This window comes from Anopheles coluzzii, chromosome X (assembly GCF_943734685.1).
Source record: "Anopheles coluzzii chromosome X, AcolN3, whole genome shotgun sequence".
NCBI classification, from domain to species: domain Eukaryota; kingdom Metazoa; phylum Arthropoda; class Insecta; order Diptera; family Culicidae; genus Anopheles; species Anopheles coluzzii.
The window spans coordinates 25,290,516-25,434,694 of record NC_064669.1 but is presented as its reverse complement, the minus strand read 5'-3'; the positions used below and the strand labels follow the sequence as shown (position 1 = coordinate 25,434,694).

Below are 144,179 nucleotides of genomic sequence, written 5' to 3'. Positions count from 1 at the left end.
TCCTCGGTTTTACTTTTATCCTCGTCGCCAGAAGTGGTACCCTCAATGTTCGTCTGTCTCGGGCCGCGTCCTGCATCAAACTTGCTGTTGTGGTCACGAAGTGGAAGGCTCCCTCCATTCGGCGTTAAGGACGTATGCAGCCACTGAGTGACTGATGAGCGGTCAGCAGACGAGAGAGCGCCAGACGCTCGTGGGACACCGTCGGGAACACAAGGGCTGATCGTGTAATAAAGTATTGTGTATTGTTTATTACGTGTTCGGTGTAAATATAAATTGTATACTCTCGGCCATCACAAAACGGCCACAACACTTGCTTTATCATCTCGTCCCTTTATAGTGATGGTCATTCATCCAGTTCCCTGTTCCATGTTGTAATCCCATCCGGATTGATCTAATCCGATCTTCTTTGCACCGCTAATCTTTGTCATCATGTTTTGGTGATGGGTAGCACCAGTTGCCGTACCATACCTGCAAAAAAGGATAAAAAATATTACGATTAGCATTAAATTGCTTCATAATTATGCTCATGTTTGGCTAACAACTTACCCGCTGCCTTATGTTGTGTTGTTTATCACACCACTTTCCTATGCCGGTACATGCACGTACCGCTTCCGACCGAGCCAGCACACATTGGGCAGGACTTCTACCACTTTCTTTTGCTAAAATGGCACTTACTTACGTAAAATAAAGAACATAATTATTAAAAAACTTACCGCACTTGATCAGCCAACACACACGTTTTTTTACACACACAACCTAACTTCTACAAGCGAAAGGCCATGGGAGTGACAAAATGCTGACAAAATTTTCAAATGTGAGCTTTTGTCACTTTTTTGAGCTTTTTTCAAAATTTTGTAACCTGGAGCAGTCAGGAAAAAAAGTTGACAAAATTTGACGTTCGTGAAAAAGCGTAAACAAACAGCTATTTGGCGCAGTTGTGACCAACGATAATGTATTTAGAAGGTTGATTTTTATCGCTTTTGCTGGGCGACATTGTGGGGGACATCTGTCACTCTCTGCATACAAATTTCATTACCCCGCACCAGCCCTCCCCGATTTTTATATAATCTACCTCCATCGACCAAACCGATAATTTGGTGGTGACGGAGCATTACCGATCGATTAAATCAGGTCTCATGAAAAGGATCAAGTCGGTTGGGATTAAAGCAAGGCTGCATGACGCTCTGTATCTAGTTTTTAATAGAATTTTTATATCTGAGTGCTCTTGGAGCGGAATCGGTCGCAGCGGACCTAAAATTGAATTTGGGAAATATGTACACATTCTACAACTATTTAAGGAAATTTCAGGCAGCAGAGATTATTCGGAAGTAGAGAAATTTTTCAGTACAAAGTTACGAAATGCAGGAAGAGCAGCAAAAAGGAGCGGAGTGGTCAAAAGCGTTAGTCGAGGACAATACTCGAAAAAAAAAAAAGAAATGTAATATAAAGAATTAATACTGTAAATAGTACTTAACGTAGATATAGGTAAGAAAGTATGTTGAACTTAATTTTAATGGTGTAGATAAAGAATTTGTGAAATATTAACCATTTTAAGTAATACTTATACTTATTATATACCTAAGTTGTGCACTGGCTGTGCATTCTTTAATTCACAGTTGCGAGCAGTTAAGTTTGTTGTTTTAAGTGAATAGCGAAGATTTATATGAATGTGAAGACAAGTAGAAGAATAAATTGATTATGAAACGTTCGATGGTTATGTTCTTATTTTTTCTTAATAATATTTAGTTACAGGCGTCCCCTGAGTTACGACCCCCTCGAGTTACGACGATTCGCAGATACGACGATTTTGATTTTGACAGTTAAAAGTTGTCATTGACAAGAAATTGATGTATTTTTTTGAATATCTGGGCTGATAACCGCTATACACACATTTCCAAAGATTCCACAACTACCCTATCTTGATTATCTATATTGTGCACAGTTTTTTAAATATAATTATTACATTATCAAACATTATTTTAAATAAAATACACGATATCACAAACTCCAACTCTTCAACTTCGGTTATAAACTTAATATTCATAGATATTCGACATACGACTTTTTCGACATACGCCTTGCTTTGGGACATTTTTTCGGTCCCAAATACAGTCGTATCTCGGGGGACACCTGTATTTGAAATTTTGTGATATTTGTGGGGCTTGGCTAAAACGATGTTGTACTTATTTAAAACAATACAATAATATAATTTATTAATCCTAAGCCCTTTTTGTGTGTGACCGTCCGCTCGGCCGCCTTATTCCAAGAGAGCACGATCGTCCTTTCGATCGTGCTGAGTGGCCTCTCGGCTCGCTGAGTGACCACCCACCGGTCACCAGCACTCAGAGATCCGCTGAGATTGAAGCTGACTTTGAAGCTGAGTTGGCGAAATTATTCAACCGATCCATCGGGTCCCGAAGCCGAAGCAAACCCGAAGCCGAAGCAAAACCCGAACGGGGTTCGGCACGACCCTTCGTTAAAATAGCCCCCTCCCCCTTTTTTGCCAGGATTTCTTTCCGAAATGATACAGTGCACACCATTATACTATCGTAATTCGATTTATTGAATATCGAACCAACATAGAATACAAAAAAACACAACACTTGCACAATAATCACTGCACTTAATTATAAATCACCGCACATAATTAAAAAAAAACACTTTTTACACTCGCACAGTGAAAAACAACAAATTCAGCACAGCACTTTCTGCTCCTCATCGCTGTTGCTCCTGGTTTTTCTCGCTGCACTGTACGGGCCACTGCTCCAACACTACGACACAGCCACAGGTTTTTGTTGTCTCCGTTCGCCGTGAAACACACATGAAATGGAAAAAATGATATTAATTAGAAGGGGGGATGTTGGTTGATAATTTTAATCACTTTTACTTACCTCAAATTAAACAAAACTCCATTTTTTACGGGGTTTATCCGCTGAACACCAAGAGCTGAAACACCACACAAGCACCAACCTCACTGGACTGAAAGTAAAGCCTACTGCGTGAATGTGTGTATGCGCTTCTGCCAAGCCAACCGCGCCGTACTGCGTTTGTAGCCAAGTGCGTGTGTGTGTATATTTGCACCACTGGACACAGAACACAAATCTCACCGCAAAGCAAAGCGTGTGTCGCCAAGTGTATGCATGTGTGTATTTGCACCACTGAATTCTGAACGTCCACCGCACCGCACCACAAAGCGTGTATCGCCAAGTGCGTGGCTGTGTGTTGTATCACCGTGGTGTGGCCAAATGTGTGCATGTGTGTACTTGCTCCACTGAAAGCCGGTATCGCACCAGATTTCGGGTGTCGCCTTGTGCGTGTGTGTGTTATTGTCACAGCACACTCGTTCGTCATTTTTTTTTCGTTTTTTCGCTTGAGCCACTCGATTTCGTTCTTCGCTGATTTTGGCAGCGCACGAAGGGGTTTCGGTTTCAACTTCCAACAACAACAACCACACGAGGGAGCTCGTGGATACTCACGAATGGAAAATCACTCAAATTAGAGCGAGAGACAGATATAAAAAGTGAAAGGTCAATATAAAATCTTCGGCTTTTGACTGTTGGGCAGCCAGTCGGAGCCGAACTGTTTGCGCAGGTTGGCTCACTTATCGCATTCGCCCTAAAACGCCTCCATAACATCTCCCTCTCTTAAAATGTACGGTACACCTCGAACCGACTGGGCAATCTTCTATTGCGAGAAGAGCGTCGTGGTTCCTGTACCCGATTTTCAGCTTTCTAGGACGTGCGGTTGCCGTTCTTCTAAATATTTGCGTAGACGATGCGCTGAAGCAACCACTGATGCCATTTTGTTGTTGCTACAAGACCACTTGTTTACACAACTTGTTTTTTTTTCAAACAGCTGTAATATCGTGGAGATTTGACCCCTGATTAGACCATAGTGCTCAATATGCCGGATCAGAATATGACCGTCACCGTGACAACTGTGCGATAACCTGAATGTCAAAATAAAGATCATTCGTTTACGGATCGTTGTACTGACAACACCTTCAGCCTTCTGTTTATTCTTCTACTTTGCGATTTTGTGCCTTTGTTATAACTTGAACGTTTAATTCAAATTGGTAAAATTCGAGGTTTTACACAGCCTTTTTTTAAAATGTTTTCTGTGTTAGAGTGCTCTTTTACTTCTGCCAATACCTTTTCCTTTTTGGCTGTAATCTGTTTGCGCTTTGTAAATGCTCGAGATGCGTGCTGTATGGTTATTATTTAATTGATTATGACTTGGTATTCTTGCTTGATTATGTTGCTCATGTACTACATTCCTTTTCTTTTAGTTGAGGATTCTGACCATAACTGTCGCTATTATTTTGTTTTCCTTTTAAATTCTTGAATGATAATTTTTCGTTTAGGCATTTCTTTTGCACATGGGGGTTGCTACCCACTCTCTCTTTAAACAAAATAGATCGCCTTTTTTCATGAAATGTGCAAGCTGTGGTCTATACGACACTATTGTTGATCAACTTTCCTTTAAGCATGCGTTACTTTCTATTATATTGGTTTCGTTTCTTTTTTTATCATATTCCTTTTTATGCATCTCATTTTATATATTCCATTTTCTCTTTTTTTTTGTTATGTAGCAGTCGTTATTCCGTTTGTAAAATAAAAATCGTTGCCTGATCCTTTAAAAACGTTGGGATATTCTAAACTTTTAGCAATTGGTGTCGTTGTTGAAACTGATTCACAGTATGTATTCATTGGTAACGATCCCAGGTTAAAAGATTCTATTACGTCTGCACCCAATAATAAAAGATTTACGCGAGCTACCCGTATTGTGGCTGTTTTCGTAATTCCTTCAACCGTAATAATTCCTTCGAATTCGCCGTCTATGTGAAGGTTAGCTCCTGACACTGGCTTTGTTCTTATCTCGCATGCATTTAATAAAGGTTCTCCTAAGCTTTTCCACATGGGTCGATTTATGATCGTGATATCGGACCCCGTATCGAGTTGCAACCTGGCATTCTTCCCATTTATTTGCACGTTTACGTACTTACGGTTTACTGCGACTGCACAAGCATTCACCGTGACGATTTTAGCCTCCGCTGATGGGCTGTGCCGAAACTTTCCGAATCGACTTGCGGTATTGCAGTGTCCTTCTCGGTGCCCTTCTATTCCGCAATCTTGGCATGTGTGCGCTTTGTATTCGCAGTCTTGCACCCAATGTCTTTCGCCACAAAGCCAGCATGGTTGGCTGGGCTGGGTGTTCCGTGCGGGAGGATGCTGCTTACTATATCTTTGGAAATTATTTCTTCTGGGGAATTGCCGGTGCTGAAAACTCGAATTGTTAGCTTTAGTATGGTTTTTAAATATTTTTGTATTATTGTTGTTATGCAATGCGAGTACTTGCCGTTCATTTTCCTGTATCATTGCGCTGTCTCTTTTTAGTGCGGCAATGCGACTACAATCCTCTGACAGTTGCTGCAACGTAATCTGCTCTCGATCCTCGATTTTCGCCAACAATCTGGTTCGCACTTCGACGTCTCGTTCTTCTCTTAATCCACAAACGAATAAGAGGCACTTTAGCTGCTCCTCGTCGAGCTTGCTAAGCTCGAACTCTACGCATGATTTATTCACACGGCATGCGTAGGTAAGCAGATCCTCTTCAGGTTTCCTTGTAAGCTGCAAACACCTGTACCTTTTGCTTATCAAGGATTCCTGTACGTCGAACAACACAGCGAGCTTTGCGATCGTCTCCTTGAATGAAAATTCATTTGAACGCCGGGGCAGGATAAACGGCAGGATAAGAAGTCGCACTTTTGCTGCATCACTCAGCCGACAAGCATCCTCGTTGAACAGCTCCTCGTACCGGGAAAACCATGTTCTGAAGGTGATGCCAGCTTCAGGATCGAACCGAAATTCCATAATCGAATTGGCTAATGCTTCCGTTGCTTGCTCTGGATTAAAATTTGGCGTAACTACGGGCTGGCTTGTTTGCTGGGCCATTATTTTACTAATAAGCTGCTGTTGCTGGGTCATTTGTTGCTGCATCATTTTCAGCGTTTGCAGGAGTACGGCGTTATCCACTACAGCTGAGCCCGTTTGCGATGGCGGTTGCACAAATTGCGATGGCGCTGATACCGACTGCGCTGATGCGGGTCCCAATTGCGATGGCGGATAGAGGTGTCCGTTTGGGGACACCTGATGATGGGACGCTACTTCGTGCACGGAGGGAACGTGTGGCTGCGATGCTCCGGGTTGCTGCATCACCGCCGGGTTGAAAAATCCAGGTCGGCCTAAGGATGCACGTCGCTGCTCCTCCTCCGTCGGTAAATCCATCGTTGCATCAGCGGGGTTCATCTTGCGCTTCTTGGGACGTGGTGGCGCAATTGTGTGGGTTTATGTGTGTGAGCGGGACACGGAAGAAAACGAACAAAAAACGAATTAAAATTTGGTCAGCACTTTACAACACGAAACGATCACATTAACTTTTCTCGTCGCCACTTTTGTGATATTTGTGGGGCTTGGCTAAAACGATGTTGTACTTATTTAAAACAATACAATAATATAATTTATTAATCGTAAGCCCTTTTTGTGTGTGACCGTCCGCTCGGCCGCCTTATTCCAAGAGAACACGATCGTCCTTTCGATCGTGCTGAGTGGCCTCTCGGCTCGCTGAGTGACCACCCAACAGTCAAAAGCCGAAGATTTTATATTGACCTTTCACTTTTTGTATCTGTCTCTCGCTCTAATTTGAGCGATTTTCCCCTGATGAGTGTCCCCGAGCCTCCTCGTGTGGTTGTTGTTGTTGGAAGTTGAAACCGAAACCCCTTCGTGCGCTGCCAAAATCAACGAAGAACGAAATCGAGTGGCTCAAGCGAAAAAACGAAAAAAAATGACGAACGAGTGTGCTGTGACAATAACACACACACGCACAAGGCGACACCCGAAATCTGGTGCGATACCGGCTTTCAGTGGAGCAAGTACACACTCACATGCACACATGTGGCCACACCAGCGCTCTGTTCTAGTGCAGGCAGTTTTCTGCAGTCCACGGTGATACTACACACAGCCACGCACTTGGCGATTCACGCTGTGTGGTGCGGTGCGGTGGACGTTCAGAATTCAGTGGTGCAAATACACACATGCATACACACACACGCTCTGCTGCGCGGTGAGATTTGTGTTCTGTGTCCAGTGGTGCAAATATACACACACACGCACTTGGCTACACACGCAGTACGGCGGGGTTGGCTTGGCAGAAGCGCATACACACATTCACGCAGTAGGCTTCACTTTCAGTCCAGTGAGGTTGGTGCTTGTGTGGTGTTTCAGCGCTTGGCGGATAAACCTCGTAAAAAATGGAGTTTTGTTTAATTTAAGGTAAGTAAAAGTGATTAAAATTATCAACCAACATCCCCCCTTCTAATTAATATAATTTTTCTTCCATTTCATGTGTGTTTCACGGCGAACGGAGACAACAAAAACCTGTGGCTGTGTCGTAGTGTTGGAGCACTGGCCCGTACAGTGCAGCGAGAAAAACCAGGAGCAACAGCGATGAGGAGCAGAAAATGCTGTGCTGAATTTGTTTTTTTTTTCACTGTGCGAGTGTAAAAAGTGTTTTTTTTTTAAATTATGTGCGTTGATTTATAATTAAGTGCATTGATTATTGTGCAAGTGTTGTGTATTTTTTGTATTCTATGTTGGTTCGATATTCAATAAATCGAATTACGATAGTATAATGGTGTGCACTGTATCATTTCGGAAAAAAAATCCTGGAAAAAAAGGGGGAGGGGACTAATTAAACGAAGGTTCGTGCAGACCCCCGTTCGGGTTTTGCTTCGGCTTCGGGTTTGTTTCGGCTTCGGGACCCGACGGATCACTTGAATAATTTCGCCAACTCAAGTTCTTTTTCAAGCGCGTATTCAAGCGATCTCTGAGTGCTGGTGCCCGGTGGGTCGATTTCGTTCTTCGCTGATTTTGGCAGCGCACGAAGGGGGTTCGGTTTCAACTTCCAACAACAACAACCACACGAGGAGGCTCGGGGACACTCATCAGGGGAAAATCGCTCAAATTAGAGCGAGAGACAGATACAAAAAGTGAAAGGTCAATATAAAATCTTCGGCTTTTGACTGTTGGGCAGCCAGTCGGAGCCGAACTGTTTGCGCAGGTTGGCTCACTTATCACATTCGCCCTAAAACGCCTCCATAACATGAAATATTTAAACATACTTTGAGTTGATTATAGCGATTAATAAGTGTAATAAACGATTTTATGTGGACATGTTAGTTAAGTGACATTTTACAAACATTTTTAATGAAATTGCTAGTTATGCGACAAAAGAAACTGGCCAATTTTGATTATCATGATTTGTGAAAAGATCCCAAGCGCCACAGATTAAGCTTAAACGACTGGAAAATTGAATATCCATAGAAGAAAAATAAAAGCTCCACAGCTTCATTGGTTTGATCAATAGATGGCGTATTAAAACTGATTATTATATTGCTATCCTTTTCTTGCAATGTGTTTCGACAAGTTTCATCTTATCATGACCTATATAGCCTTCTAACTTTCCGAGCAAAAATCTATATGAATGGTCGTGTGGTCAGATACGTGGGTATCAACAACAACGACCATTACTCAAATCTCACTTGCTTCAGGGCTGGTGATATACGTTGGAGTTTAGTATTTAATCAATAATATTGCCGTTCTAGTTCTAGCGATGCATAACTTCAATGCAAAATCATACAACAGTACAGAGGAAATGAGAAAGCTCTCCTGCAAGCGATGAAGCTCAACTAGTTGGGGTATCCCACCAACAGAGAGCGCCACCAGCTTTTTCGCTATTTTTAGAATGCATGAGTCGTTTGCCGTCTGCTAAACGAAGTCTTTCTATATTCCGTTTAGGTAGAGAACTTGCGTCGTTTAGAAGCCGTTTAGTGGTCGTTTAGTGGGTTTGTGGCACTTGGGACCTCAGCGTCGGCATCGTGCGTGAAGGCTAGAAATTTCATCCGGTTTTATTCCTTGCTCCAAGCATTTTTTTTTCGCTTCCACCACAACTAAATCATACTTCCGTGGTTGATTTTATGTTTATTCTACAAAACAAAACGTTTTTAATGGTAAATATCATATAATTTGCATAAAATACTTACAAAATCACCGCACACGCAAACACTTGCTGTTTACATTTTGGCTTCACTTTCATTTGACAAAAATTTGCAAGCCCCAAAGTGTGGATCAATAAGGGGGTGGGAGGGGAGAGAAGGTGATGAGATCGAAGCGGCACGAAATGGCCGTTGCAAAAACCGCATGCTCAGAACGCTAATTCCCAGAAGAGGGAGATCGAGCTACGAATGTGCCAGAGAGGGCATGAGAAAATGAGAGAATTTGAGTGCCATTGTCGGGAGGGCAACCCTCGCATTTGCCGGGATGCGAAAAATTGCGCATGATTTGACAAATAACGTCGGATGACGAAATCGCACGTCCGACGTTATCTGCCCAAGCTCCCGACCACGCTGGTTTTCGCTGGTCTTTTCGGGGATAATTCGTTAACGAATTATCCCCGAAAAGACCAGCGAAATACAGATCATTTTCGGGGATAGTGAACACACGTGAAGGATAAACCCATGTGTTATGCATGTGAACGCAGGATAAGTGACAGACGTCAACAGCTGTCATCCAAGCAGACCACGCCGCTTGCGTCCGCGCTTTTTGGACTCTTTTTTTTATCTCCGGTTGCCATTGTTATCGCGTATAAAACGAATTGTGTAAACCCGAAGTTTTTTTTCTAATGAACCAGTGAACTCACAACAGTAAATACAGAACATTTGGAGTCATAAGTTCCGGATTTACGGTCCACAGTCTGTAACGTACATTACCCTTGTGAGAGATTCACTGTGAGAAGAAAAACTTACTTTAAAATGACGACACTAGATCCATCGTCTATGGCTGCGCTATCCCACATGATCGCGGAAGCCCTAAAAACAGCCATCGGATCAGCGGCAGGGGAAGCACGCCAAGATGCAACACCCTCGACGTCACGGGCACCGTCATTTTCTCATCCAGCTTATCGCACCACCGAAGGGACCGTCTACGACTATTTCGACCGAATGGAATGGGCCCTGCAGCTGAACGGTATCCCTACCGAAAAGTATGCCGATTACGCGAGAGTCCACATGGGAGCCGAGTTAAACAACGCGCTAAAGTTCCAATTCACACTACGCCTGAAGCAGGGAGCTGCTCATTGTGATTACGGAGAATTCTTGGACCGCATGCTCATCGAACAATTGCTACACGGACTAATGGAACGTGGTATTTGCGACGAGATTATCGCAAAGAATCCAGTAACCTTTAAAGATGCATGTGAGATCGCCAGCACGCTGGAAGCAACACACAACACCGCGCAGGAGGTTAACGCAGGGATGCCGTCCGTCGAATCAACGAATAAGTTGGGTTACGAGCAGCCGAAGACAAAGAAGACACCTGCATCTCGTGCCACGTCGAAGCCCAGCAAGTCAACGAGGCGAGAAACGTCCCAAGGTAAACCAAAACAAGGTACAACAAATCCAGGTATGTGCAATGGTTGTGGTGGAAACCACCTCCGAAATCAATGTCGTTTTCGTGATGCTCGTTGCAACACGTGCAACAAAAAGGGACACATTTCTAAAGTGTGTAGATCTCGGAAAACTAACCACGATGAAGATTCTATTAATCCCGTAAACACCCGCCCAGAAGCCTCCATCGATTACGTACAAACGCTAAATGCCCTACAAACAACTTCGCTATCCGGGAAGAAAATGGTAGAAGTTACGATCGATGGACATCCTTTACACATGGAGCTTGAGTCAACGTAGCCATGGGGTCTGCAAATAGAAAACTAAACGTTTATGTTGTTTCGGGAACATCCGAGCCGTTATTCGGTAGAGAATGGATCGCGCAGTTTTCAGATCAGATCGATATAAATTCCATGTTTGCTCCTAATGTTTCTGTCCAATCAGTCACTAACACAGAACCATCAGCCATTCAAAAATCGAAACTCAATGATCTTTTGGAAAATTTTCGAGAAGTTTTTCGCGATACCCCTGGAAAACTAATTGGTACACCCCATCCCGAAGGTCGAGGACATTTTTAACAAACTCAAGGGAGCTGTCTTCTTTTGTCATCTCGATTTAACCGATGCATACACGCACCTTCCTATAGACGATGATTTCAAGCACGTCCTTACGCTAAACACTGTTACAAATGGTCTCATCCGACCGACCAGAGCAGTGTATGGAGCCGCCAATATCCCAGCAATATGGCAAAGGCGTATGGAAAGCGTTCTGCAAGACCTAAACAACGTGGTCAATTTTTACGACGACATAATCGTAGCCGCAGCCAATTTCGACAACCTGCTCGAAACCCTCAAACGTACACTACAGAAACTGAAAGATAACGGACTCCGGCTTAACCGAGCGAAATGTGTATTTGCTGTTCCTTCGTTAGAGTGTCTTGGTCACAAGATCGATCGCCATGGGTTGCACAAATCCGACAAACACATTGCCGCAATCCGTGATGTTCCACGTCCAAACACCCCGGAAGAGCTGCAGCTATTTTTAGGCAAAGCTACCTATTACAGTTCGTTCATTCCGAACTTTTCAACACGAGCTCGTAGCTTACGTGATTTGCTCACAGCGCAGACTTTCGAATGGAATGACGACGCAGATGAAGCCCACCAAGATATTAAGGAAGCGCTAATCTCACCGCAAGTCTTGGTACAATACGATCCTACACTTCCCGTCATCTTAGCCATGGATGCCAGCAAAACCGGTTTGGGAGCCGTACTATCACACCGATTGTCTGACGGAACGGAACGCCCCATAGCTTATGCTAGCTGCACGATGTCCAAAACAGAGCAAAAGTATCCGCAGATAGACAAAGAGGCGTTAGCAATCGTGTGGGCAGTGAAAAAGTTCTTTCACTATTTTTTTTTTTTATTCAGAAAGAACGGCTTCGGCCGTATTGCTTAATGTTAGGGTATAATCATACAATTCAAATGATTGCGAGACATTTCCTTCTCGCAATTATGGAAGGACACCTTATTCCTGGTGTGCTCGGACAGTGCAGATATTATCCAATCCAAGTCCTTCTCGAATGGCCTATTTTTTCGTAGCAGGGGTCGAGATCGTGCAATCCGTCGTCGTCCATTCCAGTTTGTTTTGTGAAGTCCATTCGTGGCAGGGGTCGAGATCGTGTTGTACGTTGTCATCCGGCGTACTTGTCCGGGTCATCATATGGATAGTCTTGGAGTTTTCGAAATATCCATTGCAGGTTCGATCCAGTCCGTTTTGAACAGTCCAGTAAGCGTAGCAGGGGTCTTTATGAAGTTTAGCTTCCAACGCTTTCGAGTGACGGTATGCATCTAGCATGTTTTTAGGATCCTTTTTTTACGAAGGACCTTTTCCTAGCCCTTGGCGAGGATCTATATGCCGGGATCGAGGGTTAAAATCTTTGCAAGGACCTCATCCATGCAAAGATCTTCTGTCTCAAGCCGTGCCTGAACCTCCAGTCATACACATCACGCACATTCATTTATAAATTCACACATACAGTCATTCATCACAAGCAAACTAGCGATTTACAACATGTAGCACAAGGACAAACAAATGGAGTATGGATGGGAAACATTACTCTTCCGGCCAACCAACCGATAGCAAGCCGTCCGACGATGACAAACGTTCGCACCCCGACGGCACAAGCGCATGCCAACACAGACGACCGACCACCGCACAGCCAGCCACAAGAGTCTTGCCATAGGGATGTCACACAGTTAAACCGTTAGCTCTGCAGAACCCAAAGATAATCCCTAAGAGGCTCCAGTCCGACCCAGCTAGTATATCCCGGATGGGGATACCAGGAGATCTTCCCAGTTTCTCGACTGCATCCAACAAAGTGGGTCGTGCAGCCTCGTATTCCTCGCAAGACCATAGAAGATGGTCTATGTCGTGAAATCCAAGGCCGCAGCCACATGCTTTCGTGTCGACCTGTCCTATACGCTGGAGATGTGCGCCCAATGCGAAATGATTAGACATAAGTCTAGACATCATTCGAATGAATGCACGCTCTCCAGAGATGTCGCGGAACCAAGGTTTCAAAGAAACTCTAGGAGATATCGAGTACAGGAAACTCCCAAGTTCATCCGTGTCCCACAAGCTCTGCCAGCGTGCAATGCAGAAAGCTTGTGGGGCCCGTAAAAACTCGTGAGGGAGGATGGGTCTATCGTAAAAGGACCCTTCCGAAGCACCCTTCTTGGCCAAATGGTCTGCTTTCTCGTTTCCTAAGATGCCGCAATGAGCAGGCAACCATATCAGGGATATTCGAAACGATTTTCCAAACAGGGAGCATAGGACTTTTAGAATTTTTTTTACAAAATAGTCTGGGCTCTTAATAGCCTTCACGGATTTTAATGCTTCAAGAGCACTTAGGCTGTCTGAAAAAATTACATACTGATCCGGAGGGCATGCACTTATCAATAATAAGGCATAAAAGATTGCGGCGAGCTCCGCTACATATACTGAGCATGGTTGGCGTAATTTAAAGAATGCTTTGGAGCACGTGTTGTATACACCAAATCCAATGCCTTGCTCTGATGAGGATCCGTCAGTATAAAAATGGTTACTGTTAGCATGGCCATGTTTCTCCACAAATTTGCTGGGAATTGTCATCCGGCGAAGGTTATCGGGGATACCTTTAAGTTCCTCCTTCAATGAGGTATCTACACTTAAAATGGAACTGCAGGACTCTGGTAAGCTGGCACTAGTTATACTTTGAGAAGTACTAGGGTGCACCTGTAAGGAAACAAAATCACGATAGACCTCCATGATTTTGCATTTAGACCCTATCTCTTGCAGTGTTTCAAAGTTCTCGATTATCAATGGATTTGATACTGTAGAGCGGACGAAGAGGCGAAGCGATAGTAGCTCAAAACGAAGCTTTAGCGGCATCACTCCGGACATCACTTCGAGTGACATGTTGTGAGTCGACTTCATGCTACCTAGTGCGATTCTAAGACAGCGATACTGAATCCTCTCAAGTCGGATCAAATGCGACTTGGCTGTCCAGTGGAAGCATATGCAACCATACTCCAAGACGGACAGTATTGTTGTCTTATATAGGTTAAGGACGTCTTTGGGATGGGCACCCCACCAGAGTCCGGTAATCGTTCTGAGAAAGTTGATTCTTCTTGTACATTTCTGTACTAGATAGTCAATATGTTTCCTCCATACATTTTTGCTATCAAACCAAACCCCTAGGTATCGAAAAGATCTGGCAATGGATATCTTTTTACCATATAAAAAGATATCGACCTTTGGGTCAACCAAATTCAAGCGTCTATTACTCTCAGTGTTGTAAAAGAAAGAGAATATCAGCATTTCCGTTTTCTCTGGAGAAAGCTTGATACCTAGGTTTGTGGCCCACATTTCTAAATTGTTGAGTGTGGTTTGCAAAGGACTTTGAAGGTCAGCGATGTTGTTACTGGTGACTGATACAACACCGTCGTCCGTCAATTGCCAAAGGCTACTGCCAGGTGCAAGGCAAATATCTATATCGTTGACATAAAAATTGTACAACAAGGGGCTCAAACAGGACCCTTGTGGTAGTCCATAAAAGCTGACTCTCCGAATTTTCATGTAGCCATTGTCGAAATTCATTGCCTTTTCCGAAAGGAGGTTGAATAAGACGTTATTCAGTCTTGGGGTTAAGCCCGCAGATTCTAACTTTTGACACAGAACATTGACCGATACTAAGTCAAAAGCCCCCTTGATGTCAAGAAATACAGATGCCATCATTTCTTTACGAGAATGAGCCATCTCGATTTCGGACACAAGCAGTGCCAAGCAACCGTTGGTACAGTATCGGACATTAAGGTAGGACCCTTTTTTTTCAATGCACCGTGCACTTGTTTTGCCACGTTACTCGTGTTTGTGTGTGTGTATGTGTGTATGTGTGTGTGTATGTGTGTGAGTGTGTGTGTATGTGTGTGTTTGTGTGTGTATGTGTGTGTGTGTGTGTGCATGTGTGTGTGTGTGTAGTAGTAGAAAGAGAGTGTGCTTTTTAATGTGTATTTGCAAGTGCGCGTGTTTGTGTCTGAAAAACATAGCTTGCCATGATGTCATATTGCGTTGAAATTATTCTTATTATGTGTGTTATCATGTGAAACATTGTGCGTTTACACTTGGATAAAAACTAAAGTTTGCATCGACAGTAGCCCTTGTTCCTCGGACGAAAACGCAGGTGTGCTGTTTCATGAATGTGAATGCGACACCGGTGCGAAATGGACACACGCACAATAGCAATGAACTCGGCATTCTCTCACAGGTGTTTCTCCAGTGCACGCCATTGAAAGGCCTTCGTGCATCTCTGCGTTGCACGTTGTGTGCGAATGGTAAACTTTGTGCGTGCATTGAGCTGGCGCGCAGTTGTTCATTTCAATGGGCGTTTTGTTTCATGAGCGCGGCAGTATTCTGTTCTCGATTTTGAAGGGAAGACGCTTACTCGCGTAGTCGTTGATAGTTTTTATCCATGCGATGTTTTCGCTGCTCGACAACGATGTAATTCATCGCGTATAGAAGTAGAACGCAGGCAGAGCACGGGATCAGCCGTGTCCAAGTTTTTAACCAGCGCGTTCTTGACGGTCCAAGCAAGCAATGTTAGTAACAATGGGTCGAGGTAAACGTTGTACCGATTATCAGCGCCATATGTAAAAGCGAATGGCTGCTGCTGGCATTAAGCGCAAAAGGATCGAGTTCGTAATGGAACGATCGCGCACTTTTGTGGCAAACGCGCTTCGGACAACCGAAACGTGCTTAGACAACTGAAACGCGCTTGGACAACCGAAACGCGCAAGTCAACCGGACGTCCTCAGAAGACCACGGCGAAAGAAGACCGTAACATTGTTAATATATCGAAAACACACTGATCGCGAGGGCGGTGGTCCTGCTTATCACACCAAAAACCTAACCCAAAACACAAAAAAGCTACTTACAAATCTATCCGAAACGACCTACTTGTGAAACAAACACACACATCAATACACATTCAAACATACATCCACACACACACACACATGCACACACACATACACACACACATACACACACATACACACACACAAAAACACAAACACATACAAACCACACATAAACTTGGCCCAACGGGTGCACGGTGCGTTAAAAACCCAATGCCCTATCTTTCTGTCCGATACTGTACCCTTGCCTTTGCGAAAGCCAAATTGGGTACTTGACAAGAGACCTTTGGATTCAAGCCAATTGTCCAGTCTAAAAAGAATCATTTTCTCAAATAATTTTCGCAGACAAGATAACATTGCTATCGGTCGGTAAGAATTATAGTCTGATGCCGGTTTGCCAGGTTTCAACAAGGTGACTACTTTCACCTCTCTCCACTCCAACGGGACGGTGTTAAGCTCCAACATAATGTTGAATAATCTCAACAGCCGTTTCCTCGCCAGATCTGGCAGATTATGGAGCAATTTGTTCCGAATCTGATCCAGTCCTGGAGACGAATTATTGCTGGAGTACAGAGCAAGCGATAGCTCTACCATTGTGAACGGTGAATCCATGTGTGGATCACTCCCACGTGCACATTGTTTAAAGGGGTGTGCTTGAGCGAAATCAGGGCAGACTTTTTGTGCAAATGGCTCTAGCCATGCCCCAGAAACCCTTTCGCTCTCGTTTGTTGCTTTGCTGTTGCGCATCCTCTTCGCCATACTCTGAAGCTCCGTTAGCGAAGTGGAAGGCTTGAGGTTTTTGACATACCTCGGCCAGTATGACCTTTTTTTTGCTTTAAGCAAGTTTTTGCACCTACGCTCCAGGCCTCTATAATGGATGTATAGATCCATGGAGCCGGTGTCTCTATACCTGGCAGAAGCCTTCCGCTTCGCTGAGGATGACGCTTTACAATCCGCGTCCCACCAAGGAGTGGGTGGTCTTTTGAAAATCCTTGCCTGGGGGGGCGGCCTCGTTTGGGCACCGAGGGCGCACTCGTTTATCGCCATAACGAGATTTGTGTACTCCTCATTTACGGAGAAACTGGGTTCTACGCGGCTTAGCAAAGCGGTCATTTGGTCGCCGTATTTCGTCCAGTCGATGTTCCTCGTTAGGTCACAAGTAACGGGGACTTGATCGACTGTGCGACTCCTCTTGATAATCGAGATCTTTATTGGCAGATGGTCGCTGCCAAGCGGGTCTTGGATTATCTTCCACATAGAATCCAGCCCTAAAGATGATGAACAAAGAGATAGGTCTATTGCGCTGGGTCGTGCCATAGGTGAGGGCACCCTAGTTGCTTCGCCAGAGTTTTAAATCGTCAAACTGTATGGGTCGCAGATATCCCTAATGATTGGTGCACGATTATCGTCATGCGTACAACCCCAATCTGATCCATGGGCGTTAAAGTCGCCCAGGATGAAAAACGGTTTTGGTAGTACCGTTACTAGGGTTTCAAGATCCTTGTTGATCTTCTTTGGGTCCAGATTGGCTCCCGGTGGGATATAAATTGAAGCAATAGAAACGTCAAGATCCCCTAGCTTTGCCTGGATTGCGACGTATTCGATTCCCTCGGGTGTGGGGAGGGGTATTCTGTTGAAGCTGTGACTACTTCGAATGCCAATTAACACTCCCCCACCTCGCCTATCACTAGATGGATCATGTCGGTCTTGACGAATAATATTATATCCCGGGAAGGTAATATTTTTATCGGGTGAGAGCCAAGTTTCGCTTAGGACAAATGCGTTACAATTGTGTTGCCCTATCAATGCTTTAAAAGAGTCAACTGCTTTCTGCAGTTCCATTGTAGTATAGTGGTCATTGGAGGCATTAATCATCCAAGCGGACCATCATACTTAGACATGGCCATTTTGATAACCATTGCCTGACCATTCCTCTTAGGAAAGGAAATGCCAAAGGGATTAGCCCGGATAGGGGTTCCGGGAGGGAAAGGGAGTCTAGGAGGGATTGCAAAATCTCTGTCAGGCTTGGGAGGGATTGCCTGGAGAAGGATCTGGGTTCACTGGGGAAAGCCAGATTGCTAGGATTGGGTAGGTTACGGGAAGGTGGACGAGATCGAGCATCACGTGGGGGCATGGGACCCTGGGATTGGCGTTGGGTCGCATCAACGTGACGTCGAGGTGACTTTTTAGGGGGAACAATTTTGTGTTTTCGGATACCTTTAATTGACACTCTCGGTGTAATCGATCTTTTTACTCCTGTTAGAGGGGTCAGATTGGGCAACGGTTCATTACCCTCAAGGAGTGAGAGTGTATCGAACGGATTCACTTCTGAGGTTTTCTTCAGAACATCGGCGAATGACCTCTTTGTGTTATAAAGGACGGCTTTTTTATGCTTGGCCTGCTTTTTGCGGTACACTGAGCAAGTAGACACTTCGTGCCATTCCTGTTTGCAATGGACGCACTTTTGGGTGTCAGCCTTGCATTCTGCCGTAGAATGCGGTCCTTTGCACTTACCGCACCTAACAGAGTTGGTACAGTAAGGCTCGGAATGCCCAATCTGGCTGCATTTAGAACAGGTAGCCACCTTTGTAACAAAGGGTCGACGGATGGGTACCCGCAGACCCTCAAAGTACAGCGTGTTCGGCAGTACTGTACCCTCGAAAGTGATCCGGAGTGAGGAAGTCTCACGGAACACCTTCTTTCCGTCAACCATTTTCGAAGCGTACAGTTTTTTCACTTCGAGGACCTTGACACGAGGCGAGGATTGATAAAGGAATGCCCCTTGTCCGTACTGAAGGATATCCTCTAAGGGGTATTCAAAGTCATCTACCACACCGATGACTTCCACCAATCCACCGGGAATATACACCCGGTAATCCTCCGTATAGTCCGGATCGGCCACAATTGCATTGGCCTGCACCCGGTCCTTTGCGGTGACACGCAACTTCTTTGGATGCAGTCGGATGACGTCCAAAACACCCGGGTATTTTTTGTAGATCGATGCTGTGATCGATCTAACGTCAAGCGGCTTGGTACGAGGCATAAAAAAAACATTATGTGCCCCGTTAAAAGAAGCATGGTACGTTTTGGCCCTTGAATTTACATTCGATTTAGCAGAATCATCTCGCGATGTTGAAGCCAAAGGTTCATGTGAAACCTTTTTCTTCGCCATCTGCCCTGGGTCAGAACTTTTGCGCTTCACTGTAATGAAGCCTTCATCAGACTCGTCCATAGGCTCCGCCTCCATGGGAGAGCCCGAGCCAACAATTCAACTGCGTGGAGGACAAGGATAGTAGGATAAGAGAGGATCACTTACCAAACACAGGACAAATGAGAGGAGAGCGCGCTCTTCAAGATGCGAGCGCGCGAGATGCGAACGCACAAAATGCGAGCACAAGAGATGCGTGCCGTACGCACCTGTATTGTCGCTCAACACTCTCAAACGGGTAACACACGGACAATCACATACACTACACACACTTAACACAGTACACTACGCACTGTACACTTACTACGCACAGCAAGCACAGATCGCTTCACGTTCAACTAAGCGTACGTAAATCTTCGTGTGTGTATGGTGGGGTCAGTGGCTTGACTTTGGCCGTAATCATCCACCTGGAGCGCGTATCGAGAACGTCCGATTCGCTTCGTGGTTAGCGACAGAATGATCTTTCACTATTTGTATGCACGTAAATTTACTTTAGTGACGGACCATAAACCGCTAACACAAATTCTACACCCCGAGAAATCCCTTCCAACGTTGTGTATTAGCAGAATGGCGAATTATGCTGACTACTTGGCGCACTTCAACTTCGATGTTGTATTCAAGCCTACGAATCTCAACACGAACGCTGACTACTGTTCGAGAATTCCGAACAATTCTAATGTCAACCAATTCAAAGACGAGGGAAGAAGCTCAGGCGACGATTTTGAACAATTTGCGCATGTCCAAATCGAACAACTGCCAGTAAGAGCAGAGCACATTGCTCGAGAAACACGCAAAGATCCTCACCTAGGAAAAATCCTTCAACACCTTGAGCAAGGTCAAAACCTCGGACAATATGGATACAAAGCACCCGAATCGAAGTACACAATCGCAGCCAACTGTTTACTCTTTGAGCACCGAGTAGTCATACCAAGCACACTACGTCAAGCCATTCTTAACGATTTGCATGTGGCACACTTCGGCATCGTTAGGATGAAAGCCTTAGCCCGATCATATGTCTACTGGCCCGGCATCGACGCCGATATAGAGAAAACAGCTAAGGAGTGTCACGCATGTGCTCGTTATGGACCAACACCTCCCAGGTTCGACAGCCATCACTGGGAGTATCCGAGTGCTCCTTGGGAGCGCATCCATATTGACTTCGCTGGTCCCGTATGCAACACTATGCTGTTAATTGTTGTCGACGCTTTTAGTAAATGGGTCGAAGTCAAGCCCACAAACACTATAACTTCAGCAGCAACAATTAAAATTCTAGACGAACTCTTTGCAACGTATGGAGTACCGATCACCGTAGTATCCGATAACGGTACTCAGTTCACCGCAAAGGAGTTTAAAGAGTTCCTGCAAAAGAGTGGAGTCAAATATCACAAACTCACCGCACCTTACCACCCAGCAACCTATGGACAAGCCGAACGTTATGTCCAAACGGTGAAAAATGGTCTCAAAGCTATGGGAACAACAAGTGCTAACCTCACACGCAACTTAAACACATTCCTACAGCATTTCCGTAAAACTCCACACGCCGAGACGAAAGACTCTCCAGCCAAACTGTTTCTTGGACGAACCATTCGTACTCGACTCGACCTCGTGAGACCACAAGCTGTTCACTCCAGTGTCTCCGAAAGACAAAAAGCCGAGTTCCGGCCTGCGTTTCGAACTTTGCCACCTGGACAGTCCGTCTACGTACTATCAGGCAACACGCGCATGGACAAATGGATTCCGGCTACCATCTTCGCCCGATTGGGAGACCTACATTACGATGTGTTGTACAACGGTCAACATTTGAAGCGGCACATTGATCAAATTCGACGGTTTGAAATGAACCAACGATGAAGAAGAAAGTTCTTCAGCTGTAATCTCACCACCGGTTGCAACGACTACCACATCGATACCACTAGCTGTATCTTCAAGTACCGCTACTAGAAGGCTTCGTTTCTATGGCCACGCAGCACCGTCAGCCCCAGCAGAACCAGAGCAGGTCGTAACAGCTGATGACGATTTGGAGGATGGGACCTTCTCAACACCACCTTCCAGCCCACAACCACCAGGAAACGTGTCAACAACTTTGCGTCGTTCGACCAGACTCCGGCAGCCTCCCAAGAAATTTTCTCCCTAGAAGCATCTTTATTAAAGCAGGGAGGAAATGTTATGTATGTGAACGCAGGATAAGTGACAGACGTCAACAGCTGTCATCCAAGCAGACCACGCAGCTTGCGTCCGCGCTTTTTGGACTCTCTTTTATCTCCGATTGCCATTGTTATCGCGTATAAAACGAATTGTGTAAACCCGAAGTTTTTTTTCTAATAAACCAGTGAACTCACAACAGTAAATACAGAACACCATGCAAAAAAGAGCTAAAAATAGTAATGAACATTCGGATTCACTCCCTTCCCCCATATTCCAATTCATGCTCATGCTTCATCCTTTATGCTACCAACCACATCGCTAATTCTACTTCGAATCACTTTGCCAGTTGCGCCACCATATTATCATTCATGATCGTGCTATTTGCTTGTTTTGTTGTATGAAGGGGTACTGATACTAAACGAATTAAAAGAAATAAATAAAACAATAAAAATAACAGATTGACTATTAAACACGCATTTCTAACAATGAGTAAAGGAGTCTGAAGTTACTGGAGCTGCATGTTTTAAAAAGAAATCAAAACTTTAAATCATGAATGAAAACAATAAAAATGGAACTGAACTCATGTCGACCATGGTGCAAACATTACACCATTATCATTTGACCATTACTAGTTCATGAACATGAATCGTTATCAATCAGTTTTAAACCCTTCAAATATAGCACAATGAACAAAGAGATGTGTAAAAGTTCATCGATGCGTGTGAGAGAGTAGAGCTGATGAATAGAAAGAGATGTCATGAGTTTATGTTCATTATCCCCGGAAAATTTCGCTTGGGTGTCAAATCCCACGTAATTCGCGTCCGATAAAATCGCATCCGATGAGCGTTGCCACGGGCCTAAGGGCCGTGTCTATGCTTCATCGCATGCGATTTTATCGCACGTGCTGTTAAACGCTTTTTCGTTTGATATTGCGATTATTTGGATGATTTTAATAGTATAACGATTATGAAAAATTAAGTTATGTTTCTTCCTACAAAACACCACACATTTAGTTGGACAGATAAAATCGGTTGCGGCGTCCGACGAAATCAAAATTTTTTGATTCCGTCGTACGACGAAATTGCACGTCCGACGTTATCTGTCAAATTCCATATAAAATTTTGACAGATAACGTCGGACGTGCGATTTCGTCGTAGGGTAACTGTACGGCTGGAAATAGACGATCCGAGATCGTCGCGGTACCGTGAAAATCGCTCGTGACTTGAGCTGTCAATTCTGTTATAAAGTCTGACAGATAGGCGAGTTAATCGCGGTTCGTATATGGACTCATCCGAGGTCTGGTGACGATTGAATGTGCCAAGAAGAAATATTGATTTATCAATTTGAGAATTAAATTATTTATTTCATATTGTTTAAGTAAAATAAAATACAAAACTCGTTTCTCTACTCGGTTTTCAAACAAATTCACCAGCAAAAGTAAAAACAATCGGTTCGCGTTACCGCGAAAATCTCAGCAATACCGAAGATGGGTATCTCTGCGAAACAGCAGGCGCGATCGGAGGCGCGGAAGATTTGACAGCCCACCCGCTGCGCAAAGCGATGGAAGAAATCAAGGTTAATAGACTGTATACAGGTTACGACAAAACCCCGTTTTGACACATCTTCAATAAAAAAATGAATTAAAATTTTGACAGACAAATTGGAAAGTTTGTTTACCTACAAATTGCAATCCTTCCGAACATACAGCTTTCGCAATTGATGAGTGCTTAAATACTACCGTTTTTCTGCGTTTCAATTTTCGTTTTTGTGCTTTTTTAGTTTACGGCTAGTTAAGTTTATTTAAGGAATTAGGTTTATCTAAGCTAAGTAATTCATTAAATAGCTATAAATTACGAAACAAAGCAGCGAAATATGTCGTCCAACTACAAGTGTTGTGTAGCATTTTGTAAAAATAATAGATATAATGTAAAGAAAGTTGGTGTCAATGTATGCTTCCATAAATTCCCAGAAGGGAAAGAAACCAAACAAAAATGGATAGCCTTTTGCCAAAGGGAAATATCGTGGATACCTTCCTCAAGTAATGTGGTGTGTTCGCAACATTTCTTGCCATCTGATTACCAATTGAGCAGCTCGCACAATACCAAGCGTGGGGCTAATTGGCTAAACCCTGAAGGTGAGACGTTATTAAACCAAACGATGTTGTTTCTTTATACCGATATAAACTCTATTTTAGCTGTCCCATCTATCCTGTTACCACAAGACACTGGTTTGAATTTGTCGCAGTTAAATGAACATCAGCAGAATAATAACAATGATGAATCTTCCCGGGCGGAACTGCAAGGTGGTATGTTAATTAATTGGCGATGTTTATTTGATCCATTCTAAAATTTATGAAAATGATTTCAGCCACTTCATCTCATCTCTTGCCGGACGAAAATGATTTAAGATTGATTGGAAAAGAGAACGTTTGCAAGAAATGTAAGGGATTACAACAAAAAATATTTAATTTAGAAGCAAAACTTAATGAATTAGAAGAGCGCAACAAGCAACTGGTCACTATAAATAACAAATTAAGTGATACACTGAAGGAAGTAAATGAAAAAGAAAAGGAACATCTGAAAAAGCTAGAAGAACTTGATAAAGCTACAAAAAAAATTAAAGAAGAATGGCCACGCGCTAATTTTGTGCAGAACATGAAAGATTCGCTTAAGGGTTCGCTATCATCAAATCAAATAGACCTTATTTTAGGAATTAAGAAGACTGTTCGATGGACTAAAGAAGAACTTTCCTTAGCATTTACTCTTAGATATTTTAGTCAAAGGGCATACCGTTACATAGGCGATGATATGAAGATACCAGTACCGGTACCAAGAACTTTACAACGATATTCTTCCAAGATTGATCTAAAACAAGGCATTCTGGAAGATATATTGAAATTCATTGGATCATATTCACAAACATTAAAGCCTATGGATCGAGAATGTGTTTTATCGTTCGACGAGATGAAGGTGTCTCGAGTATTAGAATACGATCCATCGGCAGATGAAATAGTGGGCCCATTTAATTATCTGCAAGTAGTCATGATGCGAGGATTGTTTAAACAATGGAAACAGCCGATATTTATCGGCTTTGATACCAAAATGACAAAGGATATCATTATTGAAATAATTTCACGATTGAGCGAAAAAGATATAAATGTAGTCGCTATCATCAGTGATAATTGCCAAACAAACATTGGATGCTGGAAGGAGCTAGGCGCGCGGGATGACGTAGAAAAGCCGTATTTTCCACATCCAAAAACTAATAAGAATGTGTATGTGATCCCTGATACACCTCATTTGCTGAAGTTGTTAAGGAATTGGCTTCTAGATCATGGTTTTGAGTACAACGGACAACTTATCGAAACCACCAATCTGTTGCGCATGGTAGCCAAAAGAATGGAGTCAGAAATGACTCCTTTATTTAAACTCACAACATCCCATATAGACATGACTCCCCAAGAACGACAAAATGTTCGAAGGGCAGCAGAGTTATTGTCTCGTACAACCGCTGTAGCTCTCCGTACATATTTTCCGGACGATGATAATGCTAAAATTTTGGCTAATTTTATAGAGAAGGTGGATGTGTGGTTTAGCATATCTAATTCTTACACACCTTTCGCAAAATTGGATTTTAAAAAAGCATATACTGCTAGCGATGACCAAGTTAGAGCTTTAACAGATATGTATGACATAATATCAAACATGACTATCCCAGGTAAAAATGGTTTACAAATTTTTCAACGTTCTATAATGATGCAGATTAAGTCACTGCAAATGGTGTTTGCAGATATGAAGTTAAAACACGATGCCAAATTCATCTGTACCCATAAGGTAAGCAACATGATAATTCAATTGCAATTAATTCATTGAACATTCAATACCATATGACTATACAGGAAAATCTCAGCTAGAGCTGGTGAATTCATTGTTACAAAATTAATCATTTTAACTAATACATTAATTGTTGTGTTTCTTTTTCTTCTTTTTCATTTTACAGTTAAACCAAGACGTATTAGAGAATTTTTTCTCTCAGCTTAGGCAAATTGGTGGTGTATATGACCATCCCTCACCTCTAAGTTGCATTTATCGAATTCGTCTTATGATTTTGGGGAAAACACCAACCATTTTGCACAATCAAACAACTACTGTTGAGGCTGCAAATTGTGAGCAAGATGAATTCATTACAACAACTGAGAGCAATGTTGCTGGTGCTAGGAGTAATGATATTTTCATCTCAGCTTCTATGTTTGAAAAGGCCGAAATCACTCCCGAATTACCGGATATCAAGGCAATGGAAGAAGCAAACAATTTCGTATCACAAGATGTAAGTTCACTTAGTTCCGTTAGTGATACAAGCATTGAACTACCTCACCAAGAAGCTGATGGATTGTCTTACATACTTGGATATCTTGCAAAGAAGCATCACTCTCAGTTTTCCCATCTTAATCTGGGAGAACACACATTTAAGACTAGGATTGACCATAATTATTGCCAACCTCCTACATTTGTACACCATTTGTCCTGTGGTGGACTGATTGAACCGTCGGATGAATTTTTGAATTTAGGGAAAAAAATGGAAAAAATATTCTTGAAAATGAATCCAGACGGAGGATTATTAAAAGGAGAACGAATCGTAGATCGAATCACAAACAAGACAAAGCGACATCTAACAGAACTTCCGGTTGAGATAATTCGTTCTTTTGCAAAACAGCGTGTAATTGTTCGTATGCGCTATTTGAACTTAAAAGCAACAGCTGAGCAGCTAAACAAAATGAAACATAAGAAAAGAAAATTCGTGACAGAAAATACAAAAGCTGCCAAAAAGATGAAAAAAATTATTAATTAAAGTTTATGGTAATGTAAGAGGTAGCATATAGCACTCATTAATAACGATTAAGCATATATATAATACATAGGACTTTATTATAGGAATAAAAATGACAATGTGATAAAAATTTCATACTCCTCTAAATTTAAGTTTTCATTGTATTGTAGTATTAAGAAGAGATTATTAAATGGATTGTTAAATAGAAAATAAAAAAGTACAATTTGTGCAAAATATAGAGTAATTTGACAGTAGAGATTCGTTGTACAATGTTATCACTCGGACCACATCATTTTTAGTTTTTATCTTCCGTCAATAACACCATCCTTGATATAGAATGTTAATACGATGAACCAACAAAAACACCCTACCTAGCCATTGCTGCGTGACAGTACTTTCCAAACTACAGGCCGCATGCAGTCCCGAGTGCCTATAATGTGCCCCACGATGATTTGGCAATTTTTCATCCAACAGATTGATCATTGTTCATATAGCAGAGCGGCCTACCAAACAGAAAGATCAAAAGAAAAATGTTGAAAGTTCTACTAAATATATGAACGGTTAAGAGCCGCAATCTCAAAAATAAAGAGCTGCATGCCAGCCGCACTTTGCCGTTCGCTGGTCTACAAGTTACAAAGCATTTATAGTACATCGTTGCTTTCGAAAACATAATGGTGTAATTTATCATTATCTGTATCATGAAAATAGAATGCAACCATAATCAAATTAAAGGAAACGTTATTGATGTGTTCTATTCCTACACGACACCTTTTCAACGATAGTCGCTACCGAAATTTTGTATAAAGCGTAACCACATGTTTTTTTATATGAAGTTTCCCTGAAGAAACGTCGTTCGACCGGTGCATCCTAGAGATTAATCATGGGTTAGGTGTTGTTGAATTCAAGCTTGGGGTGTTGAAGCAAAGAATTAATCTGTATGAAGGAAGGTGAAGGATGTAGCTTGTGGAGCAGTACGGTCAATGGGATATTCTCGAGGTACACCTACAGGCTTGCAGTATAAATTGGCTGGGGATTGTTTTTAAAAAGAACTGCTGTCCCACCGAGCAGGTGCTTGTAAGATGACTCTGATTTATCGTTGTCTGGCTGATGTAGGTTTTCCGGCATTGGTCACATAACACAGTGAGCTCGATGGTTCATGGATCAACTAGTCAATCTGTCGGATGATGGATGCAGACGAGAGGTAGGAGGCAGTCATGAACCGACGTTAGGTGCTAATGGAGCAGGACGTGCTCAGCAGTGATTGGAGATAAAACAAAGAGAGGGTGAAATTATAAAACTTTGCCACAGTATGAGTAGTATTGATGGTTTGAAAGCAACATACAACTTGCATTATGCCTTAATTCTCCTATACACCTGATTGTGCTCTGCGATGTTCGATGTCGATGGACCTTGCAGAATAGGTCAACAATTTGGGGATGTTTTTCACCTGGAATCAGCTCACTCACTAGAATTACCTGGAGTCTTTCAGCTGCAGAAAAAAAATCGAGAAATTTATTATGCTTACTACATTTGTTTCGTATTTTAAATTCTCATCTTCGTCATTCGTGAACAGCATAAGCTGATCAAAACAAAGCCGGCGTGATTTGACAGACAAATTGTAAACAATATAACCAACATGGTTCCAGCAAAAACGAAGTGTCTTAACCTCAGTAGAATATATAATAACCTTGGAAGAAATCATGGAGTTCTGAGAATTTTATCATGCCTTCCTTTTCTCTCCAACGGCAAATTTGTCGAGCAGCTCGTCGAGCTACCCGTCCCTGGCTCCGCCTCATACCCCTCGCCTGAGCGCGCTGCCGAAGGTTTGGATGTGTTGGTGCGTCAGACGGCCAATCGCTGTCAGCCATCGTCCGTGCTTTTTCCCTCCATAGCGCTATCTCTTTCTCGCGTGTGGTCAATGCTCGCGAGCTGTTGTGGCGCCAAAAATGCCGTTAACAAACATTGCGGCGATGAAGTTGTATTTTCACAAATCAAACGAAAAAAGCGCAATAAGTTCAATTGCTGCAATGTAAAAATGACTAATGAATCGCTAGCTCACGCTGGAGGGTTTGCTGTGCAACGCGCAGAACCCTGATTCGCATTAATACATTCAGCCCGGCGCTGATTTTCATCAACTTTCCTTTCCACCAGCATCTAGAACGCAGGCCGGAAAGTTCACTGGCAGTTCCTGGGGCCTGCCATCGATCTGAACGTGTTAAGTACTAAGCATAACTTTGTTACACAAAGCTTTTGCTTTCGTATGTTCTAGATTACACAGATATGCTGTGCCGTCTGCGCAAAGGTATGAGCGTGCGTGTGTGTGCACAACTGTCGCCAAATGTGTTTTCTTCCGGAATGTTATGATCCATCGGTCAAAGAAACGAAGGTGTTCATGAAAAGCGGAAAGACGAATTGAGGCCCCTGTCAATGGTAACTGATGACCGGGAGCAGGGGGTACTGGCACACAGCTGTTGGAAGATTGAACGGTATACTTAAATTGCCGGCGGATGGGGGGGGGGGGGAGGGGGGTGGCCATGGGACCACCCGATCATCTTTCCGGGGGCCTTTGTCGCTAATACTTGTAGACATACGGCATATCACAGACTAGAGATCTTCGGTGACCGCCTAGTCCGCCTACCATTAGATCCACCGCTGGTTCATGACGGTGTTTTTTTATCGTGGAGGTGCATCCTTCCCCCTGCCTGCAGCGTATGCATCGAGCAGGAGACAGTGTGGCAGTATGCAAGTTGCACACTGGATAGGAGCGGGCCCGCGGCACCGCCATCATTCCGGACATCTGCATGCCCGTCGTGGGTTCTAATCGCGTATGAACCGTCCGCCGTAGCAAGAGGTGACTATCCGGCTACGTGGTACTCAAGTCCTGAAAAGGCCGGCATGACCGCGTTGGCTAGTACGCCAATAATAATAATAATAATAATAATAATAATAATAATAATAAAAAAGAACTTAGCGTAGCAGTCCACATCCGGGTAAGAGTTTGTCTTGACTTTGTTGCTGCCGGGTCTACCGCTGTGACGCGACAAATGCACGGAATGCACTCGACCAAAACATGAACCTACCGATCCGAACCCATTCCAAGGCATTGCCGGTCAATCGGCGTCATGATAACTACTCCAAACCAACAAGCCACCAGATTCTGGACGGACAGGTGCAGCACCATACGCGCACCGTAATAAACAAATCCAGAATCCTCTTTTGTATGGATTCATACGTCTGCTAGCTTAAGTGGAAAGAAATGTGCTACATATCACACGCACGTTTGCTTCGATCGTGTTTCTTTTTAACACAGAGCCGATCGAAAAGATGCCAATGGGTTTAGAAACGCACGTACACACACAAACACACAAACACGCGCGCGCAAACTCACACACAAACACGCACGCGCAAACTCACTCACACACACACACACACACACACACACACACACACACACACACACACACACACACACACACACACACACACACACACACACACACACACACACACACACACACACACACACACACACACACACACACACACACACACACACACACACACACACACACACACACACACACACACACACACACACACACACACACACACACACACACACACACACACACACACACACACACACACATACACATACACACACACACACACACACACACACACACACATACAGTATCGGACAGAAAGATAGGGCATTGGTTTTTTAACGCACCATGCACCCGTTGGGTGAAGTTTATGTGTGGTTTGTATGTGTTTGTGTTTGTGTGTGTGTGTGTGTGTGTGTGTGTGTGTGTGTGTGTGTGTGCATGTGTGTGTGTGTGTGTGTATGTATGTTTGAATGTGTATTGATGTGTGTGTTTGTTTCACAAGTAGGTCGTTTCGGATAGATTTGTCAGTAGTTTTTTTGTGTTTTGGGTTAGGTTTTTGTTGTAATTTGCAGGACCACCGCCCTCGCGAGCAGTGATCCCTATTCAAAAATGCAATAAGCTCAGTTTTTGATCTTATTGCCGTCGCCCACGATGACATTAATCATGCGTTGACGCATCGACATCACCAGATTCTGGATCGTTTCAGGTGGAATTTTGCTCAACACCTCTTGCATGTGATCGAAGAGATGATCCAGATCTTCCGGTATGTTTTTACCCAGCCTCTTCTTGAAAATTGCCCAGAGGTTCTCAATGGGATTGAGATCCGGGCTAAGGGCTGGCCACTTCATTGTTTTGACATTGTTGTCAGCAAGCCAAGTTTGGACAGTCCCGGAAGTATGCTTAGAATCGTTGTCTTGCATAAACATCCAAGACCGAGGAAGGTTTTTCCTAGCGTGTGATAGCAAATGAGTATCAAGAATATCTCGATACCCAAACCGATTTAAATTACCGTGGATTCGAACCAACGGACCCATCCCATAGTAGGAGAAGCATCCCCACACCATGAGACTACCACCGCCATGCTTAAAAGTTTTGAAGCAGTACTTCGGATCAAGAGCACAATTAACAAGGCGCCGAACCAACCTGCGTCCGTCCGACCCCTGTCGATTGAATTTTGACTCGTCTGACCACAAAACCCTGCGCCAATCCTCTTCATCGAAGAACATGTGCTCAATTGCAAATAACACCCGTGCGTTTTTATGCGCAGGTGTTAAATTGGGCACTTTGACTGGCACTCGCGCGAGTAGCCCGGCACTGACCAATCTTCGCTGAACTGTTCTCGGCGTCACCGCCAATTTCAGTCTGCCTCGGATCTCTGGTGCCGAGCTAAACGGATGTTTCTTCGATATGTTAACAATCTTACGGTCTTCCTCCGCCGTGGTCTTCCGAGGACGTCCGGGTGACTTGCGCGTTTCGGTTGTCCGAAGCGCGTTCGCCACAAAAGTGCGCGATCGTTCCATCACGAACTCGATCGTTCTGCGCTTAATGCCAGCAGCCGCCATTCGCTTAATGATATGGCGCTGATAATCGGTACAATGTTTACCTCGACCCATTGTAATAAAAATTGCTTGCTTAGACCGTCAAGAACACACTGGTTAAAAACTTGGACACGACTGATGCTGTGCACTGCCTGCGTTCTGCTTTTACACGCGATGAATCACATCGTTGTCGAGCAGCAAAAAAGCGTATGGATAAAAACAATCAATGAGTAAGCGAGTGAGCATGTACCCATTCAAAACCAGAACAGAATACTGCCGCGCTCATGAAACAAAACGCCCATTGAAAAGAACACCTGCGCGCTTGCTCAATGCACACACAAAGTTTCCCATGCGCACACAACGTGCAACGCAAAGATGCACGCATGCCTTTCAATGGCGTGCACTGGAGAAACACCTGTGAGGGAATGCCGAGTTCATTGCTATTGTGCGCGTTTTCATTTCGCACCGGTGTCGTATTCACATTCATGAAACAGCACACCTGCGTTCTCGTCCGGGGAACAAGCGCTGCTGTCGATGCAAACTTTAGCTTTTATCCAAGTGTGAACGCACGCTGTTTCACATGATAACACACATAAACAGAATGCTTTCAATGCAATATGAAACCATGTCAAGCTACGTTTCTTCAGACAAAAACCCGCGCACTCGCACACACACACACACACACACACACACACACACACACACACACACACACACACACACACACACACACACACACACACACACACACTCGCACACACAAACACACACACAAACACACACACACACACACACACAAACACAAGTAACGTGGCAAAACAAGTGTACGGTGCGTTGAAAAAACTAGGGTCCTATCATTCTGTCCGATACTGTACACATACACACACACACACACACACACGCGCACGCCAGCACGCACGCACGCACACACACACGCACGTACGCGCCCCCGCGAGCATGAAAGCGCGCACGCCAGCACGCACCCACGAAAGCGCGCTCGCGAGCACGCATGTTCAAATTAAAAAAAATATTAGATTAGTGTTAGACGTTCTCCTACGCTTGTTTTAAATAGACTTCTTCTCCCTCAATTGGCAGGGGCATCGAATGGTCTCATCAGCAGCGGCACGAAATAAAATAAACCATCAACCCGCTGTGCAAAGCGACGCAAGAAATCATGGAGTTATGAGAATTTTATCATGCCTTCCTTTTCTCTCCAACGGCAAATTTGTCGAGCAGCTCGTCGAGCTACCCGTCCCTGGCTCCGCCTCATTCCCCTCGCCTGAGCGCGCTGCCGAAGGTTTGAATGTGTTGGTGCGTCAGACGGCCAATCGCTGTCAGCCGTCGTCCGTGCTTTTTCCCTCCATAGCGCTATCTCTTTCTCGCGTGTGGTCAATGCTCATGAGTTGCTGTGGCGCCTAAAAATGCCGTTAACAAACATTGCGGCGATGAAGTTGCATTTTCACAAATCAAACCACAAAATCGCAATGAGTTCAAACACTGCAATATAAAAATGACTAAGGAATCGCTAGCGCACGATAGAGGGTTTGCTGTGCAACGCGCAGAACCCTAATTCGCATTGACACGTTCAGCCCGGCGCTGATTTTCATCAGCTTCAAGAACGCAAGCTGATTGTGAAACCGGCACACTGGAAAGTTCACTGGTAGTCCCTGGGACATGTCATCGTGCTGAACGTGTTAAGCATTAAGCATAACTTTGTTACCCTAAGCTTTTGCTTTCGTATGCTGTAGATTACATAAATATGCTAAGCAGTTTGCTTATGTGTGTATGCAAAACTGTCGCCGAATCTATGCTCTTCTGGAATGTTATGATCGATCGGTCAAAGAAAGGAAGGAGTTCATGACAGTGGCAGAGTAGGGAAATCGGGGGCCCTAGGCGGAAAGACGAGTTGAGGCCCCTGTAAATGGTAGCTGATGACCGGGAGGAGGGGGTACTGGCACACAGCCGTTGGGAGATTAAACAGTATACTTAAATTGCCGGCGGATTGGGGGGAAGGAGATGGGGTGCCCATGGGACCCCTACGATCATCGGTCACCTAAAATTGTAGTCGCCATGGGGGGAGGGGAGGTGCAACTGGTTCTCCAGCCACGGGGCCCCAACGACCATCTTTCCGGGGGGCCCTTATCGCTAATACTCTGTCCAATTGTAGACATACGGCATACTACAGACTAGAGATGTTCGGTGACCGCCTAGTCCGCCCACCGTTAGATCCACCGCTGGTTCATGACGGTGTTTTTTTTTTACTCTGGAGGTGCATCCTTCCCCCTGCCTGCTGCGTATGCACCGGGCAGGAGACAGTGTGGTAGAATGCAAGTTGCACACTGGATAGGAGCGGTCGCGCGGCAACACCATCATTCCGCACATCTGCATGCCCGTCGTGGGTTCTAACCGCGTATGAACCGTCCGTCGTAGCAAAGGGTTAGTCACCGGCTCCGGCTACGTGGTACTCAAGTCCTGAAAAGGCCGGCATGATCGCGTAGGCCATTACGCCAATAATAAGAATAATAATAAGAAGAAGAACTTAGCATAGCAGTCCACACTCGGGGAATGTTTTTGTTTTGACTTTGGTGCTGCCGGGTCTACCGCTGTGGGGCGACAAATGCACGGAATGCACTCGACCAAAACATGAACCTACCAATCCGAACCCATTCCAAGGCATTGCTGGTCAATCGGCGTCATGATAACTACTCCAAACCAACAAGCCACCAGGTTCTGGACGGACAGGTGCAGCACCATACGCGAACCGTAATAAACAAATCCAGAATCCTCTGTTGTATGGGTTCAATTCAAAATGTTGTTTCCACTTGCGTCCGCTAGCTGAATTAGAAATAAATGTGCTACATATCACATGTACGTTTGCTTCGATCGTGTGTCTTTTTGATACCCCCAACAGCAGAGCCGATCGCAAAGATGCCAATGCCAATGGTTGTGTTGTCTCTCAGGTAGCGAGATCGAAAATGCATGGACGTTGTAGCCGCAGCGGAAGAAAATGTACGCATCAGAATTAAATAGTTTTGGGGTTTCCAAACGCACGCACACACACAAACACATAAACACGCGCGCGCAAACTCACACACAAACACGCGCGCGCAAACTCGCACACACACACACACACACACACACACACACAAACACACGCGCGCGCGCGTGCACACACATGCATGAACGCGCGCACGCCAGCACGCACCCACACACACACGCACGTACGCGCGCCCGCGAGCATGAAAGCGCGCACGCGAGCACGCACCCACGAAAGCGCGCTCGCGAGCACGCACCTCCGAAGTCGCGCAAGCACGCACCCCCGAAGTCGCGCAAGCACACACTCCCCCTCCCCCCACTAGACCACCCCCCCCCCCCTCCACGCATGATCGATTACGGCTACCTTATCGGTAGAACGGTTGGTTCAGCTTTCTTGTAGCATCCTCATCTCTAGCGCCGGGCGGGGTGGGGGATCGCGACATGATAGAATGAATGGTCACTTTCCCCGCGCTGTGTGTGTGTGTGTGACGAGACCCAAAAACTCGAGACGGATTTCGGCACATTAAAAAAATATTTTATTGCCACTATACACTGTGCTACATGATGCTTAGAAGGTCGTTGAAGCATCAAACATGTTCAAATTAAAAAATATTAGATTAGTGTTAGACGTTCTCCTACGCTTGTTTTAAATAGGCTTCTTCACCCTCGATTGGCAGGGGCATGGAATGGTCTCATCAGCAGCGGCACGAAATAAAATAAACCATCAATACACCGATAACACTTTGAATCCCAATCCAGCTTCTCCCACAGCGTCTCAAGGTCACACACAAATTAATAAATGCTAACACCCACCAATAACAATACACAACCGCAATGCACATATGAGTATCAACGCATACACCGCAACAGCCAATCAGCTGGCGGCGGAAGGCACGGGCTGAAGCGCAAGTAAGGCAAGGCAGGGCGAGGGGGGAGAAGAAGCGGACCAAAAAATGGGCGCCAATTTTTTAAATTATTTTGACCATTTTTTTTGCTCCGCCGCCATAAATAGTTCGTCCATTTCGCCCACAGATGGCGCTAAACTTGCTCGACCCAGCGCGGGAATTGCTGAAGTCCAGCGCGGGAGACCAGGCCAAATCTGCGCTGGCCAGCGCAGATTTTGGTGCATTTTCTGCGCTGGAAACTGCTCGAATTTGCGCAGCGGGAGCGCAGGAATCGCTGAAGTCCAGCGCGGGGATCGGGCCAAAATCTGCGCTGGCCAGCGCAGAATTTGGTACATTTTCTGCGCTGGAAACTGCTCGAATTTGCACAGCGGGCAGTTGCCAGCGATTCCCGCGCTGGGTCGAGCAAGTTTAGCGCCATCTGCTGGCGAAATGGACGAACTATTTATGGCGGCGGAGCAAAAAAACCGGTCAAAAAAATTTAAAAAAAATGGCGCCCATTTTTTCGTCCGCTTCTTCTCCCTCCCTCGCCCTGCCCTGCCTTACTTGCGCTTCTGCCCGTGCCTTCCGCCGCCAGCTGATTGGCTGTTGCGGTGTATGCGTTGATACTCATATGTGCATTGCGGTTGTGTATTGTTATTGGTGGGTGTTAGCATTTATTAATTTGTGTGTGACCTTGAGACGCTGCGGGAGAAGCTGGATTGGGATTCAAAGTGTTATCGGTGTGTATTGATGGTTTATTTTATTTCGTGCCGCTGCTGATGAGACCATTCGATGCCCCTGCCAATTGAGGGTGAAGAAGCCTATTTAAAACAAGCGTAGGAGAACGTCTAACACTAATCTAATATTTTTTTTAATTTGAACATGTTTGATGCTTCAACGGCCTTCTAAGCATCATGTAGCACAGTGTATAGTGGCAATAATGTTTTTTTAATGTGCCGAAATCTGTCTCGAGTTTTCGGGTCTCGATACACACACGCACACACACAGCGCGGGGAAAGTGACCGTTCACTCTATCATGTCGCGATTCCCCATCCCGCCCGGCGCTAGGGATGAGGATGCTACAAGAAAGCTGAACCAACCGTTCTACAGATAAGGTAGCCGTAATCGATCATGCGTGGAGGGGGGGGGGGGGGTGGTCTAGTGGGGGGGGGGGAATGCGTGCTTGCGCGACTTCGGGGGTGCGTGCTCGCGAGCGCGCTTTCGTGGGTGCGTGCTGGCGTGCGCGCTTTCATGCTCGCGGGGGCGCGTACGTGCGTGTGTGTGTGCGTGCGTGCGTGCTGGCGTGCGCGCGTGTGTGTGTGTGTGTGTGTGTGTATGTGTATGTGTATGTGTGTGTGTGTGTGTGTGTGTGTGTGTGTGTGTGTGTGTGTGTGTGTGTGTGTGTGTGTGTGTGTGTGTGTGTGTGTGTGTGTGTGTGTGTGTGTGTGTGTGTGTGTGTGTGTTTGCGCGTGCGTTTTTGTGTTTGAGTTTGCGCGCGCGTGTTTGTGTGTTTGTGTGTGTGCGTGCGTTTCTAAACCCATTGGCATCTTTTCGATCGGCTCTGTGTTAAAAAGAAACACGATCGAAGCAAACGTGCGTGTGATATGTAGCACATTTCTTTCCACTTAAGCTAGCAGACGTATGAATCCATACAAAAGAGGATTCTGGATTTGTTTATTACGGTGCGCGTATGGTGCTGCACCTGTCCGTCCAGAATCTGGTGGCTTGTTGGTTTGGAGTAGTTATCATGACGCCGATTGACCGGCAATGCCTTGGAATGGGTTCGGATCGGTAGGTTCATGTTTTGGTCGAGTGCATTCCGTGCATTTGTCGCGTCACAGCGGTAGACCCGGCAGCAACAAAGTCAAGACAAACTCTTACCCGGATGTGGACTGCTACGCTAAGTTCTTTTTATTATTATTATTATTATTATTATTATTATTATTATTATTATTATTATTATTATTATTATTATTATTGGCGTACTAGCCAACGCGGTCATGCCGGCCTTTTCAGGACTTGAGTACCACGTAGCCGGATAGTCACCTCTTGCTACGGCGGACGGTTCATACGCGATTAGAACCCACGACGGGCATGCAGATGTCCGGAATGATGGCGGTGCCGCGGGCCCGCTCCTATCCAGTGTGCAACTTGCATACTGCCACACTGTCTCCAGCTCGATGCATACGCTGCAGGCAGGGGGAAGGATGCACCTCCACGATAAAAAATCACCGTCATGAACCAGCGGTGGATCTAATGGTAGGCGGACTAGGCGGTCACCGAAGATCTCTAGTCTGTGATATGCCGTATGTCTACAAGTATTAGCTACAAAGGCCCCCGGAAAGATGATCGGGTGGTCCCATGGCCACCCCCCTCCCCCTCCCCCATCCGCCGGCAATTTAAGTATACCGTTCAATCGCGCTTCCCGCGCTGGGTCGAGCAAGTTTAGCGCCATCTGCTGGCGAAATGGACGAACTATTTATGGCGGCGGAGCAAAAAAAACCGGTCAAAAAATTTAAAAAAAATGGCGCCCATTTTTTTGTTCCGCTTCTTCTCCCTCCCTCGCCCTGCCCTGCCTTACTTGCGCTTCTGCCCGTGCCTTCCGCCGCCAGCTGATTGGCTGTTGCGGTGTATGCGTTGATACTCATATGTGCATTGCGGTTGTGTATTGTTATTGGTGGGTGTTAGCATTTATTAATTTGTGTGTGACCTTGAGACGCTGTGGGAGAAGCTGGATTGGGAATCAAAGTGTTATCGGTGTATTAATGGTTTATTTTATTTCGTGCCGCTGCTGATGAGACCATTCGATGCCCCTGCCAATTGAGGGTGAAGAAGTCTATTTAAAACAAGCGTAGGAGAACGTCTAACACTAATCTAATATTTTTTTTAATTTGAACATGTTTGATGCTTCAACGGCCTTCAAAGCATCATGTAGCACAGTGTATAGTGGCAATAATGTTTTTTTAATGTGCCGAAATCTGTCTCGAGTTTTCGGGTCTCGATACACACACGCACACACACAGCGCGGGGAAAGTGACCGTTCACTCTATCATGTCGCGATTCCCCATCCCGCCCGGCGCTAGGGATGAGGATGCTACAAGAAAGCTGAACCAACCGTTCTACAGATAAGGTAGCCGTAATCGATCATGCGTGGAGGGGGGGGGGGGGGGGGTGGTCTAGTGGGGGGGGGGGGAATGCGTGCTTGCGCGACTTCGGGGGTGCGTGCTCGCGAGCGCGCTTTCGTGGGTGCGTGCTGGCGTGCGCGCTTTCATGCTCGCGGGGGCGCGTACGTGCGTGTGTGTGTGCGTGCGTGCGTGCTGGCGTGCGCGCGTGTGTGTGTGTGTGTGTGTGTGTGTGTGTATGTGTATGTGTGTGTGTGTGTGTGTGTGTATGTGTGTGTGTGTGTGTGTGTATGTGTATGTGTATGTATGTATGTGTGTGTGTGTGTGTGTGTGTGTGTGTGTGTGTGTGTGTGTGTGTGTGTGTGTGTGTGTGTGTGTGTGTGTGTGTGTGTGTGTGTGTGTGTGTGTGTGTGTGTGTGTGTGTGTGTGTGTGTGTGTGTGTGTGTGTGTGTGTGTGTGTGTGTGTGTGTGTGTGTGTGTGTGTGTGTGTGTGTGTGTGTGTGTGTGTGTGTGTGTGTGTGTGTGTGTGTGTGTGTGTGTGTGTGTGTTTGTGTGTGTGTGAGTTTGCGCGTGCGTGTTTGTGTGTGAGTTTGCGCGCGCGTGTTTGTGTGTTTGTGTGTGTGCGTGCGTTTCTAAACCCATTGGCATCTTTTCGATCGGCTCTGTGTTAAAAAGAAACACGATCGAAGCAAACGTGCGTGTGATATGTAGCACATTTCTTTCCACTTAAGCTAGCAGACGTATGAATCCACACAAAAGAGGATTCTGGATTTGTTTATTACGGTGCGCGTATGGTGCTGCACCTGTCCGTCCAGAATCTGGTGGCTTGTTGGTTTGGAGTAGTTATCATGACGCCGATTGACCGGCAATGCCTTGGAATGGGTTCGGATCGGTAGGTTCATGTTTTGGTCGAGTGCATTCCGTGCATTTGTCGCGTCACAGCGGTAGACCCGGCAGCAACAAAGTCAAGACAAACTCTTACCCGGATGTGGACTGCTACGCTAAGTTCTTTTTTTTTATTATTATTATTATTATTATTATTATTATTATTATTATTATTATTATTGGCGTACTAGCCAACGCGGTCATGCCGGCCTTTTCAGGACTTGAGTACCACGTAGCCGGATAGTCACCTCTTGCTACGGCGGACGGTTCATACGCGATTAGAACCCACGACGGGCATGCAGATGTCCGGAATGATGGCGGTGCCGCGGGCCCGCTCCTATCCAGTGTGCAACTTGCATACTGCCACACTGTCTCCTGCTCGATGCATACGCTGCAGGCAGGGGGAAGGATGCACCTCCACGATAAAAAAACACCGTCATGAACCAGCGGTGGATCTAATGGTAGGCGGACTAGGCGGTCACCGAAGATCTCTAGTCTGTGATATGCCGTATGTCTACAAGTATTAGCTACAAAGGCCCCCGGAAAGATGATCGGGTGGTCCCATGGCCACCCCCCTCCCCCCCCCCCCATCCGCCGGCAATTTAAGTATACCGTTCAATCTTCCAACAGCTGTGTGCCAGTACCCCCTGCTCCCGGTCATCAGTTACCATTGACAGGGGCCTCAATTCGTCTTTCCGCTTTTCATGAACACCTTCATTTCTTTGACCGATGGATCATAACATTCCGGAAGAAAACACATTTGGCGACAGTTGTGCACACACACGCACGCTCATACCTTTGCGCAGACGGCACAGCATATCTGTGTAATCTAGAACATACGAAAGCAAAAGCTTTGTGTAACAAAGTTATGCTTAGTACTTAACACGTTCAGATCGATGGCAGGCCCCAGGAACTGCCAGTGAACTTTCCGGCCTGCGTTCTAGATGCTGGTGGAAAGGAAAGTTGATGAAAATCAGCGCCGGGCTGAATGTATTAATGCGAATCAGGGTTCTGCGCGTTGCACAGCAAACCCTCCAGCGTGAGCTAGCGATTCATTAGTCATTTTTACATTGCAGCAATTGAACTTATTGCTCTTTTTTCGTTTGATTTGTGAAAATACAACTTCATCGCCGCAATGTTTGTTAACGGCATTTTTGGCGCCACAACAGCTCGCGAGCATTGACCACACGCGAGAAAGAGATAGCGCTATGGAGGGAAAAAGCACGGACGACGGCTGACAGCGATTGGCCGTCTGACGCACCAACACATCCAAACCTTCGACAGCGTGCTCAGGCGAGGGGAATGAGGCGGAGCCAGGGACGGGTAGCTCGACGAGCTGCTCGACAAATTTGCCGTTGGAGAGAAAAGGAAGGCATGATAAAATTCCCAGAACTCCATGATTTCTTCCGTCGCTTTGCGCAGCGGGTGTTTTACAACTGTTATAAACAAGGCGCGAATTTCGCGATACCGCGACGATCTCGGTTCGTCTTTTTCCAGCCTACCAGTTTTCGGCAGGCTAGTGCAGCAGTTTCACAAAAACTGCTCACACCCCAAGTAGCCTTAAGAAACTTTATTTGATTATTAACAGTATTTTAAAGCCTTTAAAAATCAAATAGAGTTTCTTAAGAGAATGTGACATTTGTTAGCGTTACAGCATAACGACGTATTCCGTTACCCTTTTTTTTTTTATTCGGGCCAATATAACACACAGTGTTTTTCAAATTTTATCTACACCAGTTTCATTGTTTCAATATTTGGATTTTTTTTCATTCTTATTTATGTAATAATGTGCATTTACTATCACAACAAAATATTTGTTTGTTTAACGGTACGAAAAAATATTTTTTTCATTTTTTCCTTCACTTTAATCTTCTTCTTCTTCTTTGGCTCAACAACCGATGTCGGTCAAGGCCTGCCTGTACCCACTTGTGGGCTTGGCTTTCAGTGACTAATTGATTCCCCCCATAGCAGGATAGTCAGTCCTACGTATGGCGGCACGGTCTATTTGGGGATTGAACCCATGACGGGCATGTTGTTAAGTCGTACGAGTTGACGACTGTACTACGAGACCGGCCAAAACTTTAATCTACGGTGCTAATAAAAAAATGATGATAAAAAAATAAAATTTCATATTTGTAAATAGTATATGCAATGAGTTTGATGAAGGATATGCTAATGAGATAAATCTTCATAAAAAAACATTTTTTGTATAAAACAATATACTCTTGATGATGATAATTTTTGAGACATACTGTACATGGTTACGTACATGGCGCCTCCATTTCTTAAGTCAAAAAGTTCGTCAAGCTTCGTGTGTATTGTGTGTAGATGGCAACAAAACCAAGCGTCTGCGACAAATTCTATCAGCTATCGTTTAATTTGTGTATCATCATGCTTTTACAACAGGTCAGTGTATCGATGTTACCAATCTCTTCACATGAGCTACATAAGTTTTATATTTCGCAGCATTTTCGATTCGGATAGCGTTCGGACATCATGTTTTCCGTCCACGGCTGCAGCTAACCTCCATGCTAAATTGATGGAAGAAACTCATGGAATGAATGAAACATCCCAGGTGACAACTGTTCTACATTTTTAGCTTAAACTCCTTGCGAACAGCTCGATTGAACCCATTGCCTCATATGAACGCTTGAAAACATGGGTGTGTGAGTGAACAACGATGTGTTGAAGCGTTGAAGTTTATGTCAGAACTTCGGTAGAAGCCGGACAAACAAGAAGCTTGCAGTTTCGTCCTCGGTGTTCAACAGCCAAAACACTGAGTAAAAAGAAATAAACGATCTATCCAGGAGCATCAGAATAGCTGAGAAACGCAGGGAAAATAACAAAACAACGTGAAAGAGTGTTTTATAATAAACTTGTTGTTTAATATGGATTGAACAGTACGCATGTTTTGTTTTGGGCCGGTAGCTTGTGCACAACGTGATGACATTTCTCAAAATGGCACCAGAAAAAACGCTTCACACTGACGTTTCAACTGTTATAATAAGCTTAAACTCTGCAATATCGCTTGCACTTTAAGCCAATTTTAAGCCTGCTCTTTAAGCTTCCAGCAACTCGAAAAACGCTAACAATCTGCTCGAAAATGTCACTTGGGATATGTGATACAGTGACAATATGCAGTGGCAAAATGATTAAATACCGAATAAAAGCATTTATGTTGCATTTACGCATTTATTCCATGAAATAATAACACCCATTGTTGTAACTTTACGAAGATCTAGAAAATTCGTATAGAAAGAGAAACAGCAATATAGCCATCTCTGTCGATATTTTCGTTAATTTTGATCTTTTTCGTTGAAAATACCGGCTAAATTTTAAATTTTAACGAAACATGGACGAAGCCAGGAAAGCGTTACGCAGTGTTTTAAGCCATGGAATTACTGCTGTATGGAAAGCTAATAGTAATACTTTTAGGCATACTTTTAACGTTTTCTTAACAGGATTGTGCTACTTGGGACATCAATATTTTTCATTATTTTTCTTGAAAGTGTTGTTATTCTGGTTGAAAAACTATCATAGTATGTTACAATATTTTTTATTTGCCGTATCAAAGCCCTTTTTCATAAATATTCGTGAAAATGCAAACATTGATTTTGCTCCTATTTTCGGCAGTTTGTTCCTATTTTCGGCAGGCTGTGTTCCTATTTTCGGCAGCGCGAATACGGGTCAGAAAATGTTTGTATCAATGTGAATAGGTACAAAAAAATGTTTAAAGCAATTTAACACTCTTACTTTCCTAAGATTGGTGTTAAAAAGCACTTTAATTATTAATTTTATGTTGCTTATCTTGGCCCGTTTGGACAGCCATTTTGATGCGACATTTAAACAGAACAGCCATTGACAGTTTGATGGTTATAGCGTACGGTGCGAATTGGCTTACAAATATTTATTTTTTTCTTAAGTTAGTGCATTTTTTGTCGTAAAATTGGTGATATTTGGTACAAGAAAGGTCATATTATGTGTCGACATACGCATTGTAGTGTTCTGATCAATTTTAAAACGAATATTCAGCCAAATTCAAAGTGTATTATTGTTCCGAGTTTCGGCAGGAGCCCACAACATTGAGCTGTCAAAAATGAACATTTACTGTGTACAGGCAGTCCCCGAGATACACGGTTAATGGGGACCGAAAACGGCCGCAAAATACAGCGTATCTCGAATTTCCGCGTAAGTCGAATCTCGTGATTTCCAGCTAAAATATCACAAATTTTCGTGTAATTTTGCAAGTAGGGGGCGGTTTTAGTTACTTTATGAATTATTTGATATGATTCTGACTGAATATAACTGTTTTAAACCTTTTGAAATAGTTTTTAACATTCGATCAAAACGGAAATTATTTGGCAATTTGAAATTGATGTGTCAAATCAGTACAATTTGCTCAAAGAATTGTCAAATTTAGAAAACCGCGTATCTCCGAATCCGCGTATAAGAGGTACCGTGTATCTCGGGGACCGCCTGTACCTATTTTCGGCAGCATTCAAAGTGAAAAATAACCCGTTTATCGTGATTTTAAAATTCCGAACAAGTTAGAATAAATTAAATAAGCATAAAATCTTTAATATACACCACTTTTTCATAGTTTTACTGTTCTTATTCTCTTAATCACAAAACCTGCCGAATGATTGGCTGACAGCAAAGCTGCCGAAAAAAAGCACAATTTATTTGATATTTTGGAAAATACGTTATGAAATGGTGTGAAACTTCGTATGTGAATATCAAATGATTACACTTTCACTACAAAATTGTATTTTGTGAAATTTTTTTACCGCATTTGTGCAGAATTTCGTTTATAGCTACCCTGCCGAAAATAGGTACACTGCCGAAAACTGGTACAGTTACCCTACGACGGAATCAAAAAATTTTGATTTCGTCGGACGCCGCATCCGATTTTATCTGTCAAACTAAATGTGTGGTGTTTTGTAGGAACAATCTCAACTTAATTTTTCATAATCATTATACAGTGGAACGTCGATTATCCGGGCAGCTCGGGACCGGGCGTTTGCCGGTTAATCGATTTGCACGGATAATGGTCCAAGAAATGTCAAATTCATATAAAAATTAAATAATCCCCTAGTTTTAAGATAAATTCATCATGAATCCATCGAAAAATCGTTAGTAGAATATTATTTCAATTAATAACTACAGGCGGTCCCCGAGATACACGGTACCTCTTATACGAGGATTCGGAGATACACGGTTTTCTAAATTTGAGAGAATTGAGAATTGAGAATCTTTGAGAAAATTGTACTGTTTTGACACATCAATTGTAAATTGCCAAATAATTTCCGTTTCGATCCAATGTTAAAAACTTTTTAAAAATGTTTAAAACTGTTATATTCAGTCAGGATCATATCAAATAATTCATAAAATGACTAAAACCGCCCCCTACTTGCAAAATTTCACGAAAATTTGTGATATTTTAGCTGGAAATCACGAGATTCGACTTATGCGGAAATTCGAGATACGCTGTATTTTGCGGCCGTTTTCGGTCCCCATTAACCGTGTATCTCGGGGACCGCCTGTACACATAACCTGCTTCAACGCTTGGCTTGGAGAGCGAAATGGTTCGAAAGGAAGAACTACACATACAGTCATATATTGCTTGTCAAATTATGAGAGTGTATGAGTTATCATCCGAAAATTTCCGCTTGGGGTCATGCGATTTCGTCGTACGACGGAATAAAAAAAATTGATTTCGTCGGACGCCGCATGCGATGTTATCTGTCAAACTAATTGGTTGGTGTTTGGAAGGAAAAACCACAAACTATTTTTTAATAATCGTTAAACTATTGAAATCATCAAATAATCGCAATATCAAACGAAAAAGCGTTTGACAGCACGTGCGACAAAATCGCATGCGATGAATTACAGACACGGCCCTCAGGCTCGCACTGCTCATATTTCCAAAAAAGCTTATTTTGTCAGACAGAGAAATTCAATGTATTTGAAGTATGTTTACTTATTTCAAGCAGAAAAAAATAAACCAGAACGATTTATTCATATAAAAAATTTTATCTTTAGAAATTTGTATACAATTCGCAAAATCCCTTATAGCGGCAGGCTGTTTACTATTAATTAGACATGTAAAATACAATCCCGGATGATGCATATTGTCCAATGCCTCGCTGCAATTTTAAAATTTTTACTTTTATCATAGGAGTCAAAATTATATAGCTGCTTATCTCCGGAACTGGGGAATTCGAGAACATTGTAGTTCTGGAGACAAAGTTAATACTTTTTTAAAACTTTCCTCCATAAATCACCAAAACGTATCTTGTTTCAAAGAATGTGTGTCGTATTACCGTGACATAGTCTTTCTAATTTCAATATTTATCTATATTTGTAGCGTATACGCTTGATTGACTAGTATTTTTGCATTAATAACTGTCATAGCCATGGCAATCCAATCAATGAAATATGAATAAGTTCAACAATAAATACTCAGCATGTCAGGTTGCCAGTAATGTGTCTTTCCGTTCCCAGTGAGGGGTTAATGTTTGTAAGCAAACAATGATTTCATTCATAAAGGTGCAAATGTTTTCAGTGTATTTGATGTCGGCAAAACAAAAAAAATAATGACTATAACGTGAAAAAATTAAAAAAAAATTAGATGAAGAGGGATTGGCAGAAATATTTTTATGCAAGTAGAAGTAAAATGCGCATGTCCAAAGAGGAAATAAATAAATAACAGAGAGAGAGAGATAGAGAGAGAGAAAAAAGAGAGAGAGAGAGAGAGAGAGAAAGAGAAAGAGAGAGACATAGGTATGAAAAAATGAATGTTTAGTTTATATGTAAGTGCGAAGAAAGAGATAGAAAGAAGGCGTGTGCGTACATATGACTAGGAGATATTTAAATCAAAGCATAAAATACTCTGCACAAACTGCAACTACACTGTGGCACACTACACTAACATGTATAGTAATTTTAGATTGTCGTGCTGTATATCTAGCGTACACAAATTGTTCACACCTTAGAAAATCATCACTTTTAATAGATAATATTATACAGATTACACTTTTTTAAAATTTTTCATTATATTACTTTATGATGACATATCGCTCTGGCACAAATAAAAAACTACGAAGATAAGCATTTGTCCTTTACTTTAATCAAAAAAATAGTAATTATTTTTATAAAAATATTGCAATAAAACGAGAAAAACTAAATTTCAAAATCTTATAAGAGTGAACTACAAAAATACCACATACAATGCTAACGATTATTATGTATCGTAGATAGAACAAGATAGAATTATACGTAGTAAACATGAGTGTATGAAAATAATATGGGAATATTGTTCGAATAACATTTGTAGAACATGTTTGCAATCTTCTTACCGAATTCAATACTAAGTGTTATTCGATTCTATCGATGCCGAAAAGTATAATATTTGATATTTATTTTAAGCAATCTAAAATATTCCTAGATTCCTTTAAAATCCTTTAAAAGAATTTAGCATAAAATCAATTCTTATAACGGTGCCAGTGACTTTATCTTTCCACAACATTTTCATAGCCTCGAACGTAAAAAAAATCCTGTTAGCACGTCGCATAAAACCCCTATGGTATACAAAAAAATGCACACATATAGGTTATTTCTCCATGGCTTCAATACATGTTCATGATTTTTTTTTTTTTGAATGACTGGTTTGGTATTTTGGGTATTAGTGCTTATTATTACTTCAGAAGCATTCGGATGGAGTTTTGAACGGTGTCCAATTGTTGATATAAATTTATATATACATATAGGTATATATATTTAAAAAAAAAAAAAATATATATATATATATATATATATATATATATATATATATATATATATATATATATATATATATATATATATATATATATATATATATATATATATATATATATACATACATATATCTACACATACATATCCGTTACACATTTGTGCGCCTTAGTCGCCCTTCATTGTTCCATAGACCTGGCCGCATCAGACACTCTTTATTTTGCTATGTTCATTACATAGTATATGGTACATTAGTAAATCAATTATGAAGAAAAAGTTTCTGAGGGTTACTTGTTCTGAGTTTTTTGACGTTTTTGTAATTTTTTTGAACTGAATGTGTTAGAATCCAATATTTGCCAGCCGTTCTGATGCCTTTGTAACAATTTCTTTGTTTACCCCATATGTATTACTGTTAATTTCTGGTATGTCTCCCGAATTCAGTCGCAATCAAAACCTTTTTGTCTTTATTAGATTTCTAAGCCGTTGCTTTTCTTTCACACTTGTAAGTAAATTCTAAATAACCAGCACATATATTAAGGATAGGAGGGAAACATGTTAAGGGGCTCTCGGTCTGAGTTTAGGACAGACGAAAAAACAGAAATTATTTTATTTTTAATAATCCGTCCCATCTCTCTACTACGGTATTTCAAGGGAAAATATAGCGATTCTTACCACATGTTTACATTTGCTCTTTCGAACGCTTAGTATTTTGAACTTCATGTCTGCAAGAGATAAACATTGACACATCAAACCCGTTGAACCCATCCAAATTTACACAATTTCGACATGAGTTCGATGGGTTTGCTGATGCCAATTGGCAAGTGTAGAAAGATGATTAGTTAATTTTTCTGTCATAACAACCATTAACTTGAGAGCAACGCGTTTTCCAAATTCGTATATGAAACTTCACGTACAAAAGTGCTAGAAATATAATCCTATTTTTGTATGTGAAGTTTCGCTAGCTATTTTCACATCGACTTGCCTGGAAACAGCGTAAGACTAGATTCGTACTTGATATCAAATTCGCTGCTTACTATTTTGCCCAAGATATCCTGACTTGAGAGAATAATTTGACCAACGTGTCTAAGCATTCAAAGTAATGCGTAAAACCCAATAATTAGGACAAATAATAAGACAAATTATTCGTAACTTTCAACAACTATGTTAAGTGAAACTTGTCAAAAACTTCTTAGTGCCTGTGTACAAGTGCTTATATAGCCTATACCATTACAACACCATTTCCTTGGTCTTTATTTATAGTCAAATGTGTGCTATCCATCGTAAACTTTTATGCTGTTCTTTCAGGCAGCGATTTCGATATCAAGTGCAAACTTTGTCGCAAAAGATATTTTATTCCGAAGACAACTGATGCAGTTGTTCTGTTAGTGAGGCTAAACGTAGTTACTCTTACGAAATCAACTGAGGGGAGCTAAACAAACTTGGACATGAGTCATATACCTCTGCATATGGTTGCATATCATATGGTTTTGCAAATTAGTTCAATTTCGTTTCTTTTTCTTCTCGTTACTTTTCCATTTGTATACATAACTCTTTCTCTTACTCCTCATACCTGTATTTATTGTTATGCAATTAACTGCTTATGTTCTTGCAACACCATTTCTCTTTTATTTTACGTTAATATCACCATTTAAATTTTACAAGGTCCGTTATTAGTGGGGGATGTATGTGCATTACAATAAACATCTGCACAGTTCGTTCCCCGAGATCAAATGTTTAGCAGATGTAAGTCGATATCTTCGGTACATCATTAGCGCTACAGCGCCTTCCCATTGGTTTCAGTAAGGTCGCCACACCGTCTTCTGCGTCTGCTTGATCAGATTAGGAGATCGCAACTTGGTGCGTTCCGGAGATTCTAACTGCGCAGTAGGAAGTGACTGTTTTATGCAAACAATCCCCGTTCCGGACTCGTGAAGTATTTGTTTTTTTGTGGATTGTGCCTTGAAATCACATCTAAGCCCATAACGAGCTGGAGAGTTTGCCTCAGTGGTAAAAGCTGTAGTCGAGTCCGGTGTCTCTGGCTTTTGCACTACGGTTGCGTCTAGGTAACTTATGTCGGGAGAATTTTCACGAGTATTAGAACTTCCGGAGACGGTTGTTTCAGATGACAGTGCCGCTGGTGGCCGTAGTATCGGTATGAACGCTGATTTTACCACATCGATCTGTTCGTCGTCCGATTCATCTTCATTCGCGGACGATAGATCACCGTTACTAGTATCGTTGCCAATGCTGCTGCTGCTGACTCCAAGTGCCGATCCATCTGGTAAATGGGGCGGTTGACCAAGGGTTGAACTAGGTCTTAGATCCACCGATTTGGACTCGTGATTGTGATGATGAACATGGTACTGGTTTTGTGCAGAATCAATGATTCCCTTTGGGGCCGTATGGAGCAGGGCCTGTGGGAGTGAGACAGCTGCTGCTGCAGCTACAGCAACTGCTGCAGCCGCTGTAGACAGCACAGGAGGTGGACTGTTGTTAGAATTGCGCGAAGAGGCTGGAGAAAGGCGCGACGAAGCTGAATCGATATTCGTCGACTGGTGGAGTGCGATAGTGGTGGATAGCTCTGCAGGGCGAAGTATTCCGTTTGTGGCCGCTGCAGCTGCCGCTGCTGCTGCAGCCGCTGCTGTGGATCGAAAAGCGGCTATGTCATAAGGCAAAAAGGGTGGCTTAACCAGCTGCGGATCCGAGTGGATTTCAAGAGAAGAAATGGCTCTTGGTGGGTACGTGGAGGTGGGACTCGCTAGTAATGCTGGACTAGGCAGACCTTTTGATGGTGGATTGATACCCGGCGCCATGGTCGGGGCAGGCACTGATTGGCTGGATGATGTGCGAACTGGCACAATATCTTTCGCTGGTTCGGCGATGCCGGCAGCAGTAGTGGTACTGCTTATTACATGTCCGTTACTTATAGTACCGTTGCTAACTGCAATAAGAACGAGATTGTGATTTAGTAAAATTGTGATAGAAAATCCAAATTATCATAGAAAAATGCAATTCACGCGACAAAACAATCCAATTCACTCGATACAGTTCATCATTACTTTTTTAAGAAATTGATGCAATGAGTAATTTTATAAGTACTCGATATTATGGTTGCTCATACAAAAATACATGAAAGCATTTTCATCGCATTTAACCTGTTGTTTATATAACCTATAAATCTATAATCTATCTTGTTTCTATGGTAACGTCGTACCAGCTTTGTAATATCAAGTGCTATAATTGTGCATTCATCTGGGACGGTTGTCATACATATGAAGATTTTGTTTTTTCATATGAAGAGGTTGTATTATCTTCTGCAACGCTTGTCATAATAGTTGATAATTTTGTTCTATCAAATGAAAAACCCTGTAAGTTGCGGCGCCCTTAAGACTGACACCTCATATTTTCACCCATTTTATCTGAAGATGTGTGAAGACGAAATACACGAATTTAAAAATTATTCATGAGGTATCAATGTTAGCACATAGGGTAAATGTACCTATAGTGGTGGTAGTACACCGGTGGGCAAAAAGATAGGAAAAAAAATTGTTGTGTGTTTTTTTGCGTGCAATAGGTGTGTCATCGCCAGCAGTTGTTGTTGTTGTTAGTATGGTTTAGAGAGGCTTTGGCTCCTGCGGAGTTCTTTCGCCTAACGTTCGAGGCGTACTGAATTTGCAATCGCTGTTTGTTTGCCTTTTATACTCGCATTTGTGGTGCGCTACTTATCTGAGCGTTTCTACATACACCGAGAATGCAGCTGAGAAAATAACTGACGGCATGCTTTGACAGCGACTGACAGCATTTTCGGTGAGAGAATTCTCCTCGGCATGCAAAGAACGAATTGGCAGTTTATAGCGATCGATCAATTATAGTTTGCATTTTTGCCATCTTATAATCGTAGAAATATTATTAAAAAGTAAAAAAAAATTTTTTGATTTCATTTTAGCGATTAAAATGGATTTTTTCAACATCATTTTAAAAGTCTCATCTCGGGGCTTTTCAGAGCTTCTACACACACCGGCATGAGAAACCGATAGTCAATTCTCTCACAGCCATCTCTTAGCTGCAGTCTCGGTGTATGTAGAAACGCTCTCTGAGTTTTGAGTAATGGCAGCGTTTTTCGGTAGTATAAAAAGAGATCCAAACCGTGTTGCGCTTCATTCTTCATTCAGTGGTAAAGGAGAAAGTATGCGATTTGAAAATTCTACAAGTTCATCATGGGTCGCGGAAAGCACTGCACTCTAGAGGAGCGGAAACATATTCAGGGTTTGTATCGTGAGAACGTGCCTATCAAAACCATCTGCAAGGCGTTCGGCCGTTTGCGGACGTTTGTGGACAACGCCATTCGTATCGAGGCTACGGGTAAATCCACAGGTCGTCCGCGAAAAACAACGGCTGACGTTGACGCGCAGATGGTTGAGATAATCAGGGATAACCCTTTCAAAACTTGTAATCGTATTAAGCAGGAGCTTAGATTGAAAGTTTCGGCGAAAACGGTGTCGCGCCTTTTACACGCCGGTGGGTTCTGTGCCCGGAAACCACGAAAGGTTCGTAAGCTAATGCCGCACCACGTAGAAGCGCGCATTCGGTTTGCCGAAGAGCATTTAGCTGCATCCATCTTTTGGTGGAGCAAAATAATTTTTTTGGATGAGTCCAGAATCCATCTGGATGGTTCGGACGGCACTAAATACGTCTGGCGCCTTCCTAAACAGGCGTATCATCCAAAAAATACTATAAAAACCCTAAAGCACGGAGGCGGCCACGTAATGGTGTGGGGTTGCTTCTCCTGGCACGGCCCGGGTCCTTTGTTCCGTATCAAAGGGACACTGAACTCGGAAGGGTATAGAAACATACTACGTCGTAAGATGTTGCCACACGCCCGACAAAAATTCGGAGACGAAGAGCATTACATCTTTCAGCACGATAACGACTCAAAGCATACATCGCGATTAGTTAAATGTTTTTTGGCAAACGAGGATGTGCAAGTTCTACCGTGGCCTGCGTTGAGTCCAGACCTCAACCCGATTGAGAATCTGTGGTCAACTCTCAAGCGGTAGCTTAAGAACAAGCATGCACGTTCTGCCGATTCGCTATGGAGACGCTGCAAGGCTATGTGGAAACGCATAGACAGAAGCGAATGCCGTAACCTCATCGGCGATATGGCCCTACGCTGTGAGGAAGTGATAGCGAATAACGGTCAACACATTGACCGTTAGAATATGTTTCCGCTCTGTGGAACACCGCAACACCACCTTCCAACAACCACTTAAACTGTCCTTTTCAGGGCTACCAAATATTTCCGACAAGAACTATGTTTGTCGGTCATAGAAAAAAGTTCCTATTTTTATGTCCACCAGTGTACCAATAGTGGTGCTATTGCTCTAAAATGCGGTTCATAGGGCAAATTAAAAGTAATTAAGTTATTTAAGTTAGTTTTAATGTTCTTTAGCCTTTTACAAAGGGTTTAAAATTGAAATGAGGCCATTCCGTTACTTAGTGATTGAAAAATCCATTATTTTGTGAAATGGGTCAACATTTTTCCAAAAGCCTTAGGATTTCATAACGAAACTCATTTTTCTGTTAACGTTCTAAACGACCACATAACCACGCAATTAATAGTTTTTCAACATAACTGTTATGTAATGTTATTGTTTTACTAAAATTATTTGCCTTTTTACCATATTTATGCATTTTTAAGTGTTTTTTACCATAGTGCCATTATAGGTACACAAAACAGGCATATTCCTATAGTGGTTATAGTTCTAAAATCAATAAAACAGGTCGTTTTAGATTTTTTCGATAATAAGCAACAGAAATGATTTTTATGTACGTAATTTACCAAAAACAGGCCAAAATTCGCTTATCTGGTCGAATGATAAATTGACTTCAAATCATGCACACTCTTCCGGGTGTAGGTTGACGACAGGTGTGATGCAGTACTTTAGTGAATAGTTTCATCAAGCAAATTTATACATTTTTTACGATCAAATTACGCAAGAAACCAACATTATGGCAGTAATCGTTACTATTCATACGAAAACAGCTTCGAACCTAAGTTTCTTTAATATTATACACCGTTTTTGATGCATCTTTGTTTACCACCACTATAGGAACACCATACGACGACTATAGGAACCATACCACCATTATAGGTACAACGAAGCAATCACAAAAATATTTGATTTTTCGTAAATTTGATGTGTTTCATGGTAAAAATGGTTGTGATTGCGAAGATAAAACATATTCCAATTGCTATGTGTTAAAATATTCAGAAATTGTCGTTCCTGACACTTTAAATCCATTAAAACACATCGGTACCACTACAAATTGCACCACTATTGGTACATTTACCCTACTAAGCAATATGGCAAAGCCGTCCCTCCTGAATAAAAAAAAAGTTAGCACATATCTGGAGCAATCTATAATAATTATAGAATTACCGATTTAGAACGATCACCACTGAAGTTGTGAGTAAATGTTATGAACTGCTTTAAATGGCATTGTTTTATTTTCATGTTCCCTTATTTCTACATAATAAACATTTTCTGTGTTAAAGTTGAAATGAGCATTATCTCGAATTTAATGAATTTAATGAAAAATGATAGGTACTTGAAAATTCTTGTAAAATAGTGGAAAAATTATCCCTATTCCCATTTCGTCAATAGTCACATAGAATCTTAAAAAAACCTTTAAAGCCACTACATCCTTTCTGTCTTTTTTGTTATGGTTTTAATGAGGAAAATTAGGGAGATTCTGAAACTGGAATATTTCATGAATGCAACTGCAATCCGGCCCGCGACCCATAGTGAGTTTGACATCTCTGTTTTAAAGAATCAAAATATGAATATTCAATAAAAATAGCTAAAAGTATATTTAACATTTTGTCAATGAATAATATTTACTCTTAAACAACATTGATGGCTGCTTGTCAACAATTTTGGGTAAATCACGTTCTTATTCTAAAAAAACTAATTTTTCATGAAATTATTTTTAATAATAATATATAACCATACAAATTCTTGTTGAGTCAAAAAAAAAACACACGTTTTGTTTATTCAAATTGGCCCAAAATTATCGTGAGGTGCTTTTGTTTTCTCAACAAATTAAAAATATTGCAATGAATTGCAATTGTAAATAACTCTTTACAATGAATAATGAAGGAAATAAATAACGAGAATGATGTATGGTACAACGATTACCGCAATAAAACAAAAGAATGTTAATAAACACATTCATCGCTCGCTTGCTACACCCTACATGATTACTGGAAACACTACTGTTGATAATAATTAACGTTAGATTCGATCTGTCGGTGTTATCTCCCGTGATTCCCGAAAGAACGCGGTACTAACGCGTAGTGAGGGAAGCATCCAATACCGATCGAGCCGAATATTCCCGATCGCTCAGAGGCTCCCGAACATCGTGGTTTAGGCAATGAACGAAGGCAACTCTTTTGCGGTAGCCCAAGCGATTGATTTTTTGCTTCACAATAAAAGAATAATAGGTTAAATGTACCTATAGTGGTGGTAGTACCAATAGTGGTGGTATTGTACTAAAATGCGGTCCATACGGCAAATTTAAAGTAATTAAGTTATTTACGTTCGTGTGAAATGTTCTTTAACCTTTTACAAAGGGTTTAAAAGATGAATGGGACCATTCCGTTACTTTGTGACCGAAAAATCCATTATTTTGCTAAATGTGTCCACATTTTTCCAAAATCCTTAGGATTTCATAAACTCATATTTCTGTTCACGTTCTAAATGACCACATACCTACGCAATTAATAGTTTTTCAACTAACTGTTATGAAATATTATTGTTTTACTGAAATGCATTGCCTTTGACCATATTTACGTATTTTGAAGTGTTTTTTACCATAGTGTCATTATAAGTACACACAACAGGCATGTTCATACAGTGGTTTAGTTATAAAATCAATAAAAACAGGTCGTTTTAGATTTTTTCGAGGATATTTTTGACATGTAGTATTGTTTTCACTAAAATAAGCAACATAAATGAGATTTCTGTATATAATTTACCAAACATAAGCCAAAATTCTCATATCTGGTCGAATGAAAAATGGACTTCAAATCAAGCGTACTCATCTGGGTGTGAGTTGATGACAGGTGTTACACAGTACTTAGGCAATATTTTCATCAACCTAATTCATGCATTTTTCCGATCAAATTAGGCAAGAAATCAATATAATGGCAGTAATTCTTGCTATTAACACGAAAACAGCTTCAAAACTAACTTATATTGATATCATACACTGTTATACAGCTATCTTTGTTTACCACCACTTTAGGAGCACAATACGACGACTATAGGAACCACACCATCATTATAGGTACAACAAAGCAGTCACAAAAAATTTGATTTTTCGTAAATTTTGAGTGACTCATAGTAAAAATGGTTGTGATTGTGAAGATAAAACATATTCCAATTGCTATGTGTTACAATATTAATAAATTTTCCTTGCTGACACTTAAAATCCATTAAAAAACATCTGTACCACTACAAACTGCACTATTGGTACATTTACCCTAATAGGTGAAACCTTCATGCAATGCGAATCAAAATTATCAATCGCTTTTCTTGTCTTATAATCATCTATAATCAATGTCTATCACAAGATCAGCCTCAGCGCAAACCTCAGAAAAGTGCAATCGTTTTGCAGACCGTTTTGCTGCTACGTTTTGTCCCCCAACTACTGATAACGATATGTTACGTAACGCTGTGATCGACACCCCTGCTGATATAATTGATTTTGCCCTGCCAACCTTTGGTGACACTCTGGTTATATCAATTCTTAATCAACTTTTTCTGGTCCTGATAATATTCCTAGTTATGTATTAAAACACTGTCGCAACGCTATTGCTCCTGTTTTAAGAAAAATATTTAACATGTCGCTTGAATGTGATATCCATCCCACTGCCTCGAAGCATGCAAAAATGGTGCCAATACTCAAAAAGGTGACCGTACAGAAGCATCAAATTATCGGGGAATAGTGTCACTTTGCGCTTGTACTAAAATATTTGAGCAAATTGTCTCGATTTGTCTCTGGATTGATATACCTAACTGAACGAAGGTCATTTGCATTACCTGACTCAAACGGAGACCGTTTTTTGTCCAACAGCTTTCCGTCAGATTAAAGCTACGAAAAGCGTTTTGTTTTACGGTTTAACTACTAAATGCAATTATTTGAATCAGACGAATTGCATGTAATTACATTCAGAAGGGATTTTTTGGTTTTATCTACTGTAAAAAATTTAGGAATAACAAAATCCACAAAAATTAGAAAAACATTACAAAAGCGCTACTTTGCATGACATTCGAGGCGACTATGGACTTCGACCGACGTTATCCGTTCGCCGCGGTTGTCAGAAGGCGCTCACTTGGCGCTCAGTTTTAAAATAACGTACCATTGAGAGACCGTAAGAAGCGCGTGAAAGAATGAGTTCTACTTGCCGGGGTCCCGTTTGTATGGGGAGAAATCCGCGAGGTTTTGCGCTGCGGATTTGGAACGAATGTTGTTTTCTATGTAACGTTTTGCTTTAAATTTAGCTTTAAATGATGGAAATGAATTGAACTTAGAGGTATGTAACATTTTGAAAATTTTTTGTTATCTATTTCCATTAAAAAAAATTATATATATATATATATATATATATATATATATATATATATATATATATATATATATATATATATATATATATATATATATATATATATATATATACGCAAGACAAGTGCGTCAAGACAAACGGAAAATAGGCATGTATTTTGAAATCGTTCTAGTGACAGACAAGTTTCGTTAATTTGTTTCTTTTCTTCAAAGCTGTGTCAACGGTAGATCTGGCAAAACAGCGCCGACTGCTTTTGTCTACGCCGATCATTTGTGCAAACCGTGTTATACATGTTTCATTTCGTGGTTGTTAATTTCCGATTTAAGAAAAAAATTCGTGTGTCAAAGGAAATTTTCCTTGACATTCTGGCGGAGATCGAGCCCTCCGAGTATTTGTTATTACTAAAAGTGTATGCAGTATTAGATGTGATAATTACATGTGCCTATGCTGTTGGTTGTTGAGAAGACTCACTAAATAAGTTGCTGGAATCCAATGCTTTTTAACGCAAACCGGGTGCGTGAGCCCTTCATCTTTCGACTACCATCGAACAACAACAGAGGATGGAAATAACAGCAGCTCCTTAACCCAAAACAGTAGCTCGTTACCAGTATCTGCAGCTTTTGTACACATATTTTTGTTTAAAATTATAAAATTTGATTATTGTCTGAAATAAAGTACTTATATTTTGTCGTGAAAGCAACAGTAACAACTCTGTCGTCATGGGTTCAAGCCCCGAATAGACTATCCTGCTATCCCGCTGCGCAAAGCGATCGAAAACTTCTCAGCCTCTCGCTCAATTTAGCTAGAGAGCAGGAACCAATAAAGATAAAGCGTGGTGAAAGGATGGGGAAGAGGGGAAGGAGGAGAGAAAGAGATCGTGTTTGTGAACAATTTTTGGCCATTATCATTTTTGCGCCAACACGGTCGCGTACCGGAGCTTTTCCGTCAGAAAGAAATAAACACATACAGCGCGCTCTCTCGAACGATCGTAAACGCTTCAATCGATCAGGAGCTTCGATCGGTTCTTCGGACGTTTCTGCTCGCATTCTCGATCGGTTTCGGCGGAAAGCGAGCTAGAAAGTGAGCTCAAAAACTGCTCGATTTTGTTGTGCGGGATGGTAACAATAAGTCACTGAAAGCCAAGCTCACTTCACCAGTGGGTACAGAGTAGTGATGGGTAAAGTTGGCAAAAATCCGGAGTCGACTCCGATCCGACTCCGATACATTCGGAATCGACTCCGGAAGGTAGGTCCGCGCTGCAATATCCGGAGTCGTTCGGAATCGTCCGGAGTCGTCCGGAGTCGTCCGGAGTTGCCCGGAGTCGGAGTCGTCCGGAGTCGTTCGGAGTCGTTCGGAGTCGTTCGGAATCGTTCGGAGTCGTCGGAGTCGTTCGGAGTCGTCCGGAGTCGCCCGGAGTCGGAGTCGTCCGGAGTCGTTCGGAGTCGTTCGGAGTCGTTCGACTCCGAACGACTCCGGCGACTCCGAACGACTCTGAACGACTCCGGATGACTCCAGAAGACTCCTGACGGGGTGATAATCGAAACAAGATATGGAAATATTAAAAAATCATCAAAAAAAAGTCAGGTGGCTATACATTCTCTAAAACACGACGGATAATTGTTACTCACAGCTTCACAAAAATGTGAGGCAAATAAATCTCACTTCGAAAAAGCTCACCAAACAACCCATGGTAACAAAATTAAAACAAAGTTAAAACAAAATCAATGTCACAGATTCCAATTTTATACTTGATCAATCAACAGATTCCAATTTTATACTTGATCAACAGCGCGGTGGCAGCCTTTCTAGCAAGAGTTGTGTGGTAGGTTCGTCGCGCACTTTGCTTACCAGAACCGTGTGTAGTAAGTCAATGCGCGGAATGCATTGGAAGAGTGCAGAACGAAGCGGGGATTGAAACGAGAACGTACCGTAGGTTAGTTCAATTGCGATTGTGTCGTATCGTGTGCTTGCCACGTTAGGATGGTCAGGTTACACTTATGCAACGGACGAGTAGAACAACGGAACTTTACTTTATGCAACGGGTCGGATTCCAGGCGGCGTTAAAACACTGCGGGAGTATTAACCGTTTAATGAGCAAACTTGTACTAATGTTGAAGAAGGGGTTTAGCTGATTGGTCAACCGACTGAGCAGCTGATAACCAAATGTGACTACCAAATTGTGCAGAGCCTTCGGCGGAATCTGCAAATAGGTGAGATACACCAGAACACGAGTGATCTACGTGTCTGTAAACTGTGAACTGAAGTCGTCATCAGTTTAAGCTTTATTTATAACCAATTATTTTCTATGATGACACACTTTGTCATCCATACATTGTTATATATTTATATTTTAAACTGACCTACTTTCGTCTGATTGTCTGTCGAGTTTCCTGTTATGTTTTTGTGGATAAAAACGATCGAACGTTATTGTTTATTGATGGGTGTTCTTTCTGGGTTAGCCTGCGCAATTGGTTAGCAATTGCGTTATGATTTGCGAAACGTTGTGATGCGCTTCCTGCTTGACGGTTATATATTTCGCAAGTGTTTATGTTCTTATTGAGGATGATGGTTTTCTGCTGGAGTTGACCTACTGGTTATAAGTTTCACAAGTTCTCGAATGATATCTATTTACGACATTGATTGGATTGTTATGACTGCTATCATTTCTATACGTGATGTTTAAGTTGGATATGACCTATTGTTAGCAGTAAATCTGCTACAGCTGTAATCAAAGCATCAGACATTTCCAAAATAGTTAAAAACATTGAAGCTTGAACAATTTATATGACGGATAACACGAATGACAGAGCTATCAAAACATACCCAAAACATTTATAGTTATATCAAATCTTGTGTGTAACAGCTGCTTAAAAAATGTTTCTTTCCACAAAACTGGAAACTATAAAAAAAAATCTCATTATTGTAAAAGCAGGAAAAGATAAAAGTCTCTCAAACAATGACAGACCCATTAGCATGTATAGTTGAATTAGACAACATTTTGAAACGCTTATCGCAAATAAACTGCACCATCATACTGAAATTGATAATATTTCACCTAAATCTCAATACAGATTCCAGCCAGACCTATCAACTGCACATCAATTACATAGACTAAAAGCTGATATTGGCATCCTTTCCGTTTTAAACTGGTAGGCTGAAATTTCAGCCTGTCAGCTGTTTGCTTGCTATAGCAGTTTTCGAGCAGCGTGTGGGTACAGTATACAGGTGGGCTTATCCCAAGGTGTATCAATCTAGAAGGCTGATTGTTATCGCTTCTGTTTCTGAATGAAGAAGAATTAAGAGTGTTTAGAGTATTCGTCAAGCCTCCAGAAAACTTGTTTGAACAAAAGTTCTCATCCATCCTGTCAAAAAGTGATATTAAAACTTGGTTATAAAAAACATGCTATGAGACCACCAGGACTACATACACTTTAATTCTAGATTCGATCGCTAGATCTTTTTAATGCATCTTGGGATAAACGTAAACACCACCTTGTTTTGCCATTTTCCGTGCAGGTCCTCGAATCTAATTCTAGCTTTGAGGGTAGAATAATCTAGACTAAAAATTACAGGCTAGTTTTGTGTGTGGTTTTGTATCGAATGTTTACATGATTTCCGCCTCCAACTGTAAAACTCCATACAAAAATAGAATCGTGAACGGCCCCATTATTCTCAACAGGAATTTGAACAAATCAACCGGGTGTATTTTATTAGATTCAGAAAAAGCTTTCGACACCATTTTACATGAAGCTATCATATACAAATTGATAAAATTAAAATTCCCCCATTACTTAATTCACATTATCTACAGTTTTATATCTAACAGAAAAAAAAACACAATCTACACAAAAAACAGCAAATTAGAAATATACACTTGAAAGACAGGCGTTCCTCAATGACGAATAATGTCTGTCTTAATCACATGCCCTCTGCTTATTCTTGTCTATGTAGATGATATCTTCGGGATATCTCGATTAGTTGCTGCTAGAGTAAGAGATAAATTATAATTAATGTAGTGATGAATTGTAATATAGTTCTTATGTTGCAAATTCTATGAACTGATGCTGTCCTGTACCAAGGAAGTGAGTTGAATATCATTTTTTTAAATATTTTGAATTATTTGTAATTTCTTCTTATGCGTATTGGCATAATAAATCCAATTTTTTGAATAAGTAATGATGGGTTGTATACAAGCGATATACAGCAAAAGTTTATTATTAAAGTTAACCTTAGATTTTCTGTCCGAAAAAACAATATAAACTTATAAAAACTTATAAATTATTAGTAGAAGCATTTCTGCTTCCAGAGTACGTGTCAGTTAATTTCGGACTCTTGAAATATGTAGATATTTTCAACTTCCCAGGTTTCTCTATGAATTGTTAGATCATGCATCTTCATAAAACCTTATCGGGGTTTTCCCAAATTCTCTCTATGCATGTATGCATAAAAATATAAGAATAGCAAAAACTGTTATGTTCCTAAAAAAAATAAACTGTGCGCCCACTACGTTTTGGCAACAGCAAATCAGGCTGGTTCGACGATGAATGCAGACAAGTGACCGGACGTAAGAATAATGCATACCGAGCAATGCAACAACATCATAGAACGCGAGCATGCGCAGAGGAATACTAACGGCACAGACGCGAGTTCAAGAGTAACGAGTTCACCGCTCCAAGAATCACGCATGGGAAGAGCAAAACATGCGGGAACTCGAGCAAACCAGAGAGGCGTACGGACCGACACGAAAGTTTTACCAAGTGATAGCAAGTTACCGAAACAACGTTGTACCTAATGTAAACTGCTATCGCAATAAGGATGGAGATCTGGTTAGTAACCAGCCAGAGGTCCTCTCGCGGTGGGCTCAGTACTTTGATGAATTACTCAACGATCAGTTTAACGAACAGCTAGAAGCGCCACTAGCAGATAGTGTCATGCTACTGCCACCTAGCATAGAAGAAACACGAAAGACTATCCGTCGGCTGAAAAATAACATGGCACCCGGAACCGACCGAATTGTAGCTGAACTGGTCAAGAATGGAAATGGAAAACTCTCAGGACCTTTTGCTACCACCAAGGGTCTGCGCCAGGGGTCTCCTATTCAACCTGACGCTAGAGAATGCCATCCGCGACTCGAGGGTGGAGACTACGGGAACCATCTTCTATAAGTCAACCCAGATCCTGGCATACGCTGATGTTATAGACATCATTGTTCTGCGGCTCTCCTATGTAGCCGAAGCCTACCAAGGGATCGATCAGGCGGCACAGAGCCTCGGATTGCAGATAAACGAGGCAAAGACCGAACTGATGGTGGCAACATCTGCGGCCCTACCGATAAATAATCAGAAACTACGAAGGCGTGACGTACAAATAGGTACAACACACTTTTGAAATTGTCCTAGAATTCACCTATCTTGGGTCAAAGGTCAGCAACGACAATAGAATGGAAGCTGAATTGCGCGAAAGGATGCTTGTAGCGCCGGATAAGTAAGTAAGTAACGTATATTCATAGAAATAAAATCAAACAAGGTTATTTAGACCAACCTCAGATTTCAATTTCGCTTTCCAATTTTAGGAAAATGGTTAAAATTTCAATGAAAAATATGATATGCCCTTAACGATGATTAAATTTGTTAGCAACACATATTTGATGAACAATTCTTCAAATTTTACGATTAATTATACGGTTAATTATATGGCTTAAAATTAACATTATAAGAACTTGCGGTTTAGTTTCAACCTCATACAAAATGTATGTGTGTAATTTAGGAACATCACTTTTTCTCTCTCTCTCTCTCTCTCTCTCTCTCTCTCTCTCTCTCTCTCTCTCTCTCTCTCTCTCTCTCTCTCTCTCTCTCTCTTTTGTTGGCCTGCTCACGATAGAGCACGTCAATGTGACATGGCCCGGTCAACAATCTTGTTAGTTGCCATAAAACAATCCAGATGTTTGAAATATCAGATGACTATATCAGCTAAAAATAATCTGCTACAGTTTTTTCACTTTTTTTACATAAAAGTTTTAACTTCTGTAACGTAACTATCGTCACAAAATGAAAAGAGCGGCTAACGATTTGATTTTGTATCATATCATGTAAAAATTAGGCTGCTGTCCTTGCTATTATTTTCAGTGGCATTTTGGCCTGCGGGGTCAAATGAGTTTGACATCGCTGCTCTAAAGCTTGGTTCATTTAGCTTGGTTAATTCATTCAAATGGGGCACTTTGTTTCCATTATAGTGGTGCCTCCTATGGACAAAAATGGAATCTTGTGAATCGTGTTGCTAACAACAGAAAACACACTTTGTCAAATTCTCATGGAATTTAGTTTTTTTTGCTTCAAGATATTGGACATTCAAGAGGAGAAGCGAAATCTGATTGTGCACAACTATCTGCTTAAGCAATTAGCTTCATCTCGGGAGCTGGCAAAACGGTTAAGTTTGCCCAAGCTGTATGTTGCACGAATGTTTTAAAAGCAAACTAGGCGATGGAGTGGAACTGTGAATCATTCAATGTGATTGAAAGTCGTTCGGAAAATCCAGTCTAACTCAAACATCTTGGACTACGATTTGGCCAAAAATCTTAACGCCAACCGCTCTACTATACGACAAGTCCGACTTACCGTAACTTCACGAAACTTCAAACAACAAACAATGGCCAGTAACTGATCTGAAGCTGTACGATCAGATACTGACCAATCCGCATGGTTGCATTTTGATGGATAATAAAACCTAAATGAAAGCCGATTTAAAACAAATCCCGGAGGTAAAATATTATAAAGTCGATGCTCGCGGCAACGTCTAAAAGAGTTTAAATTTTATTTTCGCTGAAAATTTTGCTTAAAAAATGATTTGGCAAAGAATCTGCTCATGTGGCAAAAACACCACTTTGTTTGCGGCGAATATAAGAACATGAATTCGGATTGGTATAAAAAAAGTGCTTTAAGAAACCAATTTTGCAATTTATTAGGTCTCATTATGATCATGTTTTGGCTTGATCTAGCAAGCTGCCTTTATAGCAAGGACGTGCTCTGAATCCAACAAATTTCCGCTAGTTTCGCCCAATGGAGCGATATTGGGCAATAATTGAACAATAATTAGAGAAAAAGGGAGCAGTTACTAAAGACATCATACAAATGTAGAGTTGGTTGAACTTACTGGCCAGATCAAAAACTGAAACAGTTGGGCGCCGGGTGATAGACGGTATCAACAGTAAAGTTCGGGAAGTTCTTACAAAAACAATATTTTTTAAGTTTTATTTTAAACTACATTCCAACAAAACCAATTTTAACCATTCATTCAAAAAAAAATTGTCAATTGGATTAAGGGAAAATAGATACACGCAATACAAATTACAGAATTTCTAAATGATCTAAGTCTTATTTACCTGCACATGACTTGACATGAAACTAATTATTTCACTTTTTATACTAATTGAATGAAAAAGAACCTCCATAACAAGTGATTTTTAGAACGGATTATACTCGTGATGAGGGGTTCCATTGTATTGTAAAGACGTATTGAATTTTGATTATTCACATCATATTGAACGTTTCGTATTATTTTCATAAGTCGTTTTTGATTATTTTTTAAAGCTCACGCATCAATTTGGCCTACTTTAGCGACCCTCAAGGTCTGGTGGCCAACCAACCTAATTTACATTCTGCTGGATTCCTGGCGACACAGCTATTCAGGGAAACAAAATAGCAGAGCAACTAGCCAACACAGGACGTAATACCCCGGCCTGCTGCCATAACACTCTTCCACGTCGTGATTTCATTCGCCTTAGCAAAACCATCATCAACAATAGTTGGAATGGTTATTGGGTTAGAAGCGGCCGCTATTTCCTGAGAACCATCAAGACCACAACACAACCATGGAGAGACCACCCATTACATCAAGACCAGAGAATCCTATCACGACTTCGTATTGGACACACCCAGCTTTCCCACACCTTTTTATTTCAAAATTCCATCCCATCACTATGCAGTTTCTATGACGTCGACTCCTGTGGCTTGGAAAACCCTGTAAGCAGCTAACTGCGCTACTGATATGGTGTAGAGTGGGATGCAACACGGATTGTTCGTGCCGATTACTCCCGAACGTGGATAAGATAAGCATCTTATTTTATTTTTCATTGAAACCGGAGACAGTCTTTTTTTAGCGTCTAAATAAAATTAAAAACGAAGACTGCTTAAAGAACGTTGCGGTTGTTAGTTTGATTGTTTTTATAAGTTACCGTGTGAAAGAAAGAGCCTATTGTTAACGTTGCAATAGTGTTGCTAGCGATGAACAAGCGGTCGAGCTCTTCAAGATGGGGTCGGAAAGAATTACCGAAATGTATGATTAGCACGAAATGCTAATCGTGAGAATCTGGGAGCATAAAGAACTACCGAAGGAGTGAAAGCTGGGTGTCATTCATCAACAAAAAGAGATGCTGGAATCCTCAAATTTTCGAGCCATCACAGTCCTCCATGCCGCCTACAAGATCCTGTCCAAAATCTAGTTCTGCAGATGCACGCTTTGCCACAAAAATCATCAGCAGCTACAAAGTTGGGTTTGTGAGAGGCAAATTCACCACCGATAAATTTTACTCTTCGGCAGATTCTCCAGAAGTGCCGAAAGCGCCAACATCGATTTCACGGTGGCCTACGACATCATAGACCAGAGCGAACAAACCTCCTTTTTCCTAAAGATTGCTTTGAAGAAACATGGACAAAAATTGTAAATTTTTAAAGAATTTAACTTCACCAGCCAAAATGTGAAAGCGCTTACAGTCTAACTTTAACCGGGATGACCAAAAAGTGAAGCAACCTCGTTCCGAGGCGGGCGCGATTAAAGAACGGCACCCCTATGCATCGAATACGGTGGATGATCGTTCCGGCACCTACAACATCTTGGCACTATTAGACATCAATCAGAGCATCGAAAGAAAGCACATAATGGCGGCCGACCCTGAACGACAAGAAGTTCCACGGGAAACTGAAGAGAAAAAAAAACTATAGAGAAGTGTCTACATCACTGCGTTCGCTTGGCTGGGAGGTCATAAATGAAACAAGAACATACTTATCAGGAAGTGGAAACGGCGTTTACTTATTAAGCAGCGGTAATGACGCCACAACTCGAAGCGTTAATTTGAGCATAAGAAATAGCAGAATATCGATATTGAGTAGGCCACTTTGGTTCTTTACTTTTCCCGATTCATGTTCCATGAGGCCCGAATAGAACTGAGAGAGTCTAATGGAGAATTTACGTCGCCTAAATAAGTATTCACGGTGACCAATAACTCTTTTATGAAGACGAATTATCTTGGTAATCTCTGTAATACCATTTCTCACAAACACCTGGAATTTATATGTCATGTTGAAGAGGAGAATGCTCAATGCGATATTTTGGCTATATTTTTGTGAAGGGACAATGGAATCGATACAATGACGAGTAACGGGGACGAGGACGAGGACGAGCAACAAACTCACTAGAGTTTGGATGGTTGGCCATGTTATGTGCATGGAGACCAACGACACAGTCTGTAAAATTATTTTAGGCCGTCCACGAGGGTAAAGATTTGCCAAATAGGTAAGTGACATATCAAGCACTACGCGTACTAAGCGGTCGTGTGAGATAATGTGACCGAAACGAGCCAAAATCAGCAGCCCACACACCTCTCTTACAAGTTGTTGATCAATTTTTGTAGATTCATTTTTAATTCAGAAATCTTTGACTTCCTCTTTCCACTTCCACAGTCGAGTACCACGAAACTCTGGAACAAATTGTAGTGGCTTTTAAAACGATTTAATACATAAATTATTTATTTCAATTTATATTATTTGTGAGAGCATTATTAATTTTACAAAACATATTTATTATATTAACATATTTGACTGGAAACGCTCAATTATTCTTTTAAGGCCGCGGGGCCATGGGGCATTCTCAAATCATTCTCAAACACTCATTTAAGTTTCTCAAGCACTCAAATCTTGCTCTTAGACGCGAGCCCGTGGCCATGAGAAACTGATATTGCCACTCATGCTTTATTTGGAGCTTTAAATAGAAAATATGTTTTTGATCGCATTTTTTTTCGCATTTTATTTACATTGAATACATTTTCCAAAGTGATTACCGAAAAACAAATAGCATAATTGCTCATATTTCAGTTAGCCGATCGCTGCATCGTCAACTTTGTCAAAGATTCTCAAAACCGATTTTGTTCGGCCGCGGGGCCACGGGGGTTTCCCAAGCTGAGAAAACATTCTCAAGCACTCATTTAAGTTTCTCAAGCACTCAAAACTTGTTCTCAGACGCGCGCTCGTGGCCGCTGTCAATTTTTCTCACTTTGAGAAACTGAACAATCCACTCAAGCTTTATTTGGAGCTTTAAATAGAAAATAAGTGTTTGATCGCATTTTTTTAATTATAAACATTGAATACATTTTCCAACGTGATTATCGAAACACAAATAGCGCAATTGCTTACATTTCAGTTAGCCGATCGCTGCATCGCCAACTTTCTCAAAGATTCTCAAAGATTCTCAAAACCGATTTTGTTCCGATTCGACAAACGCTGAGAACGAGGATTTCTCAAAAACACTCATGAGTGCCTGAGAAAATGAGCGTTGAGAATCCCCATGGCCCGTGGCCTAATATTTTTACCATGCAATTTTTCATCCGTCTGTTATCACTATTTTGTGTCATTCGATAAGCGGTGTAGCGCATGTCATTCTCGTTTCTTTCCCCTCTCATTTGTTCTAATCACTGAGCGAATTTGAGAATCACTGAGCGTTAGATACGAAGCTGAGCCTTGAGCAAAGCCGCCATACACTTTTATATAACGCGGCGCTTAACACTCTTAGCGCTGCGAGAATCGTTTTCGATCAACGGCTGTTTTCACTCTCTTTTTCTGTAATTGTTCTCTCAGCAACTCCATAGCAGCAAAAAGTATTGCATCGGGAAGAAAAAGAGAGCGCATATTGCAGAAGCGGCATTGTCTCTGAGAATTAGAATGAGAGTGAGTGATCCTAAGCCAACAAAAAGATGGTGATCCTAAGCCAACTATACGCTCTCTTATCTTGTACTGTGTTTGGAGCATAAAGCCAATGTAAAATGCCAACGATCAGAGTGTTAAAGTGTTAAGAACGATTCAGAAAAGTGTCCTGCGATCGTGAGATAAAGTGTGAATCCCTATATTTCTAGGGTAGCAGATTTTCATTTCAAAGGATATAAATGTTGCCTATCTCATTCACAAATGCAAATTTATTTCAAAGGATATTAATGTTAAAGGATACTAAATTTATTTCAAAACAGATTGAGCCATACCTTTGTCGTGGCATCCAACAGATGCCGGTAGAGGACCAGCTGATGATGGTGGCACCTGCATCACTTGCTGCTGTTGGTGTTGACGAAAGTAGTCGGACCATGCGTAGTTCATGTAAGCCGCATCAAGCCAGCCCGCATTCAGAATGAAAGGATTAAATGGTCCTGGGTGACCGTAGGCGAAATCTGTTCGAAACAAACAAGAAGAGATTTTATTTTAATGTAATAATACGTTCGAGAAAATACATTTACATAAAATACTGTAGTTGTAAACGGGAAACCCACTGTATTGAATGTTTGTCTGATTATATGTCTGATTTTTTTCATTCGAAATTTAATTGTTTTTATTATCCACCGGAAACGACATGGTGCTCTTTTTTAGGGGTTTCCCAAATATGACCCTTGGGCCCGATGACCGGTCAAATAAGAACCTATCATACGGACTGCGATGACTTTTTAAAGGTCAAAATATTTAGTCAATAAGGTTGACTGTTTTAATCAAAGGTATTATTTCTTTTTGAGACAAACATTAAGCAAAACGTTCAACCGTAAGCTAAAGCTAATGTCAAATTGTCCCTAAACGACGTTATTTGCAAAGCAGTTCGCTAACTGAATAGTTTGGAGACACATGGGCTAGTTGATAGACGCGCTGGTTTCTTTAACAACGGTTTGATTGCTATTCTCACCATCTCGTCAAAGATTATTTAATTAACAAAATCTCGTTTCTAGCAGTTTGAAAAGGAAAATAAAATTTACAATTTACAATTCAATCATCCTCTTGAAAACAATATCAAAATGTTTAAATTAATAAAAATCACCAACACATAAGTGTGTTTGATTAAAGTCATTTTCGTAAGGAGTTTACATTTACCGGTTCAAATCATGTAAACACTCCATATACACGTCTATACGTCAAACTTGCCGTAGAATAGATTAGATTATAGATTATTTTAGCCTAAAATTTTTGAAAACGATTTTTTGTTACATTTAATAACCAACGCTAATTTTTAACTTTCTCTATCAAGATGATTCAGAGATATTTGATTTTTTTAGTTTCAATGTAAGTATTTCATCACGAATGGTAACTTAGTAACCCAGCAATACGGCCTCTTTGGATTCTTCCGGAACAAAAAAAAAGATCCGTAACTCATTTCAAACAGACCTATTCTTCAATGCAAATTGTTTGTACATAACTGTCCAGATAAAATCAGGTGGAACAAAGCTGTGCATTATTACGTGGCGACAATGTTGCTGTTTGTCGTGGCGGAACTTCTGTAATGTCTTCAAATTAACTAAAACTAAAACAACTCAAACATTGATTTTTTCATTGAATTGAAACATTGAATAATTCTTACTTTGCTTGGATCGGGGCTCGCGTGGTCCATCTACCGTCACCTTAATCGCTTTTGTATAGGTAGCAATCTGGCAAGGGTACGAGCTAATTGTTATGGTGATCGAGAACGACTTTCCGCGCCCAGATCGCCCGACGAATCGAAGATCGTTGAATTTTGCCACCTGGTTCTTCATAACGGCAGTAGCGTTACGAAGCTCAGCGTGGAAGTTCTCATCATTGCCGGCTTTTATAGTCACGAGCGTGCCATCTTGGATATCATCTAGTGCAATCACCTTAAACGCACATGGTAAGCTCTTGTTGGAACGCCAGTGCGTTGGCAAAGCTGAGCAGAGAACTGCGGGTGATCCTGTTTGCACAAGCTCGCCGTGATACTCCTGAAGCATCTCGTGCAGATTAGCAAACATGTCATTGATTGTGGTTGGCATCGATGGGCTTTGGCAGTCGCTGCTAGTAGCCGCCGGTAGATGCATTGGATGATGCTGATGTTATACTGGAGAACGTGATTGTACAATGATATTGCTGCTTTTGTCGTTAATGTTGATATTTATTTTGCGTTTACTCGAGAAAGCACCGCTTTCTACCGAGGCATTAAATAATTAGTTTGATAGTTGTTTATGATCAGTAACAGTTGATTGTTAAACACACTTAAATAATGATGTAAGGTTGAACTTTGTACTCGTACTTAAGTATTATTCAGGAAACTAATCTGAATGGCTTGAAGAGCAATAACCACTGCAACCTCACATGTTATGTCAAGAAAAAAGCACAGAAGTAAACAAATCACAATATTTGTTGGAAGTTGGAAAAACACCACACATATGCACTACACCTGGTAAACAAATACACACTGAAACGAAATGTGGCAAAGTCTCTGGCTTCTTGATATCGCTAAACGTTGGTTAAAGTAATGTTGTGAGAGTGCGATTTGCTGGTTTTGAAAACGGCTTGTAGTTTGAAAGGCTGAAATTAATAAAAACAAACACAGGAAAGACTGTTAGGATAAAAAACTCAAAATACGTTCAGCAACGGGTAAATGAGAACTGCATGATGATCCATATCTACATGTATAAACGCAATGTAACACATAGACTCTCTCTTTCCCTCTCTCTCTTCCTGTCTCTCTCTCTCTCTCGCTTCCCTCTCTTTCTCTCTCTTTCTCTCTCTCTCTCTCTCTCTCAAACACACACAAACAATAGTATTAATATATATATATATATATATATATATATATATATATATATATATATATATATATATATATATATATATATATATATATATATATATATATATATATATATATATATATATATATATATATATATATATATTTATATATATAAATATATATATATATATATATATATATATGCCATCTATGTATATATATATATATATATATATATATATATATATATATATATATATATATATATATATATATATATATATATATATATATATATATATACATATATGTACATACATATATATGTATATTTAAAATATTTTCTTTCATTCAGTTCTTTATTTATCTATATATCGCTATGCATTTATGTATGTTTGTATATTGCCCCAGGGCTGATCAGGGCTGAAATAAACATCCGTCTCCGTTAAGTCTCGAAAGTGTGTAAGTGTATAACCGCGGAAGGAGTTACGCAACATTTAGGAGGACACACTAAGATGGGAATGTGTGCTGATGTAAACAAATATATATATATATATATATATATATATATATATATATATATATATATATATATATATATATATATATATATATATATATATATATATATATATATATATATATATATATATATATATATATATATATATACACACATATACATATATATATATATATATATATATAGTTCATATATATATATATATATGAACTTTTTACATATTCGTGTTTTTTTACGCAAACTCAACATAGATATTAATATCTATACACGTATACGTATAACCAATGGTTCTTTTGGTTTACTTTCATATACCTATCACACAGCAATCGTACAATGGATTTTTCATTCAACGCTAAAACACCATACACATTTTGAATTGCGTTGCATTGTAATCCTTTTTTAAAATCACGGTTTTAAAAAATCATCTATAAGGTTTGGCTAACAGTTTCCTAAAACCAGTTTACAAAGTTCCGTTCAGATTGAGTTTCCCCGTCATCTTTTGATTGATGATTTGTAAGAGCTACTAAATAGCCAATGATGAAAAATGCAGGCATTTTTTCACTCAGCTAGTTAAAGCAATAGATACACTCTAGTTTTTCAATCGTTAGAAGTTAGCTTTACATTGGAGTCACAGATACACTGCATAATCTATAATTATGCTTTTAACCTAACATTTTAAACCTTTGTTTATTTAGACTAATAACCACGCTCTTAAGTCATCCACAGGCGTCTTGCCCATAGGCGTATCTTTGCTGGCATTGCGTTTGATAGTAGTTATATTAATGTTCCTTTTTCAGCGTTGAGACATCTTGGTTCAAGAACAATAACACATATAATTTTCAAAAATAAATTCACTGCGTGATATGTGCTTTTCACTTGAATCCTATATTGGCTGGGGTTTCTTCGTTAAGTTATCTATGCTCACGTATTTTCACGCACTATACACGCACATTATTTTTCAGTGTATGTTCTTTTATTGTAAGACGCTTACGATGCTAGAGAAAATCTAGCCACATTCAAAAAAATCCACTCTACTGCGAACTCGTCTCCCAAAAGACATGCAGTCAGCTTGATGTCTCAAACGAAACTGTTTTTAAAAAATATTTTTCGGTTCCTTTTCAGCTTCTATGTTTCTGGTTCAGAAAGATGGAACGGGCAAATGGTTTGCTGGTCTGGTCGGTTGGTCGATTTTGTCGGTCGCTCCTTCGGCTGCATCGAGGGAAACGAGGAAAATTTTGAAGTGTGAGTAAGAATGCGTCACAAAAAGGGGATTGGCTCTAGGCAGGGTGAGAGAGAGGAAGGTAGCCAGGCAAACAGCCAGGAAAACAGGCAGGCAGGCAAGCAGGAAAGCAGGCTGGCAAGCAGGCAGGCAAGCAGGCAGGTAGGGAAGCAGGCAAGCAATAAAGCAGGTAGGCCGACGAACAATCGGGGAGGTATGTGAAAGAACAAGAGTAAAAGGTAGCATCGCAGCAGGGAAATAAAGCGATTGAAACGCAAAAACATCGATGGAAATCTAGGGTCCATCCCATACGGTTCCATTTACGGCTGCAACGTTCTGTAGAAGGGCAATGACGACGGTTTCCGCTTGGTTCTCTTTCTATTGCTCTCTCTCAATCTCTCTCATTCTCTCTCGTTCGCGTTTTTTCTCTCTTTCTCTTAATGTTACACAGCGCTATTCGTTTTCCCCCATTCTTTCTCGGTCTCGCGCAATGCACATATAGCGGATGTCGATCTCCGATTCATAGGACAAAGATACCAACAACGACTCTTTGTTATGGGTGTGATTTTTTCTACTGGAGTTACGAGTTTTTTTTCACTTATTTTTATAGAGACTTTGTGACTATTACCATTATTTTAATCTTTATTACGAACTGGGTGCATATGTAAGCATGCTCCAATTTTTAGTCTCCAATGTAACATTTTCCCCGTGAGACTAATTAAAATACCTTTCGCTTTCTTGTCGGAGTGTTTACGACGAGGTTTATTTGAACTACTATTTTTTACGATGAATGATAGAGGGCATGTTTGATTATGCTGACATATTTTGAAATCTATTGGAAAAATCCTCACAATTGGGCAGTTCTGCGGTACAGTCGCCAATTTTAACGACATAATAACATGCCCGTAGTGGGTTCAAGCCCAGAAAGGACCGTATCCCCGTAGTAAGGACTGACTATCCGGCTACGTGGTATAGAATTAAGTCTTGAAAGCCTGTGTAGGCCGGTATGTTCGCGTAGGACGTTTACGCCTAATAGAAGAAGAAGAATAACATGCCCGTCATTGGTTTAAGCATCTTATGTCCCTCCGTAGCAAGGACTGACTATCCGGCTGCATGGTTCTGAAAGCCTGTAAACTTCGACAAGTCCGCGTTAGTTGTTACGCCAATTAAAAGGAGAAGAAGGATATTCTCACAATTAGGGCTAAATATGATGAAAACCACACTTGATTCGGCCCGCCGACTTGTACTAATAAAGGATTTCACAACTGGTTGTGGTTCTGAAATGAATAAACCAAGCGAGTACAATGTGATCATCTTGACTAGGAAGGCCTAAGAAAATTATGAGCAGCCTTGAAATAAGAAGTATCTTTTTTAAAGCTGAGATGATAAAATTATCATAATATTTGTTATATATACCTAGCGAAATTTGAAGCAAGTGTGCCATTAGGACAAGAGTGCCACAAAGCATTTTTTCCATTAAAACTTTAGTTAAATGATCAATTGTGTGTACAGTTGGATGCGTTCCAATGACTAGGTATACTGTGCCGAGTTTCATATAGATCAGGGGTCTCCAAACTACGGCCCGCGGGCCGCATGCGGCCCTCAAGAGCTTAAAATGCGGCCCCGATGACTTTGCCAGATTTAGAATAAATATTAGGTTATTTTGACTGAAAAATGAGATTTAAAAGTTCACTCATCAATTATAGCTAACATCAAATGGCCCTCAACATAGTGATTTTTGAAGCAATGCGGCCCGCGGGCTGAAAAGTTTGGAGGCCCCTGATATAGATCAATCAATTTTTCCCATTGTTTTGAACTGATTTATGTTGAATTTCAAAATTTAGCAGAAAATTATAGTTTTTTAATCAAAACAAATAAGCTCTCAAAAAACATGGGAACAATCAACCTAGAAAATATTTACATCGCCGTAAAGCTGAGAAAACGTTAAATTTGGGTTACAGTTCAACAAGTTACAACATGTTTCAAAGGCGCGAGCTATCAAAAATTGTAGACATTGTTGTAACGTGCAGCGGTATGGGGCGTGGATTACATTCCAAAACAGAACAGTAACAAACCATATTGTAGTACAGTTGGTGGTCAAAAAAGGTTCATTGGTGACTCAAGACATGTAGAAAACTATACACTAGTGCCTCCTTCTTCTTCTTCTTCTTCTTCTTTGGCACAACAACCGTTGTCGGTCAAGGCCTGTACCCACTAGTGAAGTGAGCTTGGCTTTCAGTGATTTTTTGTTACCATAGCAGGATAGTCAGTCCTACGTATGGGAACACGGTCTATTCGGGGCTTGAACCCGTGACGAGCGTGTTGTTAAGTCGTACGAGTTGACGACTGTACCACCAGACCGGCTGACACTAGTGCCACAAACGTAAAAATTACCAAATATCTAAGAAATACGTTTATTTCAACCAGTTGACCGTCTTGCCCCATACGAGTGCCACTCTTGCCCCATAGCTGAAAAAACAACGTCTTTTTTACCCTTTTTAAAACGCTGCAAAAATAGGTTTGTTTAGACTTTTTTCAAGCGAAACTCATTTATATGTAAGGAAATATATGTAAAATGGTTATGAAATTTAAGTCAGCTTTTGACAAACACGTTTTAGTGAGTTTTAACATGAAATGCTTAAGGTGGCACACTTGCTCCATATTCCGCTACAATAAAAATAAGAAAACAATCGCTTCATCTAAAATCCGATTATCAAAAATGCCGAACTCATTATAATAATCCAATCAGAGCAAACCATACCATCTAGAACAACGTGCCAAATGTACTGCTGAATAAGAAAAAGCAAGTGGTATAACTTAAAAAAAATTGCACGCGTCAAAAATGTTCATTTCTAACAGGTTGGCTGATAAGTCCCCGGTCTAATAAAGAAAAACACATTTTTTGTCAAAATTCGTTTTTATTATTCAACATAGTTGACGGTCAACGACGGTTCAAGAGCGATACAACGATTATAATGACCTTCCAATTTTTTGATACCATTTTGGTAGTACTCCTTCGGTTTTGCCTCAAAATAGGCCTCAGTTTCGGCGACCACCTCTTCATTGCAGCCAAATTTTTTCCCTGCGAGCATTCTTTTGAGGTCTGAGAACAAGAAAAAGTCGCTGGGGGCCAGATCTGGAGAATACGGTGGGTGGGGAAGCAATTCGAAGCCCAATTCATGAATTTTTGCCATCGTTCTCAATGACTTGTGGCACGGTGCGTTGTCTTGGTGGAACAACAAAATAACAAAAGTTGCTTGACAAAAGACGCTCTGTCTCACAAACTAATTGACATACAGACGTCAAATATTGACACGAATCATTTGAAGGTTGGTGCTATATAAAAATTCTTCTTCTTCTTCTTTGGCACAACAACCGCTGTCGGTCAAGGCCTGCCTGTACCCACTAGTGAAGTGAGCTTTGGCTTTCAGTGACTTATTGTTACCATAGCAGGATAGTCAGTCCTACGTATGGGAGCACGGTCTATTTGGGACTTGAACCCATGACGGGCATGTTGTTAAGTCGTACGAGTTGACGACTGTACCACCAGACCGGCCGGCTATATAAAAATAATATGCATTTAATACTAGCGGCGCCATCTATGTGTCAGACCGGGGACTTATCAGCCATCCTGTTAACTATATAAGGTATTACACCAATCATATACGTTATGTACAAGTTAACAACATCAAAACATCATTGTTGTCTCATATTCAACAACTAACTTTCATTTGTTCGTGGTTCTAGCGGTGTTATGATAAAGGATTTTGCAATTCAGAATCAAATACCAACAAAATAATTTTAGCAGCTCAAGACTCAATTAAGCTGTCAAAAGTTGTTGTTTCACTGCATCGATGCTTTTTTCACAAGCGCAATAAGATTCTTTCAAACGCTTAAGGTTTCGTTACAGGCATCACGGATTTTGAGAATATTTGATTGAAAGCGAATATTTGGGAATATTTGATTGAAATATTAACCATATATTATAGTAGCTGAGCCGATCTTGTTACTCGGGATATGTTTTATTGGAGCAATGTTTTGTTGTAGGTGATCCAGCCGTTTTGGAAGGAGCGCGAAACATACACTATGACACAAGATTTATGTATAAATAACGATAAATTTAACAGTTATCTACGGAACAACAAAACAATTTTTTATGATAAATGTATCATTTTGATTTTTTTGTAGAAAGAGTAGTTTACTATGTTAGCTATAGAAAATGATCAAAACATCTGCCCTCGCAATATATTACGACCTCTATTTGGGCCCAGAACCTGGAGCTAGACCTTACAACCGTGTATCTGGAAAGAACCGGGTACACGGATTTATTTTTTGTACATAATTGCGCGTTATTGTTGCTGGACGTTATTTGAATGTCTCCTTCAACTTCACCAAAAATAAAACAGACAAAAAGATAAAGTTCTGGGAAGTTGAAAGATCAAATGTGGTGAATTTCTGTCGTAGTATTTAGCATTTGGCAGCCTCGTGTTAATGTTTCGTGTCCTACCGCCACACATACGACCTACCATTGCACAGTAGAAGCAGACTGAGATGAAAATCAATTTTATCCTTTTATTTCATTGCCGGTAGTAAGTTTGCTTAAAGTAGAAACTATTACTTAAGGAAGGGGAAAAATAGGCTTCTAAACTCCGTAGATTGCAAGGAATAAAATTTCTAACTTGAAATATAATCGTAAGTAATATTTAAGATTAGGTTTAGACGTAAGTAAAGCACGACCTGTCATAAACCGTGAAATACTAATGTTACCACTTTAATTTTAATCACTTTGTGCGTTTTTACAGTATTGCGACTTTGCTTTTTCGTGGTTTGATTTTGCTTATAAATTATTTGCAACTAATTTTGAAGACATATTGGTCTTTGCAAGGAGTTACGACGTGTAAATAATATTGTAAATTCACTCTTTTTATTTAAATAGATGATACATTAAATTTCTGTCGTAATGTACGTATAGGGTAGCTAATTTATGGTAGCAGCACAAGGAAACTGTTAAAAAATCGTTAAACTATTGAAATGTAGCAAAATATGTAAAATTTCAATACAAATTATCCAAATCTACTAACAACATATTTTTATCCCGGTGTTTGTATTAGAGATTAGAAAAAAAAAATCCAATGCACAGTGGAGGCAGCCCATACACTTTGCAGAAGCTTTCAGTAGCTATCTGAATAGAGCTTGAGGCTAAAATGAGAAGGCTTGAGGCTTCACAAAAATACGATGAAATCACGACCCATTTGTCTAGAACGCACTTTATTCTCACACATTTTGCAGCACATTTCCTGCATATTGGCTAGGAAAGCACAAATACGAGCACATACCGACCTTTATGGGAGTTATTCTTCTTAAAACTTTCACAAACCTCCAATACACATTTCTTTTCCATTACGAATCGTTTTCGTGGTTTTCAGCGAACCCATAGCACACTCAATGATGTCCCGGCGCGTATCATCATAATGCATGTGATCTGTTTCCACAAAACAGGTTGGTTAAACATATTTTATTAAATTGGAAAAAATCACCTGTTAAGGCCGGGCTACATTGATCGTACTCCGTAGTGTAATTTTTGTGAACGCGTACGCCATCTAGCGGCGGCGGGTTGAAGCTACATTCTGGTATAATTTATCTGTCAAAAAGTGTTTTGGGTCGAGGAGGCTATAATTTTACCCGATGATGGAAAGATGTTGGAAGATGGGGAAAAATGTTGCCTAGCGCTTTGTATGAATGACGATTTGTCCACCAACAACAATTAACAGCCTACTTTGTTGCAATTTATGGACGTTTATCAACATTTCATACGGCATACAAGTAGCCTGCTCGAAACTTGATGAGACACCAAGTATGAATAATTTTGACACATAAATTATACCGACATCTAGCTTGCGCTGGTCGTCGCCAGATGCGCTAGTGAAGATAAAAATTACACTTACGAGTACGATCAATGTAGCCCGGCCTTTAGTAAACAACGTTAGTTTTCAATTGACGTATGGTTTGTGTTGATATGTCAAGTCAATCACTTATTATGAGACAAACCGTAAGTGTGAAATTTATCGTGTACACCGTTTATAAGAAGAGTAAGTGGTCATACCTATCATAAAAAATGGGGATTTTCCGTGCAAAAACTATGAGCACTAGTGCATTTGAACAAATCTGAGCGTGTGAAACATTAAATTGCGCCTTTGAAAATAACACTAGCAAAGAGAAACAACAACTTTTGACAGCTAAAATGATCCTTTAGTTACTGAAGTGCTTTTATTGATATTTGATTCTGACTTTTAAAACGGTATATTAGATGATACAAATATGTTTTAGCTTATGCATATATTATTGGGTGCTCTATGAATATATCTTACAACCCTTTTTCAAACCCAAGCTTACAAGTCAGAATCAAATATGAACAATAGATTTTCAGTTGCTCGATGTTCACTTGAACTGTTATAATTTGTTGATGCAGCGCACTACAGCTATTTGCACAGGTGCAATGTGAATGCGTTAATGCTCATAGCATTTTGCTCGGAAAAATATCATTTTACAATACAGGCGGTCCCCGAGATACACGGTTAATGGGGACCGAAAACGGCCGCAAAATACCGCGTATCTCGAATTTCCGCGTAAGTCGAATCTCGTGATTTCCAGCTAAAATATCACTAATTTTTGTGTAATTTTGCAAGTAGGGGGCGGTTTCAGTCACTTTATGAATTATTTGATTTGATTCTGACTGAATATAACAGTTTTAAACCTTTTGAAATAGTTTTTAACATTCGATCGAAACGGAAATTATTTGGCAATTTACAATTGATGTGTCAAATCAGTACAATTTGCTCAAAGAACTGTCAAATTTAGAAAACCGCGTATCTCCGAATCCGCGTATAAGGGGTACCGTGTATCTCGGGGACCGCCTGTAATTTGGCTTCATTTGGTTTATATAATGGCAAAATATATACAAACAAAGTTTTAAGTCATATTATTTCAAATGGTTGGATTCGCATTGGAATGTGACCGGGTACACTATTTAGTGCGTTTTTACAATCAATGTTAATTTAAATTAAGCAATGTATTAGTAAACAAATAAATAAGAAGAAAGTGCTCTAAAATAATCTGAAATGACGGTCATACTACCCGTATTTCATTACAAAATAATGTGTTTGTAATGGAATTTAGACCAAATTTGCCCCCTAAAGCAAAACTTCATGTAATTGAACTGTCCAGTAGACATTGATTATGCGTACTGTTCAATTTTTCACTTACTGGTAAACTTATAAATTATTCCAAGAAAAAATAAACGCATTAACAACTATTTAGCAGGGTTCCATAAAAGTGTTTTAATGTGCTAAAAACAAAAGTGTCGAACATATTTAGCGTAAACAAAATCGAGTTTTTGATAAATTGTAAATTTTAACGAGTGTGGCACTAATGTAGGGGAAGTCGGTTTTGGTTCTACACAATGGGTATGATCGACACCTTGCCGTTTTAGCATTCCGCAGTCCTGGGTATTGTGATTGTGACCACCCAACGTGCTGCTATGACAGCAGTTAATTTTTCACGACGTATCTTATACGTCCTGTGGTCTTGAGATAAATTCCAAAATCCCTGAATCAAATATGGCAACATTAAAACTCCTTTCAAAAATCAATATGAGGGTTCTTAAAATGCTTCACTACATTTATTTATAAATTATCCGAGCCCTTAGTATCAGAATACGTCGATCGCCCTTTTGGCTGGAGCTATCTAACATCTTTTGTAATGCTTCGTAAGGGCCAGGGCCCGCATTTACGCACACATGGCGAGCACCTCTATTTATGAAAACTTATTTTTGAAACAACACAATACGCACAACATATTTGATTTGCTACTGTACATATAAATGTATCTCAATCGAGCGGAAAGGCATCATCGCGAAATGCGTGGCTTCACAGCCAGTATATTGCGATGACATTACATACAAAAAATACATACAATACAGATGCAGAAATGAATGTTATTTGTATGAACACGTTTATTTATTTTTTAACGAAAGCCAAAAATAAGAAGCAATTGTAATTGTCATTGGTGTTGTATAAACCAAAAGAATGGTGTTGATGATAGGGTAAGTTTACCAATTATGACTTTATTATGTCATCAAGATATCGATTTTACATATTTAAAAATAAATATTGGATAAATTTTTAAATGTTTTTATGTTTTATTAAAGCCTGTAATGTATAGAACATGAGAGTATTTTTTATTTTGACTCTGTGTTTATCAAAATAATAGAAAATTTTGATTATAATTTGCATCACAAGTTACCAATTAGTGTTCCTGCTATAGTGTTCCTAGCAATTCGCCATAGCTGTATCAATTGTGGTTTTAAACCAAAACTCGTGGATATTTACTTCAAGAGTCAATTTGTGACATTGTTTTAGCTCGAATCAAGTACTAATTAGTTCACTGCAGATAAATAGGTAAGTGTTATTACCATTAAAAAATAAAATTAACAGTTTCAAATCTCAGTTTTGTATCAGTAGCTGTATTAATATCCACGCTCAATTAATCGCACAATTGATGGGCCAAATCCTTCTAAAATGTAAGTCTCTTATTCTACTGATAACTAGCGTGTTTGAACTCATATCTCCTGACAATCTTTCGTATTCCTTCTCTTCCTGACATAGCGGAGGACACGAGCGACGTTCAGATTGCACTTTTTTGTACGAAAGCCAAAGACTGAGTTATTTTGATGACACATATTCGATTTTATACCATTTCACAAGAAAATGTTGCTTTAAACACATACTAACACTTAAGATTGCAAAAATAACAACGAGAGATCTGATTTGTTCAGTTGTAAACTACGCACTACGACCAAAACAAAAGTTGTCAACAAAGCATTCATAGTATACTGCAATGTTTGGTGCACCGAAGATAAGTTGCACCAATCATGGACTTACAAAAAATATATATTTTTTTCGATGAAATGTTGGTAAATTTTGATGTAATTACGTTAAATAACTAATACTTTCCACCAAAACGATGATTTTAAGATAAAATTATCGTTAGGTGCTAGAAAATCGATAATATCCTACAGTGCAAAATTATCAAAATTGTAAGAGATGCGATAAATCTTGACAACACATTTTAAATTGGTGATATTTAACAAACAGAAGTGACTAGCACGGAAAGAATGAAGTGCAAATGTGATAAAATGATCATATTTAAAATAAAAATCCATCTCTGGTTTCAGTATGCAAATTGACTGTTTTACAGCAAACGAATAGACCGTTTTGTGTTCGTTATAGGCATAATTGATGCCTTAGCCACAATTGGTACACTTACCCTAGTGGGAGTTATAAATTGTTTGTTTTTGGAAAAGTATTGATTCAAAAATATTTGAAGATTGAAATTAAAAAAAAAAAAACTTTAAAGTGTGTAGGGAAAAGATGAGAAAAAAGGATGATTTTTAAGGAAACAATAGTTTGAACGAAGCAAGAATTGGCATTGAATAAAAATTGCAACAATAATTTTGACGTGCGCCGGAGTGGATTGAGACTAAAAAAATGTAAAAACTCATGGAAAGTGAAAAAAAACCCGACAAACTACCGAACACGTAGCAAAGGTAACAGTTGAAACGACGGGAAACGTTGAAACACACGCACACGCTCGGTCGCGGTTATATAATATATATATATATATATATATATATATATATATATATATATATATATATATATATATATATATATATATATATATATATATATATATATATAAATATATATATATATATATATATATATATATATATATATATATATATATATATATATATATATATATATATATATATATATATACACGCCCGACAACTTTGCAAACAGCGCCTTAGAACCTCTACACTTAAGAGTGGATTTTTCGTCCGTGTCTTTGTTGTTTACATATAGTTCACCCTGTCGCATGTTTTTTCCGCAACATGTTTCCTACGTTTTTCTTTCTCGTTTTTCCTTCTGTCTCCCATCCTAAAATAGACAATTTCTCTATTTCAACGTAAATATGTATGAATGCAAAGTTCTCGCATTCTTATCTCATGTTCGCTAATCTTACTTTATTTGCCATTTTTCTTGCCAAGCTTGCCAGTTTTTCATGTAAATATTCGATTTTCGACAATTTATTTCGTTTTAGGTAAGCGAAAAACTTACCGCATTCGATTCCCTTTTTGAAATAAGATGCATGTTGATCTCATCCGAGTATAAGAGTATTTTTCACGTACACTATCCTGCCTACTCTATTCCATAAGACTTATTTCTGCGCAATTGACAGAACAAGGACACCGTACGCCTAGCTTTTGAACTGGGAAACATTTTGCCTTTCCTCTTTGAATTTTCATCGCCATTTCTATCGACCGTACGTTGTTCTAACTCTCTCTCTTTTTCTGACCCTCAGCTTATCCATCTCGTTTTCTTTCTCTTTTATCTACGTGTCCCTCAGATACTCTTTATACCCTTCTCGTTTTTGCTAACTACATTCATTATATCTTATTTCACACAATTTTATGCATTAAAAATCCAAACCATTTAAAGCGCCTGATTTTTACCAGCCATATGGTTGCACGCGCCTTTGTCCAGGTCAAAACCAACATTTGTTACATCTTACCGTAGTTCCCAAACAGTAACCCCAATACTAACCTAACAGTAGGGGGTTTCTTCGTATTCGGATGCAGGCCTTTCAAGTTTCCCATCCATCGTATTTGCTATATTCCCCTACGAAACTTTACCGAACGCTATGACAAGATGCATACACGCGCTGGAGGAGGTTTTTTTTATACTACGTTTGAAGCATGCTAGTTTTACATGGTCACTGATATTCTTTTCTGTTATTGTTATTTTATATCCTTCTCTCTTCAGCCACAGGCTTGTTGGCCAGAGTTCACCCTTCATATATCAATACACACCCTGTTTTACGACACAGAACCCTCACCAAGTTTTCAAGAACGCAGCAGACCACCGCAATCAACCAACAACACCAAACCCAAAAGGAATACCGCAACCCAACTTGGATTGTTCACTGGTTCCTAGCAGCGGTGTTTTACAAAATATCCCCTATATTTATTTGCCTTATTTTTATATTAATCCTAGTTTTACACTTAATGATCGCGTTTTTGAATGATTTCCATCGAGTATTTTGAATCAACATCCATCGAGTAAATTCCTTAAAGCAGTAGGGCAATTTGTGAGTGACTTAGTGGTTAATATAGCGATTGACTATATTTATACTTAAACCTAAAATCCAGTGAGAGAATATACTATAAAAAAAAGTTAGCACTGCGGCATTACAACAAGCTATTACAACGTAGACGTATAAATAATTAATCATAGATGGTTTGTTTTTTTACATTCCGAACACCAAAAATTTGTACATTAAACATGATCTATACATTGCGGATTTTAAAGTATATGGTAAAATGTTTTGCTAATATATGCGACATGTTTGATGATACTTCGAAGGCAAATTAGAAAACGTATGTATGGTATAAAAAGGTAATGAAAAATCCATCATCGTAAAATATAGTTACTGAACGATGATTTTAAAACATGATAAAATATATATTAGTTGTAAAGTATGTATGTATGTATATATATATATATATATATATATATATATATATATATATATATATATATATATATATATATATATATATATATATATATATATATATATATATATATATATATATATATATATATATATATATATATATATATATATATATATATATATATATATATATATATATATATATATATATATATATATATATATATATATATATATGAGGTGTCTTAATTCGACAATTATTATTTTAGGTTTTTTGCTTCATTTTGTATTTTGGAATTGAAATAAGTCTTAAAACAAAATCTTGTATTTCCTTATCAATATGGGCCTAGGTAAGCAATAAACGTAGGAAAAATAAAATATTATGACGCCCGAATAATTTAGGCGTATTTCAATGCATATCCGAAGATTTATCTCCCGACAAGGATTTTTACAGGGTTAATATTTAATCTCTCCCCGAAACTGTATTAGCTAATGCCAAGACTGCGGTATGATGCTTGAAAACGTTGAAGTTACGGATATTCCCGGACATACGCCATTCTTGATATACGTGATTATCGTAATTTGACAGTTCTGCGTATTTCAGCTAAGTCAAGGATAATGTATTTAGAAGGTTGATTTTTATCGCTTTTGCTGGGCGACATTGTGGGGGACAACTGTCACTCTCTGCATACAAATTTCATTACACCGCACCAGCCCTCCCCGATTTTTATACCGGAGCCCAAGGTGGATCTAAAAATATCAGGTGGTGGACTCTAGTGCATTTTGACAATTCGTCACTTGACGTAAGGTCCCCAGGATTCAAACTTTGTTTACATTTACTAAATTTGTTCATATAATTTATCTACCACATTTTTTCGATTAAACATTCTTTAAAAATATATTTTGGACTTCGCGAGTTCTCATTTAACATTAAAACATGGATTAAAGTGTGTTATTTTGTGTTATTCCGTGAATTTATTCTATAATTCTTTGTGTTTTCGACATTTTTGATGATAAAAATTAAGAAAACATTATTTTTTCAATTTTTACATTAATTCATCATTATCTACGAGCCGCATAGTCAATTTACGTGAGATAAGAACTCTTACTCACATGATTTTAAATTTCGTGCATAAACAAATCATCAAATCTTTTATTAATATATCTCATTTTTCGATAAAACCAATAGACACACAAAAATGCACATAATAACAAAGAAATCTGTTCTATTTGCTAAGCTTTGCGTGCTGAAACCAATGGTTAACGGTTCTAAAATGACGTAAAGTCCCTCAACTATGGCGACCCCCCAAAGGCACTAATCCACCACCTGATATTTTTAATCCACCTTGAACGGAGCCCCCGGAAGAGAAATGTCAAGTCGAGAAATGTCATTTTGCTCTGAACAACTTCACCTTGTCATTTATAACACCTTGAACTAAGTGTATGGATATTAGCCGTCTTGTGTACGACCAAAAAACTCTACGCAACCATACATTAGGTTACGCTCTACCCGGGTAGGCCATACATTTTTTATGGAAGAATGATGTTTTTCGTGGTTAAAAGCGTATCAAAGCTTTTGAATTGCTTGTTAGATTTGAATGAAAACTGTTTTGTAGGATGATAATAATGTTTTATAATATAGTGTAGTAAAATTATAATTTAAAAATCCTATCAATATTTTTTTGAATCAAAAATGTGCTGTAGCTCCAACACCCCAACCGGCCAAGCTGCAAGTTTTGAGTTGAAATATTTTGGATATTTTTTATTTTTTTCGCATGGTTTGTGCAGTTTTAAATTTTGAAGTCGATACGACTTCTTAATCCAAAGTTATTTTCGAATTAAGATGCAAAACTTACCCGGGTAGGCGGTCGTACACATGACGGTTAAGAGACGAAGTGCTTCAGAGCAAATTGACATTTCACGACTAGACATAACAATACTGGGAGCCAAGGTGGATTAAAATATCAGGTGGTGGATAATATGGGCCCTTGAAGGGTCGCCATACCTAAGGGACTTTACGTCATTTTAAAACCGTTAACCATTGGTTTCCGCACACAAAGCTTAGCTAATAGGACAGATTTCTTTGTTATCACGTGCATTTTTGTTTGTCTATTGATTTTATCGAACAAATAAGATACATTAACAAAAGATTGGATGCTTTTTTATGCACGAAATTTAAAATCATGTGAGTAAGAGTTCTAATCTCACTTGAATAGTCCATGCAGCTCGTAGATAATGAGGAATTCATGTAAAAATGAAAAAAAAAGATTGCCTAATCATCATCAAAAATGTTGAAAACACAAAGAATTATAGAATAAATTCACGAAATAACACAAAAAACACACTTTAATTTATGTTTTAATGTTAAATAAGAACTCGCGAAGTCCAAAATATATTTTTAAAGAATTTTTAATCGAACAAATTTAATAAATGTAAACAAAGTTTGAATCCTGGGGACCTTACGTCAAGTGACGAATTGTCAAAATGCTTTAGAGAGCGGTACTTGTTCCGACGCAATGCGTTGCGATTTTGCCAAAATGTATGGGATTTGACAGACGCATGCGTTAACGACGCACGACGCAGCGTCAAAGTAGAAAAATTTCTATTTCGACGCACGTCGTGTTGCGTCTGTCAAAATGGTTTAACCATATCGGGTGAAAATCGATATTTTTTCACGTTAAATTGTTTCGAGCGCAGTTTTGCGTGTAATTGGACTACTAAATAATTTTACTAACAAAACAAAATAAATGTAGAGAAAGTAATTTCGTAATTGCTGCAAAACAGGTGTGTGCGGGTCAGTACGCAATATGCAATAAAACAGCGAAAACATGCTTTGCACTGTTTTGAGCAGAACTGGAAATGATTTTACAGTTATAATTTAACATTATAATCACATAAGAACCTATAAATAAGAGGCATTATTGCTGTTTGTTGATGTTTATCTTTGTAAAATGTGTTGACATATCCATGCAGAACGCAGCGAACAGATACCAGCGTGCGTCACGCAATGCGTTGCGATACGCTGCGTCGAAACAAGTACCAAGCCCTTAGATTCCTTAACCTGATATTTTTAAATCCACCTTGACTGGGAGCTCTGGTATTAAAATCAAGGAGGAACATAGAGGAGGTGTCTTCTTAGCGTTTGGCATGTTGTCATTTTGAGATTCAGTTTGACCGTTCAAATAGACATAGAGCGACAACGTCCCGCGTTACAAAAAATAGCACAACAAATTGTTCTGTGTAGATCAAAGTAGCTCATTTGACTCAGTCAACCAACTTGTTTTTTATTTGAAAACACACAAAACATAGGTTTAAATGTATTCAAATCTTATTTTTTGCGTTTGGCATTACTCAGGCCTGTAAACAAACTAGATAATTCGATTATTTCGGATGAAGCAAAAATGTCGCGCGAAACGAGTAGCTCTGTTTGCAAAATTGAGCTACTTTTCGTCGCGCGCGACGTTGCGGCTGTATGGCTATGTAAACGGTTAGGCCGCAAATCACGACGCGCGTTTCCGCGGGCGCGTTCAAACGCGTATAACAGTTCCGCAGAGATATCCAGCTGAGCATCTCTGCCTTTCCGCGGTAGCGCGTTCGAATGACATCCCGCTGCGCAAATTCGAGCAGTTTCCAGCGCAGAAAATGCACCAAAATCTGCGCTGGCCAGCGCAGATTTTGGCCCGATCCCCGCGCTGGACTTCAGCGATTCCTGCGCTGGGTCGAGCAAGTTTAGCGCCATCTGCTGGCGAAATGGACGAACTATTTATGGTGGCGGAGCAAAAAAAAACGGTCAAAAAATTTAAAATTATTGGCGCCCATTTTCTCATCCGCTTCTTCTCCCTCCCTCACCCTGCCCTGCCTTACTTGCGATTCTGCCCGTGCCTTCCGCCGCCAGCTGATTGGCTGTTGGCGGTGTATGCGTTGATACTCATATGTGCATTGCGGTTGTGTATTATTATTGGTGGGTGTTAGCATTTATTAATTTGTGTGTGACCTTGAGACGCCGTGGGAGAAGCTGGTTGGGTTGGTTTGGGATTCAAAGTGTTATCGGTGTATTGATGGTTTATTTTATTTCGTGCCGCTGCTGATGAGACCATTCGATGCCCCTGCCAGTTGAGGGTGTAGAAGCCTATTTAAATCAAGCGTATCAGAACGTCTAACACTAATCTAATATTTTTTTAATTTGAACATGTTTGATGCTTCAACGACCTTCTAAGCATCATGTAGCACAGTGTATAGTGGCAATGAAAATTTTTTTTAATGTGCTGAAATCCGTCTCGAGTTTTTGGGTCTCGTCACACACACACACAGCGCATGGAAAGTGACCATTCATTCGATCATGTCGCGATCCCCCACCCCGCCCGGCGCTAGGGATGAGGATGCTACAAGAAAGCTGAACCAACCGTTCTACCGATAAGGTAGCCGTAATCGATCATGCGTGGAGGGGGGGGGGGGGTGGTCTAGTGGGGGGAGGGGGAGTGCGTGCTTGCGCGACTTCGGGGGTGCGTGCTTGCGCGACTTCGGGGGTGCGTGCTCGCGAGCGCGCTTTCGTGGGTGCGTGCTGGCGTGCGCGCTTTCATGCTCGCGGGCGCGCGTACGTGCGTGTGTGTGTGCGTGCGTGCGTGCTGGCGTGCGCGCGTTCATGCATGTGTGTGCACGCGCGCGCGCGTGTGTTTGTGTGTGTGTGTGTGTGTGTGTGTGTGTGTGTGTGTGTGTGTGTGTGTGTGCGAGTTTGCGCGCGCGTGTTTGTGTGTGAGTTTGCGCGCGCGTGTTTGTGTGTTTGTGTGTGTGCGTGCGTTTGGAAACCCCAAAACTATTTGATTCTGATGCGTACATTTTCATCCGCTGCGGCTACAAAGTCTATGCATTTTCGATCTCGCTACCTGAGAGACTACACAACAATTGGCATTGGCATCTTTGCGATCGGCTCTGCTGTTGGGGGGGGGGGGGGGAATTAAAAAAAACACACGATCTAAGCAAACGTGCGTGTGATTTGTTGCACATTTATTTCTAATTCAGCTAGCGGACGCAAGTGGAAACAACATTTTGAATTGAATCCCTACAAAAGAGGATTCTGGATTTGTTTTTTACGGTGCGCGTATGGTGCTGCACCTGTCCGTCCAGAATCTGGTGGCTTGTTGGTTTGGAGTAGTTATCATGACGCCGATTGACCGGCAATGCCTTGGAATGGGTTCGGATCGGTAGGTTCATGTTTTGGTCGAGTGTATTCCGTGCATTTGTCGCGTGACAGCGGTAGCCCGGCAGCAACAAAGTCAAGACAAACTCTTACCCGTGTGTGAACTGCTATGTTAAGTTCTTTTTATTATTATTATTATTATTATTATTATTATTATTATTGGCGTAATAGCCAACGCGATCATGCCGGCCTTTTCAGGACTTGAGTACCACGTAGTCGGAGCCGGTGACTAACCCCTTGCTACGGCCAACGGTACATACGCGATTAGAACCCACGACGGGCATGCAGATGTGCGGAATGATGGCGGTGCCACGGGCCCGCTCCTATCCAGTGTGCAACTTGCATACTGCCACACTGTCTCCTGCCCGGTGCATACGCAGCAGGCAGGGGGAAGGATGCACCTCCACGATAAAAAAACACCGTCATGAACCAGCGGTGGATCTAATGGTAGGCGGACTAGGCGGTCACCGAAGATCTCTAGTCTGTGATATGCCGTATGTCTACAAGTATTAGCTACAAAGGCCCCCGGAAAGATGATCGGGTGGTCCCATGGCCACCCCCCTTCCCGCCGGCAAATTAAGTATACCGTTCAATCTTCCAACAGCTGTATGCCAGTACCCCCTGCTCCCGGTCATCAGTTACCATTGACAGGGGCCTCAATTCGTCTTTCCGCCTTTCATGAACACCTTCCTTTCTTTGACCGATGGATCATAACATTCCGGAAAAACACATTTGGCGACAGTTGTGCACACACACGCACGCTCACCTTTGCGCAGACGCCACAGCATATCTGTGTAATCTACAACATACGAAAGCAAAAGCTTAGTGTAACAAAGTTATGTTTAATGCTTAACACGTTCAGATCGATGGCAGGCCCCAGGAACTGCCAGTGAACTTTACGGCCTGCGTTCTAGATGCTGGTGGAAAGGAAAGTTGATGAAAATCAGCGCCGGGCTGAATGTATTAATGCGAATCAGGGTTCTGCGCGTTGCACAGCAAACCCTCCAGCGTGAGCTAGCGATTCATTAGTCATTTTTACATTGCAGCAATTGAACTTATTGCGCTTTTTTCGTTTGATTTGTGAAAATACAACTTCATCGCCGCAATGTTTGTTAACGGCATTTTTGGCGCCACAACAGCTCGCGAGCATTGACCACACGCGCGAAAGAGATAGCGCTATGGAGGGAAAAAGCACGGACGATGGCTGACAGCGATTGGCCGTCTGACGCACCAACACATCCAAACCTTCGGCAGCGCGCTCAGGCGAGGGGAATGAGGCGGAGCCAGGGACGGGCAGCTCGACGAGCTGCTCGACAAATTTGCCGTTGGAGAGAAAAGGAAGGCATGATAAAATTCTCAGAACGCCATAACGCCATCCGTCGCTTTGCACAGCGGGATTTCATTTCTATGGCTGGATTGTTATACGCGTTTTCGCGGGCGCGGAAACGCGCGTCGTGTATTTGCGGCCTTAGATATTGTTACGACGGCGAACGGATCTGTGGGCCACGCGAAGGATGCGGCCTTGTAAATCAAACCCGCTCGGGTAACAGCGATCTTCTCAACCGTTCAACACCAATAATAAACCTTCCCGCTAGTTGCTCTCTCAAGTAATTTGAGGAGCCTATGCCGCAGAAGGGGGTGAAGAGGGATGAGAGATTTCTTTCTTGATCCGAATATGCAAAATTAAAAAAGACGAGGTTTCTTAGAGTTGCAAAATCCTAATGATTTGTTTATTAAAAGTTCGGTCCCTTTTATACCCCCGGAAGCCCATACAATTTTTAGGGTGTTAGTTTATCCTTTCCGAGGATAATAGTACATAAGTGTACGTACGCGTGAGTGCCGCATGTTAGTGTATGTGACGCATTTTTATTCCGCTTTTACACGTAGCGTTCCCGGTTTCTAGATTAAGGTGATCGCGCACCACGCGAATTTACAATTTGACACGTCCGTTACGAATTTAATAATCGCGAACGTAACAGATATGTTGGTGCGCTCGACCAAGGTGGATTAAAAATATTAAATTGTGGCATCTAGAGCATTTTGACAATTCGTCGCTTGACTAACCGTAGCAATACCGTATCCAAGGTGGATCCCAAGTGCCACAAATCCACTAAACGACCACTAAACGGCTTCTAAACGACTCAAGTTCTCTACCTAAACGGAATATAGAAAGACTTCGTTTAGCAGACGGCAAACGACTCATGCATTCTAAAAATAGCGAAAAAGCTGGTGGCGCTCTCTGTTGGTGGGATACCCCAACCAGTTGAGCTTCATCGCTTGGAGGAGAGTTTTCTCATTTCTTCTGTACTGTTGTATGGTTTCGCATTGAAATTATGCATCGCTAGAACTAGAACGGCTATACGCTTGTTTAAATACTAAACTCCAACAGAAACCACCAGTACTGAAGCAAGTGAGATTCGAATAATGGTCGTTGGTGTTGATACCCACGTATCTGACCACACGACCATTCATATATATTTTTGCTCAGAAAGTTAGAAGGCTATATAGGTCATGATAAGATGAAACTTGTCGAAACACATTGCAAGAAAAGGATAGCAATATAATGATGAGTTGTAATACGCCATCTATTGATCAAACCAATGAAGCTGTGGAGCTTTCATTTTTTTTCTATGGATATTCAATTTTCCAGTCTTTTAAGCTTAATCTGTGGCGCTTGGGTTGGCTTTCCCCTGATAAAAAAGTTACCTTCCACGGATATAACATTCTACGCCAAGATCGAAACACTATAGATAGGGTTAGGCGTGGTGGGGGAGTACTCTTAGGAGTACGAAAAAACATACAATTCTTTCGAATACCCCTCCCCTCACTACTAATTATTGAATGTGTCGCAATCCAGGCAAAGAGAGGCGATCTTGATTTATCCTTTGCATCAGTATATATCCCACCGGAAGCCGAGATTGAACTTGAGAAGATCAAAAAGGATCTTGAAATAATAGCATTTGCAATGAAAACACCTTTTCTCATCCTGGGAGATTTCAATTCTCATGGATACGACTGGGGATGCACACGAGACGACTCATGTGCTCCAGTCATTAGGGACTTTTGCGACAACCATAGATTGATAATAATAAACTCCGGTGATGCTACTAGAGTGGCAGGGCCTTCGGCGCGTGACAGTGCAATAGACCTGTCTCTATGCTCAGTGTCGCTTGCTCTGGATACTTTGTGGAAGGTTATCCAGGACCTTAATGGCAGCGATCACTTACCGATTGAAATTAAAATCACTACTGGAAGGCGCCCAATCAATAGCATACCTGTCAACTGCGACATGACAAGGAATATTGATTGGACGAGATACAACGCACTTATGTCAGTGAGGCTGCCATCTGTGACATCCATTTTCGACCCTCTAGTGGAATACAAAAATCTCGTAGACTGTGTAAACGAGTGCGCTCTTGCAGCCCAAACAAGAGAGCCCCGCCAAATAAAGACGCATACCAAGCCTCCCACTCCTTGGTGGGACAGAGACTGCCAAACTGCATAGGTAGCGAAGCGAAAGGCATTTGGGCAATATAAACTCCATGACTCCATTGCCTTATACGAAAAGTATAAGGCACTGGATAGAACATGGGTGGGCAAAAACTGGATAGAACATGTGTGGGTTTTTGTCTGAAGAAACGTAGCTTTTCATGGTTTCATATTGCGTTGAAAGCATTCTGATTATATGTGTTATCATGTGAAACAGCGTGCGTTCACACTTGGATAAAAGCTAAAGTTTGTATCGACAGCAGCGCTTGCTCCTCGGACGAGAACGCAGGTGTTCTGTTTCATGAATGTGATTGCGACAGCGGTGCGAAATGGAAACGCGCACAATAGCAATGAACTCGGCATTCCCTTACAGGTGTTTCGCCAGTGCACGCCATTGAAAGGCCTGCGTGCATCTCTGCGTTGAACGTTGTGTGCGCATGGGAAACTTTGTGTGTGCATTGAGCAAGCGCGCAGGTGTTCTTTTCTATGGGCGTTTTGTTTCATGAGCGCGGCAGTATTCTGTTCTGGTTTTGAATGGGTAGATGCTTACTCGCTTACTCATTGAAAGTTTTTATCAATACGCATGTTTTCGCTGCTAAACAACGATGTTATTCATCGCGTATAAAAGCAGAACGCAGGCAGTGCACGGCATCAGTCGTGTCCAAGTTTGTAACCAGTGTGTTCTTGACGGTCTAAGCAAGCAATATTTACTACCATGGGTCGAGGTAAACATTGTACCGATTATCAGCGCCATATCATTAAGCGAATGGCGGCTGCTGGCATTAAGCGCAGAACGATCGAGTTCGTGATGGAACGATCGCGCACTTTTGTGGCGAACGCGCTTCGGACAACCGAAACGCGCAAGTCACCCGGACGTCCTCGGAAGACCACGGCGGAGGAAGACCGTAAGATTGTTAACATATCGAAGAAACATCCGTTTAGCTCGGCACCAGAGATCCGAGGCAGACTGAAATTGGCGGTGACGCCGAGAACAGTTCAGCGAAGATTGGTCAGTGCCGGGCTACTCGCGCGAGTGCCAGTCAAAGTGCCCAATTTAACACCTGCGCATAAAAACGCACGGGTGTTATTTGCAATTGAGCACATGTTCTTCGATGAAGAGGATTGGCGCAGGGTTTTGTGGTCAGACGAGTCAAAATTCAATCGACAGGGGTCGGACGGACGCAGGTTGGTTCGGCGCCCTGTTAATTGTGCTCTTGATCCGAAGTACTGCTTCAAAACTTTTAAGCATGGCGGTGGTAGTCTCATGGTGTGGGGATGCTTCTCCTACTATGGGATGGGTCCGTTGGTTCGAATCCACGGTAATTTAAATCGGTTTGGGTATCGAGATATTCTTGATACTCATTTGCTATCACACGCTAGGAAAAACCTTCCTCGGTCTTGGATGTTTATGCAAGACAACGATTCTAAGCATACTTCCGGGACTGTCCAAACTTGGCTTGCTGACAACAATGTCAAAACAATGAAGTGGCCAGCCCTTAGCCCGGATCTCAATCCCATCAATCCCAGAACCTCTGGGCAATTTTCAAGAAGAGGCTGGGTAAAAACATACCGGAAGATCTGGATCATCTCTTCGATCACATGCAAGAGGTGTTGAGCAAAATTCCACCTGAAACGATCCAGAATCTGGTGATGTCGATGCGTCAACGCATGATTAATGTCATCGTGGGCGACGGCAATAAGATCAAAAACTGAGCTTATTGCATTTTTGAATAGGGATCACTGCTCGCGAGGGCGGTGGTCCTGCAAATTACAACAAAAACCTAACCCAAAACACAAAAAAACTACTGACAAATCTATCCGAAACGACCTACTTGTGAAACAAACACACACATCAATACACATTCAAACATACATACACACACACACACACATGCACACACACACACACACACACACACACACACACACACACACACACACACAAACACAAACACATACAAACCACACATAAACTTCACCCAACGGGTGCATGGTGCGTTAAAAAACAAATGCCCTATCTTTCTGTCCGATACTGTATGTGTGTGTGTGTGTGTGTGTGTGTGTGTGTGTGTGTATGTGTATGTGTGTGTGTGTGTGTGTGTGTGTGTGTGTGTGTGTGTGTGTGTGTGTGTGTGTGTGTGTGTGTGTGTGTGTGTGTGTGTGTGTGTGTGTGTGTGTGTGTGTGTGTGTGTGTGTGTGTGTGTGTGTGTGTGTGTGTGTGTGTGTGTGTGTGTGTGTGTGTGTGTGTGTGTGTGTGTGTGTGTGTGTGTGTGTGTGTGTGTGTGTGTGTGTGTGTGTGTGTGTGTGTGTGTGTGTGTGTGTGTGTGTGTGTGTGTGTGTGTGTGTATGTGTGTGTGTGTGTGTGTGAGTGAGTTTGCGCGTGCGTGTTTGTGTGTGAGTTTGCGCGCGCGTGTTTGTGTGTTTGTGTGTGTACGTGCGTTTCTAAACCCATTGGCATCTTTTCGATCGGCTCTGTGTTAAAAAGAAACACGATCGAAGCAAACGTGCGTGTGATATGTAGCACATTTCTTTCCACTTAAGCTAGCAGACGTATGAATCCATACAAAAGAGGTATCTGGATTTGTTTATTACGGTGCGCGTATGGTGCTGCACCTGTCCGTCCAGAATCTGGTGGCTTGTTGGTTTGGAGTAGTTATCATGACGCCGATTGACCGGCAATGCCTTGGAATGGGTTCGGATCGGTAGGTTCATGTTTTGCTCGAGTGCATTCCGTGCATTTGTCGCGTCACAGCGGTAGACCCGGCAGCAACAAAGTCAAGACAAACTCTTACCCGGATGTGGACTGCTACGCTAAGTTCTTTTTTTTATTATTATTATTATTATTATTATTATTATTATTATTATTATTATTATTATTATTGGCGTACTAGCCAACGCGGTCATGCCGGCCTTTTCAGGACTTGAGTACCACGTAGCCGGATAGTCACCTCTTGCTACGGCGGACGGTTCATACGCGATTAGAACCCACGACGGGCATGCAGATGTCCGGAATGATGGCGGTGCCGCGGGCCCGCTCCTATCCAGTGTGCAACTTGCATACTGCCACACTGTCTCCTGCTCGATGCATACGCTGCAGGCAGGGGGAAGGATGCACCTCCACGATAAAAAAACACCGTCATGAACCAGCGGTGGATCTAATGGTAGGCGGACTAGGCGGTCACCGAAGATCTCTAGTCTGTGATATGCCGTATGTCTACAAGTATTAGCTACAAAGGCCCCCGGAAAGATGATCGGGTGGTCCCATGGCCACCCCCCTCCCCCCCCCCCCCCATCCGCCGGCAATTTAAGTATACCGTTCAATCTTCCAACAGCTGTGTGCCAGTACCCCCTGCTCCCGGTCATCAGTTACCATTGACAGGGGCCTCAATTCGTCTTTCCGCTTTTCATGAACACCTTCGTTTCTTTGACCGATGGATCATAACATTCCGGAAGAAAACACATTTGGCGACAGTTGTGCACACACACGCACGCTCATACCTTTGCGCAGACGGCACAGCATATCTGTGTAATCTAGAACATACGAAAGCAAAAGCTTTGTGTAACAAAGTTATGCTTAATACTTAACACGTTCAGATCGATGGCAGGCCCCAGGAACTGCCAGTGAACTTTCCGGCCTGCGTTCTAGATGCTGGTGGAAAGGAAAGTTGATGAAAATCAGCGCCGGGCTGAATGTATTAATGCGAATCAGGGTTCTGCGCGTTGCACAGCAAACCCTCCAGCGTGAGCTAGCGATTCATTAGTCATTTTTACATTGCAGCAATTGAACTTATTGCTCTTTTTTCGTTTGATTTGTGAAAATACAACTTCATCGCCGCAATGTTTGTTAACGGCATTTTTGGCGCCACAACAGCTCGCGAGCATTGACCACACGCGAGAAAGAGATAGCGCTATGGAGGGAAAAAGCACGGACGATGGCTGACAGCGATTGGCCGTCTGACGCACCAACACATCCAAACCTTCGGCAGCGCGCTCAGGCGAGGGGAATGAGGCGGAGCCAGGGACGGGCAGCTCGACGAGCTGCTCGACAAATTTGCCGTTGGAGAGAAAAGGAAGGCATGATAAAATTCTCAGAACGCCATAACGCCATCCGTCGCTTTGCACAGCGGGATTTCATTTCTATGGCTGGATTGTTATACGCGTTTTCGCGGGCGCGGAAACGCGCGTCGTGTATTTGCGGCCTTAGATATTGTTACGACGGCGAACGGATCTGTGGGCCACGCGAAGGATGCGGCCTTGTAAATCAAACCCGCTCGGGTAACAGCGATCTTCTCAACCGTTCAACACCAATAATAAACCTTCCCGCTAGTTGCTCTCTCAAGTAATTTGAGGAGCCTATGCCGCAGAAGGGGGTGAAGAGGGATGAGAGATTTCTTTCTTGATCCGAATATGCAAAATTAAAAAAGACGAGGTTTCTTAGAGTTGCAAAATCCTAATGATTTGTTTATTAAAAGTTCGGTCCCTTTTATACCCCCGGAAGCCCATACAATTTTTAGGGTGTTAGTTTATCCTTTCCGAGGATAATAGTACATAAGTGTACGTACGCGTGAGTGCCGCATGTTAGTGTATGTGACGCATTTTTATTCCGCTTTTACACGTAGCGTTCCCGGTTTCTAGATTAAGGTGATCGCGCACCACGCGAATTTACAATTTGACACGTCCGTTACGAATTTAATAATCGCGAACGTAACAGATATGTTGGTGCGCTCGACCAAGGTGGATTAAAAATATTAAATTGTGGCATCTAGAGCATTTTGACAATTCGTCGCTTGACTAACCGTAGCAATACCGTATCCAAGGTGGATCCCAAGTGCCACAAATCCACTAAACGACCACTAAACGGCTTCTAAACGACTCAAGTTCTCTACCTAAACGGAATATAGAAAGACTTCGTTTAGCAGACGGCAAACGACTCATGCATTCTAAAAATAGCGAAAAAGCTGGTGGCGCTCTCTGTTGGTGGGATACCCCAACCAGTTGAGCTTCATCGCTTGGAGGAGAGTTTTCTCATTTCTTCTGTACTGTTGTATGGTTTCGCATTGAAATTATGCATCGCTAGAACTAGAACGGCGATACGCTTGTTTAAATACTAAACTCCAACAGAAACCACCAGTACTGAAGCAAGTGAGATTCGAATAATGGTCGTTGGTGTTGATACCCACGTATCTGACCACACGACCATTCATATATATTTTTGCTCAGAAAGTTAGAAGGCTATATAGGTCATGATAAGATGAAACTTGTCGAAACACATTGCAAGAAAAGGATAGCAATATAATGATGAGTTGTAATACGCCATCTATTGATCAAACCAATGAAGCTGTGGAGCTTTCATTTTTTTTCTATGGATATTCAATTTTCCAGTCTTTTAAGCTTAATCTGTGGCGCTTGGGTTGGCTTTCCCCTGATAAAAAAGTTACCTTCCACGGATATAACATTCTACGCCAAGATCGAAACACTATAGATAGGGTTAGGCGTGGTGGGGGAGTACTCTTAGGAGTACGAAAAAACATACAATTCTTTCGAATACCCCTCCCCTCACTACTAATTATTGAATGTGTCGCAATCCAGGCAAAGAGAGGCGATCTTGATTTATCCTTTGCATCAGTATATATCCCACCGGAAGCCGAGATTGAACTTGAGAAGATCAAAAAGGATCTTGAAATAATAGCATTTGCAATGAAAACACCTTTTCTCATCCTGGGAGATTTCAATTCTCATGGATACGACTGGGGATGCACACGAGACGACTCATGTGCTCCAGTCATTAGGGACTTTTGCGACAACCATAGATTGATAATAATAAACTCCGGCGATGCTACTAGAGTGGCAGGGCCTTCGGCGCGTGACAGTGCAATAGACCTGTCTCTATGCTCAGTGTCGCTTGCTCTGGATACTTTGTGGAAGGTTATCCAGGACCTTAATGGCAGCGATCACTTACCGATTGAAATTAAAATCACTACTGGAAGGCGCCCAATCAATAGCATACCTGTCAACTGCGACATGACAAGGAATATTGATTGGACGAGATACAACGCACTTATGTCAGTGAGGCTGCCATCTGTGACATCCATTTTCGACCCTCTAGTGGAATACAAAAATCTCGTAGACTGTGTAAACGAGTGCGCTCTTGCAGCCCAAACAAGAGAGCCCCGCCAAATAAAGACGCATACCAAGCCTCCCACTCCTTGGTGGGACAGAGACTGCCAAACTGCATAGGTAGCGAAGCGAAAGGCATTTGGGCAATATAAACTCCATGACTCCATTGCCTTATACGAAAAGTATAAGGCACTGGATAGAACATGGGTGGGCAAAAACTGGATAGAACATGTGTGGGTTTTTGTCTGAAGAAACGTAGCTTTTCATGGTTTCATATTGCGTTGAAAGCATTCTGATTATATGTGTTATCATGTGAAACAGCGTGCGTTCACACTTGGATAAAAGCTAAAGTTTGTATCGACAGCAGCGCTTGCTCCTCGGACGAGAACGCAGGTGTTCTGTTTCATGAATGTGATTGCGACAGCGGTGCGAAATGGAAACGCGCACAATAGCAATGAACTCGGCATTCCCTTACAGGTGTTTCGCCAGTGCACGCCATTGAAAGGCCTGCGTGCATCTCTGCGTTGAACGTTGTGTGCGCATGGGAAACTTTGTGTGTGCATTGAGCAAGCGCGCAGGTGTTCTTTTCTATGGGCGTTTTGTTTCATGAGCGCGGCAGTATTCTGTTCTGGTTTTGAATGGGTAGATGCTTACTCGCTTACTCATTGAAAGTTTTTATCAATACGCATGTTTTCGCTGCTAAACAACGATGTTATTCATCGCGTATAAAAGCAGAACGCAGGCAGTGCACGGCATCAGTCGTGTCCAAGTTTGTAACCAGTGTGTTCTTGACGGTCTAAGCAAGCAATATTTACTACCATGGGTCGAGGTAAACATTGTACCGATTATCAGCGCCATAGAATAAAGCGAATGGCGGCTGCTGGCATTAAGCGCAGAACGATCGAGTTCGTGATGGAACGTAGTGATGGGTAAATTCAACAAAAATCCGGAATCGCTTCCGAATGACTCCGCCAAAATTGGAAGCGGTTCCGGAAGGTAGGTGCAAAACTCCGACCTCGGAGCCGTCTGGAGCCGTTCGGAGCCGTTCGGAGCCGTCCGGAGCCGCTAGTCGGCAGCCGGAGCCGTCCGGAGCCGTCCGGAGCCGCTAGTCGGCAGCCGGAGCCATCCGGAGCCGTCGGAGCCGTCCGGAGCCGGCGGAGCCGTCGGAGCCGTCGGAGCCGTTGGAGCCGTTGGAGCCGTTGGAGCCGTCGGAGCCGTTGGAGCCGTTGGAGCCGTCGGAGCCCTCCGGAGCCGTCCGGAGCCGCTAGTCGGCAGCCGGAGCCGTCCGGAACCGGCGGAGCCGTCGGAGCCGTTGGAACCGTTGGAGTCGTTGGAACCGTTGGAGCCGTCGGAGTAGTTGTAATAGTCGGAAGCATTCTGAAGCGCATTAATTTCCCGATATTAGTGATAATTTTATTGTAAAAAACAGCTAACGAGTAAAAAAAGAGTCTTCTTCATTTATTGATATGAAGTTCAAGTTCAAGGAGCAATCGAACTATGACGGGAGGTGGGTTTGATAAAATACGAAACAACGAGGCAGACGAGTGTAATTATGGCAGTTTTGCACGGTTGTTTACATCGACTAACGTGTATGGTTTAGGCCGCACTTGTTTTTTACCGAATAACATGATGGCACATGGACAAGACAAAGAATATAACTATCAACCATCCGTCCATCTTTTATGAAAATAAAGATCAATAATAGTTTTATTCATAGTTTTTCCCTATTTATACGGAGCAACCAATTGTTTTTGACTTTATTGTTTAAAAAAATACTTGTAAAATACTGTAATAAAAAAAACTTCAGAGCAATAAATGAAGAAGACTATTTTTTTACTCGTAAGCTGTTTTTTAAAATGAAATCATCGCTGATATCGGGAAATTAAGGCTCGAACTGGCTCCGTCGGCTTCGACGGCCCCGACGGCCCCAACGTCTCCAACTTGTTCCGTTGGCTCCAACGACTACAACGGTTCCGACCGGCTCCGGACGGCTCCGTCGGCTCCGTCGGCTCCGGGCGGCTCCAACCGGCTCCGTCGGCTCCAACTGCTTCGACGGCTCCGACCGGCTCCAGCTGCCGACTAGCGGCTCCGACGGCTCCAACGGCTCCGACGGCTTCGGACGGCTCCGATGGCTCCAACGATTCCGGACAGCTCCAACGGCTCCAACGGCTCCAACGGCCCCGATGGCTCCGGACGGCTCCGACGGCTCCGGACGGCTCCAGCTGCCGACTAGCGGCTCCGGACGGCTCCGACGGCTCCGGCCACATCAGTTAGGACGGCTCCGACGGCTCCGGACGACTCCGGACGGCTCCGGACAGCTCCGGACGGCTCCGGACGGCTCCGACGGCTCCGGGCGGAATCGACGATTTGAATTTTTCGAAATCGGAGCCGGAGTAGCAATGCTCGGAAGCGATTCCGAGCCGTGGGTGCGATTCCGGTTACCCATCACTAATGGAACGATCGCGCACTTTTGTGGCAAACGCGCTTCGGACAACCGAAACGCGCAAGTCACCCGGACGTCCTCGGAAGACCACGGCGGAGGATGACCGTAAGATTGTAAACATATCGAAGAAACATCCGTTTAGCTCGGCACCAGAGATCCGAGGCAGACTGAAATTGGCGGTGACGCCGAGAACAGTTCAGCGAAGATTGGTCAGTTCCGGGCTACTCGCGCGAGTGCCACTCAAAGTGCCCAATTTAACACCTGCGCATTAAAACGCACGGGTGTTATTTGCAATTGAGCACATGTTCTTCGATGAAGAGGATTGGCGCAGGGTGTTCAATAGCTCAAATAAACGATATTGCTGAGACGGCTTGTGGGCTTAGACTAAACTTTATTTTACAATTATTCCTATATTATCCTATTTCATCCTAATCCTATCACTAACACTAGTATATACATGCTTAGGCTACGCTCTAGGCGTGAACATCCCGACCACCATAAAATTCTAATTTTATCGCACCCATTAATTCAATACAATTCAATCATAACATTCTAATTAGCCTCTCTTATTTCACTACCTTCTTCTATGCTCTTAGCATTAAATGGCAAAATACAAATTTTAGCAACAGGTCGTTTTACCCTTTCTGCTTGTGCCGTTTTGATAGTTACCACTCTTACTACCCCGTCTTCTGCTGGATGTACTTCTGTAATTCTTCCTAACGGCCATTTGCCAGGGGGCACATTATCCTCCCTTATAAGCACCATCATTCCAGGACTAATCTTGACAGCTGGCCCGTGCCATTTTGTTCTAGCCTGTAACTGCTGAAGGTAATCTTTTGAAACGACTAACTAATTTCTTTTTAAAAATAAATAAATTATTTTTATTTAATATTACGCCAAACCAACTAAAACTTTATTGCACGAGCCAAAACCACCACCAAACCACCTGATAACCGTTACCAAAGTGCCGCGTCTTTTTTTCGCCATCGCGCCGCAAAACCGCTCGATCATCGTACCGCTTCGTTCGATCGCTCGCTCTCTCGGTTTTCGTTTCGCTCGTTCTCCTCTCGCAACTATCCGCAATATTTATTCTCACGGCCGCCCCTTTAGCCGCAGCTACACGTAGCCTTATCGAAAACCTTATCGAAAACGGATCGTAGCGGGCAAGGTCGCTACATGTCATTACACTTTTTTTTTTCGAAAGCAAGAAAATTTGCATATGTGCCTTCTATTTCAAGCCTGCTGCCTGCATATTATCAATTCGTTCCATTATCCTACCACTTCCGTCGCATAAACGTGTACCGTGCACCAGCAATCGCTTTGTCTCTCATTAAGGATCTCTTGCTTCTTGGCTTATTAGCATCTCTCGCAACCTAAGTATACGGATCGAACAACCTGCTTCGCTGTGCTTATTGTTTCGTCTTATTGTTTTAGGTGCTGTCTAATAATTTGCCGTGTGCTCGTTCAATCCTCTGCTAAGAGCAACCTCTGGGGGAGCATTTGATCAACTCTGTTCTATCAAATTCATCCGCTCAACCGCACCAGATCAACCTTTTAATTGCACATCGAATATTATGCCGCTATGCCATCAATTCGCTTGCTTGCTTTTCGCTTCCATCCGTGCGTGTAGCGTTCTACCCGTGCGTGTAAAGTGTATATGTGTGTGTACAGTGGTGACGTGTGATGTGTGCCTCAAAGTGTTAGCCTGCTTAACGTTTTTTTTTTTTTTTTCGAAATCCTTATTCACTAATTTTACAAATTTTTTCTTATGGATATGCATAAAAATTAATATAATATGCTTATAAATCGATAACATCCTAATTTTAAACCCGTTCAGCTAAATTTGCGTTATTATAAAAATGTTGATGCATATCCATTTACATTATTTTTCTTACCCTAATTTTTACTTTTGCTTAAAGTAGCCCTCGCTATGCCCTATTCTCAATCTGCTCCGTTTTCCCTAATCTGCCTAATCTAAACTTAACCCTAGTGCAGGGCATTTCCTCCTTTAGCACGTGCCTTATCCCGGGCAGACTCGGTTTTTTTTTTCTCTATTCTATTTTTTATTTATTTATTTTTTATTTTTTTATTCGTTAAACCTTTTCAACCTGTTGTTGTGGACCTTCTCTAGCCTTTTCCCATTTCTTATTACACATGTCTGATCGCTTGGTATTTCCACCACCTCATACGGTCCTCTCCAAATACCTTGCAACTTTTGCCCTACACCCGTTTGATTGTTCCGGACCACCACCATTTCCCCCCACATGGGTTGCCACTCATTAGCGTTCTGGTCGTACTTTTCTTTTCTTTTGTGTTTCGATTGTATAAGATTTTCCCTAGCAATCAAGTGCATCTCTTTTAGTTTTGTTTGCATTTCTTCACAAAAATCGGAGTACAATCTTTTCCTCTCGTTTTGATTATAAATTGATGTGGGCAATCTAGCTTTCCTCCCGAAAACCAACTCATATGGAGTGTACCCTGTCGAAGTGTTTATACACGTATTGTATTCCATAGCGAAATATGGTAATACTTTATCCCAAGTTTTATAATTTTTCCCGACAAATTGTCTTAAATATATTTTTAATTCCCTATTGGCTCTTTCAACTATATTTCCTTGAGGGTGGTATGCAGAAGTATTGATTTTTTTAATTTTTAGTAGTTTACATACATCTTTCATGACCTGGCTCATAAAATTTGTGCCCTGGTCTGTTACTAATTCTATAGGAACCCCTACAAGGCAAATAACCTCCTCTACAAAGGCTTTGGCTACTGTTGTTGCCTCTTGATTTCCCATGGGTGTTACAATAAGATATCTGGAGAGATCATCTTGGATAACCAATCCATATTTGTTTCCTTTCTCCGATTCTGGTAAAATCACAATATCCATGTATACTTTTTCAAAAGGATATTTTGAGGTGGTTGTGATTTGCATAGGAATTTTGTTGCATCTTCCTATCTTATTGAGCTGGCACGATTTACAACTTCTTACGTACCCTTCGATATCCTTGTCCATCCCCTTCCAAAAGAATAAGTCCTTAATCCTTCTTTTCATTCTTCTGGTTCCTAAGTGGCCTCCTAATGGAGCATCGTGAAACTCCTGAAGAACGGTGTTAATTTCAGATCTTTCTATTTCCACTTTATCAGCACCTGGTGTGTAATTTTGAAATTTTAATTTTGCTTTTTCTTTTAAATTGTTCAATTTGTCCCTCCTCTGTTTTTCTTGTTCGCTTGTTTCCCTTTCTAAATCCATTTTCATTAAATCTTCCCAGTGATTTGCCTGTTTAGTATCCATCATAGTTTGCCCACCGATACTTTCCTCTACTTCGTTATTTGAAATAAGGTTTTTCTTGATTTGTTGGCGTGTGATGACTGCTACCGTTTTAATTTGTCCATCTTCTTGTATTTCCCTCAGTTTAATTTGAGGAAGCCTTGATAAAAAATCGGCAACCACATTCTCCTTCCCTTTTCTATACCTTATTTCACATTCTAATCCCTGGAGCCTTAATCGCAATCGTGATAAAATTGGAGAATTTTCTTTGAGTCTCCATATTGACACTAGTGGTCTATGATCAGTGTATATGATAAACTTCTGTCCATAGACATAATGTTTAAAGTGCTCTACGGCCCACACGATCGCCAAGAGCTCCTTCTCGATTGGGTGGTATCGTTTCTCTGCTCCCACAAGAGTTTTGCTAGCATAAGAAATTGGCCTTTCAATGGTTTTCTCATTTGAAAGGACTGCTCCGAGAGCGTAATCACTAGCATCAGTGGTGATTACAAAAACATCATTATATTTAGGACGTAATAATAAAGGCTCAGAAGTAAGAAGTTGTTTTAATTTTTCAAATGCTTGCTGACAGCCTTCATTCCACACAAAATTTGTATTTTTCTTTAATAATTCATGCAATGGTTTGCGAATATTGGACACGTTTGGAAGAAATTTCCCATAAAAATTAATGGTTCCCAAAAACGAACGTAGCTCCTTGAGAGTTTTTGGTATTGGCATATTTAAGATAGATTTAACATTAGCTAATGTAGGTTTAATCCCTTCCTCATTTATAGTGTGGCCCAAATAGTTTATTTGTTTATGAAGAATTTTACATTTTGATGGTTCAATCTTGAGGTTGTGCTGTTTTAATCCGTTTAGAACTTTCTCCAAATTGAGATTATGTTCCTCTTCTGATTCCCCAAACACTACAATATCGTCCAAGTACACGAATGCCTTAACGGGTTGTATAGCGTAAAGAACAGTGTTCATAAGTTTCTGAAAAGTTGAAGGACTATTTTTCAAACCCATTGGCATTCTTAAAAACTCATAATGTCCTTTGGACGTTGAAAATGCTGTTTTCGCAGCGTCTTTACGTGCTATCGGTATTTGGAAAAACCCAGATTTTAGATCAATTGTGGAAAAATATTTACTTTGGCCAATGTTATCCATTATATCATCTATCCGAGGAATTGGATAAATGAAAGGCTTTGTAATTAAATTAAGAGCTCGAAAATCAACAACAATCCGGTATTTTCGTTCCCCATCAACATCAGATTTTTTCGGTATGCACATCACGGGAGCATTCCAAGGGCTCTTACTAGGTCTTATAATTTGTTGCTTTAACATTTCTTCTATATGTAACTCCATAATCGTATTTAATGCTGCCGGAAATCTATATTGGCGTTTGTAAATGGGAATATTAGAGTTTGTTTCTATTTCATGTGAAGCTGCATCTGTATACGTTAAATTATCCCCTGGCAAATAAAATATATTTTTAAAATCATTAATGATATTTTTTTATCTTTCGCTGTAGTCTGTTCTAAATGATCAAGACTAATTTTTCTCAACAATTCCACATATCTTTCAGAACCTATCAGTTGTATTTCCTTACTTGTTTCAACTACATCACAATCTATTTCTTGTTTCTCAATACGTGGAAGTAGTTCGAAATCTTCTGGTGGGGAAGCTAAATCGCATTCAATGCTATCAATAGGTAATTTTTCAATATTACTTTCATTGACCTCTCCGTTAACTGGACTTTTTAAGGATATGCTTTGAAAGTATTTATCGACTTTTACTGTGTATTCCTTTAGAAATTCTGCCCCCAAAATTCCTGGGACATTAAGTGTTTTAATTATATAAAATTTTATTGGGTATGTTGACCTACCAATATGTAAGTAAATTAGAATTGAACCTACTGTGTCGGATACTGTTCCATCAAAACTAGCAAATTTTATATTATCATTATAATCGATTGAAGATGCCCCAAGCTCTTTTGCTAATTCCAAACTTAGAAAGTTAAAGCAGGCTCCAGTATCAATTAAATAATAAATTTCTTTTGCTTCCATACATTTCGATAAAATTTTGGCCATTAATTTACCGTCTTTAATATAATCGATATTAAGCAATTCACTCTCTTCTACAAAATCGCTACATAAACCGTTATCAGATTTATTCTGATGTTCTTGACATGAACCGAAGAAGAATATATTATTTTGGCTTGTAGGAACACCAGTGTTTTTATTAAGATTGACTAGTGCTCCTTGTTTTAGTTTTTTTGATTCACAGTCGGATTATCGGATTGTTGGTGATTGTGTGAGCTGTTAGAGTTATTGTAGAGGTTGTTTTGAGAAGGCCCTTGTGTAAAATTATTTTGAGGTATTGTGTTTTGTGTGTTATTGTTTCTATATGGTGTAAAGTATCTTCTCGGGCGAGAATAATTATTATTAAAATTAGGAGGATTAGTATTATATGTTGTACTGTTGTGTTGGGGTATCCCAAAATTATTAATATGTGAATGGTTTAAGCTACTGTTACCATTATCGCAGCGTTTTCTACTATCAGTGCTACAATCTACATTAGGAGCAGTTTGGTTATTTGGATAGGTGTAATTATAGCTGTTTTGGCACGGGTTCATGGAACTCTCATTGCTGTAAGTTTCGAAAAATTGCGTGCGGTTTAATCTTTCCTCGATCTTTCGGATATGTTCGATTTGCACTACCTCTTCCTGGAGATATTCCAAAAGTTCATCAAAACTGAGATGCTTATTGGTTCTCGCAAGAGTTTTTAATTCCGGGTTCTTTAAACCAGCCAAAAAATGTATTTTTAAGTTTTTCAGTGCGTATGAATCTTCCGTATTTGCTCTATCGTTATTAATAATATGATCTTTAAGTTTCATCACTCTTTCTTTGTATTTGGAAAAAGGTTCATTGACCTCTTGTTGCAGCGTCTCGACTTGCTGGAAAATGGCTTCCAAGCTAAACTTTTCTCCAAACACTTTTATCAGATTCATTTTAACGCTGTTCCACGAATCATCCAAAATTCGATTAAAAGAACCCGCAGCCTCTCCCTTCAATTTGAACATTACCGTTCGTATAAGGTCTTCTTCCGATTCCCCTTCAGGAATTTGTTTCGCAAAATACTCTATTTGATATAGAAAACCGTCCAGATCTTTTGCTGTTCCGTGATATTCCGGAATGTAAAGCATTGCTTTCTCTATCGGAAATTCGTACGCCATACTTGAAATTGTACCGTTTAACGCTCTCTCGATTTCGACACTTTGGTTAAGAAGCTCTGCTTTGAGGATCTGGAGGCGTTCTTTATAACTATATTCCTGATTCATACAGGATTCGCTAACAGTTGTGGAGTTTAAGTTGTATGTAGGTTGGAATGCACAAATATTAGTTAAGCTACCTGTATTAATTTGAATTGCTCTATTTCTAAGTGCTAACACCCTATTGTTCATCACCTTACGCCCGAAAATAAAATGAAGGATTTGGGAATAAATTACAAAGAGAAAGATCGTACAAACTGTCTTAACTATTTATGTATTTTTTTTTCTAATTATATTTAAAACGAATTAATAAAAGATTCAAAAGATTCAAGATTCAAGATTCAAACTTATGTGTAGTATTATTCACTATAATTTAATATCACTCACTATAACGCTGCTATTTTCCGCCACCACTTACCCAAAAAAATTTCACCAGCTACTCCCGTTTTTTGCACACCAGTCAGAAATGTTACCTGCGCTAAAATTTTTGCGCTTTTCCGCTGTCACCACATGAAACGACTAACTAATTTCTTTTTAAAAATAAATAAATTATTTTTATTTAATATTACGCCAAACCAACTAAAACTTTATTGCACGAGCCAAAACCACCACCAAACCACCTGATAACCGTTACCAAAGTGCCGCGTCTTTTTTTCGCCATCGCGCCGCAAAACCGCTCGATCATCGTACCGCTTCGTTCGATCGCTCGCTCTCTCGGTTTTCGTTTCGCTCGTTCTCCTCTCGCAACTATCCGCAATATTTATTCTCACGGCCGCCCCTTTAGCCGCAGCTACACGTAGCCTTATCGAAAACCTTATCGAAAACGGATCGTAGCGGGCAAGGTCGCTACACTTTTCTCCACCGTGCCCAAAAATGTTGTACCCGCTTTTGCACCGCACGCCAATGATTTAGTCTATTATCAGGAATATCGCTAACATCAAGCTCCGCAATTTGCTGCATATTTGACCCCGTACGGAAGTGTCCTGGCGTGAGCACTTCCATATCCGCAGGATCATCTGATAGCGACGTTAGAGGCCGTGAATTGAGACATCCTTCGATCTCAACTAAAACCGTTAAGAGATCTTCGTACGTCATGGGAGAATCTCCGATCATACGTCGAAGGTGAAATTTCATAGATCGCACTTATGTCTGTTCATAGATCGCAATGAGCTGCCTCCCAAAGGCCCCCAAAATGTGGAGCGCGAGGGGGTATAAACTTCCACTTGATGCCTTGCTGACTACTCCATGATTGCACACTCTCCTGAAATTGTACAGACTTAAATAGATCGTGTAGTTTACGAAGTTCATTAGCAGCTCCCTTAAAATTTGTCCCATTATCCGAGTTCATCTCTGTTACCAACCCTCTTCTAGCTACAAATCTTCTGAAGGCTGCTAAAAATGCTGACGTGCTCAAATCTGAAACTAGCTCGAGATGAATTGCTCGTGTAACAAAACACACAAATACGGCGACAAATGCCTTGGTTGGTACTGATTTGCGTTGATTACTCTTCACATAAAATGGACCGCAGTAGTCTACACCGGAGATTGCAAATGGCCTAGCCTCTGTCACACGTGATGTTGGCAAATCTGACATTGGTTGTGTTACACATGATGGTGGTTTAGTTCGAAAACACCGCACGCACTGTCTTGTAACCTTTCTCATACTGGATCTAGCCTTAATTAACCAAAATCTTTGCCTTAACGTAGTTGCTAACAATTGAGGCGCCGCATGTAGATATCTTTTATGGAAGCATTCTACCAATAATGTGGCTAACTGACAACCCCTCGGTATAACAATTGGGTGTTTAGTATTCGCATTTACTGTACATCGTCCCAGTCTACCACCTACTCGAATCAAACCAGTGTCATCCATATATGGACTAAGTGTTGCGAGTTCTGAACGCCTGGCGATCAATTCGCCTTTCTTTAACAATTTGATCTCTTCTGGAAAATGCTCGGTTTGTACTACTCGACAAATGGCTCTTTCTGCTCGGTATAGTTCCTCAGTCGTTAACGCACTTCCTCTCTCTTGCTTGCATTGGTTAAGTCGACTTTCAATATAACGCAAACAATATCCGACAACTCTTCGAAGCGTTGTATACGATGATGTTCGACTGAACAAATAACTACAGAAGCTTTCTTCCGTTCCAGAAGAAACTAGTGCTACCGTCACCCGTTTTTCTTCGCTGGTTGTTTCTCCGTTAGTTGGAATTCCTGGCCACCTCTCCACTCCTTCCCTCAACCACTGTGGCCCCGACCACCATAAGGTATTCCCCGAGAAACTATCTGGCTCACAGCCTCGTGATACGAGGTCTGCTGGATTCATAACGCCTGGTACATGTCGCCAGTAACAGCCTTCTGTTAACTCCTGAATCTTTGCTACCCGATTAGCTACGAACGTTTTCCAGTGATTATGTGGTGCGTTTATCCAGTGCCAAACTGTCATGGAATCAGTCCACAAATAGCAAACTCCCTTAGCCATATTTGCTCTCCTCATTGTTTGATACAATCTACTAGCCAACAATGCTCCACACAATTCCAACCTAGCAATGGTAAGCCTTTTCGACAATGACGCCACCTTCGATTTTGACATTAGTAGCGCTACCTCAATCCCTCTCCTTGCCTCCGCGTTTCTCACGTACACCGTTGCACCGTAACCCCTCTCAGACGCATCACAAAATATATGATACTGCCATTCGCCATCCATAAGTAACCTTCTTGGAATACGAATCTGTTCCAATCTATTAAGTTGGTTTACGAAAGCCTTCCATTCTATTTGCATCGCTTCTGGTAGCAGTTCATCCCACGACCAGTTTTTTCCACTATTATTCTTCATAGCCCAGATCCTTTGTAATAATAGTTTTGCTGTCATTTTGATCGGATCTAGAAAGCCTAACAGATCATAAATCCTTGCCACATCGCTCATAACCGCTTTCTTTGTGATGGGTTTTTCAGCATCTAGTGCTGGGATTTTTATACGAAATTGATCCGTCCGAGGGATCCAAATCAGCCCTAATGTTGACACATCTTCGTTATCCACATTAAATTCATCTGACTGTGCGCAATCATCTTCTGGGACATGGTCTAAGGCCTCCAACGCGTTTGAAGCCCACTTTCTTAGCTTGAAACCTGCCTTACTCAGCATCGCTGACACTTGTTTAGCTATCTCCTTAGCCTGCTCGACATTGTTGGCTCCGCTGATAAGGTCGTCAAAGTAAAAATCATCACGCCACTCTTGTGCCTTAGGAAACTCATTTTCATGATCTTCAAACACCTTTCTCAGCGTTCTGATGGCCAAGTATGGAGCACATGCTGTGCCGTAGGTTACTGTTTGAAGCTCGTATACCTTGACAGGTTCGTTTTCGTTTTCTCTCCATAATATTCGTTGAAGTTTCCTATCTTCTTCTTTAATCAAAATTTGCCGATACATTTTTTCGACATCTGCTATCATGGCTACCGCTCTCATTCGAAACCTCAACAAGATCAACAAAATATCGTCCTGTAATTGTGGACCAATCATAAGAATGTCGTTTAATGAATGACCACTACCTGTCTTACATGACGCATCGAACACCACTCTACATTTTGTGGTAGTACTGCCAGGTTTCCAGACTGCGTGATGTGGCATGTAATAAAAAGCTTCATTTTCTCCAATTTCCTTACTATAATCACAAATCAGCGACATGTGTCCCATACTTTCATATTCACTCATGAATTTGTGATATTCCTTCCGTAAAATAGGATCAACTTTCATTCGCCTTTCAATTGCCAAAAATCTCTTCAGTGCAGTTGATCCTGAGGCACCTAACATAGCATCGTGTTGACCTATTTTTGGCAATTCAACTATGTATCTTCCTTCTCTTGTTCGAGACGTAGTGCTGAGATACAACTTCTCTATTACCGTTTCCTCCATTGTTTTTACTCTCTCTTCGGGAACGCCTTCCAACATCACAAATCGGTCCATTGCCTTTTTCATTCCCTCATCAAACATTCCACACGCAATTACTTGGATATTGGTTTCCTTATCCTTGCTCTGCTCCCTGCCACATACGACCCAACCAAACTTTGTGTTTAATAACATGGGCAAATGAGGCGCTAAGCGCAACTGGCCTTGATCCAATAGTTCAACGAATATTTCAGCACCAATTAATATATCTATACTGTCTGGCTCTGAGAACAATGGATCTGCAAGTAACAGTGCTTCTGGAATATTCCAATCCTTAACATCCACACGCCGAGGTGGAAAATCCGTGATTACCTTAGGTAGTACTAAGTAATCTAAACATGCCGTAAAAGGTGTTACTCGTGATCTTATGTTTGCTGTCACCATACTGGCTGTCGTTAGAGAGACCGATCCTATACCATGCAATGGTTTTTCTAAGCGTCTTTTTCGTAACTGCAGCTGCTGCACTAATCGCTCAGAAATGAAGTTTGCTTGCGACCCTTGGTCCAAAAGTGCCCTAGCAGGAAACTCTTGCCCATCCTGTCCACTGACCCAAATGATCGCTGTAGATAACCACACCATACCAGTTTTCCTTACAATTCCGTAAGTGGTAGCAGTTATCGTCCCAGTTTGTGGCTGATTTTCTACCGATGCTGGTTGCACCATAGGAATAGCTACTTGCGCGTCTGATGGTACTTCTCTCATACATATCAACATATGATGTCGGCCTTCACACTTGTTACAATTACCTCTCACCTTACACCAACGTGCACCATGCCCTCGCCTCAGGCATTTGTAACAAACCCTGCCATCTTGTACAATTCGCAATCTTTCGGCGACAGATAAACCTTCAAACGCTGTGCAGCTTGCTAACTGATGATTGTTTTGGCAATACACACATTTCGAAGGATCTTGCGGTGTCATTTGTGCAGCACATGTCATCCATGTACCAGGTGCCCTTTTCACTGTCTTCTCTGCTGTCCGCGGTGTCCAGCCTCGATGAACCGCTTGACGTTGGAAGCTGCTGCCTTGGGTGACTGGCTTCGTGAGGATCAAGTTACCATGGTGAAGGGCCGTGCTGGTCAACATCTTGATTTGTCGTTCACAAAAGTTCATCATCATTTCGTACGTATCGGTTTTCTCGTCGGCTGAAAATTGTTCCCACGCTATTAGTAATTTTGAATGTAATTTCCATCTTACCATGCTGGTGAGCGGGGTGTCCCACTGATTAATGGGTTCCTTCAACCTTTCCATGCCTCTCACTAAACGTTTACATTCGTTTACCACTCGAGTGAGTTCCTCTGCGGAAGCAGCGGTCATGGGCTCCAGCCGGTACAGCGCCTTGAAATATTCCCGACGAAGAATCTTGCTATCATCATAGCGTTCCAGCAGCGCCTTCCATGTTGTATCATAATTTTCTGCGACGAGCTGGACGTGTTCGAAAGATGCCAATGCGTCGCCCTTCAGCGAGGCTAGCAAATACTGCAGCTTCATCACTTCCGATATTTCTGCCACGTCATGGACCATCGATACAAATCGATCCTTAAAGGTTACCCATTGAGTTATGTCGCCATCAAACGTTGGTAACTCAATCTTAGGTAGCCTTACTCTCGCACTCGAGTTCATTGACACCGCCATCGTACTGTTGGAAAATGGACGTTCCCCTTCCTCTACACCTCGTTTGTCACTGAGAAAACCCTTTACACTGTGATACTGTTCGTAAAACTGGTTTCGTTCTTCGTTAATTAATTGTTCATCATAATCGTCCAGCTCCAGCAATACCTTGTCCCTCACACTTTCAAACTCTCGCTTAGCTTCTTCTAACGCCTGCATTCGACTCGCTAACTGAGTATAATGCGTTGTCGCATTATAACCCTCCTTAAACTGCACAAACGCATCAATCGCACGTAACCGATCATCATACGTACGCTTCAGTTGCTTAATCGCTTGAGCCTTAAGCGTCATGTTGACTTCTTCCAAGTTTTTTAACAAACTGTAAGCAACAATGTTCCGATTCGTTGAATTAATCACACACCAAAAATTATTCTTCTCAAAATTCTAAGCCTTATGCGCACCGTATCTAACACTGTCACAATCCAGAACGAGTCAACAACCTCTCAAACACACTATTGCAAAGACTCAAATTTAACGCACGTTCACTCAATCTTGCCTCAGCTATTAGAAGCTTGTACTCAGCGCAGTGTTCACGCACACACTTTCCTTTCTAGCGCAATCCTTCACAGTCTCTATACACTCTCCCGCTATTATGCGTTAGACAACCCTGCTGAGAGTGACCAATACGTAGCTCTCTCCCTATTCGAGTGCGTTTTACACGTACACTGCAGGGCAATACACGAACACTTTCCACGCACACTGTCCTTACACACTCTTGCTGTGGTACGCATAAAAACCGTTTGGTTGAGGCTACACACACAAACCCAACTCAATAGGCCATCATGGCTGCACGAGAAACGTAAACCTCCTATCACAAGAAAACACTACGCTCCAGTCACACTCAAATTGGTGCAAATAACACAAACTACAATTTGGTAGACCACACTAATTGAACGCAGTTCAAAAGTTCACTCTCTGATGCCAATATGCCTCAACTGTCCTAGCACAAGTTCCCTAATCATCCGCAACAGTTCGTACCCGATCCAGCGCCCAATAATTGTGCCTCGAGTCTAGCCACACACTCTTTATTCAAACAACATACCGAACGGCAAAATTAACTAACTCCAACTTAATCAATGTCACAGTATATCCGGTTCGAAGGACCAATGTTCAATAGCTCAAATAAACGATGTTGCTGAGGCGGCTTGTGGGCTTAGACTAAACTTTATTTTACAATTATTCCTACATTATCCTATTTGTTGTATTGTTGTTGTATTGTTTAATGTATTAAGTGATTGGCCAAACAAGCGGCCTTATCACTGAATTAAAACTAAAACTTAAATAACTAACGCAGTGTACAATGACAAAACGGATCAACAAAATCTAGTAGGTAGGTGCCAGTCAAATGAAATGTAACGCTGATTAAATTTACGGGCCATCGCAGTCATTGGGTCGTTCTCGCTGTATGCACGTCTTGTAAGGTCAGTTCTTATTAGTCTGTAGTTACGGAACACTCTAGGAGGGACATTTATGTTGACTCTAGCCAGTAGTTCTGGCGAATCTATCTCACCGACAATAAGTTTGGACAAAAACGTACATTGGGCATTATCACGTCTCCTAGCAAGTGTGTCCAGACCAAACAACAAACAACGAGTATGATACGATGGACGAGGGGTTACATTACGCCACGGAGTGAAGTGTAGGACAATACGAGTAACTCTCTTTTGGACAGCTTCTATTCTATTGGACCAAACACTAGAGAATGGACACCAAACTGTAGAACTAAACTCGAGGATGGAACGAACATAGGACTTATACAGAGTTAACAGGCAGTGTGGGTCATTGAGTTCTCTCGAATGGCGACGAATAAATCCTAGCATTTTGTTAGCTTTGTCTAAAATATCACAGTAATGTTGTCGGAAATCTAGTTTGCGATCCAGGGTGACTCCTAAATCCCTGACCGTATTGCACCGCGGTAGTTGTGTCCCTGATATGCTATAGATATACCTTATCGGACTAGCTATTCGAAAGAACGACATTGACGTACACTTATCAACAGAAATTAGCAGGACGTTATTGATACCAGTCAGAGAAAACATCAATCGATCTTTGCAGAGAAAGAGAGTCGGAAGTGTTCCGTACGATACGAAACAGCCTAACATCATCCGCATAAAGCAGACAATCTGCTTCCGTAATGGCCAGTGTGACGTCGTTAATAAAAAGCGAGAACAGCAGTGGTCCCAAGTTGCTGCCCTGAGGGACGCCAGATGAACTCTCGAAAACGTTAGAGGAGACACCATCGATTTGTACGTAGTAGCTACGTTCAGAGATATAGGACCTGAACCAATTCACCAGCGGAGTAGAGAGACCGATCCGGGCGAGCTTAGCCAACAGCAAGCGATGGTTCACACGATCAAACGCAGCCTTAAGATCAGTGTATACTGCATCCATCTGAGCTCCGGAAATAAAGGCTGCGTGGCAGTTGGAGACGAATTCCACCAGGTTTGTGGTAACACTGCGTCGAGGAAAGAAACCATGCTGGCGTGTAGAAATATAAGAACGACAGTGATACATTAGCGAGTTTTGTATGACGATCTCAAACACCTTGGCACAAGAAGGCACGATGGTTATACCGCGGTAGTTCTCAGCAGAGTTTTTATCCCCTTTTTGTACACCGGAAACATCACAGAGGATTTCCAGGCCGTGGGTAGAGTACTTTGTGCAAAAGAGAGTTGGTAGATTTGAGACAGAGGCTCTGCTAAAAATTCGCGGCATTTGGCAAGGATTGCCGTAGGAATACCATCGGGTCCAGGGTTGTATGAGGTTTTGACCTGCTGCAGAGCACGTAGTACAGTATCTACCGAGATAATAATATCGCGTACGTCAATGTCAACAACATCACGGGGCACATTATTTAAAGCTGCTTCTAATGATAAGCTTGCATCATCCGTAGTAAAGCAGTCCTTGAAACGATCAGCAAATAAGTTGCATATGCCTTCCTTACTGCTTTTGGAGACGTTGTTATATGTGAGAACATCGGGGAGCGAGCTGTTACCGCGTTTTGATTCAACATACCTCCAGAATCGTGTTGGGTGTCTGATGAGCGAGAATTTCACTCGAATGAGATAACGAGTATGAAGTTGTCTGTTATAGCTTCTATATACATTATGGGCAGCAATGAACCTTAATTTGGAGTGTTGTGTACCATTTGTACTGTAAAAGCGAAAGCATTACGCTTTGTTTTGCTTTAGACGGCGTAAACGTGCATCAGACCATGGTGGACTGCGACGCGGTGGCATTAGAGGATAGCAATCAGATATAAGCGCCAGTAGTGTTGTGTTAAATAGTTCCAATGCTGAGTTAACATCCGGATTACCTTCCAGGAAAGACCAGTCAGTAGATTGAAGCAGTTCAGCTAGACGGATAAAGTTAGTTCGCCTGTAGTTACGTGTGCCGGACTCACGGTTTGGTGCGGTAGAACGCCAGGAACGAGCTGTATTGCCAGCACCAGTTAAGTGTAGTTCAACAGGAGGATGATGAACATCAACGGCAACCATAGGGAAGGGTGACACCACCGGTGGGGCACAATAATGTAGGATCTCGTCAGAGACAATTATGAGATCGAGAATGTTATCCGATGCATTAGGTATAAAGTTGATCTGAGAAAGCCCATTACTATAGATGCAGTCAAGCAAAGAGCGGCAGTTGTCCGTAATTCGTGAATTCTCATAATTGATTCGCAGTGCAGGAACGTTAGAATCATCGGTGTTCCAGGAAAGATTGGGGAAGTTAAAGTCCCCGAATAGGAGAAACGTATCGGTGGTTGCACAAGCAATATTATCTATGGTGGAGCAGATAGTTTGCATGGTAGTAGTGTTGTTTACTAAATCTGGAGGAATGTACACTACACCCGTGATAAAAGTACGTTTATTACCATAAACTCTTACCCAGAGTTGCTCAACGGTATCCTGTGTAGGACAAAGTATTGTACGTAGGTGTGAAGCAACGACAATAAGAACCCCGCCACCGGTTGATTTTTTACTATTTTTGGTGCTGCGGTCTGTTCTATACACTGTATAATTATCCGGGAACAATTCCGAGGAATCAATCGTTGAATCCAACCATGTTTCAGTCAGGATAATAACGTCATAGTGGGTTGTAGAAACATAGTCAAATACTTGATTGCATTTAGATTTCAATCCTCTAACGTTTTGGTACAGGAACAATAATTCGTCAGTATTATTACGGCAGGCGACCCCTGTAGGATTGACATGATAGCCGTGCGATTGTGTGAGTGTAGTGTCCGTTCTTTGGCGATGGTTTGTTTTGGTTTCACGATCATTAAGTTGCGTGCGCCTTTCGTCAAGCACTGCCTCAGTGGAAAAAATGTTGTTTGTTGTAGGAAAAACAATCGTCTGGTAAGTGCAATTATTATTTACTAACGTTGTTTCAGCGCCGGTGTTCTTCGTTTCTTGAGACGTGTCAGGATGATTTGTGTGGTTGTAAGTGTGCGCGATGTGCGTGGACTGAATACCGGTGAATATTAGTGGGTTTGCGGTGTTGGTGATGTGCGTGGAGTGTGTGCCGATAAAATTGTGTGATCCAGCAGTGGCGGTGAGCGAATATTTAGCACCGTAGGCAAAGTTGTAGGGGTGGAGAGACCCATTGGCGGTTGTATACGAAAATTTGCACTCGGCTGTTGAGTTCGGTAGTCAATAAATTCACGTACTGATAGGCCAAGAGGCCAGGTGTCAGGGGAAAGAGCCTTGTCACGTAGTGATAAAGGCACTAACACTTTAAACGACAGGAATGAGAGCGTAGCCGTATTTGTACCCTGGCGAATAAGACAGTATGCTGTAGCATCGTCAATGGATAAAGCTTGTTTGACCATTTGTACAATTTGGTCACTGGTTGTATCGGGAGAGAGCCGGGAAATATACAACGCGCATTTTTGCACCGCGGAATGAGCGGGAACTATTTTGATAGGAAAAGCTGCTATATCCTTTTTTGTGCCAGTTATCACAGGTGGTGCATGAGTTTTGCGTTGAACATCGTCAATTCACTTCGTATTGTTGTTTTGGCTATTTCTTTGATTGCTCGTAGCACCGAATGTAAACAATGCGTGATTGTCCTTAATGACATCGGAAAACAAACGTTTGGATGGATTTATGCGACGAATTTTTGCGGGAGGGTGACTGCTACGTGGAGTTTTTAGGTCAAGTTGGCTCATCCGTGCAAACCCTGTTTTAATTTCGTTAGTCAATGGCTCCATAACGGTCTTGATGCTTTCGGCTACTGTCGTTATTGCCGCCTGGAATCCAGATTGCATGGCTGCGTCTTTTACGAACTTGGTGCGCGGATTCATGAAGACGTTGTTGCAGCCAATACAGCACCAGTGTAATTGTTTATATTCCGAAATGCGCAGGAACAGATCAGCGGGAACCGAAGTGCAGCGCTGATGAAATGGAGAGTCGCACAGGCAACAGCTGATAGATGCCTCCGCAATTTCCATAGTGCAGGCGTTGCAAATACGGGCCATTCTACGGGAAACGGTGCAGGTTGTCGTTGCAGCAACAAGAGCGATGGCGGTCAGGACGCGTGAACTCCGACGCGATCCGAAATGCGAAATATGCGCGAGTTTTTGGGTCACAGAGATAAACGCACTAATGCACGATATACGAACGGTGTTCTAAAATATTGTGATTGTACAGAAACCGAAAAATAGTGTGATAAACAGCGCGATTTTCAAGAAAATATACTGAGCGATATGCGAAAGCGACTTTTACGTTAAACGTCAAACGTCAATGTTCACTATTGTCAATTTCATCCTAATCCTATCACTAACACTAGTATATACATGCTTAGGCTACGCTCTAGGCGTGAACACAGGGTTTTGTGGTCATACGAGTCGAAATTCAATCGACAGGGGTCGGACGGACGCAGGTTGGTTCGGCGCCTTGTTAATTGTGCTCTTGATCCGAAATACTGCTTCAAAACTTTCAAGCATGGCGGTGGTAGTCTCATGGTGTGGGGATGCTTCTCCTACTATGGGATGGGTCCGTTGGTTCGAATCCACGGTAATTTAAATCGGTTTGGGTATCGAGATATTCTTGATACTCATTTGCTATCACACGCTAGGAAAAACCTTCCTCGGTCTTGGATGTTTATGCAAGACAACAATTCTAAGCATGCTTCCGGGACTGTCCAAACTTGGCTTGCTGACAACAATGTCAAAAAAAGAGGTGGCCTGCCCTTAGCCCGGATCTCATGCAAGAGGTGTTGAGCAAAATTCCACCTGAAACGATCCAGAATCTGGTGATGTCGATGCGTCAACGCATGATAAATGTCATCGTGGGCGACGGCAATATGATCAAAAACTGAGCTTATTGCATTTTTGAATAGGGATCACTGCTCGCGAGGGCGGTGGTCCTGCTAATTACAACAAAAACCTAACCCAAAACACAAAAAAACTACTAACAAATCTATCCAAAACGACATACTTGAGAAACAAACACACACATCAATACACATTCAACAGGGTGGCCACTCAACCGGGAAAACCGGGAAAACCGGGAATCAGCCGGGAATTTTATTTATCCGGGAAAAACCGGGAAAAACCGGGAATTTCGCTTTAAAAACCGGGAATTTGTCACAGCTCTCGTGTACCAAGTGTATTTTCAGCCACCTGATTTCTTTTGTGTATTCTTCGCAACCTACCGCGGGCTTACCTACATTGTCGCACCAATGTGTATGGAAAACACAGTCTGTTTCATCGTCATATGGTACGAATTGATTGTACTTCTCATTCGCACTGGTGCAAAACTTACGTTCGCCGAACCGGGTACACGCTATTCCGTGCGCCTGTATTTTGTTCAACAAGCCGTAGGTTGCGGCAGTGGCGGATTTAACGGTGGGTGGAATGGGCGATCCACATTACGCCCCGTATTTGTCCAGGCGATATGTATTATTTTTTGGGAACTTGTTATCCCCCCTCCCCCCTTAACAATTTCAACGTATCAACCACATATCACCAGTACATTGGCCTTTTACGTTTCGGTTTGGATGGTCTTTACCATCATTCCTCCCGATTGTGTGAAGTCTCAGAAATCGTGCGTGCACGTTGATCTGCCTTTACTCCCACAGTCCAATTGTTGCTCTTTTGTTTTTACAGGGTTTTGCTTTAGCCCATCCATTCTGCTCTAGTTGTATGGATGAGTCTTGCGGCGTTTCCGTTCCTGAGAATCGATGACAAACCGTTTCGATAGCGCATCCGTGATCGTGTAATGGTATGTGTATAGAATGAAATCAAAAGTTTAAGCTGCAACAGAATAATGGATGGAGTATATAAGAGTGGGTGGGTGGGTGGTGGGGGCAGGAGGGTTCGAATCGCTGGCTAGTTGGAGGCTTCGATTGCCGTGGTTGTGGACACTTTTAGTTCATTTTGCGGTTTGAGTTGAACAGCATCGGATGTGATGTGATAAGATTTAAAATTGGATTGTCGAAGTGCAAGTGCAAATCACGGTGTCGTTTGAATTAATTGATATTCAGTTTATTGAAGTGTGCTTTTCAAATTATTCAAATTGCTTTCAGGTAAGTTTTATACAGCACTGGCTGCAAATTGTTTAATTTATTAATTATTAATAAAAGTCTCCCACAGATTGTCTGCTATGCCTACCACATACAATCCAAACCATGAAAATTCATTTCCATGGTGTTCTCCTGACCCGAAGGACGTATATGCAGCGGTTTGCAAATGGTGTAACAAAAAAATAAAAATCAAGACTATGGGTAGAGTGGCTTTGGTTAGTCATGAAAAAAGCAAAGCACATTAACATAATGTGTTGGTTCGAAAAACTAACCTTCCGATCAGCCATTTTTTACCAAGTAAGTGAATAACCGTTTGGCGGTACCCAAGCGCCACAGATTAAGCTTAAACGACTGGAAAATTGAATATCCATAGAAAAAAAATGAAAGCTCCACAGCTTCATTGGTTTGATCAATAGATGGCGTATTACAACTCATTATTATATTGCTATTCTTTTCGTGCAATGTGTTTCGACAAGTTTCTTCTTATTATGACCTATATAGCCTTCTAATTTTCTGAGCAAAAATCTATCAAAATGGTCGTGTGGTCAGATACGTGAGTATCAACACCAACGACCATTACTCAAATCTCACTTGCTTCAGGGCTGGTGATATACGTTGGAGTTTAGTATTTAAACAATCGTATCGCCGTTCTAGTTCTAGCGATGCATAACTTCAATGCGAAACCATACAACAGTACAGAGGAAATGAGAAAGCTCTCCTCCAAGCGATGAAGCTCAACTGGTTGGGGTATCCCACTAACAGAGAGCGCCACCAGCTCTTTCGCTATTTTTAGAATGCATGAATCGTTTGCCGTCTGCTAAACGAAGTCTTTCTATATTCCGTTTAGGTAGAGAACTTGAGTCGTTTAGAAGCCGTTTAGTGGTCGTTTAGTGGATTTGTGGCACTTGGGTAGTTAAGTTTTAATTTTTGGTTTTTGGTATGTGTAAAAGTTATAACGTGTTTAGAATTTTAAAGTAGCAAACTTAGGATGGTGTTCTATATGGAAGTATTAAAAAGAGTGTTTGCAGCAGCTTAACCCTTTCCGACCGATGCTGATTTTCATTAACTTTCCGTTCCGCCAGCATCATCAACGCAAGCAGTTGATTTTGAACCAAATATGCTGCAGCAAAATTAAGTTTTTTTTTGTATTACGATTTAAACTCTTCCCAGTCAGCGGCGGGTCAAGCCTCTCCGAGGCCCTAGACGTTATGGTAGACGGGGCCCCTTCACCAAATCCATCGACGGGGGGGGGGGGGGGGGGGGGGTTTGGTGTACGAATCATACACTGCAAATTTTATAAGTTTGCTGCAGTTACATTTTTTACTGAAAGCTATTGAGTAATACATGGTTTTCTCGTTTCACTGAATATCAGTAAAACAAATTACTGAAAATGCAGCTATTTATTCTGTCAAAACGACATTTCTGAGCTTCAAAAGAAAACATAATGCGATGCCCACTTGCTCGTGATGAACAAACATTTGATTTGGTAACCGCTTACACCCCGATAAATTTTAGGTGCGTATTCGGCTTGCGGGATTAACGTTTTGGTTGAGAAAAATCTTCACACCACTTTGCTTTTCTTGCTGAAATTTCATGATAACCGTGAGTGCGTACCAAATCAACAAACTTGCTTCGACAAAATACAGTTCACATCTGTATAAATCTTTATGAAACAGAGATGAACAAGAGCAGCATGGACTGCCACCCGCGCATCAATAAAAACCCCAATTTCAATACTTTTTTTCGCCAATTTTTAATCGATATCAATGACTAAACAATCAGTAATATCAGAAAGGCTTTGTGGTATGTTCAAATTTTGGGTACTGTGGATACTGTTTCGAAGCGGACTTTCGACACTTGATCGTCTAGGCGATCATAAAAACCTTTAGGACGTTGGAGTTTAGAGGGATTACCTTGGGTAGGAGGACATAACTAAACTCCTTAAATGAGAAGTCGATAGATGATGGATGGGCTTAGTCCTATCCTGACAATCCGAACAAATCTGACCCGCCATGATCGGAGTTGGTTTTATCTATGCTCAAAAGAAGTTAAAGGTCGGAAAGTTATCGTTTTCGCTAAGCTAGTTACATTTGTCTTTTATTGACAAGAACGATGGTTCTAAACGATATTTTCTTTCCTACTTTACAGTTTCTAGCTCGTGTTTCATAATACGGACGATTTGATTTAAAATCGTCATCGTGAGCATAACATGAAAACAATATTTTGCTTTTACGTTGGTGTTTACCTTTACAATGAATACTGAAGTACCGTCTTGCTTCGAATTACGGCCACTTCATTTTCAATCGGTCAGAGCGATAACTTGTTGCTCGCGGGAAAAACAATATTTTCATTCGAAAGTAACTGGAAATACCTTGTATTGCAGTATGTTTGTCTCAAGTGATCCACGGACCACAGGTTGGAGACCACTGCTTTAGATCAGCTGCTTTCTAAATGATCGAGCGGTGAGGGCCAGGAGAATGCATTTTTTTACACATATATTATTATATTATTACAGTTAATACCCAAATAACTGGTTTATGATATTAAACAATGCAATTGGTTATATTGTTGTTTTTCTTAAATTATTATATCTTCCAAGCAAGTTTCTAATTCGTTTTATTAACTTAAAATTACTAAAATTGATTGTAAAGATTCTTCAATTAAGAGTCTGCAGCATACTGTGCAAAAGTCATAAAAAGTTCAAAACAATTAAGCAAAATTGCAATATCGCTTCTCAATGTACCCTTCCTTCCATGTTGCAAATTTGTTTCACGATATATCTGAAGATGGTACAAAAACCTTAATAGCTGAAAAATTATCGAGAAAAACGTTCAATCGTTCAGTACTAGTATGAGGCCACGGACAAGTAAGGCCAGGTCAGACAAATTGATAGTGCATTTCCTTAAAAAAAAACTCCTAGAAAATCGTTGCATCCTTAAAAAGCAATAGTTAGCAACCAATAACCATTGTTCTCGTAAAATCAACAGTCAGGTTTTTATGGAATTATTCGTTTCTATTTTCTAATTTCTCCTCAAATTTTGCCATATTGATTGGTCCGACAATTCATGTTATGGTGATCGAATTTGGAAGAGTTCAACGATATGAATTGTCATATTAAAATATGTTCAGTTAATTTGTAATGAATAGGATCTTCCTATCTTTCAAAATCGCGCAAATATTTTCTCGGGCCTGACTGCATATTGTGGCGGGCCGGACTTTGCCGACCGCTGCCGTCAAATTTTACGCGATCATTCATATCGATATTTCCTTTCCGCCGACCCTTCCAAATTTGACCCAAACCCTTCAACAGCTTGCTTTTCTACCATCACTTCGTCCAGTCCCCAAAAAATAGCAGGGGCACGAGTTCTTAGTTTTTGCGTGATAACATAGACACAGGCCAAATTAAAAAGCGCACACATCGACATCGGAATCGATTCTTGAATGAAACCTCAACAGATAAAAAGAGCGTGCTTGGTGTCAGCCAATTTTTCTTGCTAATTTCTCCGGTTACGAACCGTTGTGTTGAGATCGGTTTCGGAGCCTTTTAATGTCGTATGTGCAAGTAGTTTGCGTGAGGCATCTCTTGTAACGGATTTCGCTTTACCCAACTCGCGCGTAACGTTCAATGCATTGGGCCAACGATGATGAAATGATATTGTTTTGAGCTGTGGGCATGTATCGCAGCGTTCTACGCTTCCAAATTAGGTGCACGTGTTAAACAAAAATATTGCACATGTTAAAAAGGCAAATGTTTTCTGCTTCTGATAGTAAAATGCTTATGATAAATAAAATAAATATGCTTCTGATAGGTCTGGTAGTAATAGTAAATCTGATTGTAAACATAACCCCCGGGGGGAAAATGGAGATATATTGGGTTGACAACACCAAATAGAAGGGGCCCCTCAATCGACGGGATCATCAACGGGGCCCCAAATGGACGCGGCAATGGAGATTGTTCTTCGTATTATGGCTGTGTATGGCTGTATGTAGATGCAGCTGTAATGGTTTTTGGTCTTGTTGTATTCGCAAAACTTGAAATAGTCGATAAAAACCATATATAAATGAACATGTTCCATAGGTTCCTTGAGTATTTTTATACCCTTCCCCCCTTTCTTCTAACTGAAACCTTTCCCATTTCCCCTTCTCTTCGGTCCACAAACTGGATGTGTTCGATTAGGGCCAAGAATGAAAATTTTAGTTTTTGCATTAAAAGACACACACAATCCACTATCCCAGGCCAGGAATGTGAATACCATTTTTCGTGTGAAACAGCTGTCTGCTTTTGGCACAGAATCGCAAAGCGGTAGCAGGGGCCCCGTATACAAGTACAGGACGGTTCATCCCAGCCAAGAGCGCACACAATGACATCGATTTAACCATTCCTCGAATGAAACCTCAACCCACTGAACCCACCGTTGACCAAACGACCTTCCTAGGCTTTTTAAAGCGACGCGAGCTTGGTGTCAATTTTTCCTGCTAATTTCTCCGGCTACGAGCCGGTGTATTGAAATTTTGTTTAGGGGCCTTTAAATTTTTGACTGTGTATGATGTGTGCTTGTGGCTGTTGAAACGGGTTTTCTTTGTGGTTAAACGCAGCGTTCTGTTCTGTGTGCTGTGCATTGGATTTTAGCAGCAAGTGTCTCCGCGTTTTTTTGGTGAGCTCGTGCATCGACCATCCACACCAAGACACCAAATGGACGGGCCCTTCATTGACGGGGCCCCTTATAGACGGGGCCCCTTATCGACGGGGCCTCCTTACCGACGGGGGCCCTTACCGAAGGGGCCCCTTCATCGAAGAGTCCACATAATAGTTGGGGCCCCGTAAACCACCTTTGAGTTTTAGTTTCAGCATAGCTGTAACGGTTTTTTATCTTGTCTTCACGCAAAAAGTTGTATGTAAATAGTGATAAAACATCATTTTAATATTAACATGGCACAGTTTCTTTTTGGACATATAAATACCACCCCTTCCCGATTTCCCCTATTTGTCAGTTGACCACAAAAGTTGAGTAAGGCCCCGCGTGGAAATTTAAGGTTTTGCGTTAAAAGCAGGCACGCTCCACGATCTCAGGCTTGAGATGTGAATTTTTCGCGTGAAAACAGCTATCTGTTTTCGGCATACATCTTCAAAACAAGTATAGGGGGCCCCCAGACAAACACAGGCACGTTTTATCCAAGCCAAATTGAAAAGCGCACACATCGATATCGATGGAATCGTTTCTCGAATGAAACCTCTACCCACTGGAGCACCGTTGCTTGCTTAATGTTAGTCAGTTTTTCCTGCTAATTTTACCGGCTACGAGCCGGTGTATTGATATTGTGTTTCGGGGCCTTTAAACTTTTGTTTGGGTGTGTTGTATGCTTGTGTTGTGTAACGGGTTTTCGGTGGTAGTTAAGCGCAGCGTTCTGTGCATTCCATTTTAGCAGCAAGTTGCTCTGCGTGGTTGTGGGTTTGGGTGTCTCGTGCACAGGCCACCCACACCAGCAAAAATTGACGGTTTCTCGCTCTGTCCAATACTTTGCGCCAACGATGATGAGGTATTGATTTGAGCTGTGCGCGCGTGTCGCAGCGTTCTTCGCTTGCGACATTGATGCCAGTATTGGCAGATTTCTTAGAACATTTAATGTGCTGCTTTGAGTAGTATGGGGTCCCGGTTTTCAGCAGTTCGGGGCCCTCGACAAAATACAGTGAGTAAAGCGATGGGAAAAATGAATTAATAAAAAATGTGTCTTTTTGAAATAGATGGTAAAACTCCCATCCAGAGGGGGGGGGGGGGTAGAATCGGTACGAAGTCGAACATCCACAATGACGGGGCCCCCTAGATCGACGGGGCCCCTGGCGGCCGCCCAGTCCGCCCACCGTTTAACGCGCCGCTGTTCCCAGTACATCAATACTGTTATGTGTGCGATGAGATTTTTGCCAACCGCAATAATTCTTAGAACAAGATTCTTCGATCTGCCCTTCGCTGCTATTCTTGTGAGTATTACAGTTCTTGACGATGATTACTCCCGCAAAACGCTAATGCCACGGCATACGGAAATGATTACTGGTGGTTCTTGGTGATTACGTTGGTATGCGTTGGTGTTGCCGACGGAACGGAAAGTTAATGAAAATCAGCATCGGGTGGAACGTGTTAACACTTTCATAGTTTTGCGATAAAAAAAGTTCAACAAATTGTGTCCCATTTTTATATATGTGTTCGGTTATGAATTCAATATTTTTATATTTTTTTGAAATTGGTAAAATCATTATTACATGACTTAATATTAAAAAAACGAATTAGGGGTGTATCATAAGACACTTTCCTAAAAAAGTTTTTGTAATAATTCATGTATTTCAAAATAATCTAGAAGAACATATAACATATTCTAGTAGGGGTCCTAGAGAAATATTTTTTGATGATGATTTTGTTAAGTTTTTCAAATTGTATTAAAAGTTTTATGAATTTTACAAGGATCAGTCTGCAATTTTGAAAAATATTCATTTTTCCTAAAAATAATTTCGTCTCAGAAGTTTTGATCGTTTTGAGAATACAGACCAAAATGTGCAAAAAGGTTTTCAAAAATTAGTTTAAAATTGCCTAACAGCCTTACCCATAAAGTGAATATAGATTCAAAGCTAATCCGATCAGACAAAAGCCAGATCAGATCACAAAAACCTCAACAACGTTATGAATGTAATCATAACCTGATTTTTTTTTATCCCAACACCCACTTCACCTAGACCGCTATTAAGGCGCCCACAGCCGGCCGTTTGTTTGTGTATTCGCAATGTATTTTATGAGTATAAATAATGTATGTAGTATGTAGTATGTATAAAAGGCGATCTTTACTTCGTTTTTTTAATAATAAGTCATGCAATAATGGTTTTAACATTTTAAAAATATACACTGATATGCGGAATAAAATATTCTGCAAATTATATATTTACAGCAGTGTTCTCCAACCTTTGTAGGATCGCTGACCTCTTGGCTTTTATAATACATTTGATGCGGCCCACATCTTATTTTATATACATAGTTCAAAGTTTTTAAGCATTTGCTTAACATCATAAGATCGCCTTAGACATTGCGTGAAAGTAATGTGCAATTTTAGATGTTTTGCTATATTTCATTTAACATTTATGAGAATATGGCCAATCACACACCAAAAGAAAGAATATTCAATTCCCTAACTATTTCAACTGTAAAACATATTAAAATATAGAATTAAAAACATTTCGTTATGATTCTCCGCTGACCATTATTGTTTCACCGTGAACAAATCTGGGAGTCGCAAGGAAATGCATTAGATTTATTAATTAAATATGACTTCTAGTCTACATAGTTGGGGAATTTAATTTCCTTTCTTTTGGTGTACAATAGCCATATTCTAATAAAAATGTATTGAAATACAGTCGAAAACCCCAAAATTTCACGTTCAATTTCACTTTATTCTATACGTAACTGTTAAAATTGTTGTCTTGATTGTGGGAAAACAACTGCACTATGTGTATGGCAATAAGCAATTGTTAGAAAAAAAAACATTTTTTTCGCAGACTGTTAATGCTGCGGTCCACAGGTTGGAGACAACTGATTTACACTTATGGTAGTTGGTGTATAACCCGATAACTAGCAATTAATTTACACTCTCACGAATTCTGTAACTTAAGCTTAATGGTTAAATCTATATAGTGTTGTATAATGGTAGTGCTATGTACGCAAAAATATGATTATTTGATTTTTAAGAGAGCTCTTTTCTTCTTTTTTATAGATCCAATCGTTGGTAATAACTTGTTGTCGTCATCTCCGTCACTTGCTTCACTTTCCACTGCAATGGCTACCCATATCACAGCTTCAAATTCTTCCACGAACGCTGATAATCAACACTCTAAGGCTTCCAACGTCTTGAACAGATTCATGATAAACGAGCAAGTTACAAGTGCTGAAATTGTGTGGGCTCTGGAAACTATTGCCACTCATAACTCCTATCGCAGTGCTGGGGCTAACACTAATTTGTTCAAGACAATGTTTCCGGACAGCCAAATTGCTGCCAAGCTCGAGATGGGACGCACAAAACTAGCGTATCTAATAACGTTTGGTTTGGCACCTTATTTCACAAACGAAATATTTAAGCAACTTGATGTATGTTCCGAAATAGTAATTGGTTTCGATGAAACATTGAACAAAGTTTCACAGCGCCAACAGATGGATGTTAGCGTGAGATTTTGGAATGAAAATAAGGAACAGGTAGAATGTCGATACATTGGATCAGCGTTTTTAGATTCTTCTCGTGCAGTCGATCTCCTTAACGGATTGAAACAGTACACAGAAAAAAAGCCTGCTCTACTAAATAATGTGATTCAGCTAAGCATAGACGGGCCGAATGTAAATTGGCGTTTAATGAAGGACTTAAGCGAAGAACTTCGAAATCTGCGTGGGGTACCATCTTTTGATTTGTTAAACATAGGTAGTTGCGGCTTACATGCTATTCATAATGCTTTTAAAAATGGCATGAAGCACACTGAATGGATTGAATTGATGAGCTTTTGACATCCCTCTATTATTTGTTCAAAGACTTTCCGTAGCGCCGTGCATATTATAAAGAAACTACCGGATCCAATTTATTCTCCCTGAAATTTTGTCCTGTTCGATGGATTGAAAATTTGAATGTGGCTGAGCGCGCTTCTAAAATGATTCCTCATTTGAAAGTCTATGTGGCTGCAGTCAAAAACCTACGTTTCAAAAAACTCAAGGAAGGTCACCATTCTTTCAAAAGAAGTTTTGCAGCAGTTGCTCAGTCTAGGCCATTCGCTGTAATAGATAAGGCCATTTCTGATGAAATGTTGAGCCCAAAACTTGCCTTTTTTATTTCATCAGCTGGATGTGTAGAACCCTTTTTGCGAGAATTTCAATGTGATGCTCCTATGGCGCCATTTTTGTTTGATGAGTTAACTTCACTTACCCATTCTATAATGAGTAAGGTTTTAAAATCGGAATGCCTAAATGTAAAAGTTAAAGCAATCACCGATATCGAGCTCAAAGATAACAACATTCTACCGACATCACAAATTGATATCGATTTTGGAGTCAAAAGCGGCAATTAAAACAATAATGGCACGTGGAAAAATATCTGAAAAATTATCCTACAGTTTAAGAACGATTGTAAAGCTTATTATATTGCCTTTTTGACAAAAATTGGTGACCGTTCTCCACTATCACACAGTTTTACACGATATATCTCATGTATAAATCCAGAGACCTTAACAAAATCGCTTGATATTGCCTCGAAACGGTTGGAGTACTGCCTGGATTACATGGTCCAAAGAGAACATTTAACGGGTAATTTAGCTGACAAAGTTCGTCAAGAATTCAAACATGCGGTGGAAATTTGTAGCATAAAGTCATCTCTAGCTGCCTACAAGCGACATGAATGTCGACTAGATAATTTTTGGTTTCAAGTTCTTGCGGATTCGGGAAAAGAATTCTCAAACTTAAGAATTAAAAAAAAAAAAAATTAATTCTATCACATGGCAATGCAACTCTGGAGCGAGGATTTTCTATAAACAAAGAGTGTCTGATTGTTAATTTAATTGACGAAAGCTTAGTGGCACAGCGAATAGTGTACGACGCTATTTTGAACGCTGGTGGGGTTTTAGGGGTTGAAATAAATAAATCACTCATCCAGTACGCTCGAAACGCGCATGAACGATACGTCGAGAACCTAGAGCAAAAGAAGAAGGAAAGGGCACAAACGGACGATGCCAGTGCTAGAAAAAAGACAATGCAGCATCAAGCACTCAAGCAGTTTGAATCAGTAAAAGCCAAAATTCTCGAAGATGCTCAAAAAGAGGTAGCATTGATTGAAGAGAAAATGAATAATTTGAATAAATAAGCTGTTCAGCAATCTTATAAAAACGTTTATATTGCTTAATAGTTTTATTTTTAAATAAAAGATTAGGGTTATTGTATTTAATTCTTGTTTATTTTTCTCTCACTGTTCAAATGCGAAACTAGAACTCATCCGCTGATATCCGAAAAAATACAAATAAATCTCATGGCTTGTTCAGAATAAATTCAGAACTTTTTGTATGGAAAAATTTGCCAAATAAAAAGCGTTCATTCAATCATTAACAGTGAATCAAAGTTCAACCAGTGAAGTCAGTCTGTATTATGAAATATATCGATAACATGTAGCTTTGCACTTTCTTACTAATTACAGACAAAGTTATAAATACTATTAGAGAAATCTATATAATTGTTAAAAAAAGCCTTGAAATTTTAGTATCGCACAAGGCTATCAACTACGGGCAGATGAAGTGAAATTCACCGGGAAAATCCCTAAAAAATCCGGGAAAAACCGGGAATTTCAAATCCTGCTTCGAGTGGCCACCCTGATTCAAACACACACACACACACAAACACACACACACACACACACACACACACACACACACACACACACACACACACACACACACACACACACACACACACACACACACACACACACACACACACACACACACACACACACACACACACACACACACACACACACACACACACACACACACACACACACACACACACACACAAACACACAGACACACAGACACACAGACACACACACACACACACACACACACACACACACACACACACACACACACACACACACACACACACACACAAACACATACAAACCACACATAAACCTGTCCCAACGGGTGCATGCTGCGTTGAAAAAACCAGGGTCCAATCATTCTTCCCGATACTGTACCACGCACACACAGCACAGTAGACTGTGCGTGGTACCACAGCACCACATAGTGAAAAGAGGTACTTGACTCATCGCTAATTAGGATTGAAACATTGAATCAAAAACCGGTAGCCAATTACAAATAACCAAAGAAAATATTATAAATGGTTCCAGATTACTACGAGGGCTGACAATAAAGTAAGGTCTCCAATTTTTTTTTTCATAGAAAATGACATTTATTTACAAAAAGCGATACACCGTTGGAAAGGCCAAGGTCTTGGCTACTTTTTTACATAATCGCCATTTTTTTCCAACACCTTGCGCATCCGCACGATGAACTTGTCTATGCCGGCAGAATACCACTCTCCGTCCGCCTCGCGAAGCAAGGTGTTGACCGCTTCATGTGGTCTTCGGTCAGCTGTTTCGGCACCCATCGGACAGAATCTTTGTGATACTGCAAGTTGTTCACAAGGATATGACGGATCGCTGCTACACACTCCTCCAAGCTTCTCTTCCAAGTCCCTAATTGTCGCACGGCGGTTTTTGTGCATTTCTGCCTCCACTGCTTGAACAATCGCATCCGAGACCGACGGTCGGCCACTTCTCTCCTCGTCGTGAACATTAGTGCGCCCGGAATTGAACTCGCGGCTCCACTTACGCACGTTTTTTATGTCCATACACTTTTCCCCGTTTACTTCAATTAGTTGACGATGGATTCCAATAGGTGTCACCTTTTTCGCACTCAAAAAACGTATTACAGAACGCAATTCGCACTTGGACGCTGACGCGAGGGGTACCTCCATCGTTGACGGCTGCTCAGCCAAGACTGAGCGGTCGGGGAAGCCTCACCCAGCAGCAAAGTGGTAGTGGGGGAACTAAGGAACACGGCGGTGTTGCCAGATTTCGCCTAGCGCGTGATCCGGCGAAGTTGCAGCGTTGGAGACCTTACTTTATTGTCAGCCCTCGTACATAATACAGATTAATAAATAAGTATCACATATGGTAGCCTTCAGAATAAAAAAAAAGAAGTCTGTTTACTGGATAAAACACAAGGAAAATCTATGTATACGACTACCAAAAATTTGATTAAATCAAACATATTACATTTACATGTATGAGATAAGTATTTGTAAAGCCGGTAAGAATATATGCAAAGAGTAATACTCTAGGCCAATTACAATTGAATATCGTGTTCGTCTGCACTTCCTTCAAAACATTTACGGGCGCCTTTGTAGCGGCCTAAGAGAACATCGATGGTGAAGTGGGTGGTGGGAGGAAAAAAATATCAGACTAGGATTACATTCCTCAATTATGTATGTAACAGCAGCAAATATTTAGATTCTGCTAAAAAATCGTTGTTGAGCTTTTTGTGTCGCTTTTGTTTGATCGGATCAGTTTTGAACCGTTGTTCACAAAATTTATAAGGTTCTCATGGCAATATCAAAATATTGTTTGAAAATCTTTTTACATACTTTGGTTTGCATTTTCAAAACAATCATTACAGGCGAAAAAAAATTTTTTTGTGAAATTTTTTGACATTCGAAAAAAAAAATTTGATAATCACGCTTATAAAACTTATAAAACCTTAAAATAAGTTATAAAAACACTTTTTAAAAATCGTTCAAAAATATATTCTTTAAAACCTTTGTAGAATATGTTATTTATATTTTTGAACGATTTTTAAATGCGTTAGTTAGCACATAAAACCTGTTTTTCGAAGTGTCTTTATAGTTATGGTACGACCATAAATTTGCTTTTTCGTCATAAGTCGTGTAAAAATGTGTTGAAAAAAAAAATAAAAAAAATATACGAAGATGTGAAATAGTATTCTGCACTACACATACATTCACTGTTTTTATCTATCTCTTATGGATTTTCCGCAAATCGCGAAAAACGACTGTCCATATAGTTGTGGTAGACGCTGTATGTCTCATTAATTGATTTTCATGAGAATAGATAATGTATAGACTAGTTCAATATTTTTCTCATTTTTTTGCGCCTTTTCCATGTTGATTTACATGTTTTCGCTTGCTTTTCATGAGATTTTCGGTACTACTTTTTAAATTAAGGAAGCGCATTCTAACAATCATTCTTTGTTTGGCAAAGGTCCGTATTATTTCGATTGGCTTATCTGGTTTTGAATATTTTTATTTATTTTATTTTATTTTTATTTTATTAATTGCTCGGCCACGTTGGGTTACAGCAATAGTACTTACTGACTATAGTATACAATTATTCACGAAGGAGTAGGAAGGAGTTTATGGTACGGAAAAGGAGCGAAGACGGGATCGGTAGACAGGATAGGAAAGGACAGCAGGAAGGGAAGGCGGAAGTGATTACATTAGTAAACGCTGCTACAGCTTGATTTATGTCACAGTCATCATCAGTAAAGCACCAATCGGTACCGGCTAAAATATGATGAAGCTTTTGGTAGTCCAGTTTCCTAAAATTGAACATACGTACCGTAGGTATTCGTTGAGAGGATGCAGGGCGAGAGTGCGTAAGGAGCACACTTGTCTCATGAGCAGGATGATGATTGTCTAGCGCGACGAGTGGAACAGGTGAAGCTATGACGGGGGAGCAGCGCTCCAAGAAGGCATAGCATTGGCAGCATTGGCAAATAGAAGGTCCAATTGACTTCCGCGTATATTTTTTATGCCAGATAAATGCGGCAAACCGTTTACCGACATTCCATCAAGCAGAGAAACATTTTCACGAGATACACCAGTAGGAATGAAGTGATTAACGCACGATGCAAACACATCCATATCAAGCTCAGATAGACAGAGAGGCGTAACTCGTCTAGTTTTGTGCGCAATCCTCATACTTTTTGATAGTAGATGTTTAGTTGATCGATCGAAGGGATGAGAGAGCGAGATGCGCCGGGAGTGCTCTCGCTGCAAGTTATTAACGGCGAAAGAGAGTCGGACGGATTATGTGTATTAGATGCAGGGTTAGCTTCCATCAATTCGGGTAAAGTCGGTAGTTCATGAGAATCTTCAGCCGGATCAGCCGGTTTACGCTTGCTGAAAGTACTGCGTATAAGGCAAGCTCATAGGACCATGATCTGGCGAAATACTGAAATCAGCGTTTCGCAGTTGTGTCGTGTGGTTGATAGAAGGTGGCGAGGAAGGATGATCCGATTCACGATTAATAGGCGCAGAAGGTGCAAGGGATGCTGCAGTAGTGGGTCGCCAAACATTTAGCGGGGATTTAGGTCGGAGCGGGGATTTAGGTCGATGAACTCCTTAAAAGAGATCCCGCGAGGCCAGGTTGAAGCAGCCAAAGCAATAGCCCGGTGCGAAACCGGTACACCAATTTTAAAAGATACGTAGGAGAGCGTAGAAAGATCCCGGTCGCGTCGTACAAGGCTATATACCAAGATGTCGTCTGTCCCTATGTTAGAACAGGCCATTTCGCGGATCGCTTCAATCGGAGTATCAGGAGCAATACGGGAGATAAAGACCCAAGTACGGGGTGGGCGTTCAGGAACAGTCGTAATATTATTGCAGGACAACCCTGTGCCCGATGAAAGCATAGCGCGTGTAACGGTATTGGTAGGCGATGGGTCGGGAGAGCGATCCAACAATCGACGTTTCGAAGAATTCTCACCAACAGCTTGATGGGTGAGCTTAGAGGCCGCATCTGGAATCGTGGTCGTTGAGTGCGTAGCAGGAATCGCAGAATGGTGAGCACTCGATGTAGTGGTATGCGTGGCAAGATGAGTGTTGAGCTTGTTCATTAGTGAGTTGAAGGAAGTGAGAAGCTCACGGTGCATGAGATCAAGCTCCTTGATGCCATGCTTAACTTCATCAAGCGTTGTGAGTAGTGGAGCCTGTGAGTAGTTGCGTTCCATTGAGTGAGAAGCAGTAAGTGAGTCGATGAAATCTTTCACGGAACGAATTGACGATGCTGATTCCTGTTTCATCAAAGCTATCTCGTTTCTAAAACAATCCAGTGAAGAGGAAAGTTCAAGTCGCAAGCCAGCTGATGCCATCTGCACAGAACGTGAGGAATCGCGGAAATCGGACTGCAACGATTCCAACAGGTAGGCAGCGTCAAGAGAAAGGCCGTGCGAGAAGCGTAAAGTGTCAACGGTCCGCAAATGCTGAGCACAATCCGCGCAAGCCCAGAATAAATTTTATGACTTCTTAAAATCACGCAGGAGCGGGGTTGAAAGTCCAATGCACTTATCGTGGTAATAGTGTTCACAAAGACCGAAGCACGGAATTGGATCGTTGCTAATAGCACCTTCACATTTCTTACAGATCACAGACGCCATCGCAAAATAGACCAAAGTTCGACTGAACAGTGAGTGATCACAACAACCGCAGGCGGATTGCAATGTTTATATGTTGAACCGTACAATTCACAGGTGCCGCACAAATTTGTGATACGTGAACGCGCGAGTGTAAATTAACCGAACTAAAACAATTCAAGCCTTAATCAACAAGAAAATCGCGGTAAAAAATCAACTTGGAAATAGGAGAGTGAGAGAGCATAACCAGCCGCTTTGAGTGACAAGTGACAAGTGCTGGTTTCGAATTTCAATGCTGGTTTCGAATTCACCGTCGAGTTGAAGCTCCTCACCCGATGCTGACCTAGCGTTGACCTCTGCCGGAACTAACGATGGTTTGCCCAATTGTTGCCACAACGAGCGATTGACGTGTTGACCACATATGGGCAGGTTGACGTATTTTCGTCTGTCGTTAACCCTGCAAATATTTACAGTTACAACACGTGATGTTACCCGCCGGTGCTTTCGAAAGTTGCGCTGTCGTCTTCTCGGTCCTGATGTGCGGCAAAACTCTTCCCGATGACCGATTTTTCCACAATCGGAGCACTTATGCGATTTGAACTTGTAGTCTCTGGACCAATGCACAATGGGCATTTGCCGGGATGAAATTCAAAAAATCAACTTTGTTATAGCGCAATTTCAAATAATAGGTATTAATACTAAGAGTTAAACTAAGAAAAATACCAAATATGAGCTCTTTATCTTTTCTGGTTCTCTAGAAAAGACCTCTCAAAGTCGAGATTTGTTTAAAAAAAAACGCAGAAAATTTTTCACTTGTTTGGAAAACTTTGAACCTTTGTAACTTTTTCAAATATGAACCGATTTTGATAAGTTTAGACATTTTAAAAAGGATATTTAGTCAGCTTTTTCAATACATTAAAGATTTTGAATTAAGTTAATTTCATGCAAAAATAAATGATAATAACTGAAGAAACTTCCTAAAAAATTTCATCATTTTAATTTTTGACTTGATGCCATTATGGAAGTGGCGTAGAGTGGCGTTGTCTCATATATGTCACATAATAGTGTAATATGTATACTATCAATCTGTGAAGAAATATTCTGCAAAAGTTTGCGAACGCGAATTTTATTGAAGTTTTTTCACATCAACTTTTTCTAAAAATAGACACATGCACAACTAGGCGGCTTCAGAGGAGCCTAGTGTAGCGTATTTAGTGTATTCTACAAAACTATATTTTACGTGATTTTGATCACCTTTAATTTCCATTACGAAGCTGTGTATCTTAGTTTCAGTTCATGTACTTATCTAATATGTAAATTTCTATTCTAACCTAACTTTATTATTCAATATAATGAAGCAAATCAGAAATACCTAATACCTTTTGGTCCTACTCCAGATTATAGACGGATGTAAGGAAAATAATTCTGAAATTATACGCATAACAGGAAAACGTTATGAATGCACCAGCATCTATTGGCGTTTTGGGGAAGAAACTCCCAAAAGTCATGACAAACTAAATATAACGATAGAGGGGAGTATGCTACAAAGAATATTTTGCTAGAAAGAAAATGCATCCAGAAGGACATTTTGTATAATGAGCTGTATTCCTCTGATTCGTTAACCAGTTCAATATCAGTAGCTACACGCACTAAAAAAAGACAGAGTTTAACTTTACAAATGAAGTAAATACTTAGTTTGTAGCTATCGTGCAATTTTGATTTTTTCAGATAGTTGTAAAACCAAGAAGGAATTTTTAGTTTTATTACCCCTTCTGAAGGCAGTACAGCACTTGGAAAGGTATCGGATGAATATTCAAAGACAAACAATATGTGCTGCTTTTCATTACGGATATGGGAAGTACTTTATTTCAATGCACCTGCACTATCTAATTATTTAAATGCCTTTATTCATGTCTTTAGAAAAGTTAACTAGACGTCAGGAGCTTGTAATAGCATCCACCTAAGTTGTGTGTGTAAATTTTTAATATTTGTACTACCTGTGAGTAAAAGTGACGAGAATTAGCTACAATTGTCTTATACAAAGCAGAAAATATTATCTTATGCAAAACTATTATGTTTTGATCATATATTATGAAACATTACAGTATATTTTTATATAGTTTATACTATTAGAAACAACAAATACAAAAAAAAACACACAAAATTAATAAAATTAAGCAAAGGTCCCTTAAACACTATTTTATGTAGCGCCACCTGGTGGTATGGATGCGAACTACATACAGTGGAGCGCCGTTTATCCGGGTACCTTTTATCCGGCTTTCCGTTTATCCGTGCTGTTGAGAAATGACAGTTCAATACAATGGTGACATTGCGTTATGAGGAGGATATTTGAAAAAGCGGTTATAAGAGCACATTGTCATAACAAAAACACTATAATGCATGGCAAATTTTAAATATTTTCCTTGGAAAAACATGAAGTTAGTAAAAACTTGGTTATTTTTATCAAAAAATAAGAAAAAATTCCAAAAACATAACCAGGAATTGGTGATAAAATATATCATTTGACTCATTATCCGTTTTATTCGCTTATCCGGGCGAGGTCAAATCCCGAGAAGCCCGGATAAATGGCGCTCCACTGTATAAAATGTTATTTACTATCATAACTCTTTACTACAAACGATAAAAACTAACAATTTGTGCAAAAATAATTTTATCCCGAAATTTATTCTAAACTGCCCATTGAGCAATGAAGCTCACCGCATAACCAGCAGGGTTTCGATGGTTTCGCCGATGCTCCGGAATCACTCGATTTCTGCTTCCCGAAATTAGCTGGTTGCGTGCCTGATCGATGGTACTGCTGGTTTGACTGCATACATGCACCGTGCACTGCAAGGACTCTTTCACGCGACTCCGTTCCAATCATCGCGCTGTCAACCTTCAGGCTCTTTATCCGCTGGCACTCTGCTGCAAGATCCTCCAAAGTAACGTCACTTCGTTCCTCGATGCGTGCGAGAAGTCGTGTGCGGATGTCTGAATCAGCCTCATCCTTTAATCCACACACGAGCGTCAAACACTTGAACTGATTCTCACTCATGGACGAAAACTGGTAGTCGACGCACGATCGGTTCACGCGGCAGATGAATGTGAGTATGTCTTCGAATTGCGCTTTTGTCAGCTTCATGCATTTGTATCGTTTGCTGACAAGCGACTCAGCCCTTCCGAAAAGCGAACAAAATATGCTGACTGTATCTTGAAAACTCACATCGCGCGGAACTCGAGGAAGGATAAAGCTGGTATACCGTGAATGCTCTGTCGTGCCCAGCTTACGCACGAGTAAACGAACTTTCGCCGCGTCGTCGAGTCGGGAGGCGTCCTGCTTAAACAGGTCGTCGTAACGGGAAAACCAGGCGGAAAACGTAACGTCTGACTCGGCCTCGTACCGAGACTCGGAAATGCTGCTCGCCAAAGCATCCATGGTAAGCTCGGGCTGCTGCTGCGGGACGAAAGACTGCTGCTGCGAATGCTGCTGGGGCTGCGACGTTTGCGGGAGCAGGTGCAATTGCATTCATTGCGACATTATTTGCTGCTGTTTGCTGGGACGATCCTGCTTCCTGAGATGACGCTCCTCCTGGATGCAGCGATGGCGTCGGTGGTATGCTGAGCGATGGTGCCGCTGGTACGCCGAGCGATGACCCCGCTGGTCCTCGGTGCGGTTGTAGATGCAAGCGTTGTGCATTGACGTCGTGCGCGGATGCAAAGGGTTGCGCTGGTGTAAAAGCGCTGGGGCGATTCCACTTAGTGGTTCCGGAATCAGTTTTCGAAATCGGCTCCGGAATCGGCTCCGGAATCGGCTTCGGAATCTTCTCCGGAATCGGATCCAGGATTGGCTCCGGAATCAGCTCCAGGATTGGCTCCGGAATTGGCTCCGGAATCGGCTCCGGAATCGGCTCCGGAATCGGCTTAGGAATCGGCTCAGGAATTGACTCCAGAATCGGCTCCATAAAGCATTCATTGTTTAACCGTAGAGTTGGCAACCGGATTTACACACGTAAGTTGGCAACTGGCATACCCGGGTATTCCACACGTTTTGATGCAAAAAATTAACGTTTTTCATAGGTAAACAATGCTTTCTATATTTTAATGCTGAAAGCAAGTAATGCCGACCATATATTCTCTTCTATTTCATTTATTCATTAAGTTTTTTCATTTTATTATAAAAATAACGGTTCCAAATTGAAATTTGGAAACGCTCGAAAATAAGCACAATACGAAAAGAGGAAGAAGAGAAACGTCATTCTCCATACAAAATGTATGGAATACCCGGGTATGCTGGTTGCCAACTTACGTGGTAAAGTTAAAAAAAAATTCAAAATAAAATACTTACAGGCTGTTTAAAATTACAACTTATGCACCAAAAAATCAGAAATTTAAAGTTGGGAGGCTACGGAAAATTTCAGGTCAATAAAAGCAATGAATCAAAAGTTATAGCGGTTTGAAGTTGAAAAAAATACCCGGGTATCCGGTAGCCAACTTAAAGGTTCATTGCAGCATACTTTGTTTAGTTGGTGTGCAATATTCTAGATGCATCTTCGTTCTTCTTAACAACGTTGGTAAAATTAAACTGATCTCCATAGCAATCAGAGCTCCAAGGAATTAGAGTACAGGTGCGTTGCTCCCATATGTCGTTTTTTGGTGCATTAATGTTGTTGACGCCACAAGTATAACGGTCAACTCAAACCGGCGTTATAAATACGCAAGCAAATTGCGACTCACTACAGTTTATCAAGACAGCTGCCATGAAGGCTGCGGAAGTCAACAGAAAAAAAAAAACAGATGAAATAAAGGAAGAGAGTGACATAAGTTGTAAATGGATCGAGTTGTGTTTTTTTGCCAACAAGTAAAACTGCAGAAATATCACCAGATTTATTCTCTACTCATCTAATGTAAACTTTATAATGAAATTCGTAATGTAAATTCACTTCTTTATCAAATAAATTTTACCCAAATAAATCTACTTTTTCTGTTGTTTTTAATTACTATCTTCTTAATCAAACATTTTAAACTATACAAACAGTTTGGGTTTGTTTTTTTATGTGTTACATGTATAGTCGTTTCGACTTTTTTTCTTCGACTCAACCTTATAGATTCGAAATACCTCATTCTTGTCTGTAATTATGTTGAATAAACATCATTTCTTTTCATTTTTGTGATGTTACGCGGCTTCGCTTGTCCGTTAAGATTTGGCCTGCGTTTGAAAAAATACGTTAACATGGAACTGAAGAGGCTGGAATTGATAAATATTGTTTCCCAATGCAAGGTACAATGCAAGGTTTCCCAACTTATGCAAGGTGGGATGTACTTCACCACGAGTGTGCCACCAGTGTAGAGGATCGTCTTAGGTTTTTATTTTTTTATCCGATAAATATCTATGAAGTTCAGAAACAGCAGATATTCTTGGATTAAAATTGTTAATGGGTGTTTACTCTTGGAATTTGAATCCTTCCCAAACATCATCATTTTCAAATGTTTCTTGTTGTGAACCTTCATCTGAGTCATTTGCTTCCGATTGCAAAGGAATTAATCTGCTAACTAAATTATCATAGCAAGATTCATATCGAGCAACGTCTCCTAAAAACCTTCTTTTTTTAATCGTGGATATAGCATTATAGCGCTATTGATAATTTCTGAATCAAACATGCATTTTTGCATTTAAAACTTTTCCTTAATACCTCGTATTATATTTTTGCGTAGTTTAGAAACTTCCTTACACATGCTTTCATTTTCCATTTTTTCATGATTTTCTTTTAGCAGCGATCTTAGAAGAACCCCCATTGTTGAAAGTGTGACTATTTTTTCACCTATAATTTCAATAGTGACTGCATTAACAAGTTCGAGAACATTTGTCGCTTGATAGATTACGGTCCAATCATGTTCTTCCCATGCGAAATTTTTCGGGGATAATGAACTCTCTCACACGCATTGATGAACTTTTACACATCTCTTTGTTCATTGTGCTATATTTGAAGAGTTTAAAACTGATAGATGACGATTCATGTTCATGAACTAGTAGTGGTCAAATGGTAATGGTGTAATGTTTGCACCATGGTCGACATGAGTTCAATTCCATTTTTATTGTTTTCATCGATGATTTAAAGTTTTGATTTCTTTTTAAAACATGCAGCTCCAGTAACTTCAGACCCCTTTACTCATTGTTAGAAATGCGTGTTTAATAGTCAATCTATTATTTTTATTGTTTTATTTATTTCTTTTAATTCATTTAGTATCAGTACCCCTTCATACAACAAAACAAGCAAATAGCACGATCATGAATAATAATATGGTGGCGCAACTGGCAAAGTGATTCGAAGTAGAATTAGTGATGTGGTTGGTAGCATCAAAGATGAAGCATGAGCATGAATTGGAATATGAGGGAAGGGAATGAATCCGAATGTTCATTTCTATTTTTAGCTCTTTTTTGCATGGGTTCATCCTTCACGTGTGTTCACTATCCCCGAAAATGGTCTGTATATCGTTGATATTTTCGGGGATAATTCGTTAATGAATATCCCCGAAAAGACCAGCGAAAACCAGCGTGGTCGGGAGCTTGGGTTCTAATTTTGATTTAATGTTAATTAATGCCACACAGGAACAGGAATTCTGTTATTATTTAATCTTTTCAACATTTCGTTAGTTGAATTCCAGCGAATTGGACTAACTTGTTATAATTTCTGTTGGGCATAGTTTAATTTAGTTTGCATTTCAAACAATTTATAAGTTGCTTTAGCACTCCTTTAAAAAAACGTCAAAACTCGCTTCGCTTCTTCGACGGTTTTTGTAATAGATGCTTTAATTGCGTTTTTTACCACCAAATAACGTATCTTGCACTGCATGGCAAATGTGGTATGTTCAAACTATCGGCAGTAGCTATCATATTGGCCGCGTTGTCAGTCACCAAAAGGAAAATTTTATTTTTAATATCAATGCTTTGGATAATCGATCGGATCCAACTGGCTAAATTTGGTGCTGTGAGACTTTCCGATACTTCTCCGCATTCTAATAAATATGAACATGACAATCTATCTTTAGTAATTGTGATATCTTACTAGCGCAGAGTACACACACACACGCACACCACCTTGTTCGTTACCTTATCACTAACCTTTACAGGGTTTACCAGCATAATTAACAACTGTCCACTTGTTTATAACAATAGTCATTTTGAACAGACACCGCTGTCTATCACTTGCTCATTCGTCAGATGGTGTAAGCTACTCTGTCCAATTCAATAACACAATTTTCGCCTTCGATTGCACAACTGTCGGATTCGGCACGGTTTCTTGTGTTTGTTGGATAATTAACAATATTAATGTTTTGATGTATTGAAATTTATGGTTTATACTGCAAATTGCTTGATTAAAAGAAACGTTTTTGAAAAGTTTTGTTTTTGCAAAATTTGTCCCAACAAAACAAACTGTGCCGAATCTGACAGTTGCTAATCGAAGGCGAAAATTGTGTTATTGAATTGGACAGAGTAGCTTACACCATCTGACGTGTGAGCAAGTGGTAGACAGCGGTGTCTATTCAAAACGACCATTGTTATAAACAAGTGGACAGTTGTTTATTATGCTGGTAAACCCTGTATATTTGTCGGGGCGAGTACCGGCTTCGAATGACGAAATCCGTTCGACGCTCATGAGAGAATGAGAATCATGAGATACAACTGTCAAGCATTGAAAGACGTTTATATCTACGATTCAAGGATGGTCATGTTTTGAATTTTGATTTTTTTGCCGTTGGTATTGGATTTCATTCGTTACATCATTATTGGATGATTTGTTATCAATTAGAAGGCAGCTTGACACACTTTCTTGAAATTTGAATTTAACTTATTTCAAATTTAGAAGGGACGACAGGATTGGATTTACTTTGTAAAAATGTATAAAAATACTGATTGATTTTATTTTAAAGCGTTATAAACGTTATTTTTATGGTAAAAATGTTTTGCGATATTTTTCTATAAATTTTTCAGACATTTCATATGAAAAACATAAAATTTGACCTTTACATGAATATTCAAATATATATATATATATATATATATATATATATATATATATATATATATATATATATATATACACGACGACGACTCCGAATGACTCCGAACGACCCCAAACGACTCCGAACGACTCCAACTCCGGACGACTCCGGACGACTCCGAACGACTCCGGACGACTCCGAACGACTCCGAACGACTCCGGACGACTCCGGACGACTCCGACTCCGGGCGACTCCGGACGATTCCGAACGACTCCGGGCGACTCCGGACGATTCCGAACGACTCCGGATATTGAAGCATGGACCTACCTTCCGGAGTCGGTTCCGAATTTATCGGAATCGGATCGGAGTCGACTCCGGATTTTTGCCAACTTTACCCCTCACTAATATATATATATATATATATATATATATATATATATATATATATATATATATATATATATATATATATATATATATATATATATATATATATATATATATATATATATATATATATATATATATATATATATATATATATATATATATATATATATATATATATATATATATATATATATATATATATATATATATATATATATATATATATATATATATATATATATATATATGGTGGGGGAGGGGGCGGCAGAGGGTGCAACTGCCACCGCGACTTGGCCAAGGATGGAGGAAGGGGAAGG

The 144,179-nt window shown here is 41.1% G+C and overlaps 2 protein-coding genes across 7 annotated transcripts; one reads left to right on the top strand and one right to left on the bottom strand.

The window, feature by feature from the left end:
• The first annotated feature begins 19,729 nt into the window (after positions 1 to 19,729).
• Positions 19,730 to 21,013, top strand: LOC120952900 (uncharacterized protein K02A2.6-like). Its single transcript, XM_040372473.2, has one exon. It carries the CDS (start codon positions 19,730 to 19,732, stop codon positions 21,011 to 21,013), a length of 1,284 nt encoding a protein of 427 aa, XP_040228407.2.
• Positions 21,014 to 46,942: 25,929 nt separating this feature from the next.
• LOC120952270 (segmentation protein Runt-like) lies at positions 46,943 to 102,678 on the bottom strand. 6 transcript variants are annotated; one of them, XM_049606721.1, is made up of 4 exons: positions 102,669 to 102,678; positions 69,050 to 70,008; positions 67,698 to 67,880; positions 46,943 to 49,705 (listed from the first exon to the last, which is right to left on the bottom strand). In XM_049606721.1, exons 2-4 carry the CDS (start codon positions 69,516 to 69,518, stop codon positions 48,561 to 48,563), a joined length of 1,797 nt encoding a protein of 598 aa, XP_049462678.1. In that variant the 5' UTR covers positions 69,519 to 70,008; positions 102,669 to 102,678; the 3' UTR covers positions 46,943 to 48,560. The 6 variants fall into 6 exon arrangements, with proteins under 6 accessions (XP_049462678.1, XP_040227460.1, XP_040227445.1 ...); XM_040371526.2 differs by lacking the exon at positions 102,669 to 102,678 and adding an exon at positions 71,665 to 72,201; XM_040371511.2 differs by lacking the exon at positions 102,669 to 102,678 and adding an exon at positions 71,690 to 72,201.
• Between the last annotated feature and the right edge of the window lie 41,501 nt (positions 102,679 to 144,179).

What these genes read in the sequence shown, in the direction of transcription:
- LOC120952900 (XM_040372473.2), top strand. Translation starts at nt 19,730, where the DNA reads ATGGCGAATTATGCTGACTACTTGGCGCACTTCAACTTCGATGTTGTA.
- LOC120952270 (XM_049606721.1), bottom strand. Translation starts at nt 69,518, where the DNA reads ATGCATCTACCGGCGGCTACTAGCAGCGACTGCCAAAGCCCATCGATG. An exon ending in CGAGCCCCGATCCAAGCAAA is followed by an intron (nt 67,881 to 69,049) that starts GTAAGAATTATT and finishes TGTTTCGAACAG; the next exon opens with ATTTCGCCTACGGTCACCCA. An exon ending in TGTTGGATGCCACGACAAAG is followed by an intron (nt 49,706 to 67,697) that starts GTATGGCTCAAT and finishes TTCTTATTGCAG; the next exon opens with TTAGCAACGGTACTATAAGT.